The following is a 131,358-nucleotide window of genomic DNA, read 5'->3' as shown; positions in this document are numbered from 1 at the left end:
TGAGAAGTATCAAAAGGGAGTTTACTGTGCAAGAGCCTCAAAGCTCAGCAGCTGTGTGGAGCAGCTCTGTGAGCTATTGACCATCCGATACTCTGAATGACAGCATCAGATTTGTATTTTCTCTAAGAGGCCTTTTTGCTTTCCCAGTGCTCTATATCTCTTTCATGTAGCTTTTACCCATAATGGCCTCAAACACTTGTAGCCACTCAATCTGGCTGTATTCCCCAGTTAAAGTGCTGTGCTAATCTGTGTGGATTTGTTACAGGGATGTAAATGCTGGTTGAAATACTATGAGTGCGTGTTTCCCTTTGGTGTGAAGGCCAAGAAGATTGCTGATCAGTAAGTAAACATACAGGAATGGCCTTTATTTCTTGCTTGATGCTGGGATTTCTGGCTCACTGCACCTCCAGGCGCGCTTACAGAATGCCAACAACCTCTTGTAGTAAGGCAGGGCGTGCTGGTCCTTGACAAAACAGATCCAGAGGGCTTGAGATATCATCAGCACACCCCGTCTGCTCCTGTTAGCTCATGCAGAACCAGTAGTGGTTGTATTGCTCACGGCATGAAGTAAATACCAGTCGCTGAAGAGCATTGATCTTTGTAGCAGAGGAATTGTTGGTGGCATATTGACCTGCCCTGAACTCCTGGTAAATCACAAAGCGTTATTGATCAGTGCAGTACAGATGTAATAAGTATGTTTTGCTCTGTGTAAACATACAGGGCCTGCTTGTGAGATCAGTTATGAGCCCTGTCCCGGTGACTGCCCTAAATTCATTCTCTTTTTTCCTCATGACCTTCCCTATGTTCCTCACTCACACAAGTTGTTCTGTAGCAGCTGGTCACTGGTCCAGATGTTTGCCTGACTGTGGCTGCCTGCCCCTGCTAACCAAACACCTGCGTATACGGATGCATACCTCGTGCCTGAATCCTGAGGAATAGAAATGCCTGCCTAGAAAGCCTGGACAGCCCCTAAAGTGTATCTAATGTCGGCTTCGTAGACCAATCTTGATGTGTGGGCCTCTTTCCTGAGCAATTAACTGCTTGGTGAGGATCTCACAGGCTTGTTGGAAGTGCCTTTTGACCTTGCTTTCATTCATCTGGCCACTAATAGCTTGTTCAGGGATCCAGAGGGTTTAACCCAACCAGCAGACATCGCAGCTGGCCAGGTTGCTGTCCTGTTGCTCACAGCTCAGATTCCTGGCTTCATGCAGTAATTCATAAATAAATCTCCCTTCTTCCCCATGCTACTGGAGCCAGCTCTGGGTGTGTGCTGATTACGCCGTGGTTGACATCAGTATCTTAACTCTCTTAATTGCAGCCTGCGTAAAAAAAGCAAATGTATCTTTTCTTTGTTGTGTCAAGAACAAGATTAACTCCTGTTGCTGTGCGAGAAACATGACAGGCCCCTGCAAGATTGGAGCAGCTGCCTTATTTTCTTTTTGTTGGGCTGTGTTTCTCAAGATACAACAGCAGTGCCAATGATGCAACGTCTCTCTTGGGAGAGGGTTGGATGAAGCATGCTGGTGGAGCTCCAGCAGAAAGCCTCACCCACAGAGGGTGGGGAGCAGCAGCTGATCTAGACCGAAGAATGACTTAACCTTGCCTTAAAATGAAGCAGCTTTTCCTTTTTTTTTTTTTTTTTCCTTTCCTGTTGGAAAATTGTGTTGGTTTTTTTTTTTTTATTATTCCATGAAACCCAACTTTTTTTTCCTGCAGTGCTTTTGTCTACCCAAAAGTTGCCTGTTGGAAAGTTCTCCACCAGCTCTATTGGTGGGCCAGGGAGTTTTTCAGGGCTAGCCTGATGTTTCCATTAGGTGATATGAGGCAATTTTCTTTCTGTTTTCTTTTCGCCTATTTTTAAAGACAGCCAAGCAAAACAATTTGCTGGTGAGAACTTTAGTACCTGATTTGTCTCTATAAAACTTGCTACAATGTGAGAGGGCTTTTCCAGAACTATCTGCAACTTACTTTTGAAAGTGCCTTTTCTCTAATGCTACAAGCAGGAGTTAATAAAATGGCTCAGGAGTCTGGTTCATTTTGGATGCCTAATTGGGTTTCGATTTGTTTCAGCTGAGACTTGTTAAATTTATCCCATGACCCTGTAAATATAATCTGCCTTTTCATCCCTTAAATAGTCACCATCTCCCTTCAAACGTTATTTTGTTATCGCCTTTCTGGCTTTCCAGTTTTAAGTATTGTAAACTCCAAGGAACTTGGCTCTCTGCTTTCCCCTCTCCCGACTGTGCTGAGGGCTGCAAGGACTTCACTTATCTGCACCAGTAGACTTGAGATCAGCTCCAAATTTATTTCTTGCTTTTCACTTGAAAGCTGTTTAGGTGATGAGCAACTTTTTGGCTATTGAAAGAATGGAAAGAGGCCTCGAGGAATCTGCTTTTTCTCTCTGACAAATGCCAGTAATATTACGGTTGGAGATCAGTTGCCTTTATGTTTCTTTCCTGCCTTGTGGAATTCAGTGCCGCAGGAAGGTGCTGGTGTGGACATTCAGAAGAAAAGGTCTTCCAGGAGGGAAGGATGGGGCCATCTTGCCTGGAGGGAAAAAAAAAAAAAAAAAAAAAACAAAGGTGGAGCAGGTTCTATGTTAAATCCTGTGCCTTCCTCTCCCATCTGCCTCTGCCCTCACTGTGTGCATGACTTCATACTGGCGTGGGGATGAAACACCACCCAGAGATACTTTACTTCTGTTTTTAAAGCTCTAGGCTTCAGTATGAATCCATCTGGTAGCATAGGGAAGCTTATAACAGAGCTCATCGCTTTTTCCTTTGACGTTTGCTTGGCTTTCACCGCTCTGCAGGCGTTTCTTATGTGCTTTGGAATGTGATTCTTTGTGAAATAGTGTCGTGGATTGCTTTTTGTGTGGTTTTTTTTTCTTTTCCTCTCTCCTAGTCCTTAGTGACTACTCCTCCTTGCATTTTGTCTGAACCGGAGGAATGATTAACTTAACCTGGTGAGGAGAGATGGAGTTAACATGGATGCAGCTTTACTCTGCAAACTGGTGCATTGAAAGAAGAGCTGAATTTCCTCCACATCAAATTGATAATCAATAATTCTCCACTTCTTCCAGTTATTTTTGTAGGTGCTGTCTGTCATGCCATACTAGAAGGGCTCAGAGTGCTTCACATTGCACGTGATACCTGAGCAGAGAAGGGGCAGGTAGCAGCTAAAAAGATGCAGGTTCCCTAGGCACCCACCTGTGAAGACTCTCCAGGGTGAGGGTGCCTTTCTTCTCTCATACCTGATCTGGAGGACAGATCTTTACCAGGATCTTTACTGTCAAACAGCATTGGATGGCTGAATATTCATGTGCAACTTGTTTTTGGAGCAAGCGTGAGCCTCGGAGCTGTTGAACTGCTAATGGCAATTGAAAGTGTTAATTTTCACACTGCGGTAAAGATCCCAAATTATGGAGATTGCACTTGAGTCAGGGATGAAGTTCCTGACAGCTTTAAAGTGTGCAGATGTGAAATGCTGAGTTTGAATATTAAGTCCCTCTTAAAATGCTTTATTTCATCTGAAAAGATCTCAGACTTGGTGTTGCTTTGTCAAACTCAACCTTTATTCCCTCTTAGAGAGCTTGAAGTCTTGACTTCCTATTGCAGCTTTGTTTAGTTGAGTTTATGCATTCTTAGGTCCAACGTTATACAGCCTGACCAGGAATCGTGCAATCACAGTGGGAGATGGGAAGGAGCCGTGTAATTTATTCTTTAAACAATGGAATCATCTGCATTTGAGTGCAAGTTAGTTAATAAAGAGGGTTTTAATGAATAAGAGGAATTTTGTTTGGGTTTTGCTTAGAAATAGTTGAACTCAGATGGGGAATGTGGCCCTCAAGTTGTACCACAGAGTAGCTTCATCTCCTGTAAGCAGCTACCCTGGTCACTCTTGCATCCTTGATGGATGCATCCTTAGGAAATTCCTGTCATGTCCTCTGTGCTGCAATGAACTGGGCTGCTCTGCTTCTTCCCTGGCAAAGCAAAGGGAAGGTGGCTGTCTTTGCGTGCCTGGGAGAAGAGTGCAGTAGAAAAAAGGAAGAAAAAAAAAAAAAAAGACCAGAGGCCTTTGACCAGATCCGAGAGCAAAATGGAGTGCATAATTACTGCTAGCAAAAAGACTAAACCACACGATAATATTTAATCTGAGATGAGCCAGTGCTAGGACAAGCAATGATTCCAGCCCTGTTTAGAAGCCAAATTAAGTACTGAGTGGTGCCTGGTAGGGAAATGCTAGGTGCAGTGAAGTTAGTGGTCTAACTCCCCTTAGTATCAGCTGGGGCAGGATTTGACCTTGGACCTGCAGAGAGTACTGTGAGAGTTTCTCCTGGCCTGTAAACCAAGTAACTGAGTGTTATTACGTACACGTGCACACAATAGTGCTTAGAGCCTGTCTGCTGAGGTCTTTCCTTGGGGATCCATATAAAATTCTTCTCACAAAAGCTGCCCTGTGTGCAAACAGAGGAAACTCCATCTAGTGACGTAAAAAGAAAAGCCAACAAAACCTTTTCACACGTGTATGTGTATTACCTCTTATCTTACTGCCAGTCTGTTGAAGATATCAGTCCAGCTGAGCAGCACTCACCATATGTGAGACTTAAAGTGCTGCCTGGGAAGCACTTCCAGGCCCTGTTCTGTATTCTGCCAGTGCAAGCAAAAATGTCCCCTTTGTCATGGTAGTGAATGAATAGTCTTGTTCCCCTTTCTCCTTGGATTTATGTCAACCCTGAATTTCAACCAAGTTTGATCTCCTTGCTTTATTGTATTGCAAACAGTAGTCAATAGCTCTTCGGCTTGAGATTGCCTGGATTTATTTTCAGGTCAAGTCAACTCTCCTTGACCCGCATCTGAACCAAAATACATTCCCAGAAGATTCCCCCACAGGATATCGGTTCCAAAGACAGAGTGACATTGTAATGAGTTCAAGGTTTCAGTTCAGTACAACAGAATCCCTGTTGGTGTGGGGAAGGCAAGCAAGCCATCCTTCTTGTCTCAGAGCTGGGACCTCTCACGGGGCTTTTCAGAGCAGGTTTTGTCATCCATTGGTTACTGCTCTTCATAGAACAATATCATTGATTGCATTCTTAGTATTTGCAGTCTCCTGACTGGTCTCAGTTCTGTGCACGTGTGTACTCGTGGCTGTAATGTCTGTGTGTGGAATTTGGTGTGCAAGCTTTAAACAACTGATGGGTTGCTCTGCATACATGATTTTTTTTAATTCATTTCTCTTAAAGAGAACAAAAAATGGCATCTCCTTTGGGGACTGTCTGGCACACAGGCAAAACCAAATGATATTGCATCATAAAGTAAAAACACTGCTTTGAAGAGCTGGGACAAAAATGGAATGAACTCATGAATTTATCCTGGATGATAAATCTTCCTTCAAAAGAAGGCAGCCTTATGTTTAGTACAAAAGACTGTTTATTTCTTCTGTGGAAAAAAAGAAGTGGTGTAATCGGATAGGATTAACTTTCTAAGGGGCCCTGGACAGAAGCTCAAGTATGGGCTGCCTTCTTGTGCTCACATTGGATAATTTGAGCTCTGGAGTAGTCCCTCTGGCTTCCTACAGCATTTGGCTGTGACCAGCTGCCAGCATGACTTGCACCTATAGCCAACATTAAGAACCCCAGCAACAAGAGTTTCTACAGGGGGGAAAAAAAAAAAATCATCCAAATGCTTGGCTGGTATAAACAGCTTCTCTCAGCTGGGAACCTGGCCCAGGTGTGGGCAGAAATACAGCCTTATTAGTGTTCTTCATCTCAAGCAGCAGTTAAACACTTTTTTAGCAAATATCAATAATGTACGGCTGACTCAATGTTGCATTAAGAATCTTTGTGGTTTGTGTGTTCTGACTGTTGTTTTGACCGTTCGTGGTTGATGTTGCATTAGCCCTTTTAATTTTATCTACTCATTTAACTACCTAGGAACACTCTTGTGTGTGCTTTTGTCAGTGGGAGCAATGATGCTTCCAATTTCACACTTCAGTGGAATGAATGGGAAAGTTTTGACTGAGATAGCTGTGTAGGCAAAAGCAAAGAGGAAAGTGAGAGCCTGAGTCTTGAGAGCCTGGTTTGCATGTGTGTGCACTTTTATTTTTGCCAAAAGTCCCAAGCAATCCAAGTGATAAGCAAGCCCCTTCGTTAAACCTTTCTGATGGATCAAGTTGAGTTCCCTGTGCTTGAGCTGGTTAAGGTTCTGACTTGCCTGTATTGAATTATTGTGCAAGAGCTGTTCAACAGTCATTGTTACTGTGTGTTGGTAAGTTTGGCTATGTTTTACTCTTGTTCCTCCAGAACAAGCTTTGATAGAAAAATTTGCACAGCAAGTTTTTGCAGAGAAAGATCATGGTCATGAACAGTTACCATATGTTAACTTGTATACCTGTTGAAGACCTTTCCATAGCTATTGTAAGAGCAGCTGTACAGCAAAATGACTCTGAACCCATTTGGGATGATTGGACTTGTGTTCATGGAGCTGTGTGAAGTTGATCTGAGCCAGTCTTGAAAATAGAGGCATGTGAATTGGAGATATTTGGGAGAGCGGCTTTGCTTCTTGGCTAATGCAGGCCATTACATTACATTTAGGTGCCTGGGGTGAAAGGAATGTCCCCTCCCAGGTATGAGGATCCTATGGTTCCCAAGGGAGATCCTCTAGGTTACAAGAAATTGGTTATAACCAGCGTGGAAAAATTTACCACTGCTAAAGGGCAAAAGTTTACAGCTTTATTGATAATTTTCCACTAAGTTTTTGATTCACTGAAGTGCCTAGCTCCATCTTGATTCAGTCTTGTGCATCTGATGCAATACGAAGTGAAGATGCTTTTAGGATTCTGAGAGGGAGCTGTCATCTGGAGAGGAAACATGCACAGCAGTCGATTCCAGCATTCTCTATGCTTCAAGCCAAACTGGGGAAAATTGGAACCTACATCTCCTATGCAGCTGCCCTAAAGGTAGCAAGAAAGGGAAGATTAGCTCCCATTTGAAAGGAGTGGAAAACCTGTGGGTATTGATCTGCTGCAGACGCTTCTGGCTATGCAATGTTCTAGGACCACAGGCTCCTGGGAAATGGAAACCGAGGCAGCAACTGAAGCAGGGCTACAGTGAGCCCTTATTTTGCAGCTGGCCATCCAGTTCTACCCAAACCCTGAGAGCCTGGCAATTTCTAGTGCTGAGCCCAGCAGCAGTCAGAGCTCCAAAGGAGAATGACAGGTAATTCCCACCCAACAAACATCAAACCTGTGGAGACCTTAGTTGTAACGCATTTGTTGTCTCACCTGCCATCAGTGATTGCTAGCAGGCTAGACAGCATTCATAATGGGCCCAGTAAAAAATTACCCTTTGTGTTCATTTACTTAACATTTCAAGGAACTGTGGCTCAATCAGGGTGACCTTCATTCTCAGCTCCCATGCATGGGCTTAGCTCCAGTAACTCCAGTCAGGCTATGCTGACTTTCGGCAGCTGCAGCTTGGGCCTTGCTTTTTATGTCCCTTATTCAATGCTCATGTAGTCAGTTTTCCTTGCCAAGATTATATTTGCTTTCCTTCCTAAAGGACTGCTCTAAATATCATGCTTTAAAACAATGTGTCTTTTCTCCCCACAGAGAACAATATGATATGCCACTGTTGAATTAATATGTCTATGAAAAGTGAATATAATCTCCCCAGTAGATCCCCTTTCCAAAAGATTTATGATTTAATGAATTTTTTATTTCTTACCGGTGTGTAGCATTCAGTCATTTTACACCTAGCAGGAGTTTTTCCCAAGGAAGCAAGGGGAAGGTGGAGAGGGGGCTTCCACCATCCTGATTCAAATCCTTTTTTTCCCCTCTCTGCTCTGCTGTGCCACTTATAATACTTGTTGCTGCTGCAGAGTCAAACCCAACTTTCTGTACCACGACTTCTGTCAGAATCTACCCTTTAAACGTGCAGGTTGTGATGCTGGGCTGAGACAGTGCAATATAGAGAGAAGTTTGGAGCAGTGCTTATATAAAAATCAATGCCTCTGAAGTCTTTGTTGCTATCTGCTTGACTGCTCTAGGCAGGATTTCTTGCTCATAGTCCTACTCTATCTTCCTCGTGGTCATGGTCCAGTGCGTTTTCAAATAAATTGCTATAATGCCTCTGACAGTAGATTATGAAGCCACAAATAACTTTCATAGGTAACACCTTTATTTAGTGGAAGAGGAGTAAAGCAGAAGTGAGCTGTGAAGAAGAGAGCTGTTATAGATAATTATTAGGTATGTGGGTAATATTCCTAATTAAGCCGCCAATTGATTTCTCCTGAAAGCTCTCTTAGCCTTGAAAATGGTGAATTGATTGCTCTGCTGGCCCTTCCCTTGGCTGCTAGGATGCATGCTGTACCTGTGCGTGGCTTTTGGGAAACTTGCTGGGATCAGCGGCTGCAAATCCTGCTGGGATCAACAGAAAGTGCTGGCAGGGTGACTGGGCAAGGGGCACTGGCATTAACCTCTTTCATGCTGTGTCTTCAGAGGAGAAAGACAAAGAGCAGCTACAATCCTGGGTGGCCCCATTGATTGAGACACATGTGAAACGGTGCGTGCTTTATATTGTCTCCCTGAATCAGCACTGTTCATCATCACTTGTCAAGAGGTAAATGCTACAGGCAGTATCCTCTCTGCCTGGAAAACACCAATCTCCAGCTGCAGGTTCTCACAGGCCTATTGGTGTATGGTACCTCAGATGCTGAAACCCTATGGCATCCCAAGAAGCTCAGTGTGAGCACAACATCCCAGGGCATGCTGCCTGTCCCACCCAGCACCACCAGCACATGTCTGGGTGGGCATTAAATAACTTAATTATTTCTTGTTGAAGGGAAGTGAAACTGGACCGTGCTACAGTCATGGCCTGCTGGACATTCCTTGTTTCCTGCCATTTTACGAAGATGTCTTATAGATGTGAGGAACGTGACTGGCAGAAGACAGAGAACCCTCATGAAGGAGAGAGGAAATGAGTGCTGCGTTTCCATCTAGCAGCCCGCTGGCACTGACTCCCAGGACTGCAGGAAGCTTTTTACCTTTGTGCACTTGATGTGTCACAGCCTGATTTCCTGCAGGCGCCTGTCTGTTCAGCTATCCCTGGCTTTGTCATCTCGATGTGGGTGTTTGCACTCCTGGCCAGCACATTGTTTTCTGCCTGTGCATGATGCTGCTGCCTTCAGACATGCTTGGTGATGCTGCTTCCGTTTTCTGCTGCTGCTGCATGCATATCCTCTCTTATGCAATGGAGAAATGTTTCCCTTTGTCCTTTTTTGATGTTTGACGTGCAATTCTAATGCTCCCCCTCCCAACACACGCATGCAATTTGCTATATTGGCTTTTTCTCTCACTCCTCCCCGCCCCCCCAAATCTTTCTAACACTTAAAGCTGCCAAATTGCATTTTTTTTTTTTTTTTAATCTATTGACATAAGTCGGCAGGGCTTGGTGTTAGCTTCCATCTGCCTCACAGTTGGAAAAGGAAGCTTTAAGAGAAAGTGAGGGGGCTTTCAGCTCTCATTCCAAGTACCAGCAGGGAGAGGCTGCAAGGGACGCTGTGGAATCCTGGATTTTCTATTCCTGCCTGTTGCCCCACTAGTGTAAGCACTAAGAACTTGTGCTTTTGGGGGAAAGAAAGATACTGCTTTAATTGAGGCTCATTGGGCAGGCAGTTAAAGTAATAAACCAGCTTTCAGCACCATGTTGTGCCAAATATGCTGGGTCAAGTCATTTAGCTGTGTTTTCTTTTCCTTGGCTTTTCTCTCGTAGAGAGAACTGTCATACCTATCTCCACTGTTCAGAGCTCACCCCTACGTGTGTTTATCTTTAGTGCTGTGCACAGCAGAGTGTTGACTTCATGCAAAGCCCAATGGTGCCCATGGACATGGATAGCAGAGGCTTGTGCTGGGAGAATCCTGCTGCTGAAGACAGCCTGCTAGCTGTCACCCTTCAAACCAAAAAATGCAGCTGTGGAGCTGGAGGCTGGGGCAGCTTGCTTTGCCAAGCAGTTGCCTGATGTTCAGGATTCAGCCTTTAGAGTTTTTCTGTACTGCCTGTAGCCTGGGATGGCAAACTCCAGGTGTCAAGCCACATTACAGTTGCTGAACAAGTTCTTGCTCAGTTCCCATGGTGTAAATCCACATCCCAGGAGAGAAGGAAATTTGGATGGATAAGAACTCATCTTGCTGCATCTGTGCAGGGAGTTCCTGCTTGATGAGCTGCCTCAGAGCTCGCATCTCCTGGAGGCTGTGCTTGGACTGCCTTTTTAACAGTGGTTATAGAGCAGAACTAATCTCAACAAGCAAGTAGCATTGGCCCTGTGCTGATCTTATCTGAGGTGCCCAGCTTTTCCGCAGCTCTGCTCGCTGTGTTGTAGGGGGATGGTTTTGTGTTGTGCAATTCTTTGAGACTGTGTTATTTTGCTTATTGCTCAAGCATTTCATCCCTGAGCACGGAGCAAAATCTGGCTTTCATAATGGAAAGGGAATGGGCTCGTCCCTCTTGCGTGTGGAACGTGTTCCCTGTAAAAGATAGCTGGAGGGAGGGACCTGGAAGGGGAGTGAGGGCAGAGAGGGCTTTGCTCCTGCTCTCAGCAGATGCAAGAGGGGAGGCTGCCTGGACTGGCAACTCCTGGACAGCGAGCAGCCTTGTGGTTGCAGATGCTGGATGGTATTTTTGGAGAGGCTGTAATCCTTGATGTTATTTTCTGGTGCACCAAGTAAGGAAAAACAGCTTGCTTTTTTGTCCAAGTGACTCTGGACTTCTGAAACAGTACTTACTTTTTTTTTTTTTTTTTTTGCCTAGGATTTTCAGAGCCTGATTTAGCTAAGGGCTTCAGCACACACTTATTTTTAAACTGAAGCCTGTCATTGTCTGAACTCATCATACTTCAATTCCACCAGCATTCATGGGCTTCAGCAAGCATGCAGAATTTAAGTGAGTGCCAAAGTGCTTTGCTCATTGACAGTTGTGAAGTTGGGAGGATCTAACTATCCCAATCTGGGGAAGGGAGCGAGGTATGTTTCATCTCACCTGCTCTATCTGTGGGACATCGAGGGGCTCACCCTTCTGTCCTTCTCCTTCCTGGCACCCAAACCGCAGTGGGATAGGCTGCATGTCAGTGCATCCTTTCAGCTGTGGGAGGTGTCATGTCCACAGCTTAATCGTATCTCCTCCGTGCTAGCAGAGAAACTGAGGCTGATTAACGCCCTTTGCGTGCAGGGTGTAAATCTGATGCATCCATGGACTCTGCTACTTGATGATGTTTGAATGGAAGATTTGATTGCCCATGGAAATAAGTTTAAGTATCATTGGATAAACAAAATGCATACTTTTTGATGGTGTTTTGGTCCCTCGCTGGAACGTGTCCAGAGAAGGGCAACAGAGCTGTGATGGTCTAGAGCACAAGTCTTACTGGGAGCAGCTGAGGGAACTGGGGTTGTTCAGTGTGGAGGAAGCCCAGAGGATACCTCATTGCTCTCTACAGCTCCCTGATGGGAGGCTGTGGTGAGGTGGCAGTAACAGCAATTGTATGAGAGGTGATGGCCTCAAGTTGCACCAGGGAAGGTTCAGGTTGGATACGGGGAAGCATTTCTTCTCAGAGCGGTGATACAGTGGCACAGCTGTCCAGGGAGGTGGTGGGGGAGCCTGGGGCTGTTCTATATCCATGGGGATGTGGCACTGAGGGATGTGGGCATGGTGGGATGGATTGGGGTTTGACTGGGTGATCTTAGAAGTCTTTCTAAGCGGAATGGTTGTGTGATTTCTTCACAGGGCAGGTGCTTAGATAGCTTTCCTTTAATGAGGAGAGATGCAGCAGGACGGATTTCAGCTGTAGCTGGCACGTCTCTTACACCCTATCACTTTTCCTTGGTGTTACTTTTTCTGCTTTGCGAGGGAGCAGAGGTGAGAATTTGATTTCCTCCCTGCTGTTGACTGAGGCTCTCTCCACACGACCCAGCCCGGTGCATGCTGGAGGTATAACAACAGCTGGGCGAGCCCCCCGAGCTGTCCCGGGCCAGGGGCGGGCGGCGGGGCCGGGCAGGGCCGCCCTCCGGAGGCGGTCTCCCGTTGCCGCTATAAGGGCCGGCGGCGGCGGGCGGCGCTCAGTGGCTCGGAGCGGGCGGCACGCAGGCGGTGAGGTAATCATGGCGGGCGGCCGCGGGGGGAGCCGGGCCGGGGCTGCGGTGGCGGAGTGTCCCGCGATGGCAGGGCTGGCTGTGTGGTATGGGGTGACACGGCTGTTCCTGGCACGGCTCGGGAGTGCGCAGTGTCGGAGATGGGGCTTGAAGCGGAGCGGGAGGTCTGGCTGTGTTGCCGTGCGTACCCGCACTCGAGAGCAAAGCGTGCAGAGCGGGATCTGCCCGCTTAACGTCGCTCTGCTGTCCTGGGCTCGGTGCTCGCAGGTGGCAGGGAGAGGTGGGCTGTCTGCCTCTCTACCTTACTAACCGGCGAGGCTTGTCGTCCCAGCTCGAGCCTACGAACGCAGAGCATCTCATTTCCCTTTGCTGGCTGTAGGGGGAAGCGGTGATCGCTCGGCTGCAGCCCCCTGAACTTAGTTGGGGTTGCACAGGTTCAGATTGCAGCCTGTGCTTTGCAGAACCTCGTGAATTTCTGCTGGTGGATTAACCCCTGGCTGAGTCTGATCCCAGCTGCTCTGTGGGTCTTTCAGTTAGGTCAGGACGCTGGAACCTGTGTCTTCTACTGCAGAAATTGATGGGGACGTCTCAGGTCTGTGCACGGGATGGTGTTCCCTGTGACAGCTCTTTGGGAGCATCGCAGATGTCAGCCTTGCCCTTGCGCAGGGCTCTGTGCTGGCAGGGAGAGCTCGGGTTGCTTTGAGTGTGTTGAGGCGAGGTGAGAGGACTTAGCCAAACAAGCAGTTAATTTGGTTTGAATCTCAGCCTTGTCTTTCAGCATGCCGGCGAGATGAAAGAGCGGAAGGCTGGATAGGTTTGCAGCAGTGGGCTAGATGCCCTCACGGGGCCAATTTGGGCCCTGTTTGTGGAGAGATTTGATCTCTCCTGGCTGTGTGCATGGCCCTCCTCATTGTTAGTGCCACCAGCTTCCCCTTCCAGAGGGACAATAGTGCCTTGAATCTTCTCCTGTAATCTTCCCCCCCCCTTATCTCCCTTTTCTTCCTCAGTTTGTCTCTGGCAGAGCCTGGCTGTGGTGAGGCAGGACGGGTGGGAACTTTGGGAAGAGCTGATTATGCAGACAGAGGTGCTTTGTGAACCCTTTTCAGAGGCATGAAGTTTCCCCAGTCTAGGTGCCAGTTCCCTAAGGGACTGCTTAGTGCAGAAGCACGTCCCAACTCTTCTTTGCTCTGTTGTCTCCTTCATATGTTGCAACATCCTAGAACTGATCCTAGAATGTCCTAGAGCTGAGTGTTCCCTGTGAGTTTCCATAATGCAGGCTATCTCATAAGCCCCACCAAAACCTGCATCCCACCCAAGAGATTCTATGGGGAGGTAAGGACATTGAGAGATACAGGTGGTTGAGTAAGTTCTTTCTCTGTGTGCTTTCGTTGGCTTGTTTCAGTCACTTGGTTGCTCAGTGCAAGCTTGCCCTGGGATTGGGAGCAGGAAGCAGAAGGATGCTCTCAGTTACAGGATTTACATCTTAATTGTGGGGAAGAATAAGGCTTTTGGCTATGTTTCAGGATGTTAAAGTGTCTAAAGGATTTTATATCTGAAGGAGGGGAATTGATGAGAGAAACGCAAGCTGAAACTATCAGCTAACAAGGGCAGCGAGCAAGAAATGCTTTTCTTGACAGATCCTTTACTTACTGTATCCCTTTACAGCTTGCTCAGGCTGTCCGCCTTGTAGTGGCCAGACAGCAGAGTAAGAGAAAGCTACTTGTTGCACTTAAACTGGGAAAAAGGATGGGCTGCAAAGCCTGTTGGTGTTACTGCCGTGTGTTGGAAGAGATACAGCTGCCGCACAGCCTGTGCTGCAGATGTGGCTCTAGAGCCTTCAGAGCTCTGCAGGGTGATCCACCTGTGCCATCACTGGACCCCAGCTGTCCTCCCAGGTTGGGTGGCACAAGTGGGACAGCTCCTCCTTTGCAACCTGGCCTGGTGGTCCAGGGGAATGAGAGGAATGCATCCCCTGGTGTGGAAGAAGGAAGAAACTCTGGCTGTCAGGTGTCCGACTAGCCCAGGAGCAGCCTTAGTGGTATTGTTGGCCCAGCGGGGCAGGGGGCCTTTTACGCTGCCCCAAAAGCACAGTGATAATTAGCAGTCCAGCTTGGATTTTGTGTGAGCCGTGTGGGTCTGCTGGGTCCCTTCCTTCTGCTGGCAAGGAACTGAACAAGTAGCCCAGTGCTTTGTCTGCTGTCTGCCAATGGGGGAAGGGGCTGAAGAGGCAAGAAAGTAGGTTTAGAAAAGAGAGAGGGTGGGGAGGAAGCAGTTGTTGTGGAGCCAGCTGTGATGGGGGAGTATTTTGTAAATCAAAGCCCTCTTCTAAAAAGAAAACTTAAGCCCGGCAGATCTACTCAGCGGTCAAGCTCTGATTCTTTTTCCTCAAAGCTACGTGATAATCGTTAAACACAGGGGATGCTTTGTAAAATAGAATTGAAGGGAAGGAGGGAGAGTGGAGCAGGATTTAAATTTAAAATTGGATGAGGGTACAAAGCCCCTTAGTTCCCCATTTCTGCTTAATGCAGCTGGAGCTGGACTTGACAAGATGCTTAGCAGAACTTGTGGTAAATGTTTTACAGTACCATGTATCAGCCAGATCAATTCTACTATGCTTGAGGGAGTGCAGATAAAATGGCTTAAAGATTCCCCTGCTGAAAGCGATAGTATCATCATTTATGCTGGAGAAGACAGATTTAGTTGCCTGACATTTATTTGGCCACGGTGTACTTTGCGGATTTCACACCCGGGGATGATAGCCAACCTGATGATGTCAGACACGAGCTGCAGGAAGAAAATCCCACACAAAGCTAGTGCTGTTCCTCTTTCGTGGACCAGATGAGTTTTGTTGTGTGTCTGTTCTGCTTCCTTTACTCCACAGACCTCTTTTATGAAAACGTATTAGCAGAGCAGGACATCACTAAAGCAGCGTGTCTCGCATGCGCTTCTGGTATGAAGAAGACAGCAGAAATACACCCATTAACTCAGGTCTTTTCTTTCGATCCCACTTGTTCCATAGGTCACTTGAAACCTGAAGTAAGCAAACATGAATGCACTTGATTTGACTTCAATCTTTGATTTTCTGGAAAAGGCCAACTTAACGGAGATCAACTGGATGTGCAACAACAGCGACTGCATCACAGTAGATGCGACAGCATGCCCCGGCACGCTCAACAAAAGTGCCCTGCTCTACACCCTGTCCTTCTTCTGCATCTTTATCTTTGTCATAGGGCTGGTGGCCAACTCCGTTGTGGTGTGGGTCAATCTCCAAGCCAAAATGACTGGCTATGAAACCCACCTCTACATCTTCAATTTGGCCGTCGCCGATCTGTGCGTTGTCATCACGCTTCCTGTTTGGGTTGTCTCCCTCGTCCAGCATAACCAGTGGCACATGGGAGAAATAACGTGCAAAATAACTCACCTTATATTTTCCATCAACTTGTATGGCAGCATCTTCTTCCTGGCATGCATGAGCGTGGACCGCTACCTCTCAGTTGCCCGTTTCACCAATTCTAGTAATCGCAAGAAGAAGATAGTCCGCCGCTGCATCTGCATCCTGGTGTGGCTTCTTGCCTTTTCTGCATCTCTGCCAGACACCTATTTCCTTAAGACAGTCTCTACCAGCAATGAAACCTACTGCCGTCCCTTGTATCCTGAGGAGAGCTTCAAAGAATGGTTGATTGGCATGGAGCTCATCTCTGTCGTTTTGGGCTTCCTTATTCCTTTTCCAGTCATTGCTCTCTTTTACTTCCTCCTTGCGAAGACCATCTCCGCCTCCAGTGACCAAGAGAGGAAGAGCAGTGGGAAGATTATTTTCTCCTATGTTGTGGTGTTTCTTGTCTGCTGGTTACCCTACCATACAACTGTCCTTCTCGACATCTTCTACAGTCTTCATTTCATACCCTTCAGTTGTCAAATGGAGAACTTCTTGTACGCCACGCTTCACATCACTCAGTGTTTCTCTCTAGTCCATTGCTGTGTCAACCCCATCCTCTATAGCTTCATTAATCGCAATTACAGATACGAGCTCATGAAAGCCTTTATTTTCAAGTACTCTGCCAAAACTGGTCTCACTAAGCTTATTGATGCTTCCAGAGTGTCAGAAGCAGAGTATTCTGCTCTGGAGCAAAATACCAAATGACTGCAACTCCAGCAAGAACCCTCCTTGACTCTCTGACTTTTTTCCCCCCTTTCCTTATGCTTGTTATGAACGGGGCATGAATTACAGCCTACAAAGGAGAAATAGCAAACTGTAATTTAAGAGTAGAATCAGGCACAGTATGGAAGTGGTACCAAAACTAAGCGTTTTGTTTGTGTGTTTTGTTTGATCTCCTCCTAGCCCAGTCTGGACTTCTTGACAATGCTATGCAAATGGATCTGACTTCCTAGCAGACAAAGCCATTGTGTACCATAGATAACATTCGTTTTCAGGATAAGCTTTTTCCTTCCATGTGTAGATTCCCTCTTGTCTCATTGTATATGTTATATATATAGTGTGTTGTATTTAAAAGCTCAAGACTTTATTTTCTGGCTATTGGTGTACCTTATACAATTGTATTTGAAAATGAAATATATTTTTATCATGTATTTGAAGTATATTGCTGTTGAGTGTATCCAGAGTGCTGTAGTCTGAGTGTTAGACTGCCATTTGGTTTTAACTATCCTTGCTAAGAGGATGACAATAAAAGGCAGTATGGCAATGATCTCTGATGTGCATCCTCGCTGGTTGTCACGGTTCATTGACCATAGCTTTATGTAGTGGTCATAGCCATGTGTCTGGAGCATGAAATGTATGTGTTGTAATATAGCCACCATCATGTTAAAATTAACAGTATTTTAAGAGTTAAGTCCTATGCCTGAACTACACAAACTTATATCCTTATGCACAGAATGAATGATCTTGCTTCTGAGAGTTGTCTCTATTTGTAAGTTATTTTTGTAAAATAAAGATCTGGAAAATCTACACGTAGAAGTGGTTTGATTTGTTTTTCCTGGTGCTGTCATCCTTCTTAGAAATGAGCCAAAAAGAAGAAATCACAAAGCTGCCTTCTAGCTTCTCTTTGATGCAGGAACAAACAGATCAGTTGTTGGTTGTGTGAAAGGAATGTGAGATGGCACCAGTGAGTAGGAAGAGGGGAAGGAATGGGTCTGTGGAAGGATGTGCTCTTTGGGAAGGTAAGGCTGATGGATTTATAAGATTAAAGCTATTGGGAATAATGAAAAGCTGTGTCTTAGCTTGGATATAAGCATGTAGAAGAAAAATATGGAAGCACACAAGTAGAATGAATATTTGAAGTAATCCAGGTTCAATCCTCTGCAGGTTTTGCTTGCAGTAGGTTAGCAGTCCTGAAAGCATTAACTCCTTTTTTCTCTCTTCTTTTTGTTATGAGCTGCTTTAAATTTGCATTGTTATTCTGTCAAAGTGCAGGGCAAGATTCAGCTGGTGCAGGATATATGAAGCAGACCTTTTTAAAGCCGATGAAGTGCTTGAATCATGTCATCCTCGTCCCAGGACAAGGTAATAAATGTTAAATCAGTGATGCTGACTAGTTGCTGCTGGTTTGTGTGTTTTGCAACTTCAGCACAACTGCTTTGCTGGTGAGGGTTATAGTCAAATTCCTGTTAAGAACAAAGCATGCCCTTGTCCTTCTGAGATCCTAATAGTGAACAGTTTTATAATGACTGTGTTTTGTTTCTTTCCTTATGGTACATTGCTGTCTTTGTGAAGATGATCCTATAGATCCTGGGTAGCGCTGAGAGTCGAGGAGATCCTGCAGCATGAGCTGGAAGGGAAAGTCTCCAGGCATTACACGACCAGGTCTGTAACAGCTCCTCAGAGGGGAAGGCCCTGGGGTTAAGCAGCTAGCTTTTCTCCTTGCCTCTTGTCTGCTGTCTGCCCAGAGGCAGGACTCAGACATTACCTGCGGCATGCAGGATGCCAGAGACAGCATAACTCAGCCCTGACTGCTGTGCTCCTCAGGGGTTGGTCTGCTACAGGTTAGCATAATTGCTTTTAGGGAGTCTGCAGGGGCAGGATCCTTCTGCATGCCCCTGAGGAACAGGGACGTTGCAGAGTTGGATGTAATAGACAAAAAAGTATGTTGGGGAAAAAAAATCTCTTTATATATATCTATGTATCTATATCTGTTCTAGGGTGTTTACCTTATAAGAATATATGGCACAGTTCCCTACCTAACATTCATGTTAAGACCAGAAAGGTGCTTCTGGGCACCATGGAGTCTGATGTGAAGGAGGATTTTTTTTGACAGTAACAGGTGGGTAAAAACATACGTCCTTGGGGAGAATGAGTGTGTCTTGCAGTGACTGATGCAATGCCTGCTGGAATGCTGTGTGGCCAAATGTCCCCATCCTGGAGCTGGAGTGTTATGAGGGGTCCCTGTTTCGTGCTGCTGTTTGGTGCAGGATTGTGGTCTGGGTCCCAGCAGTGCCAACAGATCCTCTCCCGCATCAGATGGCTACAGGTGTGCAGCACACTTGGATCCTTGCTTTTCCAGGAGGCTTTTGATAAAAGCCTCAATAGAAAAGTGAATAAAAATCAAATCTGAGGTGTCATGATCCGTGCTGGAACAAGTCCTCCTGTGAAACTGTTGGTCTGAAAGGATCCCAGCACTGTCAGATACTTCCATGTGCCTTGCAGGCAGGCACTGAGTAAAAGAAAGTACAGCTGCTCCCTGAGAAAGGGTTTGTATTTTTTTTAATAGAAAATGCTTTATTGTTACTCAAACACAGATTTCCTTTTATGAGCCATAAATGACATTCAGGTGTAGCATAGTGACTTTAAATCAGATCCTCTGGCAGCCATCAAGATATTGCATTGCAAGAAACGCCTTACAGGCTAACTGGCCCGTTTGTCCTTTGACTAATTCATGGTTTCAGTGCTCCTGACTTTACATACTAGTCTTTGATGAGTTCACTGAGCATAAAAGCTATTTAAAGTTACTAAGAAGCAAGAAATAACTCATCTGTGAGCAATATTTAAGCACGTGTCTGCGGCAGTGCTGCCAAAGCCAGATCTTACTCTGTTTCAAAGAGCTGCTTGATGAGGCGAGTGTGACTAGTGCAAGGTGCTTGAGCAGTGGGGCTCAACACTGTGTGAAATGCAAACAGGGATGGGTTTGGGGGGAACTGACTTGTATTCAGTCCCACTATGGAAATCCCAGTGTGCTTCTAGGCTCACTGCTCCCATATGGTGTGTGGCTGAAGAACATCTGAGCCAGAGTCTGCTCTGATTTACACTCTGGCTTTACTGTTGGATAATGCTGCTGATTTGAAGGGAGCTCTCTGGGATTTATAGGGCTTTTTATAAGAAGGATCAGAATTTTTAGCAATAATCCTGTGCTAGTGCGTGTGTGTATGTGTGCCTCTGCAACACTAATGCAGCGTAATAGCCATGTACAGCAATAATACAAAGACATAATAATGGCAACAAAACAGATAATAGCAATGTGAAATTGCTTTTGCAAAAGTATATCCATTACAGGACCGTAATATGATTGAAACCAGGCTCATAAAGATCCTGCAATGGATAATCCCATCTGTATCCCCAAAGCAACCTGGCCTTTCAAACACCGTAGTCGTGAGGAAAAATCGATCCCCTTCTGTTTTGGTAGTTCTTTGAAAACAAATCCCTTTGTTTTGTTCTATAGTTGGTTTCAATCTCTTTGTTTTCCAAGCATTATGGGAGTGCAAGGTGTTATCTAAAGGCTTCAGTCCTGGAAATGTTCTGACCTCATAGCACCAAAGAGGTGCCAACATCCTTGTAATGCTATGAACCTAGGGAAGCCTCGTGGTACTGTGGACAAACATCTGAGCTTCTGTCCCTGCCTTGATGCCTTTGTTTTTAAGTTCTGCTGCTTCCCAGGGTCCTTTCCCTGAGGGGCAGTGTGTGACCACAGCCAGGAAGCCCAGGAAGGACCAGAAGTTGGGGGTAAATGCTCATTTTGAGCCTGCCTCCTCCACGGTAAGCTGTTCTCTTTCCAATTGAGATCATGAGCCCAACAGAAGCTGGTCTGCTGTAGGGTTCCATGCACAAGTACGTCTGTCCTTATGACAGCAGCATAGAGAAACAGTTCACTGGAAGCACATCCTGATGCTCTCCCTCTTACAGCTCAGTCAGGATGCAGCCGAATCATGGTACTAGGCTTCAACCCTTGAGGGCAAGCATCCAAATGTTTTTATAAAACAGAGTGCTGGGAAACCACCCGGATCCTGTGCTGATGCCAAGGGGCATAGCACAAATAAGAAGTGTGAAGTCTGTGCTGCTCAGTGGGTCCTCATCAGCAGAGGATCCAGGCTGCTGTGTGTCGACCGGCTCTTGACATCGGCTGGTTTCAAGCCAGCTCTGATGATGGATGCTTTTACCTCTCCCCTCTAGGTTAGAAGGGGAAAAAAAACCCAAACCCTATCATGTTTACTATCCGTACAGTGCCATTTCCAGACTAAAGAAAAAGAGTTAAATTACATTGTAACAGAACAATACTGACAACAGCAAAGGTCAGGAAACTTTTAAGGAAGGTTACCCTATCGACTGCAACAGTGAAAGGATAGACATCAAATGCTTTGTCATGAAAGGCTGAAAAGAAGTAAATTCAGCATGATATATTGAAGCTCAAGTCCCTTTCATATGTTGCAGAGCCTCTGACATAGCAGGTTTACTGTTCAAGCTGTGATATGTTGCCTTGCCAACATATATTCTGAGTTACCCAGGCAGATTTAATGTTTTTGCAGTAGTGGCTTTTCCCTTTTTTAGAAGGGCACTTTCCTTTTTCTTTTCAAAAATTGTTGCAGAAGATTTCAAACCTACCTAGGAAATGCCCTTAATCAATTTAGTTCCACCGACGAGTATGAAAACGCAAATCTTCCTTTTTTCTTTCTCTAAAACATTGTTTTGGTTGCTTTGAGTAGGGTGACCAAGTCACAGCTTGACAGAAAAGTGCTTTTTGTTTGTTTTTATTTTTTACCCATCCAAGTGGCAGCTATGTTTTGTCCAGAGGGATTGATGTGACTGACAGGTGTTTTGAATTTCTAAACTCTGAGGTCTCAAAATGCATGAAAAGCACATGACAACACATACAAAAATGTAAATCTTTGCAAAACAAGCTCTGACTACACACACACACACAAATCCAATTTGGTAAAAGGCTGACAGACGTTGCATTCATTCCCCCTCCCCTCCTCTTTCTTTTTAATAAGTCAGTGTTTTTAGGCCACCTACAGGCACATTTATGTGTTCTGCAATGGGGAATCTGGCTTACACAATGAGCAGGCATCGTGCATCAGCCTGGATCTCTCTGCATCTCAGGGTTGCAGCTCCCATTGCAGCAGCTTGTGGGGATCTGTTCCCATTGCTTCCATATTGATCTGGGACTTTGTCCAATGGGCTCACGATGCTTGGATTTTCTTAGTATTTACCATCTGGGTTGTATGTCGTTGCCTCTCACTGTCTTGGGTAACGATGGGGAGAAAGTGGATTTACTCACTCCAGATTATCCACAAGAAAGAAATAACCTTTTCTGGAGGTTAGCCTATTCATTTTTGCCTCCCTATCAGAAACATCTGCTACCTGAATTTCGGGTGTGACTTCTCTAAGCAGCCCATAAGTCCTCTGTGGCGTGGTCATAGGCCTTGGTTTTCCATTCAGGATGAAAGGTATGGGAATCCTGTGCCATGCAGAGGATGCTGAGCCCTGTAGGATGTGGTCCTGAGTTCTTTTCTTTAACCCAGCCAACTTGTTTCAATGGCTGGCTTCGATTTCAAGGTTACCCCATTGCTTTGGCGAGGGGCGGAGGTGATGCTTTTATAAAGAGAGTGGTGATGGAAAGAAAATCTCTCTTCTCATTTCCCATCCTGTCTGGACTGGTGAATGCAGTGTTCTTGGTTGACGGATTCGAAGGAGCGAGGGAGGCAGTCAGTTGGAAACACTGATTCTGCAGGCACTCGAGGATCTCCGGCCACTGCTTCCTCTTGGTTCAGCTTGGCTGGTTCTTCATGGGCCCAAAGTGGTACTTGTAGTGGGAAGCTGGCTGGCAGAGGAGCATCTTTACCTTCTTTTGCAGTGAATCACTACAAAGCTAGAGTGCCGAGGATTCCTTCTTCCGGGAGAGAATGGCCCTCATTGTAAGTCTGGAGAATAAAAAAGCAAAAAGAGAGAGGGAGGCTTTTCCCCACACATGCCCCAGCTCTCTTGGCCAAGAGGCAGACTTGCTCTGCGTGTCTGAGCCACGTTTCATTTTGGCAATACTTGAGGCTTTCTAACCTTCGCCTGACTGTTTTGTCTTTTGGTGGAGGTGAGTGCCAAGCATTGTTTGTACAGTCGAATTATAAGGTGGTGGAAGCTAGGAGATCCCTGGGTAAGGAAGAGAGGGGAGTGTTTAGTAAGAAAAGCATCAGCAGCCCTAATGGCTTCTTATGATAAGCTGCTCTCCCTCTGCCTTCCAGCACCATGGATCTGCCATCACCCCTTTGCACCAGGTCATCTCTCAGTCTTGCTTTGGAAAAAGGTGCTTTGAGATGAAAACCTGTAATGAAGGCTGTAAGCTTTCCTACCAGCAAACATCCTGGATGCCTGAGAGGTGACTGCTTGGCTCTGCCCCTGAAAATTGAGATGCAAACCTGAAGTGCATTACACCCCTCCAGGGAGGGGTTTCACACTTGGAAAGCTTTGTGAGGTTTCCAGCATCTGCTGCTTCTAGTCAGGCTGGAATCCAGAAGTGCAAAGGCCCATGAAAGTGATTAATATAGAACAAAAACCAGACCCTGAGACAGGTTCAGCTCCGTGACTCCTCTGAAACTGTAAGCGCACTCTCTGCTGACTTACAGAAGTCTTGTGCTTTACTGGGGTATTTTTGAAAACCTGCCCTTCAAACAAGGTCCAACCCTGGATGCTGTTTTTATAAGGATTAAGAGCACCTATAGGTATAACTTGCATGGTGCCCATCGACATGAGTGGGCTATGTACCTTCATGTGGCTGCAGGGCCTGGCCCAGATAATTCAGTGGTGGAATTTACTTGCATGGGCAGCTGCTTCTGTACATGTACTGCTCTTTGGGACTAGTGGCTTTTTGACTGTGTTTTGTGTTGGAGCTTGGAGGGGTTTGGGGCAGGCAAGGCTGTTTCCTGCTCAAGGCAAGAAGCAATTTGGAGCTGTCTGTAATATGCATAAGGAAAGGCTGCTCAGGGAAAGGATCTCCTAGAGTCTATGTAGCCTTAGGTAAAGGTAAAGCTGTTGGATTTATCTAGGCCATGTGATTTACAGGGAAGGATTTGTCTACCCTTTATTGCCTCTGCAGTTGAGGCACCTCTTTGGATACCTGCACTGTATTTCTTGGGGTAGATGAAACCCATCTGGTTTAGTTTGATTGTGCCTTCTGTTGTCTTCTGCCCCATAGAAACTCAGGGCTGATTCTTGCCCTGCTCCACACTGAGTCACAGGGCCTTATCTCTGCTTTGCACTGGTTGGGGAGGACCCAGGTCCTATCAGTAGTGCTGCAGGCACAGCCCCACCTGGACCAGCAGCCTGAAATCCCAAGTGTCCTGCCGTCCCTCTTCAGAGCATGGCAGCTCTCTGGCTTTTTCCATTTGTTGTTCAGTTGGAGTTTCCCAGGCTTGCTCTGCGGTCTGGTTTGTGCTGATGGGTCGCTGCCCTTGAGCTGGATCAGACAGAGGTCTTAGCCCAGCACTGCTGCATCTGACCCTTAACCGAAGGGGAAAGCAGCGTGGAAGAACCTACCCCTGTTCTCAGAAAAAGGAGGCTGGATGAGGACAGACCTTACAACCTGTAGCAGTGGTTGCTTTCCCAGAGGACTAAATTCCTGGTCCCCACTGTTTGTTCAGACTTAGCTTCCTGCCAGGGGTCATTTCTCTGGTCCTTTCACCAACATGCACAAGTGATTATGCTCTGTAAGAGCTGTTTTCAGGCTGTAGTGCTGATGGAACAAGAGCTATGTGTGTTCCCTCCCCATGCACTGATGCTCTTTCTGCCTACAGTGCTCCCAGAAGTGAGGCGAGGTTTGTAGGAAGCAATCTCTCTTGTTAGATTAGCCCTTAGATTTCAGACAAAACAGACAAGCCGTGCTTCAGTCTAAAAGCCTATCTGTCTTTCTTTTTTCCCAGTTTGTATCAGCACTGGTTTTCCCATCTTTATCTGTGCATTGCATAGAACTAGCTGATAAAAGACATGCGCCGTGCTGTCCAACACTGACATGCTACCTGGGTTTGGCAGCAAACTGTGATCTGGTTGAGTTCAACTGTAACCTGCCTCCCTCTGCAGGCTGCTTGTGTTGTAGGTGATCAACGTTCAGGTGGACTCTGCCCATCCATCCTCCATCAGCCAGCTGCCTACAAAGGCACGACTGCCTCTTCTCCTGGTACGGAGCATCCCTGGAGGTGCCTTTCCCAGGCAGCTCATGGGAACTGGGGTCAAATACAGCCCCCTTCCCATCCCCATCCCTGGCTGCAACAGCTGGGATTGTTTCTCTGCAAGTCTAATATGGGTAAGTCATATATCACAGGGGTAAAATTACGGCTTTTTCTCTAGTGCCAGACATTTGGAAGCATCTGGTTCGATAGAGAAGTACCCAACATGGATAAATCATGTTTAAAAAGCTTGTAAATTTTCTACTGGTTTTTTGTTTTGTTTTGTTTTGTTCTCTCTTTTTATATATATATATATATATATTTATATTTATATATATTTTTTTATTTTTATTTGTGTTTCCATCTCCTGGAGCATCTCCCCAGCTGGCTGTGGAGGAGTGATTGTCAGGGAAGCACTGGATGCTCTGCTGGAAAGACAAGAAAGTAACAGAACAGCCCTGAATTCAGTTTTATACCTTATTGACTTGGGACTGCCTTTAAAAGCTGGATTTTCAACTAAAGTGGGTTTCCTTTTACTCTTTTGGCAAAAGAAACATTTTTCATGGGGCTTTTCTCAAAGCATATGTTCTCTTCATTTAAAAACTGGCTTTTTAAGCTCTGCTTTATAACTATGTCATATACTGGTGCTTATATAGTAATTCCCTGCTCCTTTCTTATGGCAGGATACTCTTTCCAATTGCATATATCTTTGTCAGGCTTTGCCTGTTGAGACTGGAGTTTTCCACCTGAGGTGTCTGCCTCGGAATCAGGTTTTCAGGGGAAATATCAGCTTGGAGTGACCCAGGCATTTCTAAGAATAAGACAGTGGAAAATCAGATAAATTTGTCTGCCTTAAATCAAGCCTGGCTCTCTCCTATGGAAAAGGTGTGGGGAAAAAATGCAGTGTACTTTGGAGCAGTTGCTTTGAAATTTGGTGGGGATGGAGGGGGGCGGGGTAGGAGGTGAGGGTCTGTGCATTGGTGCTGTGGTTTCTGTGTGTCTCTCCAAATCTGACTAAAACAATCTGAAGTTTGCAAGTGCTTGGAGAAGACCTGCTAGAACTTGTCAGCTGACTGCACCTGTCCATAGATGATGTTTTACTTTACCAAGATCTCCCTTGTAGCCAGGATTACAGAGCAGAACTGTCCTTTGTCTGTGCAGCTCCAAGGGCTTTGGTCTGAGACAGATAGATCATGGCTTGTCCTTGGAAGAACTGAATATTCTTTTGGTAGCTTCCAGTGGGATGGAAAGCATTGAAGTGCAGCAGAAGATGGTCTGCCGGGCCATCTCCAGCCTGGGTCTGAGGTTTGGAACGAGATGATCTTTAAAGTTCCTTCCAACCCAACCCATTCTGTGATTCTATAATTTGCAGTCTGGGAAGGGTGGACATCCTTTCTCTGCCTTGGTGCCCCTTTGTTAACACCTCACTGCTAAGCCAGACTGTTCTGCATTTGCAAGTGGGGAAGTTTGCTCTGCCAACAACTGTTTTTTGGGTTCATTTTGCTTGGCATCGTGGAGGAGGGTTCACACTGTTGTTTATTAGAGACTCCATCCCAAACTGCAATGTGTGTGTGAAATGACCAGGAATCAGTCAAGTGCAAGGACAAAGGTGGCTGAGGTGGGAGTCAAACTGCATTTCTGGGCACATGATTTGCTATATGTGACCAGAATTGAGTCCAGATGTAAACCATGAGCTTGCCCAGCAGTAAGCAGGGCTGAATTAAAGTTTTACACGCACTCATGAGACTCATTGTGGATGGCCCTGCTTTGCACTTGTCTCCAGGATGCAGGTGGGTGGCCGGGCACAACCCAGCTGCATTCCCTTCTGTGCCCAGAGGAGATGCCAAAGGAGCAACAGCCATGGGATGTGTCCTCCAGATCTTCTGAGGACTCAGCCACACCACCTTGCAAGTGGAAAGCTGGAATCGCCCACCACATTTCACAGCTGGGTGCTTGCTTAAGTGGGACAAATCTCCATTCTCCGTGGCTCTGTTCTTGTCTCCTGCAGAGCTGCTGTCCTCCTCTCCTGTGTTGCCCCAGCTCTTCCATCTTCAGTAGCAGTAGCAGTAAGGGGGAAAGACTGCCTGGAGTGCAGTGGGGCTGGCTCTTCTGCCAAAAGAAAGACAAAGGCATTTTGCCCTCTAGAGAAACCCTGAAAGTGAAGATAGTCAAAGTTAAAAAAAAAAAAAAAAAATCATGTTTACATGATCTAGAGCCCTGGCCCGTTGTCTGTTGGCTGATGGGCAATTAAACTCTCCAAACATGTTGTCTGCCTGCTTATGATAAGATAGGAGGGTGTGAGCAGAGTGTTATTGATAGCTTCTGGATGCGCGGTGTCCTGGGGATTTGTGCTGGGGAATGGAGCAATGGGAGATCTCCCCTGGAACACCCTTTATGTTCAGTTCACAACTGATTTGCTCCAAACAAACGACGAAGTGCATAATCTGCATGAGAAAAGCTTGCAAAGAGACAGAGGCTCAGCTGTGAGATCCCATATGATAACTACATATGGTAGCTGGGTGGGCTTGGAAAGGCCTTTTTGGCTAAAGTCCATCTTCCAGGGAGAGCACGAGAGGCAGCTGACTCTACACGTTTGGTAGCTGAGACATAAAAACTTGCAGGACCTGCAACTCACTGAGCTGATTTCTGCAGGGCTTTGCCTCAGAATTCTTCTGTCTTGGAGTAGAGAATGGCCAAAGCCTGCAAAAAGCATATCTTGCTTCTTGGAAATCTTTCAGTGCAGGGCATTGCTTGGCTGAGTATTTAGCCCAAGTAGATTAGGGAGAGGCAGGAAGAGCTTCTGACTGTGCCATATCTGTAGCATAGGTGTTAAAGATGTATTTGTGAGCCAGTCAGAGAAGAATGCTGAGGAAATCCTGTTTGGGTTAATCTTGTTTAATTTTACAATCAAAAACATATGGCTGGCCATCTGGTGCTTCTTGCAATCAAATATCTCACAATTAACAGTAATTTACTTGCCCTGAGACTTCCAGGATCTTTATGTGTGCTTTTTTTCTCCATCCCTAGTACGTGTGGTCTCCTTCTGGAGCACTGCTGGGTGTAAGCTGAGCCTTGGAGCTGTCTGTAGGAAGCTGTGGTGGAGAGAGGTGCAGGGATCCCAGGGGCATCTGATTTCCTGCTGCACCTTCTGCTCACACCCCCAGGAACTTCTGCCTTTCAGACCCCCCAGGAACCTCATGCAGGGTAAGCCAAGTGGACTGCTGTGCATACCTGCACATGCGTCATTGCAAAGAGAAATGAGGCTGCAATTAAGGGGAATATACTAATTACACATCTACGTTTTCCACCAGGCTAAGGGATTTCTATAGACCTCTAAATGATTATAGCCAAAGCGGGTTTTCTGCGGCAGTTTAAATTACTGAATGTAATTAAACAAGATGCGGATGATCCTCTGCTTTCTGGGGAATTAGAAGTGAAATGGGATGCAGAATAAGACCCAGCAGGCAAATACACCATTTTCCTATGCATTCTTTCATCCAATTTAGAGGCACCCAGGATGCACCACACTGAAGCTGCAAGGTCTGACAGATCAGTAGGATCACAGAATGCCCCAAGTTGGAAAGGACCCATTGAATCCGACTTGTGCCTCCACTAGGAGCTGCACAACCAGACAGCATGTTGCTAGGTCATCTTGGTTTAACCTAAGGATAAATTTGGGCCTCTTTAACTTGTGGTCTAATAGAGATGCTTTCTATTTCTGCTAACAGAATTTGCAGACAGGAGGTGGAAGTATCCTGCCTTTCAGGAATGATAGGAGCCATCTCTGTGAGGTAATGCTGAATTGTTAGGTGATGCTGTTGAAAAATGGTGAAATACCAGTCTGCTGCTTCAGGTTCTTTATTTTCAGAGGTGACATTGGAATTGGCAGTCTCTTCAATAACTTCAGGTCTCTTTTGAATATGTTCTTGCCCGTTCACCGCTGTAGCTTAATAGTATGAATAGAGAACAGGAATAAATGAATTCCAGATGAGAGATCTGCATACCAGCAGGCAAGGGCTCTCCCGGGCATTCCTATGTGATTGCTAGCTCTGTTTACTATCCTAATATTTTTTTGCTAGCAGATGAGGAAAAAATAATTGAGCTCTTTCACTCCTCCTCCACAAAATCACTGGCTTCATATGCGTTCACTGGCATTCATATGCTTTATATCCATATGGTGCTCGTTTAATTGGTGAACGGAGCAAAAAGATGCGTTCAGGTATGAGGGTAGGTTAGACTGCTGTTACACTCCATTCTCCAGATTGTTTATTGAAATAGAGAGGAGCCTTCTGAAGGGCAAGAGCATGTTTTAGCAGGGCTCCCAAAGGGGACTTGCCATCGATTGGATATGCACAGCTAGCAAGTATAGAGTTTCATGGTGCTCCAGCAGCTGAGTTATCAGATCTCAAAGGTACAGCTTGGAGTAGATTTGACATTCACCCAGAGCAGCTCACCATCCAGTCTAGATAGTGACAGTTAGAAAAACAAAGTGATTAGTGGAGTATCATGGACACACAGGTCAATAAAATGGTTATTATTAGAACAGTGGAAAAATGCTGAGTCTTATGATTCAGTACATGTGTTTGTGGACATTTCTAGGCAAGTGCTTTTGAGTTTTGCACAGAATGCATTTTGGAATTTCTTCACTCTGATCCCCCCTTTTCCTTTTTCCTCTTTCCTTGCAGAGCCACAGCAATCTCTTTTGTCTCTCAGTGCAAGCTGATTTTTTGTTTCTTTTTCCCACAGTGCAGCCTGTGTCTTTATTCTTTTTTCCAGAAGAAGAAGAATGGATGACCCAACAATTAGGACCTCATGGATAACTCAACAATTAGGATTTAATGGATGACCCAATGATTAGGATCTAGGCATCTGACTGGTGAGGAGCTCCCTTGGTAGGAGCTCTCCTCTTTCAGGGTGTGTGCAGTATGTCACTAAGGATGTGATTACAAGGGCTGATAGCTTTGGCCAGAACTCTGCTCAAGGTCAGGTTTGCCCACCCTTTGACACTGTTTAGAAGGAACTGTGCCACCGTCCCTGCCAAGTAGAGGAAAGTCAAGAGGCACTGGGAACAAATAAAGGACAAAGTGAACCTTGTTCTTTAGGAGAGGTGGATTTTGCCAGCACAATAGCTAGATTACACAGCCATTTCCTCCAATTACCTTCTCTGTCAAATCTCTGTGTCATCTGGCACTGGAAAGTTTGGTTTCAAATTCGTTGTGAATCGGGGCAGTGACACCAGAGATTTCTAAATTAATATCCTGCCAACAGGAATTGAGCTTGTTTTTTCCAATTGTGTCAGTTCTGATTCTGTTGCTTGTCATAGAAAACTTTGGCTTGCCATCTGGTTTCAGGGGCATGGGTTAAGGAAATCTTACGTTGCTCAACCCAGCACTGTGTGCTTGTCTCATGTCTTCCTCTCTTCGTCTCTGTTCTCACTGTCAATGTGTAGGTGTGGGATGTCTTCCAAGGAACTATTGGTATTGGTATTGGAACTATTGACTTGCAGCCAAGGGGGAGATTTGCCCTGGCAGCTTGCTAAAATCTTCATGAAGCTCATCCTTCCCTCCTCCCCGGCTGAATGACACTTTGGTTCAGGAGATGTTGTGCACTATGGTCCCATGTTAAAGCAGCTCCTTGCCTTGCCTAGCAAAGTAGCTCTGAGTTAACAAAAGGGGTTGTTTTGGCCTGTGAGTAGCAGTGGTGCCTGCCTCCTCTTCCTGTTCTCAGTTGTGTGGCAATGCAAGAAGAATGGTTAAGACCAACAAGGGGGGTTTCAGTGGGTATCGAGGCTGCAGGGGCTGATGTGGTGGTATTGCTTTCATAGTTATCCAGAAGATACGAATGTGATGCTGCATGTCCTGGAGCTGGCCTGGTGGAGCTGAGAGCAGATGGATGGATGGACCCAGTGCTGCTGATCCGTGGCAGTGAGGCTGTGCATTGTACATGGAACCACTCACGTGATTCCTGTCGAGCCAAAATATTCTTTCAGAAAGAGCATTGACCAGATGCCTTATTATTATTGCTCACAATGCTGTCCTCAGAGTACAACAATCCATCACGGAGCTCGGCGCAGCCCTACAGAAAAGTCCCTGACACATTTTTACAGAAGGGCCAGGTTCTCACCACTTGTGTGCATTTGTATCCCTTGACAAATAGCTGTTTGACTTCAGTTTTGTTCCAAGTCAGTGGTGTCAAGCACAGGGCTCCTATTCAAGTGCCCACCAATGGTGATGCACAACTCCCTGCTTCCTCTTCTTTTCTTGCTTTGTTTCCTTGTGACAGTCACTGTTTCTTTTTTTTTTTCCCTTCTCCTCACATATCTCATAGGTTTGCTTTAAAGATAGTTTTAAAGGATATTTTTGCAGCAAAAAAGTGCCTTTAATAAGAACTGTAAAAATGGCTCAGGACTAGATGTGATGGGGAATTGCCATTTGCATAGGTTGCTGATATGACACTTGATTACTTTCTGGTAATTTTTTCCAAGTTGATTAGCACACTGGCTAGCAAAGCCTTGGGTGTGTTGAGAAATGCTGTGGTTTGACTTGTGCTCAATGTATGGCTCCTCTTAAAACCAAGAGGTGTGTTCCTAAGTGCTCTGAGCACCTCAGATGTGTGGTAGAATTATTATTACCAGGTTATGAGTGGTGCTGTTTGTCCTTTCGTATCAGCCTTTTAGGCAAGACGTTGACTTTAAATTGCTTCCTGAGTTAAATGTATCCCCGAGGTTGTCTGGAAGGAACAGACTCCAGCTGTGTCATGTGCTGTGTGAACTTACAGAACAACAATGTCCCTCTGTTTGAGGTGTATTGAGAGTATGGTGACTGAGGGATGTACAGAAAGCCAACTGGGAGTGGAAGCATAGCAACATGCATGTGCATAGATAAGGGATGTCTGAACATCGCCTCCTTCAGAGGAATCTATTTCATTATTTGAGTGTACCACTCCTGAAGTTGTCTTGGTGGAGCTCCCAGAGTAGGGATGAAGCCCACACATAGCAGTATTGAGTCCTGGCTGCGTAATGCCAACGTGACTTCTGCTGGTTGTTAAATGTTTTGCTTTATAAATGAGGAGTCTTTCATATTCTCCAGACTGTGACTTTCCGTCATACTTTTCCCTCTGACTTCAGCCAGTAATTTGTGTGCTCACAGAGCATTTTCCATCACATGAGGCTGAAATGGAAGAGGATTTATGGAATGGAGAGCATGAGGCACCAATTCAGCAAATACCAGAGTGTGTATGTAAGTGTTTGCAGGTCTAAATATGCAAGTGGTCTTGATCTTCTTAAGCTGCTCCATACTGCTGACTCCAAAGGCTGATGTGAGAACCTGCACACAGTTTGCACATCAAGATTTTTACAAGTTTTGTATAATGAGAGCTTTCTCACTGTGTTGATTGAGCATCATCTTCCACTCACTACTTCTCAGCCTGTTTAATAGATTTACTGCTACTGAGCACCCTCAGTGGATGCTGAATGTCACATTGTTGGTGCAGTGGCCTCATTACTTTCTTAGGATCTTAAGCTTCCATTCTTTTAAGTTTTGGCAAGTACATGATGGTGTATCTGACCTATTATTGTTCCTTTCTTCTTCTGACCTGTTGATGCCTCCCAGCCATGGTTCATCATTACGGAGGCTGTTGCTGGTCCTGCCTATGCTCTGATGCTTCCTCTGGAGTTCAGCTTCGAAGTAATCTCGCATCACATTGCAAACTTTTTTTCAAGCCAGGTAAAGCCTGAGGGGTCTTGTGGCTGATAATGTGTGTCTTAACTGGTAATTGTAAAGTTGGGCTCTGTAATTAATTTTTCTATAAAACTCTCAACCTCAAGGTGAACTTTCCTCCATCTATTAATAATTAGCATGGGGGAAGAATACCCTTGTCTGGAGGCAGAAGACAAAAATGAGTGGGGAAGAAAGGCAATTAACTCCTTTGTGTGAATGATAGATGTTGTTCGCTTCATGTCTCGGGACATGAAAAGCCACACGAAACAAAACTTTGGCTGAAAGCAGCGTGGTTCTAGCCTTTAAAAGAATTGGAGTAAATAGCCCTGGGACAGGCACCACAGCCCCCACCCAGCAGATTCCTCTCATTCCAACATAAGCTCAGAGATACCTGTGTGATTCTTCATAGAAGTCTGTTTAACCCGTTTCTGCTTTGGGGATCATTGAGACCTCCTTTCCCAAACATGAGGCTTAGCAGCACGCACTAACTGCTTGGATGCTCACGTTAGACTCTCTGAGCTGCAGCTTTGGAAAAAGCACCAAATATCACAAAAACAGTTAGCACTTTATTGTTTGCATAAATTAAAAGCAAAACTCCTGCAATGGGGGGCTCTGTCAAAGAACAGACCTTCCCCAGACCTTCACATGGAATTGATTATACACTCTGGTGAGCTGAAGTTCCCTGCTGAAGGACAATGTGATGCATCCCTGTGTAAACCTGTGGGCAGCAGGGCTTGTTCTGCCAGATTCAAAGGGATGAGATTAACATCTGACAAAAGCAGACAGCGTCTGATAAACCTTAATACCGAAGATTTAAAGTCTGCTGAGCTGCTGCGCACGGTAATATAGCAGTTAGTAAAGATAGCTGCCTGAAGATAGCTTTGCAAGAGGAGAAATGTGGGTTAAAGAAAAGTTGAAGAACATGGTTGAAGCGTTTGTTGATTGGTTGGACTCACTAAAAAAAAAATAATCAAAAAGCAATTTCAGCTGACCCTACTGAAGGCTTTTGGGGAACTCTTGGGAGGAAAGATGAAAATGCTTTTGATCCATTAACTTTCATTTGCCCTGAACTTTTTTTGACACTATCCCACTTATTATTTTTTTTCCCCAATAAAAACTGAAGCAAACTCAGAAGCTGCTTCAATCTGAAATAAAAAATACCTTTCGAAACGTTGGAATGAGTTTACCTTTATCAGACCTTTCTCTCCTTTATTCCCTTTGTCTTCCCTCTGCTTGCCTCTGAGCAAGCATCGTGCTTATGAAAGGAAAAAGGCGATGCCTGTTGCTTCCACTCAGTTGCTAACGTGCTCCACTTCACCCCTTGTATGATCTTTGCTTTTCTGCTGTTTTGACTTGATGAACTCTTCTCTTTGTGAAGTGTCTCTGTGCTGTGATTGAGGTGCAATGGCTGTATTTTTCCTCTCTCACAGATTTTGTCCTCAGAAACTAGTTGTGACTGTAATCTATCACTGAGCTCAGTATGGAGTGGCAGCCTAGAAAGCAGTAGGTAGAAACGCCATTCTGCAATGAACACAAGTCTGATTCTCACCTTCCAGTCTGGGCTGATTGTTAACTTTTGAATCTGGTTGCAGCACATAGGGACGCACCCTGATTACATTTCCAAGCCTCTGATACTTGCATATCCCACAGTTAATGGGTGTGAGGTATGTTGTAATGCCATCAACCACTTTGCTGGAGACATTTAAGTATAAGTGCATTAAGACATGATTTATTCTCACCACTGAGCCCTGAATTTTCTTCCAGGGGATCCCAGTGTGCTTGTATGTCTTGGCTCTGCAGGTTATAGGGATGCTGAGAGATAACGGAGCTGTCATGTGCAGTTCTGATTTGTGGGGTTGCTTTGAGGCAGGCAGCTTCACGATGGGCGTGAGTTTTGTGTTTGCTTTGTTTTGTTCATTGCAGAATTCTTTGGCGTAACGCCTTTCACCTTGTTTCCAAACGAATGTTTTTCCTCTGCATCCCACTCAGTGACTCAGGTCAAAGGCATCTTATTTAGTGCAGTATGTTCCTTGCTTTTTGCTTTTGCCAGATGTGTGTGAGCTCTAGGAGGAAAATGGGAATGGAGGCAAGTGTTACGTGTGGCTTTGTTACTTGTAGCAGTAGGCATTTTCTTGCTGACTCCCATACAGTGAATTTAAAGCCTCTGAAAAGAGTGTTTTGTTTCTTCTTTTTTTCCCGCATTTCAGAGACCTGTCTGTAATTCGTAGCTCACCAGGGTCTGCAGGCCAGAGGCTGAAAAGTGCTGCATCAAAGGAGCTGAGTGCTGGAGATGTGGCTGAGATGGAAATGAAGGTCTAAAGTCCCAAACTGGAAACCACCCAGGCCTCCTTGCTCAACTCCCTCCTGATGCTGTGAGTACCTCTTTTCAACCTGCTTGATCCCAGAGTCTTTAGGGTGGCTTACGGTTCTGTCTCTGGAGTTTGTTCAAAGACTGAGGCTGATCAGGATGGAGAAATCAAGCGGGTTCATGTGTCTGTTCAACTCATCAGCTTTCCAAGTATAAATGCACGGGTTGAGACCTTTTTGTAAAGGCCAGCTGTGGCTCTATCCTTTGGCCATGGAGCTGCAGGATACCATACCCTTACTTTCCCCCTGTAAGATCTTGTGTTGAAACCCATGGTATGACTGTTAGTTGCAGTACTCCCTGCTCATCATCCTAGTACCTGGGGATCTTCCTAGGACCTGGGTTTTAGAAAGGTGCTGCTTCTTGGCTTGGACATTCCCTTGGGAGAGTCTAATCCATCCCATTCTCCCTACAAGGACCATCCAAGTTCAAGGCACAGATTTCCTGCTTGGGCTCTCAACAACCAAAGCAAACTAAACTATTAAATACTTTTGAATTATTTTTTTTTAAACTTTCAGATATTCTGATGATGAGCCCAGAAATGCTTGGATTTTTAGCTGCTAATAATCATGGAAATATGCCAGCTTTGGGAACAGCCTGCACTACAATCACAACATGGGAAAAATGGCTGGCTGAACAGTCAAGTGCCTTCATGTAGATGTTGCTGAATACTCTGTTCTGATCTGCTCAAAATGGTGATGTTTATCATGTAACTCTTAATTATTGTTGATCCAGCACTTGAAATCCTGGCCAATGTACAAGTCAAGCTGGCTTTATCCAATTTACTCTTTTCTGCGTGCCAGGGAGAAGGAATGTGCCTCTGGTGTGTTGAGAACATGGATTTCTGATGATACCTTGCTAAAATGCTGTTGACTGGGGCTCTGACCTCTTGCTTCCTGGGAAACTTACTTCACTTTGCACTGACTTGCACTGAAAAATATGTGATGGCAGTTGGAAGAATTTGTACCGTGCTTTCCGTCCTGCTAACAAGCCAGATGCTTTTCCCCTGGGCAGATTTTTTTTTTTTTTCCCCCAAACTCTTCAAGCTCAGACTTCTAAATGAATTCCTACTTGTAGAATTTCTTCCATTTTGTGCTGTGCAAAGAACTGGCCATGGAGTGAGGATTTGCAATCCACAGATGGCCTGATGTACTGGCATCCAAAGTGCTGTGAGTTAAGCTGGAATTGACAGGGAATGTCTGTGTATTTCGAGAATAGGATCTGCCCTAGCAGTGTATGTTGTTGAAGCACATCTGCTTTTGTCTAAACTGAAGTCTGTTCGCCACACCCCTTCCTAATGGAATCATGATATTAATTGGAGCTGACAGGGAATTTCCCAACTTGGATATGCAGTGATTGATACAGGCTGAAATTTCCTGCTGAAAATATGCTCTAATACTGGAGGGCTGATGCAAAATCATGTCAGAAAAGAAAAAAAAATAATACAAAACTACAAGTCTAACCTTCTTTGGCCACGTGGAAACTTGGCATCTCTTCTTACAGAGACACCCAATGCTCCCTTACTGCAAGGTGAGAAAAGAGGGCTGCTGGTGGATGACAGTTAGAGCTGACTGCTGTCTGTGGACATCTGGATTTAACTTATGGTTAGAGCAAAGTGGGTGAGTGCTCTGCTAAGCAATGTGCCTGAAATCACATCAGTGCATCCACCATCAGAAACATGGAAGTAGAGGAGGATGGAGCTGAAATCAAATAGCAAGATCATTGCAAGAAAATGGACTGAAACCACATCCATTTCTGTCTCCTGTCTGTGACTTCTCAGCTGTCTGTGAGTAGCTGGATAGCTGCTGGGAATGGCAGGCATGTCTGCTGTTCCCTGTCTAGGTGAGGCAGCTCTGACAGAAGTTAGAAATGGATGTTAAATGACCTGTGTGAGCAGCAAGGCTTTATTTGTGTGCTGAAACACCTCTGTAGCACCAGGCATGTTCATTTGCTAACATGGTATCATGTTGGTACCAATAGGTGCCATAAATTGTGTATTACATGATCACTCTAGCTCTTGCCTGCTGCTCACCTATAAGAAGAGCTTTAGGAATTGCATGTATTTTGGTTATAAGTGCTACAGATATTCATAACCTGCAAGACTGACCTTTTTGCTGCTCTTTGGCCTTGACACATGAATAGTGATGAAATCTTGGCAGCTTCTTGCTTTTCTTAGCTTTTGGAAGCTGTAAAATTACAGAGCATCGCAGGCATCTCAGAGAAGTGCATACCTTAATTTATTCCAGCCCTGAGAATATTCTTAGACTATTCTGATACTCAGCCCTTCAATGGATATGAATCCTGGGCACTCCCCACGAGCTCTATACCTTGGCTTGGCAAAGGATGCTTGTACAATACGCAACCATGTCAAACCTTGAGTCCAATCAATATTCCTTATCTTCCTGCAGATGGTGATAATGACTTTGCAGGCCTTGTGATTCTAAAGTTTCTCACATGAAAATAAGTCACTGAAGTCTGGAAACAGTCTCCTTAGAGGTTCTGCTTAGAAGCCCAAAGTGAATAATGGGTCCTGAGGAGATTGTTGCCTTAATGGTGCTTTTCCTGTGTGTTTTTCCCATGTTCTTCTAGAAGTCCTTCTCTCCACCTTTGTGTTTCTGGTTGATCTTCAGCTTTTCTTTTTTGGGACAGTCACAGTGTGGCTGTGTGCAACTCCATTATTATCAAGTTGCATTTATTACTGCAGAGCAATCTTTCTCCTGTATCATTTCCCATCTTCTTCCTACCAAGGCTCACTCTCCCTGCCAACATAAGATGGGTTTCTGCTCAAAATCCAATGGGGGGCAAGATGTAAAACCTCTATGAATGATGTAAAGCATCTATGAATGTGGCAGACTGGTTGGGTGCTGTTAGCTTTAACTCCCAGTCCAGTTCAGCTGAGGTCAGTACCAGAAGTAACTGAGGAATTCTGAAGAAATAATGAAGGATATGGAAGTAATGCCATGAGACATACCAGAGACAGGAGATCTTGGGAATCGTAGGAGGGGCCTCTCTGTCTCCTAGCGTGGCTGTGTCTGAATGGTGAAAAGGTCTGGCTATAGCTTCCCTTGTGGCCACCTACAAAAGCAGTGCCCTGCATTACATTCCACTTACTAAAATTAGGTGATATGTAACCTTTTCCATTAAAAAAAAAAAAAAAAAAGAAACAAACAAACTCTGCCCTTCTTAAGACCTACTCAGCAAATTAGTTATTTCTTCTTCTTAAATTCAATTAATTTTTTACAATATTCGCTAGTTATTTATGTGTGTACCAGATTTGTGTGGTTTTGACGCTGACTGGCTGCATGTGTGTTTACAATAGCCCTTGTGTTATCCCAGACAGCAGCCTAAAAACACTTCCAAATTATTCCACATCAGAAGCAAAGAGGGTTTGGATAGACTCCTAGGGGAAAGTCTTGAAGTGCTGCCCAAACCTCAGTCCCAGTGCTGTAAGTCAGGCACGTGGCTGATACTTTATCCACCCAACTTGGACTTTTGCAAGCTGTGGAGGGAATGGGAACTTGGGAGCAATTTTAATCAGTGATTTCTCGGAGATGGTCTTCTTCCTTTCCTTTGTCATTTTTCCTTCTCGACACGCCTGTGTGCACTCTGCCCGTGTTTTCTTGGAATTTATGGAAAATATAGCAAGGCTGTGCTAAAACAAAACCCCACCGTGGATGAAGACCAACCTGTTTCCAATTTATGCCTTTTTATGCTGATTTTTATGTTTCACTTGAATGCCTGTAGGTGGATGTGCACTAGGGACTTCAAACTCAATGTTGTCATTAGGGCTTGGGGTTTGTTACTGAATGTGGGCTGGGTAAGTCCAAACTGAAATGGTGCTGTCATCAACAGCTGGTAATGCTCCAGCAAATGCTCCAGGCTTCGTCCTTATAAGTGTCACGGTGGTGGTGATCAAAACTGCAACTTCTGTGAATGGGAAATGAATTTCTGCCTAACTGCTGGGTCCTCATCTCTTGCACAGCTGTGTCTCCTGCTGCCCTGGGACTAAGCATGGCTGGGTGTTCCACTTCTGAACTTCCATGCTGATGCCCTGGGATGTGGAGGAACAGCTGCCATTTGGGTGAGCCAGCCCCTGAAAGCAGCTAGCCCGAGAGCTTTGCATCCTTCCAGTAGGGCAGGCTGTAAGGTAGGGCTGCCTTGTTATTTTGGGCCTGAAACCATAATTCCCGAAGTGCAGTGCATGGACTGGCAGCAGTTGGGCGAGACTTTGTATGCACCTCTGTGCTTTTCTGCCACATAGGTATTTCACTGCAAACAAGTTCTTCATTACATAGCACTCACCCTGAAGTCACGAACAAGTCAAAATCTGCAGTGATTGTTCACAGGAGCATAAGTCAGCAGTTCTGTAGCTGTCTCCCAGGCCGCTGTAGGTCAGCAATGGCCAAGAGTGTTGGAAAAGGATTTTTGTGTCTTGTTGGCCAACACTGAGATTTCAGTTCTAGAAGTATCCGAGCTCTGTGTTTTAGCTGGACTAAAGATGACGTTGTTTTCCAGAGACGTTGGCATCATTGTGGCTTAGGGCTCAGTGCCTGAGCTAGCTCTGATCTCGCATGTTGAGTTACTCAAGTAATGGCACACTGTGCTGTTGGAGTGAAGATCATTCTAAAAAATGTTATTTAGAACCAGTACACGCATTGATTTAGGAATGCAAAATGATTATATTACTATCTCATCTCAAAACCTTTCCCTTGACCGTCTGTTATTCTGAATTGCAAAATGTATTACAGAACCACATCTGTCATACTTTATAATGTGAGATAAGACGTGCTATGGTTGCATGCTTGCTCGCTCTCTCTCCCTCTCCCCTGCTCCAAAGTAATGCAGGAATAATATACACAGTGTCAAACCTCAAATCAGGTGCATCACGTTTTGCCCATCTGAGCAATGGGTTGGAAGAAGGACGTGTTTTGGATTGGATGGATGGAGAGGAGTCACTCACCAGCGATTCTTTAGCTGAACCTTGAACAGGGGCCACGCTCCCAGACTGGGGGAAGAGACAGGTTAAATATTTCATATCTCCTTAGCACTTGATTTTGTAGGTCTTCCTTTTGGCCACGTGGATGTTCATAGACATTCATAGGCATAGCCTTAAAATGCCCTTTAAAGAAACTCACTCCCCCAGAGGCAGCTTGCGGTCAGGATTCTGCAAAGCAGACTCTCACAGCAACACCAGTCAAATGATTTTGATTGCCTGCTATGTTGCTGAGGCTCCGAGCCATTTGACCACTCAATATGTATACGTATAGGATCACCTCAAGGAACGCTCTCTTGGATCCACTATTTCCCATATTTTTTTGGTAACAAACCTTGCAGGGTGTTCCCATCCCACCAGAGGGAAATGTATTTGATACTTGCGGTCAGTTTGACTCAAGGAGATGGAGTTCTGGGATGCTTGTTGTTCTCTTCTCCAATTTTATAACAGGAATTCAGCAATTTTGCATCACTGAATGACCTTAAAGAGAAAAGCAGCAATAATTGTTCTGGAGCTTGAGCCAATTCTTGTATTCATTTGGGTAACTAAGCTTTTATCACTCATGGAGTAATGATGCGTTTTTAGTGTATTTCACACCTACTTTAAGTCTCAGTAAAGACCATGAAAGTTGTTTGGTCGTGGCCACGTGGTATCTATTGTTGAGCAGCCTGTTAAAATGAATCAATCTAAATTAAGTGGCCAAAATTACCACTTGCTTTTACTTCCCTGAATCCTTTCCCTCAGAGGCAGCCCCATGAAGATGCCGAATAGTGATTAAACACTTCTTTGCCAAGTGGAGTCCGAAAAATTCTGGCAAGAATTGTGTGCTACAAGAGATGTAAGGGGCTTGATGCACTGCATTGGTCTGCTTGAATCTCAGCTGACCCCTGCTGCAAAATCCTTCGCTAGAAATCCTTCCATCTGCTCGATCAGAGCTTCTGTATTCTGGCCCTGAATTTCCTTGTTCTCTCCCCAGTGGTATTATCTTCTGTGTTCATTATTATTGCTGGCTGTAATTCACACTCCAATATGCAGTGCTTGGAGGATGCAGGCATGCAGAGCAGGGGTACGGTACGGAAGCTTAGCCTATGTGCTTTCAGATACACGTGCTGCTGGAGGAGGGCAGGGGGAGAAAGGAACAGCTGCTTTGTGACCTTTCCCTGCTTAAACAGCAGCAAGGGCTTCATCTTTACAAGGCCCTTTTGACCTGGGCAGGCTGGATCCATCAGCAGAAGAGTGCTTCTTTGTGCCAGCTGGCTCTGCAGACTTATTTCTCCCTGCTTTGTATCAGTTCTTACCACTGTCACTCTACATTTTTGCTGGTGATGGAAGCTCATCAAGGCTGCCTTCTTCACATCCTTGCCATGAGCACTGACATCACCCAGGCTTCTGGAGGTACTGCCACATGTAACGATAGCTTGAGGATCTTACAACTTGCTCATGCCACTCTAGTTTAAAAGCTGCAACACAGGAAGGCAAAGAAAGAAGAGGATTAGACCAAACCAGTTGTAGAGGACACACGGCCCATACTTATCTCTTGTTGAAACAGAGAGCTGCAAAAATGCTACCTGTGCTTTAAAGAGAATGCAGGCTTGTGTTCTGAAGTCCTGCCTCTATTTGCCAGTCATATAAGATGTATTCTACATTACGTTACAGAGTCCAGCAAGCAAGATTTTAGTTTATCACTTTGGAAAATAGAACAGTACTGTTGAAGGGATGCAACTTGTATGGGACTTGTGCTAACCCATAAGTGTGATCACTGGCTTCTCCTCCTGAGGTTGTTTAGGGAAAAGCACTCAGCCTTGTAAATGCTTCCACATCAACAAGCCCACATCTCCAAGCAACAGCCCCGAGCCACTTGACATCCCAAATTTCATCTCAGCCAAGCAATGCGGAGGCTAAGTCAGGCTTGGTGAGAAACAAATGTGTGCCTTTCAAACGCAGTGTTTCAAATTCAGCATGCCACACATCCTGTATAAAGCTGCCTGTGCAAGCTGAGGCTGGCTGTATGATGGTAGGATTGCATTATTTAGGATTCTCCCCCACTGCAGCACCAGATGTGGGATGGCAGAGGTAGATAGTAGTTCCAATGCGGCAAGACCAGTTGCTAGCATGGCATCCCTCTGTGGTAGGCTCAACCATCCCCAGTTGGTTTCCCTTTGGTGCTGAAGTTCTGGCTCATAGGGTCAAGCAGCACTTAACCCATAGCTCTTTTCAACCCTTCCCTATGGCACAGAACATTTTGCTTTTCACCAGCAGCAGACTCACTGCAAGAGGGTACTGGGCAGAAGGTGGCTTGCTTCAGGTCTGACACAGGCTATGCAAACAGCTCCTTGGGACCAAGTCACCAAGTTGGTGGCATGAGTCCCACTGTCAGTTCGGGCACTGCTGGGCTTGCTCCTTCCTGGTTGTTGGAGAACTGAAGTTTCTGTGCTAGAAATTCCTGGTGTTTGTGGACTTTTGACTCAGTTATTTTTGGGAAACATTAGCTATAGCTTGGCACCCTGCCTAATGACTTGTAGAGTATGGGTAATTCACTCTGTCTGGGGAATTCAAGGTTTCCCTATCTTTTGTACAGTTTTATTTACAGAATCTCGTGCCAATCCAAGAGCTAATGGTGGTGCCAGTTTTCCATTAGAAAGCTAACCCTAATCCCCCCTTCTCACGTTATCCAAACAAACCTGGTGTGCCACATTCCTCCTGTCTCTGTTGCAGTAGAGAAAGAGTCCCTGGAAAGCTTAAGTGTGATGTGAAAAGAAGCAAGATAGAAGAGAGGGGAAATCTGGAGGTGCTCAGTGTTGGGAAAAGCTGGCATGGGGCAAGTATCCCAGTGCTGGTGTTGTCAACAAATGCTCTAGTGAGGCTCGTAAAATCACTATGGGTTTTCGGGTTAGAGGGCAGAGGGGTCTGAGAATAGCTCTGTTTGTTGCCAGTGTCACATTTGGTCTTGATGGAAACCTTTCAAAATTACTTAATGTTAGCCAATGCTTAAGAAGCCCCTAGAAATTTCTTCCTTTGGTTGAATGTTCTCTGAGTCTGGCAATAACTTCAGGCTTTACAGACATCCCTGAGTTTATTCTTTCCTCCAGAAGAAAATATGGATATTTACGGTTATTTCTAATCAGTTCCTAATACAACTGATTTTTTTTAATTTTCATTGGAGTTTGCAGTGAGCTAAAGCCAAGCCGCAAAGCCCTGGCAGCTGCTTCCCCTTGGGGACTCTCCCAGTCTCCCCACCCTTTGGTCAGGAGCAGTCTTTAAGATCCTGGAGTATGTGTGGGTCTTTTCCTTTGAGTTCACAGCTTTTGAAGAGGTGCCTTAGAAAGACTTTTTTCCTCCTCGCACATAAAAAGACGGGCTTCTCACCCACAAGTCAAGAACAGAAGACTGTAAGATACTCCAGATATCTAAGCACAAGTATCAAAGCTGAGTTCTGAATGAAAGGGCTCCGTGCTCCTTGCTTGGCTTTCCCCATCCTCTATAGACGAGGCTCTCTGTGCTCCATCCTCCTACAGCCTCCAGCGCTCTGCTCAGATTCTGCTGGCACACAAATCCCTGAGATCGATGGGAGGGCACTGGAATTATGGTGATAAAGCACTGGGAAACTGTTAAAACCAAAAACCTCAGCTGGAGCAAAGCAGTGAGGCATCCTCCAGCCCAAGGACCCAACCCGCAGGCACCCGTCGGTTTCACCCACTGTGGATGGCTTTCCCCTTGACAGACACCCATCCCATATCCCTCACAATGAATGGAGGATTGCAGAGTGTCTCTCAGGGCAGAATTTGCCCCGTAGTGTCAGTGACTGCACTGACGGCCTATTTACACTTTCATCTCCTTGCCGCTCCCGCTGATTTATGCCATTTGCGGAGCTGAGCGATGTGGCAGCTGCAGGGAGGAAGAGATGAGAACCAGAAACCCCGCAGGCTTCCTAGGAGAGACGTGCTCTCTTATCATAAATCTCAGTTGGAGGAGAGCCTCTGCCTGCTCTGCAGCAGGGAAGGCTTCAGCACCCAATGTCGCTCCCCAAGACGCACCGTGCCTCTTTGTTTCTTTCTCTGCATTTTCCAGGAGCCAACAACTGTGCTAGCTTGCCCGGTCGCAGTGTACTCAGCTGTCAGCAGCTCCCACCAAACAGCATTCCCCCTCCGTCACGCATCAGAGAGCTCCCCAGGCATGGGCTGGAGCGCGTTGCCATTACAAAGGAGCGAGGATTACAGGGAAATGTAATATCTGTCAGGCTTGAGACCGCGTGGCTCTGATCAGTGCTCAGTGCCGTGCACGGGGCTGTACAAATTGCTGCCCGTGGTGATGTCCTTTGCCCTCTGGATCTCGTGGTGCTGCGCTGTTCATCTCGGTGGGGGGTTTGTTTCTGCCACCGCTGTTGGATGCAGGAGCTGTTAGTCAAATTGTTCCTTGCGTTCATAGAATCACAGAATGGCTTGGGTTGGTAGGGACCTTAAAGATCATCTAGTTTCAGTCCCTGCCATGGGCTAGTTGCCTGCATCAGGTCAGGTTGCCCATTGCCCCATGCAGCCTGGCTTTGAACACCTCCAGGGATGGGACTCCCACCCTCTGGGCAATCTGTATCAGTGGGAGCGATGGGCACGATGGGTTTGGGTTTGGTTGCCTGGTGCCCCCCAGTACCTAACAGGGGTGGGCTGCTATCCCTCTTCTGCTTGGATTGGCAAGGTGGTGGGATGGAGACCGCCTCACATCAGATCAGAAGGGAACGAGAGGCCTCACCATGTGGGCTTGGGCAGCTGTTTGTTCAGTGTTTAAATGAAGGGAAAGGGCAGCAATTGGATGTCAGGGGAAAATTCTTTACAGAGAGAGTGGTAAGGTGCTGGAACAGCTGCCCCAGAGAGGCTGTGGATGCCCTGTCCATCCCTGGAGGTGTTCAAGGCCAGGTTGGATGGGGCCCTGGGCAGCCTGGTCTGGTATTAAGTGGGGAGGTTGGTGGTCCTGCCTGTGGCAGGGGAGTTGGAGATCCATGATTCTTGAGGTCCCTTCCAACCCTGGCCATTCTGTGATTCTGTAATAATGTCCTTGAAGGGAAAAAGACAGAGCTAATACCAGTTCCCTATTCCTGTGACCATTCCCTTTCTCACTGTCCTGAAAAACTTATCAAACTAAGAAACAGTGTTTTTCTCTGAATTAGAAGTCCTTTTCCCCTATTGTGTTTTCTCTGTCAGATTACCAGTTTGCTATTCCAAAGGGTTTACAAGCAGAACCTCTATGGGCTGCCCAGGGAGATGGTGGAGTCACCGTCCCTAAAGGTGTTCAAGAAACGTTTAGATGTTGTACTGAGGGGCATGGCTTAATGGGAAATATTGGTGGTAGGTACACAGTTGGACTGGGTGATCTTAGAAGTCTTCTCTAACCTTGGTGACTCCATGACTCAATCTTCATGTAAGGGAGCAGACACACAAATGAAACATGCAAATTATTTAAATCTTCATTGGGATAAAATTGGATGTGGTAGAAAAAAAAAAAAAAAAGAGTAGGTTTGTATGTGGGTACGTTTTTTTTCCAAACAGTCGTCTTATCGAATGCATGATCTGTTTTTTGGCATCTCAACTGGCCTGGAGAAGTGGGGTGCCCCATCTGGAGGCTATCAAGACCAGGTTGGATGGGCCCTGGGCAGCCTGATCTGGGGGGAGGCACCCAGCCCATGGCAGAGGTCTGGAACTGGGTGGGCTTTAAGGTCTCTTCCAACCCAAACCATTGTATGATTCCATGATCTCCTTCAGTCTGGTTGATAGTCATGAGAAGTTGTGCTGGAACTGGGATTTCACACATTTCTTGCTTGGAATTGCTCAGCTCATGCACTTCAGATGTTTCTGCTTGCAGAGAAAAAAGAAAGATTTAAACGAAGAAAAGTGGTGCAGTGTAGCCCAAGACCTGCACCTGGGGAGCCACGTCCCGTCTCTTCATGTGATGCCACGAGGCAGATAGAGCTCATCCATCACTCTGAGGCATGCGTCCAAGCCTTCTAATTAGCGAGTATAACCGGAGGTTTGGAGCTTAAACTGGTTCTGACCTGTATTTTTTAATTAAGGCATTTTTTTTTAATATAACCCCTGCTTCGGGTCATCTGATAATACTAATCTGGACATAATGCCTAACCTTCTTAACCCAAGATTGTTACTTCTGCACTTTAATGCCAGTCTTAAAGAAACATTACCCCATAAATTAGACGCTGGGTACCAAAGGGAACCGAGCCAGCTTCACATTAGAGTGCTTTTAAGGAATAATTGGATCGGCCTGATGATCAACTCCCAGACATTCTTGGGCCTCCATAAAAGCACAAAATGCTTGTGTTTCTCTTATTAATGCTACCTCGTCCATGCTCTGGCTGCTTGCTCTAGGGTCAAAAGGGATCCTCTGACACCCAGCAAAGAGAGCATCTCCAGATACTGTTCCAGAGAGAACTGAACGGCCCATCTGCCCTTACAGTCACCTGTCCTGCTTCTGTCTTGGAAAGCCATGGCGATGTGGCTGGTTTTGGTTGCACAAGGCCTCCGAGGCATCAGATGCAGGGAGACAGAGCTCTGATATGTGTGCATGCTCAGACATCCTTGATAAGAGCTGCCTGCATAAAAGCATCTTGGAGGAGACTTTGTTCCTATCAGCAGACAGAACAATCGATGAAGTCAAGGGATCAACAAAACAAAACCAAGTGCTGGACGGTTTTATGAGAGACTTTTTATGGGGTTTTACTTATCCTGTGATACTCTGTGCATAGCAGAATCACACTGAGAATCGTAGGGAGAAATGCTAATTCAGGGTTTTATATATGGGAAACAGCATGCTAAGTGCATTCCTTAAGTCAGTCCAGAAACCACCTCCTGCAAAAATTCATGAAAAGCACATGAAATGCCTTGTCAGGCTTGGCTCTTTTATCTGAGAGACTTAAAATATTTTCTCTAGAGGAAGAAAGGTTGCTGGTGGGTTTGTTTGTTTGCTTGGTTATGGATAAAGATCTTTTAAAGGTGGGAAAACACCCCTGTCCATCTTACAGAAGGGGCAGCCCGTCGGCACTGCAGGGCTGTGATTTCCTAGAGCCAGCGGGGGTCCTTGATTTCAAAACCTAACTCAGAGTGTGTGCCTAACAAATGGTGTGGCCCAAAGGCTTATTCCAGTGGTGCCAAGGAGTCAGAAATGGCCTCTGGTGCTGCATTTCAGTCCTTTTTTTACTTGTGAGCAGGCTGCCAGTGCAGCAATGTAGAGTGGTGATGGCAAAATGTCACTGCAGATTGCTTCTTGCCAGCTAGTTCTGCTTGCTTTCCTAGGAGTGAGCAGCATAGAATCATAGAATCACCAAGGTTGGAAAAGCCCACCAAGATCACCCAGTCCAACTGTCCACCTACCACCAATATTTCCCACTAACCCAGTCCCTCTGTACAACATCTAAAGGTTTCTTGAGCACCTCCAGGGGTAGAGACTCCACTGCCTCTCTCATGCAAAGGAGAGAAAAAATTTCCACATCGTCTTAAATTAAAAAAAAAAAAAAAAAGGAACAGAAAAGACAATTTGAATGAAAGATCTCAAAGCTCCAAATTGTTCCCACTGGTTCTTCAAAGTACAGTGTTTCAAACATGCATGACTCAATTTACCACCTATTTGACGGCGGGAGTGTTTACGACACATTCCCTGCATTCCCTTGCCAGAAACGCTGTAAAGTCAGACTTTTCCCCCTGTATTTGATGCTGAGAATGGCTCACATCTGGAAAATTTACCTTACAGCTCAGCACTAAGTTCTTCTTACAGCAGCTTACCTAAAGGAGATGGCAGCCATGGCTGTATCCATGTGCATCGCTCTGTGGGTGTGGGTTTGCAGATGAACTGCTGTATGCTTGGGGTGAGTTCAAGTTGGGGTAACAGCAGAAATGGGGAGAGATGGGCTTCTGTGCAAGCTCTGGAGGCTCTAGTAGGGGAGAACTGGTTGAATCAACATTCAGTCGTGCTGAAGGGCATATTTCTTGTAGTCAGGGTTGTCTATTCCCAACGTGTCTAGTGATGTCTTCAACCTAGTGGAAAAAGAGCCAACCAGTGACAAGGTCTGAAGGCAGAAAATGGGTATTAGGTTAATGTTTTTTAAAGATCAGAGAGTTTAGACCATTAACGTAGATGTCCAAAGGATCTTGTGCCTTTTTTCTGTTTTTGCAAAGTTTCTGTTTGTCATACAGCGGTGGTTTCCTCTTGAGCCTTTTGTCGTAGGAATTTCTGGGTGAAAAGCACAACCTGCTCTAACACAAGAGGCTAGGCTGGGCATTTCTAATGATTTCTTCCTCCTTTCCAAGCTTCAGATCAAATTTGCATTGTTTCCCACAAGTTTGGGAACTGAGCCCAGAGGGTGAAATTCCATACGATTCGCCAGTTAACTTCACCCTCAGTCCTGCATGCTGCTCAGTTGTGAGGTCTTAATTGGTGCTGATGCCTTGTGCCAGCCTTGCTATGCAGGAGGAATCTCTCTTACCACACACACACCTTCTCCCATCAAGACAGTAGACATATAGACATATATATGTAAAAAACTACTCTTCCCAACTTGAGTGTAGTTGCTACCGTGTCTTTTGATGATATACGAGGGTGTCACAACTTGTTATGTCACTTCAGACAAAGAGAGGGAATAATAAGAGCTGATGCGACACGAAATTGAAGAAGAAGGTTCTCTGTGCACCAAAGAGCACATCTGTTTTGTGGCATAATTCAAATTAACTGGGGGGAGGGGGGAGAGGAATTCACTGCATCTCGAGTGTCTTCCATGGTGACATGCAGCATAGAAATGCGGTCTTGGAAAGACTTTATGAAAGCTCAGCAACCAGAGTGGTTTTAAATTGCTATTTCTGATATCAGATATTCTGATAGCAATTTCCTACACTTGACTGATTCTGCCTAATTTGCACTTGCGCTGATTGCAGTTTTATAAACAGGAATTCCCAGCTCTGTGTATCTCCCTAGCAAGGGAGGAGATGTTTAGCTTTTCACCTTTCTCCTGCATGAAGCTGGATTTTGGGAGCTGAAATAGCTATGTCACATCCTCTATTCAAAGGCTAAGAAAAAGCTCTCTAAGTACTACTTTTTCCTCCTCTTAATCATATCTCTGGTAGCTTACAAGTGTAAAATAAGCTTTGAGCCTCTTTGAGCTTTGCAGAGATTGCAAAATCCAGCAAATCCTCCCTGCAGGAACTTATGGCAAAGAGAAATTCTCATGGCTCAATCTCCTGCAGCCCTTTTGGAGCTCCCCCATGGGCTGCCACTGTAGAAAACTGTAGGAGATGGACCAATAGCTGGGCCTGTGGGTCTCAGATTAGGCTGAATTGCTCTGGAGAGATGGATTCTCTGCCACCGGCCAGCAGGATGAGCAGCAGCAAGTTGTAGTTGCCTCCCATGCCTCAGTTTCCCCAGCTATTGAAATGACAGCAATGATGTTCTTTCTTACGTGGCACTTCAAGTCTCTTCAAGTTATGGTCTCACTTGGAAATACCTCATTTGATCCTGATCACCTTAATAAGCACAGAGTAGTGTAGTACCCCATCCCTGGAGGTGTTCAAGGCCGGGTTGGATGGGACCCTGGGCAGCCTGTCCTGATGCTTGGTCTAGAGGTTGGCAGTCCTGCCCACAGCAGGCCTTGGAACTGGATGATCTTTGAGGTCCCTTCCAACCCAAGCTATTCCTTGAATCTATGATTTACTGGCTGGTGATTTCGGTAGCAGCTAGCTGTTTCTTGCCACTCTGCACTGGGATGGTCAACTGCACATCTGTTCTCGAATCTCCCAACACTTCCAAGGCAAAACACTGAGAATTTTGTCTGTTTTCACTTTTGCCAGTGGTTCGGACAATTCATGTCATCCTTGCTGGATGGTCTGCATGGAAATGTACCCTATGACGCACAGAAGTATTGTAGATAACATCCAATTTTCATCTCAACTCGTGTGGCTTCCCTCTCCACTGCTCCCAGTGCTTAGGGCTGGGAGGCAGCTGGAGGCAATCTAACACTCTCTGCTTTAATGAAGTGGAGGTTTCTCCTTTTTATCAGCCTTGCTCTCGTCCTGCACTCCCTCTGTTTATCTAATGCTGGCTTCAGTGCTTCTTGGACTCTGATTTAACTCACTAACCTGGCAAAGAGGCATCCAACAAAAACACCAAATGCTTTTCTGCTGGGTGCTTGAGTTAAAACAGCTCCCATCTCTGGAGCCTGTTGCTACTCGCATCGTTGGCAGAATTCCTGCCTGCTTCCAATGGGATCAGACCCAGAGTAGACCCACAGAGTGTGTCCCTCAGCCTAGAGAGAGAGCCACCCCAAATGGCCTTCTGTGATGCCATAGCCATGCAGGAGCCTGCTTGGGTCAAGCCCTTCTAAGCCCACATCTGTCCCTGGTCATTTCTCTCACTCAGCCTCGTTCCCGCTGTGATTTTTGCTCTTCTATTCCTATTTTTTGGGATTAGGCGATGTGAGGCCTGTCTGCCTTGGGCTTGCAGCCATAAGCACCTGGACCAGCATGTTGAGCTCTGGGATATTCTTCACAACGTGTGGCTTAAAGGCAGATTTATGTCAATAGCAGCCAAGTAGTGCTCGATTTCACAAAAACACAGGTTCTTCCCCCAGTGCTGAGAGACAAGGAAGGCTGAGCTGCTCACCCACACCTCTCCAGGCCATCCCAAATCCCTTCCAGTTAAACCCACACCCCTCCACCTTGTGTGGCTGGATTTAATGAAAAGCCTTTTGAGGTTATAAGCTGAGCTTTGATCAGAATAGGAATGCATCCAGCTCTACCTTCAGCCCATCTAGAAACAGACTCATTTTTTAACTACCGTGTACATAGATGGTGACGTTGCTTTCATCCCATGGAATAACACCCCAAAATCTTGCATATGATGCTCAAAACATGGGGAATGTCTCTGGTGGCTGTGTGTATAGCTCTCTGCTGAACCTCCCAAGAGTTTTCCTAAGCATGGAAGGAACTAAACATCACACTGTTCTGGATTGCTTTTCCTCTCTGCTGGTTGTCAGAGGGTTTGAATGGGAGTGTCACTCCAATCAAACTGGGAAAGATTGTCTTGCTGAGTGTGCAGTCTCTGTTGGATGGCTGGATGCAGAGGAGGAGCTCTTCACATGACACAGAATGAGGGTTGAATGGATTTAATGTGTTGGCAGCAAAAGGGCTTTGCATGTGGGTGTGCAAACTGGTGTCAAGTGGAACTGGTTAGAGAAAGGACTGCTTCCCTTTTGGATGAGAGTGTATATAGAGGGGCCCCTCCTCTCAAAGAAGAAAGGAGAGGAAGATCAGCAGTGAACACGTAGATTTTCTTTTCCCAAGGGGCTTTCCTAGGTGGAGTATTTCAGTTTCACCTTTTCCTGATGGCTGCAGGAAGTGAGTTTAACAGACTCCCATGGCTTGGCTATTCAAGTTTTCCAACAAAAATACTTAACTTTTTCAAAATGACCTTCCCCCTTAAACAAAGTGGAAATCATCTGGGGAAAGGTTTTGATTTTATGCTTTTTAAGCTGGAGAAATTCTCCTTCAGAATCTTTCAGCTTTCACAACAAGTATGCTCTCACCACCTCTCTGGGGTGTTTTGCAGTGCCCCTGGGCATGGCTCACCCCAGATACTTCACTGAAGGCTGGCTAGTTTATGAGAGCAAATAAACAGCAAACAAACAAACAAAAAACCCTCCAGATTGCAGCATCCACCCTGTTTCTGGTGTATATACTTTATGCCAAAGTCTTAGGACACATCCCAGTGTAATTTCTCTCTCTCCTTTGGGCTCTTGTGTGGAAATCTATGAAAGTGGTAGAGAAAAAGCAGTCTTACAGGCAAAATGGTTGTGACAGAAGCTACCATGTTGTTTAAATCATCTTCTGGTCTGTACCTCTTAACAGGCCAGCCAATATGAGTTCATTGTCATGGTGCTCTTGGGTTGAAAGGAAGGTGGGTCTCAGGCTAGGATCAGTAGAGTCAGCTACAGAGGGTGCCATAAATACAGATGTTGTGTTTATCTCTACAGCTCTGCCTCCAGGCAGTCTGGAACAGAAACAGAAAGCTCCAAGTACCGTACTTTGTCAAACTCCCTTCTTTGGGGTAATAGAAAGAAGAAGGAGGCCTTGTGGGAACTGATTCCTATGAAAATGGCACATGTTTCTCATTCTATAGAAGCCCAGTGTAAGTACAACTGCTAGACTTTTTACAATAGGAATTTGTTAAGTACGTATGATTCACAGTTCAGATTGCTGCTTAGCTCCAGCAGGGGTTTCTGAGCAGCCGTTGCAGTGCTGAGGGCTGTCACACATGGCTTGATGTGGAGGAAGGGTGTGCTTCCATGTGGCTTGGCATTGCCTTCCCAAAGGAATATGTCAGAGCAGGGAAAGATGTTTGATATCAATCTTTTCCTGCAGTCATGAGGATCTAATCTCCCAAGGGAGTGGTTGGGCTGGAAGTCAAACTCCGATAGCTCTGTGCTTTGCGGGGTGTAACGCGTACCCACCTCCATTAATCTAATCTCTCTTCCTCTGGCTGCTGGCCATCCCCTTTCCCTGCCATGCAGCACCAGATGCTGCACATTGGGATGCTGGGTGACTCCAGTTGCTGAGACATGCCCCTGGTTGAATCATCCCATCTTGGTCACTTGGTCACATCCATTTTCCTCTCTTGGCAGTGAGCCTGTCCCTAGCTTGGTGTTTCCAGATAGATTGGTGACATTCTTCAACCATCTGAAATCAAGGGATCATCCCATCAAAGCATGTCCTCTCTGTGTGGCTTCTGTTTGGCACTCACCTCCCCTTTGGCTTGGCTGGAGGAGCAGATGTTAGAGATCTCGCCTGGCAGGGTGGAAGGGGGAAACTGCTTTCTAAACAAAATCCTCCCTCGTGTCTTGTAGCTTCCTGAAACTGCTCATCTGTGTACTACAGATATTTATGTCCCCTCCTGATGTGTATGTGGACATCTATAAATATATGTGTGCATAAGCAGATGTATACATACAGTGCTTTGCTCTTGTATGAGTGTATTCATGTTGGTTCAACTATAACAGCAGTGCTGGGGTGAGAAAATGCATCTCTATCAGAGCTTAGCCTTGCAAGTATCACAAATTTTTGATGTTAAAATATGAAAGGGCAGTGAGGCCCTGGCCCTGCTGCCCAGGGAGCTGTGAGTGCCCCATCCCTGGAGGTGTTCAAGGCCCTGAGCAATCTGATCTAGTGCTTGATCTAGTGGTTGGAAACCCTATCCATGGCAGGGATGTTGGAACAAAATGATCTTTGAGGTCTCTTCCAACCTAAGCCATCCTATGATTTTGCAGGGATTGAAGGCTGGGACAGCATTTGAGTGGGAGAAAATAGGCTCTACACACCAATCTGACTTTATTGTCTCTTATGGCTGGCCTGTGTTTCTACAGGGCAGCAAAAGGGATGGAGCAGCACTAGGCCAGGTGTCAAGGCAGGAGAAGTGGAAGAGAAAGAACTCTGACCCACAGAAGAGCAAGAAGCTGGTGAGAAGCTGGCACCACCTTGGTGGATCTATGGCTGTATGGTCTGTAAAAGTCTGGCTCTGCTCTTTTGGGAAAGAAAATGTGAGGTCTGGTCCAGGGATGTCAAAGCAGATGCCAAAATGAGATGTCGCCACAGGCATTTTTCATGTCTGAGCAATCTCCCTTCCCACTGGGAAAGACGAGGCAACTTTTCCCTATCTTGCTATCGGAGTCTCAGGTTTGCTGTTTTATGTGTTTTGAGGCGAGTTTGTTTATTGCAGCTGATCTAATATTGTGCTGCATGTGTATTCAGATCTGTATGTAAAAGCAGCGACTGCTTGCTGATCTATTTTTTCTCCTGCAAACAATTTGCTCACTTACTTCAGTATAAATCAGGAACGCGTTCTCCAACATTGACAAATTCTGGGTTCATATAACCCCAGTGGAGGAAGAACTGGGCTCTGTGTGTTTATAAACAGTGAGAGAAAACATATATCTCTGCACACAGAGTTTACATTCCATGTGGGCTCTCTTGCCATGGTGTCCAATAAAAGGGGAGGTGCATTTCTTTCAGAAAGCACTGGAAACATCTGGCTGGGTGGCACCATCACCAAATCCCATATGCAGGATCCAAATGATGTCAAGCTCAAAGCAGCAGCCCTATTTATTAGGGGGTGTTTGCTAGGGACTAACAGGCTCCATGGTTAAATAATTCAATCAAAACCAGGCGAATGGTGCTTGAGGCCTCTTAGAAAAAGGCCTTGAAGGGCTGGATCATGTTAATTAATTTTGAAGGTTTTTAGCACCCTTTTTTCATCATGGCTGTCTATGTGCAGTTGTTATCCTATTCTTAACTCACTTGGAAGAATATTCACTAGGTTCCAAGCAGAGTGAGATTCAGATAAATGATTTTGATCTTTAAATATTACTGTTATGTGCTCTTCCAGTTCCCATTCCCTCTCTAGGTGTTCAAGCTGCCAGTGCTGCCTATTAAACGCACCATCTGGTCAGTCTGTATCCTGGTTGGTAGGTTATAGACAGGCTTCATCTTAGCAGTGGTTACAAGCTGGCTGGAGATGGGGAAAGGGAGAAAACAAACAAAAAGCCATAAATAGTTTGTGCATGCATGGAGACTAAATGGTGACTTCCTCACCCAACAGTTCTGCAAGACCCTCCTCTCTTTCTGAAGAATTAGTGTATCATCAGAACTCCAAAGAGTCAATGAGCTTTCAGTCAACAGCTGGATGCACGTAGGACGAGCTTCTCTATGTCCACCCCGAGTACTTCCACTGGGCAGTGTGCCACAGAACTTCACTTGCAAGCTAGCTAGGGCCCGGTTCATGCTTAAATTTCATTTTTCCTATGTTGGACCGTGATGAATGTTCATGCTTGTGATTCGCCTGGCATTCCTGGATAGACAGCTACTGCTTGTGAATGGGGCTATGCTGACTAGAAGCTTTTGGGGCTTTACTGATTTACTGTTTTAGTAACCAAGCTGATTCATACATTGTTAATTCTTGCTGGTTACACAAATACACATCTTTCACTTCTGTACTAAAAGGATCACTCAAATTGCAAACATTAGCACAATTATTTCAAATAGATCTTCTCAAAAGAGGCTGGGCTCAGCAGTCCTCATCTTTGGGATACCCAAAGAAGAAAAACATTTTAAAAAGATTTCTAAAATTTCCAAGTAAGCAGAGGTCTCTAATTCACCTTTTTAGGCAATGGACAGGACCATGGTAGCTTTTCTGCATGGTAGAGCAAGATCTATCAGCACAGTGATGGACTGAATCTCTTGTATCTAGTAAACATCTCAGACCTGCTTGTTCCTTCCTTGCTTTTTTGCAGATCTAGAAAAACTTGAGGTTGGTCAGTGTTTTCCTTTTGCCTCAGAGGAACATTTTTCTCTTCAGTTCCTAGATAGGCTCCTGCCCTTTCTGTGACTCTTCATTACGCAGTGTGGTATTCATTGACATATTGAGATGTCCATCTGTCCTTTCCTTGGGAATGTCCAGTGCAAGTCTATTTGACAAATAAATTAGGTGATTCCTCCTTCTTCTCTAACATCCTCAACGTTTTCTGCTTTGTTTTGTTTCATTTGTTTTTTAACGAGTAGAAGAGAAAGCTGTTTCTGCAGTTTGTACATCCCTCCTGTACCACCACCCATAATGTCCCTGATAAATGAAACTCAGTGCTGGTAGCCTACCATCCTGCCAGGGTCAGTGATCTGATGAATCTTTTATGAATGAGGACAAAGGCAAGATTTAGTGGAAGTCACCAGAATTAGGCTTCTTCCCAGATTTTACCAATAGCTGTTAAATGTACGTGAGGCATGCTGCCGGTCATGAACCCTAAAGGCTGGGCCTTGGCTGCAAAGCTCCCAAAAGGAGGAATTTTCCCACTGCTAATCTTTTTGGCATGGAACTTGGCCTCTCTCAATGCAATTGTTATTTTTATCCATCACTGAATGCTTTACAGCGCAAACTGGGTGGTCTTTAAGATGTTGTATACAATTAACGTGGGCTGACTTGGGGAGTGGAGAGGTATTATGAGGAGGAACGTGCGAGTGTGGGACCAGCCAAATTCCTCTAAAGCTGCTGTGGCAGCGGTGCTTGCTCCTTGCACAGTTCAATGGGGAAGAGCTGGAAGGGGCCCACACCTATCTATCAGAGGCCCACATCTATCTGCTTGCTGTCTTTCCTTTTGAGAAAGAGCTGTCAGTCTTGGCAGGATTTGCCTCAGGTCAGCAGTTTTATTGGACTGGTCTTGTCAGAAGTGGGTCTGATGGTTTTTTCCCCGCAGGCCCCATTGGAGGAGCCGTAGTGATGAGCGTGCTGACCCAAGGGGTTAGGGCTGAATGTGGAGGTGTTTGCTCTTCACTGGGAAACACCTCTAATGGGCATCACTTTCTCCAGCCTGTTTTACAGAGGCAAACTCTCCCAGCTGAAATTTGGAGGACTTCAGAAAACAGGAGTACTGACTAAACCCAGTTGCACTTTGCAGAGCTGACCAGAGAGGACTTTTGCAGCCAGCATCATGGCTTGCTGAAAGCCCATCACAGACCATGCTTCCTCAGTAATCTGTCATCAGCAGAGCACATTGTAAGGACTTCCACTTCCCTAGGCATTTCTTTGAAAGAGAATCGAGGGGGAGATGGGGTGGAAATTATCTTCAGCAAGGGATTGCTGCTTTTTCCAGCTTTTTTTCCCCTTGCTACTGAATGCATTTTACAAACAGCTGATTAAGTTTTGTGGCATCCCGTGACAGCTGTAAATGGTAATAGATCATTGCTTTATTTCCTTCTTCATTTCTCGAGTCTGAAAGCCTCAGCTAGTCAGCAGCAAATCAGGAGGTGCAGGCGGTTAATGAAACATGTAATTGAAAAAGAAGGGAAAAATAAAATCTCCATATGCGTGAAAAGTTACCGAAATCCCCATGCACTGAGAAATACATTTGTGACAGTTTGGAAAATGGCTCCAGCCATTCAGTGGCTGCTCATGGTTGGATGTAGTGGATGTAGCAGCCATCTACAGCTTGGGCCAAGCACTGTTGGCAGCATCAGCCTGGGGGTTGGTGCCTTGCCTGATGTGCCGAACCTTGACTCGTGTGCCACATCTCGTCCAGGGATGAAGTCCAATTAGACGTGACATCAACTTGGTCCTTAATTTTTAACACATCCTCTCTCCTGAGAAGCTCTGTTGACCTTTTAAAAAAAAAAGCACAACACGAACACTGGTATTTTGTCAAAAGGATGGCTGGTAGGAATCCAGGGCACCATTTTCATCATGCTGTGGGCTGCTGTGCACCACTGAAACAGGACTGGTCTTCTCTGTTCTTCCTTGGGGATGAGCGAGGGCTTGTGTACATGCCTTGTGTCTGGATGCTCTCCCCATCCCTCAGACACTGCTAGGATGTCTTATGACCACCATCGTTTGGGGATGGAGCATCTCAATGTTGGATGTTTGCCCACTGTGGGATGGAGACCACTAGCTCATTTGCTCTGGAGTCATGAACTGCGAAAGGCTTACAGCCCTGCAAGTTTCCACAAGGCAGTATTTAGCTCTGGAGGGATCCAAGTTACTCTCCTCTGTCCACAACTTTAGTCTGTTTGGTTTATACTATTGTGCTGCAGGAAAGCCTGAAGGCTCCAGTGTGAGCAGGAGTGCGGATTTCTACTTCACTGCAGAGTGGGAGGCTTAGAGGGATGAGGCAACCCCAAGAGAGGCATGGCAGTTCAGCTCTCTTTTATTAACTTGGTGTTTTTCAGTTTTCAGGGGGGAAAAAATGTCAGTCTAAATAGCACTTATTCCTTCTGAAGGGTTGCCAAGCCCATCCTGTTTGTGAAACTGAAGTCCCCTCCGTGTCCCCTCCCTGAATGTCCTGCCATGGGGCTGCGATGGGCATCATTAAGTGTCCTGAGGGTCCCAGCAGTGGGAAAACAGGGATCTTTGGTCAGCCTTTTCTCTGCACCCCAATATGACCTTTAGATGTTGTACTGAGGGACATAGTTTAGTGGGAACTATTGATGAAAGGTGAATGGTTGGACTGGATGATCTTAGAGATCTTTTCCAACCTTGGTGATTCTATGACAATGCCAGAGGCCCTGTCATCCTTTTCACTGCTTCCTCCCATGGCATGAATGTCCAGCTTACAGCTTTTAAGTAGATATATGCCCTATGCAAAATGAGCAGGCGAGTTAATGCAATGTCCTCCAAGCTGAAGCTCCAGCCCAATCTGCAGCATCAGCTCTGGCAATGGTGATTACTAGGCATGATACCCAGGAGAAGAGCAGCTTGGAGCTCCTCTCCATGGAGGCAGAGGGGCTTATCAGGTTGGGTTGCCCCATTTGGGATGCACGAGCTGGCGTGTGCTGCCTTACTCTGCTAATGATGCTGCTTTGATCCCTGCCTATTCCCCTGTTGACCTTGAGGACTCTGCCACGCTCTCGGCTTTGTTTTGATCTTCTGCAATAAGAAAACAAACTGATGCCTGGGGATGTCAGCAGCATCCCCAGTCTGAAGCTACTCAGATTAGGGATGAGAGATGGGTTTTCTACGGCTTGTTCCAAATGCCTGCATGCTGAAGCTTTATTGGTTGTTTCTTTAAGATCTCTATCACGGCAGCTGACTAATGAGCACTCCCCATGGAGAGATACTTAATGTGAGTCCACAGGAGCTCCTTAAGAGGTGTTGTTGGAGCAGTGGAATGGGGCAGCAGGTTTGGAAACAGTGGGTTGAGGAAGGGAGGTGGGATAGAGATGTGATGTTATGCCGTGCTGAGCTACACAACATCATGCCAATGGAACAATTTATAGACTACTGAGAGCTTGTGTCCACGAAGCCTGGTTAGCTTCAGGATCACAGGAGACAGCAGCCCCATCACACCCATCACAACCATCTTGTGGCCTTACCAAGCCCATGACAATCTTACAGCCCTTTCTTGGAAGCAGTAAGAAAATGAAGCGGATGGGGGAAATCTCGCCCCATAAAAAACGATAGTGAGGATTTAAGAGCTTCTTTGTAGCCCCAGTGTGAAATCTGTCCCTCTTTCTCCTTCTTCTCCTGGTATTGCAGGCACTTGCTGGCCTGGTAAAAAAGACTCTTCCTGTAGTCTCTGTGCTGTTGTCCTTCCCCACATACAAACTACGCTGAAATGTCCTACTGGAGCCCTGAGCCAGCCCGCTCAATGCAGCTGCATCCCCGTGTCAACCCTGACTATCCTTCATATGGGTCTTAATATCACAATGATCACACAACTGTTATTGTTTCTTCTACAGAAAAATGCCAAGGAACCATTACCAAAGTCACAACGGGTGGGGTTACTCATTCATGGGCTTTAGATAAGCACATCAATGCTGTGGGATAGGGCACTGCTCTTCCATGGGACCGAGGGGTTCGTCGAAGCTTTGGGCTCTGTATTTTTCAAGTAGAGTACAGCTGCAAGAGATGAAGCTAGGAAAGTTGATCAGAAAGTTGAGGGAGGAGGATTTGGGTGGCATCTATGGGCAGATTTCGATGGCTGCAGAGTATTATGGGTGGTGATGGAAGGCTGATCTGCAGAAGCAAGCAGTTGACTTGATTTTACTCCACTTTGGTGCGAAAAGCCCTCATGTATGTATATGCACGTATATATAGGTGTACTTATAGGCTGTATTGTCTATTTCCATACTGATACCAATATCATCGGCATCTGTAAATATACATAAACTGCAGGAAATAGACAATGCAAAGACCATTCAGGTGGAGTTAAACTAAGCGTGGTATAGCCTGTCATATAATATCCTCTTACAAAAGCTAAACATAAATCATTTTGATGAACATACTTTAACCACCTGGGCCCATCATTCCAATCCTGAGGTTGATCTAATATTAGAAGCAGATAACTCAGCTACGTTCCATCTCCAATCTTTGGAAAGCTCTCTTTCCCCCAGTCATAAATACATGGGGCCAAGTTGTATCTTCTCACTTGTGGCTGGGATCTACTCAAGGCAAACGTTGGCCTTTGGTGCTTCCACCATCGCCAGCCATCCTTCTTCAATACTAAAAGAATTGTGTTGGAAGAAAATGGATGCATGCTCTTATAATGACCCTTGTTTGGTCTAGAAACAAAGAGAATTTGGAAAGTGGTCCTTATAGTGGCAAAGCTCTAAAAAAAAAAAAAAAAAGTATCTGAAACCCCCCAAAAGTTGTGAGATTATTTTTGGCAGGAAATGAAAAAATTTCCTTTTCCTTACTGTTTTCTCTTTCTTTTATTTTCTCTTTTATTTTTCTCAACACCATGTAATTTCCTGACTATCTCTAATCTGAGAAGAATAATCAAAAGGAGGAGAAGGCAAGAAGGGATAGCTCCTTCCTGCAAGGAAATGATTTCCAATCTTTATTTGAATGCACTGTATCTTTGAATGCCTTCCTGACATCCTAGATAGAAGTAGTATTTGGCAAAGGTCCTTGTTACAGAGATAGAGGATGAGAATGGAGGGAAAATAAAGGCACTGTATGCAGACAGTCACATAAAACCCAAAGCTGGAGACTAGCTAGGGAGAAAAAGCTCTGGGGTAATTTTTCCTTTGTTTTCCTGCACGTTGATATAATCCAAATAGTGTTTTAGGTTTATTTTTTCAGATCATACCCTGGCCTTTGTGTTTGGGAGTATGATGCTCAGAGCAATTGCTCTCATGATCTGATTAATGTGGCTGGCTCGTCCCTTGAAGGCAGAATTATGGGAGTAATTAAGGCTTGCTCAGTTCGCTAAAGAGAAAGGGTTTGCAGCTTGTATAGAAAGGAGCAGGGGAAATCTTTACATCTCAGCTCCTATACATAATCCTATTGCTTCTGCCTTCCACTGAGTCAAATTCAGGTGAGAGTGGCAAACGTTGCACATGTTCTTTGGGAAAGCAAAGCAACCTGTGTGTGAACAAAGCCCGCTTCTCAGTGACTGGCAAAGAAGCCTGCTGTACCCAGAGTGTGTGCAAACACCATCCTCCAAGAAAAGCGTCGGGGCCATTTGCTCAGACCCTGGTTCTCATTATCATTTTTAGCCACAGAAATTTCCCCTTGCTGCAAGAGTTGTGGCGTGATCTAAAGAGAAGAAAATGCAATACTTTCATTGAACATCTGTTTTTGGACAGATTTGGGATTTTTCTCCTTTTTCTACAGTACTTGGGAACTTCTGATGCCAATATTCAAAACTTGTCCATACTTACGATCATCGTACTGGGAGATGATATTCAGTGGCAAACACTCATTGTATTCTGTTCACGTAGCAGTAGGGAAACATGAACCCATGATGATGTTTTTGCCATCCTCTTGTGCTGTACTGGGGGTTCCCTTCTTGGGGAGAGTGGAAGCATCCCCAAGCCACAGCACACTGAGAACAGAGGGATGAGATGAAATGCCTTTGATAGCATGGGCGTAAATAGCACTTGAATCAGCTGCCCTGGGGGCTGGAGACTGCTTCATCACTTGGGATCACTTGGCTCCATGCTTGATGTGCAATTCCAAATGTAATTGCTAGCTCGGGGCCTGTTTATGGATTTCTATGTCTGCCTTTGCATGGTAGGGAAGATGAATTCTTCATGCGGCAGGGGTCACCGGGTGAGTCCACAAAGAAGGTCTCATGAGTACAGGGGGCTCGGAGGGGTGCAGGGGCATCAGGCCCCTACCTCCATCGTGAAAGCCAGGAGGGAAATGAAGGCTTTATCCTGCTTCCCCGGTGCTGCTGCAGAAATCCCGATTTTCAGAAACATGTGGCTTCCTTTTGGCCTTGCAACATGCAAATCTAAGAGCTCACCATGTGAAAGTACTCCTTCAAGTGCTCATTTCGTGCTGTGGTTTATCCTGTCCAAGCATACTTCAGTCCCAGCAGGATCCAAAACTCACTCTTTCCTTGATACCGCATCAAGCACAGGTCCTTGGGAGATGAATGTTTGGAGTGAGAAGGCAAGTTGGTTCTGTTCCTGCTTATTTTGCTTACTGTCCAAACCAGTAATAGGTTAAAGATGTCCTGCTGATTAGCCATAACATCCCAGCAGCCTAATTTGCTCGGTCACAGTTGAGACTGGGGTCCTGGGGTGCTAAGGAAAGAAGATACCAACCCTGATACAGAGGAGGAGAAAGAGAGTCTTCCAGTTTTAGGAAGAGGGTGTCAACATTCAAGTGGCCTTAAAAAACAGACTCAGAACTGGTGGCCCCATCTACTGAGGGAGAGATGGCTGAAAAAAAAACCACAGGTGGAAAAGACACATGTCAGAGCAGACCTGTTCAATATCTATCTCTGGATACATATACATTGATGTAAAAAATGATGTGTGTGTATAAATATTACACATTTGCACGAGGAAGCTTGTCTAGAACCATAGCATGCAACTTTTCTCTGTCAGCAGGTTTTCCACCAAGCTGGGCTTACACATGGGGACCAGATGTGGCCATCCCAAAATATCCATTCACTTCTATACTCACTCTTTCATTTCTGTTGCTTTAGTACAGCGTGAGACGAATGGGCCAACAATCCATCTGAGGCCAAGTAGAAACCAGGAGCGACTGCTTACAATGCCATAAATAGCTAAATCACCACTTTCAATAGCAAATAGGGATAGTTGAGTTAGGAGTGAACTCTCCAAGCAGCTTGTAGACATTCCAGTTTCTTGTTTTAACGTCTTCGTGTGCCTTTTTTCTCCTGCTCCTCGCTTCTCTTGGTGGGAGGTGGCACATTAGCAATGCTTCCCATGAGCAGGAGGCCCACGCTGGTTATCAGCGTTATCACTCTTCAAAAGCAGAACTGGAGACCTCAGGCGTCGTGGGAGCTGTCTATTCAATTCTTTGAGGGGACCCCCAAAAATCCCATCCACAAGATATTGGCAGTCAATGCAAATATAGGCGGGTGTGTTGCCAGCTTAGGGCTTTTGTAATGATTTTCAAAGCTTTCTTGAGCTCTCCCAGCCAGCCACCCTTCTTGACAGCAGTGAAAGCCATCCAGAAAGTCAAATTCCCATCACATAGAATTAGACTTTCTAACTTTTTTTTTTTTTGTGTGTGTGTGTGTGTGTTTGTTTTTCTTCCAGATCAGGAAGAAAAGTCAAACTTTTTTTTCACTGAGTTCTGGTGAAGAGTCAGAGATGTGGAAGTGACCTTTTTGAAATGGACTTTTTGAAGTGTTTCAGGCTAAATGCCTGCAGTGGAATTGCCAGGTCATGGCCTGAATCAATGATTGAGCATCAAGTGAGGAGGCATGGCTAACCCAGGGAGCTCAGGTGCAAGCAATGCACCTGAGTGTCCAGAATCATCCCTCACCCTCATTTAAGGGTTAGCAGTGGAGGGAGCAGTGTTTCTCTGGATGGGATTGCACTTCTCTTGAGCTGTTATTGGTCATCAGAAAGGGTGAGTTAATTTTCCTTCTTTATTACCCGCTTTTGCTTCATAGTGCCTGTACCCCATTTGAAAGTACTGTCCTTGCTTTCTTTTTGCCATGCAAAGTAAATGTAAATGCCATGTAAAGTAATGTAGAGTGTGAGTGTCAGTATGAAAGGCTAAACTAACCAACATGAGAAAGCTGCAGTAAAGTTCTTGGTTTCAAAGTTCTGAAGTCCAACTCTCTCAAAATCAAAATTCTCCTGCAAGTCAAATGATTTTATGTGAATCGCTGCTGCAAAACTGTTCTGGGATTTTTAGCATTTTGCCCCAAAGACAGCTCCCTGTCCCATCTGTTTGCCTCTTCCTAGGCCATGTGCAGAATTTAGGATCTGGCACTGGGAACGTCCCCTTCTTGGAGCAGGAGGTGGGGATGGAGAATTCTCAGTTGAAGTTGTCATTATTCCTCATGCTTGTAAACATGCTGCTGCTGCTCTTCCTTCAACCGCTTCTGTTAAAGGAAGCAGACCCTATAGCTGCCCCTGAATGAAGGGGAAAGTGGCACAGGTGTGACAGGGTGATAAGTTCAGCCACAGCACCTGAATGCTTGGTATATTTTGGCATTTGCAGAGAGGTAGCAAAGTGGTGTGAGCTTAGCAGTGCAAGTCCTGCTGCAGAGAGCCATCTCCAAGCCCTGCAGCCACTCCATAAATAGGTTGGACATTTGGTGTCATAATTCCAGCAGTGCTCAGCATTGGCTCAGCTCTGCTTTATTCAAAGTCAGCAGGAACTGCTGACTGCAAGCCAGCACGGCTCTTACAGCCCTTTTCTCTCACTAATTACTTCTGGCTGCCGTGGAAGCCCTAAGGACTTCAAAGGGACAACACTGGATTTGCACAAACTATCTCTCTGGATCTTCCATCCCTGTTTCTCAGCCCTTGGTGGTCCATAAGGCTTCAGAAGGGGACCCACTAAACAACTGCAGAAAACATTAAAACTTATTGCACATTCCCACAAATACACATTCCCACACACATAAAGGCAAGGAAAATGGAGGGAAATCAAAGGGCAAGAGGAACAATAGAAACACAGTGTTTTTGTTTTTTTTTTTAACTCTTTTTTTTTTCTTTGGGGCTGTAAATGAAGAGGCATGTGCAGTAGATGGATTTTTTTGCTCTCCAGAAGGTGAAACAGTTCTTGAATAAAATGAGTAGAGGAGCACAGCCTGCCCTGGACCAGCAACACCAGAGGTTGCTCCAGAGGTTGTCTAAATCCTTGGGCACCATTGGATGTCTTTAGTAATGTACAGGACTGGAAATTGCTCCAAGCAGACTTTGTGTTGCTTAAAACTATTAACTCATCTTCAAAGAACTTTGTACGTGTCACACCTGAGTGATTGCATTGCTGGCACTTAGCCACTCTGTTCCTGGGGCCCCACTCTGAAGCAAAGCAGAGATGGGCTGCCTTGGCTTTGTTGGGGACGTGCTCTGTGTCCTGTTGGGAAACACAGCACCAAAGCCACAGCAAGAATAATGGAATCACAGAATCATTCTGGTTGGAAAAGACCTCGCAGATCCCCAAGTCCAACCGCCGCCCACCCCACCATGCCCACTGCACACATCCCTCAGTGCCACATCTCCACTGTTCTGGAACACCTTCAGGGATGATGACTCCATCACCCCTCTGGGCAGCTGTGACAATGCTTGACTAAACCTTTTGGGTCCTATATGAGCTTCAGCCCTGTACTCAGATTGAGCAGGGTGGTGACAGCATTGTGATTAGGCAGAGGGGATGTTCTGCGTGCTGTATGGGCTGTGCAGAGTGGCCCTGTGATCCTCAATGTAGATAATGGAGACTTTTTTTCATCTGTAGGGCATTGCTCACCTTCTCTGTGCCTCTTTGAGAGTAAAATGGGTATAATTAACCCTTTCTGATGTGGAGATGCATTATGTGCATCTTTTTATAAAGCAGAGAAGTTTTATAGGCAGTCAGTGAGCTGATGGGACAAGAAAACAAATTTCAGCATCAGATTTCAGATAAATTCAAGAGCTTTCAGCCAGACTTTTCTCCAGCTTCCACCCACTGGATACTGGGTTTGCTCTATTTGCTCCACTCTGAATTTTCTCCCCTTTCGTTGAATGGAAAAAACTGAATTTTCCACTAAGCCATTAAGAAAGCAGAGGTTTCACAACAGTCAGGCTGATTTGACCACGCTCATTTGAACGGGCTTTTAGTAACCTTCAGAGACTGGCAATTCGGGTGGTAAACCCTCTTTATGACCTGTTATTACCCGTGCTCTGCTCAGAGGCAGCAGAACTCATTACGGGCGTAAATGGCCGGAGTGCTCCTGCATACCAGCACAGGCTGTCTTTAATGATCTCCCTTTTCCTGCTTCTCCCTGATAAAAATACCTTACTGGTAAAAAACAGAGACCACAGAGCTAGCTGCCAGTTCTCCTCGTGGCTTCTGTTCCTGAGGTTTTATTTCACTACACTTAGTTTTTAGGAAGTCGGCCAGTGTGGCACACTTTTGTGTTTTTTATTTAACTGCACGTTAAGTGCTCCCCTTTGCCCCAAGTTTTATTAGGGAGAAGTTGAAGAGAGCCATGCAGAGGAAGGAAAACAACAGGATCAGCCCTGTTACTGCAGCCCATTTCTCCAGGCTTGATATAACTGTCCATCTCAGTTTGCATAGGGCATAGGAGCAGTAGACCTTCCTCCAATAGGAAATGAGAGAGAAACTAAGATAGAAAGGGATCTCATTTTGTTATTCCAGCCCCCCAAACTCACAGCTGGTGGAGCTGATCACCTCTGGTGATGGAGATCCTCAACAGCCACACACAACCTCTCACTATTAGAAATTTACACTCTAATAGGAGATGTTTGATATCTCTACCAAGCAGCACTACCAAGACCCACAGAGCTCTCAGCCATGCGGTGTAACTCCAGAGAAGCTCAAGAAGCTTGTCCCAAGGAGGACAGTGTTATGCTGTATAGTTTGGCTGGTGCTTCAGGAAAACCCCAAAATCTGTTTCCCTTCAGGGCATGTCTCCACACCTTCCTGTGCTGGAGTTTCTCAGCAGAAGCAAAAGTTGCAGAAGTTGCATGTAGTCAATACCGAGAGCACCATCTGGTGGGCTGCAGGGCTGGATAACACACAGCTGGGGACAGGTTTTGGGATAAAGAACAGCCAAGATGAGCATCAGTTGGGGGCATCAAGGAGCTGAGGTTCCCTGGTCTGGCTTCCCCCAGGCACCAAGTGGCAGCCTCAGGGAGAAGGTTGGGAAAGAAGCCCATGGCAGGGTTTAGCAAAGCAAGTTTCTGTCTTCAGACAGATGGAGCTTGATGTGCTCCAAGAACCACGTGCCAGATTTCCCCCAGAAATGCCTGGAGGAATCCATACATTTGCTCTACTGAACAAAGATTTAGAATGCAACTTTGAAAAAGTAGACAAACCCAATGCATGCCATGGGCCATTTTTAAACATCAATCTTTTTGTGGCCCCTTTGGCATAACCTTGGAATGCTCGAGTGCTTTAGAGTAGGAAATGTCCTCTAAAGTATCATATCGCTTTGCTTGGCAGCCTGGGTTTTCCCCAGGATGATGATCCTCCTTCAACCTGTATGAAAGCCCATTCAGACACATTAAATATGTTCTTTGCAGCTCTATTGCTTTCCCTGTTCGGGGACAATGAGAAAGGTAGTCCTCCAGACCTCTTTTGTGCTGCCACACTATAAATAACAGCAGACTTTGCTCCAGCAGTGTTCCCTCCATGTGAGCTGTCAGGAAACGTCTTCCGAGGTGCTTGTGCAACCCAATGCAATCGAGGGCCTCAGCTTGTGGGTGCTACCACATGAGGGATGCAGTAGTAATAATCACCTCCTGTGTTTAATAACCTGGATTTGTTTAGGCACTGCTTGTCTGCTCATGGTTGGGTCACAGTGTAGTGAAGTTGGACTTTGAAAGTCCCTTCCAACTCAATTCTACAATTCTCTGTAGGTGGATTATTCAGTAATGGCAATAACTAGTGGTACCTTATCCTCAGCATCACTGTTTTCCTTGTAAAACCCTAGAGTGAGCGCTAAGGGAAAAATTAACAACAAGGGAGCTTGCAGCCATGCATCTCTGGATGCTTTTCTGTGGGTTCCCAGGGTGCTGGCTCCATTCTCTGCTGTGTTCTCTGCCTGTTCTCCTCTGGCTGAGGCAGTGTGGGACCCATTTCCATGTTTTCTCAAAAGAAAAATCTCATAAGAAAACACACTAAGTTTTCTCATAGTTTTCATAGCATAACAGGTGGAAACATGCAAGCAATGTGGAGGAAAAAAAAAAAAGTCAGTGGGTTGGGCCCAGCTCTGTTGTCAAAGCATCAAAAATGAGTTAATAAAAACTCTGAGTGTTGTTCTTCTGGAGTAAACACTCCCAAGGGCTCAGCTGCCAGCTGCAAGCTCGTCTGCAGACATGACCAGAAGTACTTGTCAGTGGGAGCCTGGGGCAGTTTCTCCCAAAACACCAGTTTGGGGTTAGCTAGAGACACAAGCATGATGCTGGCACTGCTGCCCAGAGAGCTGGTGGTGCCCAAGGCCAGGTTGGATGGGGCCATGGGCAGCCTGAGCTGGTGAGTGGCAGCCCTGCCCACAGCAGGGGGTTGGAACCAGATGGTCTTCGAAGTCCCTTCCAACCCAAGTCATTCTGCAGTTCTATGATTCCATGAGACTAGGCTTGGTTAACACTGATGGCTGCTGACCTGTTGCACGCCCGTGCAATGCTTCCTCTTGCTGCTGTGACAAAGGAAACAAGGAGCATGACAACTTTGGGCTATGGCTTAATGAGCCAGAATGGCAAAAATCCATCATGCAGATGAGTCTTCCCCAGTGATGTTTCCCTTCCCCCTGTGCTGAGAGCTCTGAGTCGCAGCACCTGCTTGCTTCAGTTGAAGTGATTAACACTGGGGAAGACAATGCTCAGCCAGGCTTGCTTTCTTCTCCCCAAACAATACTGAAAATCTCCCAAAAGTGGCGTGCTCTGTACCATTTGAATCAAAATCTCCGCATTAATAGGCGCGCCTTTGGACTTGAAGAAGTGTCTTTTGTGTGGGGCTCTCCCTGAATTTTAACAAGCACAGCTTTTTACAGGAAAGGGGAAAAAAAAAAAGTATCTAGGAAGAGAAGCAGGCACACACACAAAGACAAATTTCATTAGGCTCTAATCTCTGACGGGCAGCTCCTTTCTGACAAACACTCCCTTTCAGCCCACCGTGCTTTGCTGTTGTTTTGTTCCCACCCAAATGCATCCTATCCCAGGATGGCATGAAGCACAAGTTCGGACACCCTCAGTAAATGCCACGTCCTGGCGTGAAGCAAAGAGATGCTGAAAAGGGTAAAAACCTATTTCTTCCCTCCAAAAGGTGCAAGGTTGTTAATGAGGTGTCCCATGCGGCACAAGCCCAGCAAATCTTTTGATTAAAACTGGCCTGAGTGACAGAGGCTGAGTTATTTGTACTCAAGCCCTTTGAGAGACGGCAGCAGTGGTGGCTGGGAGAGGAGAAAAGGATGAGATATCATGTGCATGAAGCTTAATTTGGCAGCGTGGTTTAAGGTGATGTCAAAAAATGGGAGGGGGTTGTTAAATGATATTAGTGCTTGATTTCTTAGAAAGAGCAATGCTGGCAGGAGTAAGGTCTTTGAAATGCTGCATTTTGGGGGGGAGGTTGTCAAAAAGTCCCAGGTTTGAACTCAGCTCTTCAGAGCTGGGGTTTGGCTTTCTGCTGCAGTTCCTCCCTGTTGTTTTCTGCTCCAGTTAGGCCCCTAAATCCTGTGTTTTCCCAAGGATCTGCTTTAAGGCTTTGGCTGTGAGCTCCCATACCTGCAGTCACAGCAAGGAAAACAGAGAGGCAGGCTCTCCTTGGCTCTGGGCTTTGTATTTACTCACTGCACTGTAAGAGCTTCTGCTCTGTTGTATTCTCACTTTGATGGCTGGAAATACGAGTCCACCACAGGAATGGCAAAAAAAAAAAAAAAAAGCATAAGCGTGCTTGGATGCAGAACCAAGGCAAAAGCAGCTAGAATAAATAAATTACAACAGGAGGAGGAAAACGCTCAATTCAAGCTCTCCAGCACACTGCAGGAGGAGTTCACATTTTTTTTGGCCAGCAGCCCTCTGGAGCATTCCTGGCATAGCTGCTCCAGCCCTGGGGGCATTGGGTTGTTTTTGGGTCAGGTGGTTCCAGCGATGCCTGCAGACTTTGGAGGGGTAATTCCAGGTCGCAGATGCCACAATTTGGGGTCTGCTGGTCAATGATGAACAAGCCTTGGCTCTGAGACCCAGGTGGGACCAGCTGCCCAATGGGAACAGGCAGGAAAGAAGAGAAGTCCCCATTTTTCTTGCCTTTGGACGTGGAGTTTGGGGTCCCCCATTGTGTTGAGCTGGCTGGGAAATAGTTTTCATGGCCCACAAGAACGTTGTGGTTGTAGACAGCCTGCCCAGCTCAGGTGGAATCCATAGGATGAAACGTAGTCCCAGCTCCAACCCAAAGTGAGAACGCAGTGTGCGTTGAGCCTGTGCTGGGGATGCTCTGGGTGCACTGGTTTGGCAGGAGTGGAATGCAGCTGTGAGAGCTTCCCAGAGGAAACATTTTTGGAGAGGTAGGAAAAAAAAAAAAAAAAGGAACTGGGGGAAATCTGACAACTTCAAGTGTTTCTGAGTGGGAGCCTCTCTTGGAGTTTCATTGGCGCTGTAAATATTTGGTCACCTAAGAGATTTCCTGTACGTCATCTGTCTTCTGATTGAATGTTCTGGATCTGTGCTATAGCTGTTGGTGTGCACAGCCAGGTTCCCTATGAGATCAAACAGCAGTGAAGCAGCCAGACACCCTCATACTTTATGCCTGCCTGGAGATGGACTCTGCACAAATGAAATAAATCAGTGAATGGGGAAGTCTTCAAGTTTGCCACATTTGCTGTAGAGTCTCCTTTGAGTGAATGTACGTGCCAACCAAGTGTTGGCACAAGTCTTGCCTTATCCCTTCTGAAGTTGCTGAATGGCTGCGAGCAGCATGAAGCTTGAAGGAGAAAGGAAAACAGCAGATACTCCAGTGATCTTTGGGTAGAGGATGGGCAGAAGGACTCTGGCACTTGAGAGCTCATCTGGTTATTTTACATGGTGACATCATGTGTGCTAATGAAAGATGTACCTCACTCTATAAATACTCAGTGCTCAGCTATTCCGGCTGCAATAACATTACGTTAAATTCAAAAGATAACAAGGACTTGAGATAATCGTATCACGTTTGAAAAATTGACCACTGCTTAGAAAAACAAAGACTGAGTTATATGCAGACAGAGATGAAAGCTGGCTATGTCCCTTTATGCATCACCCAGTATGGCAGCATGCTTTGTGCATTGCAACCATGAGTCTGTTAAATGTGCATTAGACAACAGAGATATTTCAGGAGAAGAATCCCAGCACTGCACATCTGTTCCTCAGTCTTCCATGGCCAAGAAGAACAGGGCCAGCTTAGCTGCAGTCAAAGTGCTTTTGACATCCTGCTCCTCCGGCAGCTCTGTGCAAGCTCAACTGGAGCCATGGGACACCCTGTGCTCCTCACATTAAACACACAGTTCTGCCAGTATTGATGCGTGGGGCTTGAGCTAAAGCAAATGACAGGCTCTGGATCAGATCTCCCTTGAAAAAGCTAATAAGTTTCCATCCCAATGGCTGCTTTGGATTTAAGATGAAGACGATGCGCAGAAATGGCACTTGACAGAGTGCAGTTGGTACCTGTTGTTCTGCACACAGAACAAGGCATTGGGAGACAATAACTACCCATCCCTGCCTGCTACCAGGCTGTGCTTAATGGATCCTCCATGGGGAGGTCAGGACTCCCTGTAGGGAAGATAATTACCGAATAAATCAGAGCAATTCTGAGCGAGCAGCTTTTTTCCATTACTGCAGGAGAACCTGGGGCATGGCAGGGGGATCAGATATCACCAGCTCCATCCTGCCTCGCGTGCAAGGGCAAGGGGAGAATGCGGCAAAACATGTGTTCTCTCTGGAAAGCTGCGGTGGAGAGACGGCGTTCCAAGAAATCAGGTTTTCAGCCACACTGAAGCGAATGATTTACTGGGAAACGAGCACTGAATGTAAACTTCTCTCCCCTCTGCCCCGCTGCAAATGGTCTATAAAGCAATCATTCACACGCTCATCTTCAGGGAAGTTTTATGAGAATATATTGCAGCTTGGGCTCTGCTTGTGCGCAGCTCCCTGCAGGTCTGACCCACGTTCATCCTTCCCCAAGGAGATCTAGGGGGAAAGAGAAAGGAATATGCCTCACTCCTCTGCAAAATTTGGGAGAAAAAAGGCAGGTTCGAGGATGCTAGGCAGTGTGCACTGATTGCTTGCTTAAGTGGATGGAAGCTTTTATTTTTGAGTGAATCACTCAGGTTGTGATTCAGGATAGGTGATCTGCTCTGCTACCTGGCGACTCAGCCTCAGTGGTGTTTCTGCCATGAGAACTTTGTACGAGATGGTCTAACTTTCTACACGGTCTACTAGTAATGGAACAAGGGGAAATGATTTTAAGCTAAAAGAGAGGAGATTTAGGTGAGACGTTAGGAAGAAATTCTTTACTCAGAGAGTGGTGAGGTGCTGGCATTGCTGTCCAGAGCTGTGGTTGCCCCATCTCCGGAGGTGTTCAAGGCCAAGTTGGATGGGGCCCTGGGCAGCCTGGGCTGGTGGAGGCAACCAGCCCATGGCAGGGGGTTGGAACTGTATGATCTTTAAGGTCCCTTCCAGCCCAAACCATTTTATGACTCCAAGATTCAGTGACTTGTTTCACATGGCCAAGCTGCCCAGCTACAGATTTTACTGGGAAATGATGGACTGTGATGCTGGGGCTGGGAAGTCGGTCAAAGTGACCTAAACTGGGAAAGAAACAAGCTGAAAGAGCAATAAAAGCAAGGGAATGGAGCACAGGGTAAACAGAATGAGAATTGCGTGTCACGTTTCCCTGAATCATCTGGGCCTGAAAGACTTCTAAATATAACAAATATTGAAAACTTCAATCCCATCCAGTATAAACAACAACAAAGTAATTTTTTTCCTGCCTGGCAGAGAAATAGGAAAAAATTCCATTTGGATCCCACAGGCAAATTAAGGACAGGATGAAGCCCTGCCCCACGCGGTGGCATGGCCTTTCCTAACCCCTCGGGCTGCTCGAGGCCATGGCTCCAATCCCAGTCTGTGCTGCTCTGGCTGGGATGCGGCTGGGAGCATCTAAGCATCTGCACATTGGCTCTCACCAGTATGGGCTTGGAGGAGCGCATGGCAAAACTCACCCTATGTCTTCAGTAGCACCTTTTAAGGCTGCATCTCAAGCTGGAGATTTCGCCTTACTGAAAGAGCACGGGGCTGAGGAAATTTGTATTGATAACATCTGGCCGCTCTGAGCAGCTGCAATATTTTTAACTGCGTGTGGTTGTCCATGAGAACTGGAAAGACCCAGCCCCAAACAGCGTCAGCCTGGAGTTATTATAAGGTTTTTTCTTGTGTGAATGGGAAACGCAGCTCAAGTAAAGTGCAGTGTGTGGCCTTGGATGGGGTAAAGCCCTCCTGAAGTCATGGAAGGGATGGAGAGCTTCCAGCGTACACTGGGGTTGGAGGTCACGGCTAAAATGTGCAAAATTGTCAAGGCAGAAGGTAAAGTGATTGGGAACTGTATCCATTTCTCCAAAAATCCAAGGCCAGAAGTCTTGCTGATGGTGAGCAGTGAGAGATTTCAGAGGGCAAATGAGCAGTAGATGGATGGCAAAGTGGGCGTTTTCCAACTATCTGGCCAAGATGCTATCTAAACTACGAAGGATAAACAGAGTTAACAAAGCAGTGAATAAACAAAGGATGTCAATATGACCTGATTTCTATCAGTATTTGCCAGTATTTAGTCCGTTCTCTGCCATGTGGCTGTGGTTTCCTGTTTATACAGGGCCTGAAGGAGAGATAGTCACAACAAAACCTATAGCAATGGGCGTCTGTAATTTATCTTATTGCTGGAGCTGACGCCAGCCCCACAACTGCAGACAGATCGCACGGGCTGAGCTCCTGCTGCCTGCTGGGCAACCACCCATGATCAGGTGCTGGTGGTTGGTTCTGGTCTTGTTAGGATCTGAAATCATTCAGTTAACCCAAACAAGGGAGAAAATGTCATTCAGCTTCTTGTTTGACATCTGATGACAAGCATCTCTGGAGTCAATCTGAGGAACATATGTACCAAGCCTTTTAAGGGAAACCTCTGCCTTATCATCTGCAATAATTTATATTCCCAAGGCTGCTTATCTGGTGCTGACTGGTGGGAGCCCCGTGTGCAAGCTGAGCTTCTACAATTAACCTTCTTCCAGCAGACAGACACTCTCAGTACCTCCTCTGGGGCTCTCAACATGAGGTGTCTCAATCTGTCAGTCATCATCTCCCCTCTCCCACCATGGTGGAGAGAATCTGCAGAGGGCTTCCCATGGTCCCTATGGAAAGCAAGCAAGAATATTGTGTAGTCTTGGTTCAGCAGACATAAGAGAAGGATGGAAGGCCCTATGGAATTATTGGGATGGGAGACCTCCCAGAAACACCCAGCCCAGTCAATGCTGCTCCTGCCAATGTTGGTAGGACTTGTGGGGATGACCACCAAGGGATGTCGTTGCTTTTAAAGCATTATCCCACAAAAACAACTGTTCTGGGTCAACCTAGCTGAGGGTCCTGCCTGTAAGAGCATCCATTGAAAGTGGATGTCTGTGGGTGTAAATGGCTATAAAACCAGGAGAAGTATATCTGGTGTTTCTTCCTAATAATCTTCCCAGGCTGGGTGTAGTTGCTCTGCATTTAGCAACCCTCAATGGAGTCCTCATGGCCTGAATGAGCCTCACAGCATGATCACCGTGGGTCGAAAGTGTTAAGTGGTGAGAGACTTAATGAGACATGGGGAGTGGATACTCCCAGGCCTTCCCAGCTCTGCATCCGGTCCTTCTCCATCTGCTCAGACCTTCTCATTCACATGTCCCAGTGCAGGAAATGCCAGGAGAGAGTTACGTGGTTACAGCTTCTCTTGTTGGTTTTTGCTGTCTGGAAACTGGATGACAAAGGTAAAGGGAAGCGCAGCAAAACTTGCTTTAAAAAAGGAGAAAAAAAGAAGAGAAAAAAAAAAGCCAACCTTGATATACGGGTCCCTTTCTTGTAGATGGGGCACATCCAACTCCTGATGCCCCCACTGCAGAGTCTTGAAATATTAACATCTTCAGATTCAAAGTGAGAGCCAAGCATGAAATCGAGCTTCAGATGGGAACTGTCAGTTTAGCAATACTTTCATTGGAGCGATGTAGAACAAATGAAGGAAAGGTTTTTGTTTTATTTTTTTACTTTAAATTTGAGCTATGCGGTGAGATCTGCAGTTGTTGCTGTACATATTCCATGCTTTGTTTACCTTCGTGTCACTCTAGTGAGGATTTTAAATCTATTTTAGTGGCATATAAAGAATTTCCTGTTTGTTCCTGTTGGAAGGGACTTGATGAGTATTTCCATATAAAGAAAGGGGGGTCTGAAGGAGAGTGCTTATCTTGCTGTTTCCAAGGAGGAGAAAGGTTTCCCATTTCTCAGATATGCTGGGATGATGCTGTGAACTTAACCACAGAGATGACCACTTGTGGAAATATTGATGGCATGGCAGTTGATGCTCTTTCTACTGAACTACTTGCTGAACACCTAAAGTCTTACTTTCTGCTTTCCAAGCGTCTTTACTACAGTGTCATCAATCCGTACCACAGACAATTAGTGTTGTTGCATTGCAAGATGTAGGTTCAACAGGATAGTTTATGAAAATCGAATACGGAGGCAAAATGGGGGAAGAACTGTCAAGCCACCCAATTTCCTGCTTCTTCCCCTGTAAGAGCCATGGTTGGACTTGAACGATGGGTTAACTAATGTAGTATAGACTCTGAAAGCCCTGAATGATGAGCAAGAGGCTTCCCTTCCGCCTTAAGGACATCAGATCTGGTGCTGCTGGGCAAGGCAAAAGGAAAGCCTCAAAAACTCAAAGTGAGCTTGTAGGAAGGCTCAAGGGAAGAACGTGAAGAGGTGGGGAGGTGCTCACACATGAACATCCATCAGTCTGTGCAGTCAGTGGGTCAGAGAAAGTTCAGCAGCTAATGCCTGAACTCTCCCCAAAGAAAATCCTGGTTCTTGCATATGCTTTGGCTTATGATAATCGTTTTAGTCAGCATTTATACAGTGTAATTAGTTTGCTCGGCAGAAACACACATGAAAAAATTGCAGGTGAAGGTATTGCAGGAGCGTGGCTTTCTGAACCATCTAGATAATCCCCGGATCCCTTTGGATATGCCTGGTTGAGGAGGCTCACTCTGCTTTTGGCCTGGTAGGATGCCACTCCATCACCACCTCACCAAGTCCTCACATAAGCACAGGGCGAGGCTAAAGGCAGATCTGTAGCTCAAGCTGGGCTCCCTGCAAGCACAAGTTGAAAGGTCGCTATTTGTTCGGCGTGTGCTGTGTTAATTTGTCATGTTTTATCTCTTTCTACTACCCAAGCAGCTGCGGTGTGTAAAATACTCCAGGTCTGCCAGCCTTCAGCTGAAAAGCAACAAAAGCAGGGGTATGCAGCCTTTTTCATGTAAATGTTAGCTAGCAGCGTGATTGTCTCACAAACCCCACTGAAGGCACTCAAATTCCTTTAAGGTTTGTGGTTATGTGCTCCTGACAGTCACCGTGACAGCTCTGGTCACACAGAGCCGTCCTGACATCCATGCACTCCTCACAGGAGCTTTCCTGTCCTATGGGGCTTTTTTAATCACCTAACATCAGTTAATGGACGCTTAAGATGAAGTAATTTCCTTTTTCTTCTCCTGCCTCTGCTGGTCAATGGTGGATGAGATCACCTGCTTTTTATTTGGGGGTCCAAGAAGAAATTGGCAGCCTCTACCTCGGTTTTTTTCCCCTTCTCCTTTGAGCAGGGTGGAATTTCTGCCGAACAATTCACATTCATTTGCTAAGTGGTTCTGCAAGCCTGTTTACAAGAAATGCAAATGTCGCAGGACTACGGTGGTTTTGTATTCTATGGTTCACCTAAAGCAGGCCTTGATGCTGAGGTTTTGAGGACGTTTAGCTCTCGGAATGCCATGAGGCCGAACATATCTGTAAGCCTCTCCAAAGCGGAGGTGCTGAGGCTCAGGGCATCTTCAACATTTTGAAAATGCTGTTGTATCACAGCTTAAAAATAGAGGTGTTTTGGACCTCTCAAGATGTTGTGGAAGAGACCGAGAGGGATAGCTTGAAAGCGCAGGCGTTGCAGTGGATAAAGTGGATCTGTGAGGTTGGTCTCCCACGAAGATAACCCAAGGAAGCTGACGCCTCCAGGACTGCATTGTTTCACATCAAACTGTCTGCTTGCAGAGCAAACGCGATAGCAGGGTGTTGATTTATGAAGTGGTGGCTGAGTTCCCAACCAGAAGCAGCAGAAACGTTTTGCATTTGGGATGTGACAGCCCAGGCTCCATTCATCTGCAAAACCTGGTGGTGTTTTGAGAACTGACCTTCCCACATGGATGTGGGATCAGGGATGTGCTGGTGATCTGGGGGCACTGAACAGGTTCCTCTCACCTCTCCCCAAATGCTTGTCTTCCATTCAAGTTGTAGGCAGAGAGCCGTGTGACATCTCTACTTCTGTTGGCTTTGGCCAATGCATTCTGGAATGGCTGGAGGAGGACAGGCAAACATACAGAAGTTTTCCCAGGAAATGCAGCTAAAAATGGATTTACTCCTTCACAACCAATTAATGGACTTCAAAGAGCAAAAACGAGGGATGGCTTGGGCTGTGGAATGGTTTGGCACAGGATGGTGAGAAGGGGTAAATTTAGCACGATGGGACAAGCCAACCTGAAGACTTCATCACAAAATAACCCCTTGAGGGCATTCACTTGGGAAGTCTCTGCTTAATTGCAGCCTAATTGCTGCTGTGGGTGCAGTTCTCATGCCTTTTGAAGATGCCTTGAGACTGGCTGGTGGAAAACTGCTCTAAAACTTGTTTTTTTAAGATATCAGTCCAAGCCAAAGGAAATATGCCAGGGAGTCCTGGATATGATTGGAGCCTATCAAGATGCAGAGATGAGGAAAGGCATATCTTGTTTCCTCAAGCAGGGAGAATTAACTGCATGTGAACAGGGACATTGCTGTCCTGGAAATAGTCATAGGGCAGCAACGGCAGCAAGAGTTTAGAGTTAGAGTTTAACCCTTGCTTTTTTGTCTTTCGTACCTTAGAACAAAGAAACTGCTTTTGTGGGTCATCAAATCAGAGGTTAAGTGGCTTAGGAACCACCTTGTGTGTTACTAAACGTAGTTGTTTGCATTAAATTTCTGCAGCATCTCCTAACATTTAATTTTCAGCCAATGGAAATGCAAAATTTATCTAAAGGACCTTGGAGAAACTATAGCTAGCAATTAAACAAGAACAGGAATGGATGAGTGCTTTAGTAGCTTGCTGGAGGATGGCATCACCATTGCCCAAAGCCCGAGTGAGGATTCTGCAGCCATCATGTGCATGGCAGCAATGTGGGCCCCGGCAGAGATGCATTAATAAACTCACCCTTGCTCAAGGTTACAGTGTGAGCTGATTGCTTCTGATTAGGGATTTGTATTCAGTTGTGAGATCCCGCGATTTTTATTACCTTTACGGTAATAATTGCAAATAATAAAATGACAAATTATTGTAATTAAATTTTAATTAATTACAAAACCGTTACTTTTTAAGTTTATTCATGGCAGTGACAATGATACTGAAAACAATTCATTAAAGCACTTGCTATGTAAATTATGAAGCAAGGCTTTAATATCAGGCAGCTCGTGTATTCGCTTTCTGCATGGCAGTAGGGAATTTGTCTAAGGGACAGCAGCTCTCCTGGATGATTTTAACAGCTTACTTTAACGAGCAGAGAAATATTAGCTACTCTTGAGCTGATATTGTTCCCAAAGTCAGGCTCTGCAGCACCCTACAAGTTGCATGCAACCCGCGTGTAATGTTTTCCAAGTTTCACCATAGAAGCCCTTCTGTCCAGGGGGAAGGCACAGATCAAGGGGAGACGTGATCAGACAGGAAGGCACCTCCAGCTCGGACAAGGGGAGCCTAAAGCAGCGAGGCACGCCCAAGGTTAATGACACGTTGCTCCACCAGCTTCTATCTAATCTTGGAAAACGTCCTTTGCCACAAAGAAAAAATGGGAAAGTGATTATGTGACTTGAAATAAGGTCTTGCTCTACTGTCTAGACAGCTTTAAAAAAAAACATCAAGCTGGGGTGTTCCTATTTATGAAAAACGCAGCTGTACTTCTGCCTTCCTCAAGCGAGAGAAGAAAGAGGGGCACTTGAGGTCACTTGGCTGCAACGCGCTCACTGAGCCCATCCATGGGAATTTATCCCTCTCTTTTTCTTCTTCCTTTCTTTGTTTTGCTGCTGGTGCTGCACAGCTCGTTCTCCCAACCTGCCATCCCCAGCAGCTGGGTGTTGAACCAGGGGGTTGTGAACAGAAGGGCTGTGGACCTCTGCTTTTTCAGTACAGTATCACAGTCAGAATCACTTCCCCGAGCAAAGCTGCAAGCAGCCTTCAGACCCTTAATAGAGTCTCTTCTAGACTCCATTAAATTGGAAGCGTTCAATCTGCCCTGAATGCAACCTCAGCAATTCCCTACCCATTATTTTAAGCCATGATAAATTATTCATAGGCTATGGATTCTGTTTTTTTGCTGATGGTGTCTATGCAGGTGGAATCAGATGCCCAAATGGGATGGGCAGGACCTCCAGCGTGCCCTACATCAGCGGGAGCCCTGTAAGGCCACACAGCATCCTCTGGAAACCACAGCATCGTTTGCTGCTGATGCTCAACCTGGATGGCCAGAAAACCTATTGATCAAGAGGCTGTGTCCTACAAAAGGGAGAAATAGGTCAGCAGATATGTTAATCCCAGCTTGATCTAAAGTCTTCGGGACAGGTGGCAACCTTCATTTAATGGAACAATGAGATCATTAGGAATTCATAATGAACTGTACCGCGGCCATGGAAGTAGGTCACACTTACCCCAGGAAGACACAAAATTGAATCTGTTCCCATTCATGTGCAGGAGTGGAGATGGCTGGGGGCAGACTGATAGCTCTGCCTTGGGATTTGCTCACCAGACAATTTTAGGAAGGAAAGGGGGCAAATGCAATGGACATAAAATGATTTACATTGTCCCAGGTGATAAGAGGACTTAAAACATGGGCAGATTGAGTTGGAGGTGTTGTGTCTCATTGGCCATGGGCTGTAGCTCTGCTGCCATGGGTGGGATGGCAGGAGGATGGTCAAGTTGGGAAGAAGCATTTCTCAAATGGGTTCCAAATCAGGGTCAGCAACCACTCAGGAGGAAAGAGAAGGGCCCTTCAGTCCTACCAAGGTCCCTAGGATTGAAAGCCAGATATGCCTCATGTCAGTAAGCTGTTTTGCTCTGTGGACTTTTTCCTGCTCCTGATGATTTTTGCAGGTGAGAATCTAGTGCTTGTGATAGGTCTGTGAATTTGAAAAGTTCCTTTTCTTCCCTCCATTCCCTACTGCCCCCAAACCCTGGCATTCTTACAGTCCTATGTAACTCTGTTAGCCACCAAGAAGGCAGGCTGCTGCCCTGCAAGAGGAGAGCAGGCAGGCTGGGCTATGGGGAGGAGAGAGCTTAGCTCAGCTAGCAAAAAAAACCAGGAAAAGCTAAGAAAATATTGTGCCAAAGATGCAATAAGTGGTAGTGGGGCTTTGAGGGTTATTTCATTTTATTTTAAAAGTGTATTTGAAGGAAGCCTTTTATAAATATTTAAACAAAATAAACTGTTAAAGTGGGGGCTGGTTTGAACTCCTCCAAAAAGTCACCATGCAAAACTCATGCTGCTACCAAGGGTCCCTATGTTGCAATGTATTTCCACGGACAGGGTTCACCCATTCTCCATATTAGCTTTGGCTTTTGTCATAACAGCACACAGTCATTAAGTGTAAGGTGACAGGAGAGGGATGGAGATATTTTTCTGGAAGAATGGGGAGGAAGCTAGAAAATTCTTCAGGTCTGGGGGACTGCTGAAGATGGGCTGATTTCGTTGGATTATTCAGGAAAAGACAGCTTAAATGGGACCCCAATCCAGCCGTGGTTGCTGTGTTACTGACGGTATGGCATTTGAAAGAAATGGGGAGAGAAGATCCTAAATGCACGTGCCTCTGGCCATTAACGAGGAAGGAAGGCTGCCCCGTGGTGATGCCAGCATCCTGACTCCAGCCCTGACTCTCTGCTGTCAGTTTTGAGGACTTAAACAAAAGTTAGTGTCCATCTGGCTGAGTAATGCAAACATCTCACCGTGCCAGGCAGCCGATAAGGAATCACCTCTCACTGTTAATGAGGGAAATTGACACAGCCTTAAAAAGTGTTCAGAAAAAAGGGGAAACATTTCAAAGAGTGCCTTGAAATGGAACGTTCCTACTACTTGAAAAAATCGCAAGGTAAGTGAGGTTCATGTCAGTAAACATTTTCAGCTTCCTCTTAAAAAGCTCTGTAAAAATTAAATCAAAATGTGAAAACTTTGTACCATGACTCAAAGACTAGACTGGTCTTGAGGAAAGTTTCTAGCAGAAAGGCAACCCAAAATGGCCTGCAACAGGCTTTGCAAAATAGGTTTGAGGGTTTTTTCCCCCTCTTCTGAGTGATCAAAGCAGCAAGCTGCCAACTGTTTTACCTGATCCATAGTGATATAGCAGTGATTCATCAAGGTTCCAGCCAAAAATGCAGGTCCTGATGCTTGATGGACTTGCTAGATGTTGTTTGTGCATTAAGACAACTGTAGCATTATTGGATGTTTCTCCAATTTTTCCCAGCAGACTGTGGGACCAGCTGGGACACCACTTATTTACAGATCTCCTCTTGAAGTTCTGATGTTGAAATGGAGATTTATTTATTTATTTATTTATTTATTTAGAAGAGTGAATTGAAATGCCATTTCCATGTACAGTGTGTCAGGGATCTGTGGGAGCTCTCTGAGGTCTGCCTGGAGCAACCCATTCCAATCTTGAGCAAGGCTTGGCCAAGATGGCCTGAGACTGTAGTGTTTCTTGTGCACACAAAGAGATGAAAGTTCAAAGCAGGTGCTGGTGGGCTATTCTTAACTTTAACAATCTTTATTTTAAAAAGAAAGTAAAACTTGGGTATTTTTCAGATACGTTAAGCATTGATTCCTGGTGCCTTTCTGTTAGTCTTTGCTAGCAGCTGTTTGGTTGGGTTTTTTTTGGTCCTATCCTGGTAAAGGAGCCTCACAGAAATCAATCTTACACCTCACTGGAAGCAAAAACATCATGGCAGCCAGGCTGATGGGTCAGAAAATCTGGATTCAAATCACATCTTGCTAGCATCCTCCTTAATGGTTCCTTGGAGAAACTTCTATCTTTCCTCTTGCTTTTTCCACCTGAACAGACCAATTTCTCTTTCTTTATTTTCAGTGAGCACTCTTGAGACAGATATATTAGTTAAACTGCTGTTCCATTGTTAGCTATTCACAATGGTTGGAAACATTAAAATAATAACAGTCATTAAAAGCTTGAGTTAAATGACAAGAGTCTTACAGTATGCAGTGTTGATGTGTTTCGTGCTAAAGCTGCTTCCAAAACACACATGCAAGAGGATAGCTTTAGCTGCTTATCTCACGTGGAATTGGCAAGCTCTTTATATTGTTGCTGAATGGTGTTTCCTCCTTGTGTGTGCATGCAGATTATGAGTGATGCTATCTTACCTTCTTTTTCATGCTGGCAATCTTCCTGCTAACTCAGCCCCTTTCTAAAGATAAAAATTGGCAAGAGACTGACAGTTTGTATGCTGGTGTGGTTGGCGTCCAAGGCTGTGGTTTCCTGTCATTGCTTACTGTGCAGGCAAAGCTAGATGCCTCTGTCAAGGTATTCATCCTCAAGCTCCTGGACATTCAAGTAGATGTGTAGTATCTTCTATGTGGAGGAATAAACAAGCTGACTCCAACAGGCTTGTAAATAGACAGCATTCCCAGCCTGGTGTCTTTCTTTTTGGTAGCTAGTTAAGAGGAAAAAAATGTCTTTTGAAGACCTCAGTGTGTTTCTATTTCCCCCAAAATGTGTTTCTCTCTATACCAACTAGTTGACAGTTTCAACTCAAATGCATAGATTTCATTTCCCAAGTGGAACATCTCAACAAAGTTACCATTTACTGAAAGTAGCTTGCCTTTTGCCTTACATTTTCAGAAGACAACTTTTCCAATAGCCTCTAGATTTCATCAGTTCTTGATCAACGTATTGTACGTTCTGGCAGTAAAACCTGGTTACGTTGCTGCACAAACAGCACTGAGATTCAATATAACTTCATAATTTATAGGATAGACAGAGAAGACATTTTGCAGTTCTGTTCAACACTTTGATGTCAGTGAGAATTCTTCCTTCTTGGCCATTTTAGATGAAAATCTTAAAGGCTTAAAAAAAATGTATATTTAAATGTTTACATCTGGGGATATGCATAAAATCTAGCTTAGATGTGTGTTTTATTAAGCAGATGGTAATGTCTTATTTACATTTCTCATATAAAACCATCTGTGTCTAAACTGGGGAGACGCTGCCTCCTGCTACAGTTGGGAGTTTGGCTGCAGGGGGTGTAGCATTGCTTTTGTTAGCATTCAATTTTCCTCACTCTTCAGAGCTGAATATGTAACACTAGTTTTATTTAACCTTGTTCTAATTAAAGGATTACGAAACTGCGGTTGGCTCTTTCTGCAGCATTTTGCTGGCACCCTTTTTTTGTTGCCTTTAAACAAAATTGAAATCTATTGCCCTGTTTTCCCTTGATACCAAACTCATATTTCGCCTCCTCAATTTGTATCCCTTGCATGTAGCCTTCCCTACCACCAAATAATTCCTCTTTCTCCTTGGTGTGAAATCCTGGCTACACTGAAGTCAATGGAAGTCTCAACATCAGCTTTGACAAGGTCAGGATTTCTCCCAGGGAGTTTGTTTTCTTTAAGCGCTTACAGCCTGTTACTCCAGCCAATCTTTCCTTGAGCCAAGTTCAACACCTCCATCTCCACCATCGCTGTTGTTCTTCTATGAACTGCCTCCAAATTACAGAGTTGGGTGCCCAAAGAGGAACATGCTTTTTCAGGTGTCATCTAAGTAGTAACCTCGTAGAAATACTATTTTTCTGCTATTGGCTGCATTAGCAATTTTTTTCCAATTTTTTTCCCTTTCCTTGTTTTACTACTGTATCCTGTTGCATTTTCATGTCATTAATAAAGACATGGCAAAAAAAAAAAAAAAAAAATAGACCTAACTCTGACCTCCCTATGGAATCCACAGCTCTGCCAACAACATACTCTGTTGGTTGCCTTTTTGCTTTTTCTTCCATCTAGCTCGTAGCATTCATGGACTGTTCCTATCTGAGCCAATTTGAATTAATCATCTTGCATGATGTGAAGATACGCCATACTGAAGGCATCATCATGTTAAAAATAAGAAACACGTGGGAATCAGATTTTGTCTTTTATACAAATTTTCTTATTTTGAAAAGAAACTTGAAGGAAAAATTGTTTTCCTTTTGTGCCTGAATGGAGTATCAAAATCAAATTTGCCTGCACGGTGATTTTTAAAGCGAAAAGAAAATCAGTCACCAATCAAAATAGGTGGATTTATGTTATATTATGTTAATATGAGTTATGTAAGTTTACATAAAACTTCAACGTAGAAGATAAAATACTCTGATAAAATCAAAGGTACTAACGCAATGCTCTCAGAAAGCAGGATAGCTTCACAGAACATCACTTTACAGGGGAAAACTGCCCAATGAGATCTGTATTAACTAGCAGTGATAACCTACGATATGTTGTTTCTTTCCTAAAAACCACAAATACTTCTCATTTCACTGAGGAAAAAAAAAAACAACAATAATTGCAGAATTGTGTAGGCTTTCTCATCTTAAGGGTATTGTTCTTGCCATCTCTGCTTTGCAAAGTAAAATTGTATTCAGGGAAGAATGGTTGTAAACCAGGCTACAGTTATTCAATGACAGAATCATGTTTATGATCCATTATTTTGCTTTTTAGCTAATTCACAAGTTATAGGAACTGAGTCATTGCAAAGAATTAGTGTGGATTTACTGCATGCTTTTTCCTGTGTTCTTTTTCCTCAACAGATTTTTTAATTAGAAAATCACCAGCTGTGATATTAAATTCTTTTTCTTAGCATTTTAGCATTTGCTCTTCATAATTCCATTCCTTTGCTGCCCAGTTGTGAGCTAGCAGTTTTGTGTTTATGAAGAGCACTGCACTGTATGCCTCAAACAGACGGGCATTAATTCCCACTGATATGGTTACGTAGCTCTTGTGAAACCAGCCCAAGGTTTGGCAAGGAGAAGTAGAGACATCTCTGAGCTACGTGGAGGAGGTGGTTGTGGGAGCTACCTTTGGAAAATTGAGATGTTTGCCTCCAATCTTGGTTCTTGAAGAGCAACCAAAGACCCACTGAAGTTTTTGTTCAGAGAATTGTAGAATCACTGTGGTTGCAAAAGACATATAAGACCATCCGGTCCAACCATTCGCCTATCACCAATAGTTCTTACTAAAGAACCTCCCAGTAGTCTGCAAATCTACTGATTTCCCAATAACCAACATCTGAAGGCCTCCAAAATGTTCCATTTTAACTGCAGACTCTGCATGAATCAACATGTCTCTTGCCTCCTGTCCAGAGGTCTTCGGTGGCAAGAAGGCAAATATTAATGAGTGCTCAAAATATTTGCTGGATTTATTTCTGACCAGTCATGCCAATATCGTTGGAGAATGTGACTGATTGAGCAAACCAAGAGCTGGAGTTAATGGAGTTAAGCATTACTTCTTGCTAAAATCAAAGCAATCATTGGCCTCGTTTCAACACAACCAGGCACGGGCAAGGTGGTTTAGTATCCACCAGGACAGGCTATGGACATCTCAAAGAACTGTCACCTGAGCCTAGCTGTCCTCAGCCTGACACCTCATTTTGTTGACTTTTCTCCTTTTCCCAAACATCTCTTAAGCACAATAATTATTACACTGACGGAAGAAAATTACTGGCTACAAAATGGTAGGAGCATTTCTATTATGTGTCCAGAGTGAGTTACTAATCTGACAAACTATCCAAACACTCAGACCAAATTTATCACATTGTTATAATTTTTTTTTTCTCTCTTTTTCTCTCTTTCAGCCTGCAAACAAGGTCAAAATAACCATTCTGGGTTATAAGAGAGCTCCATCACATCAACTTGCTGCATAATTCCTTCCTGTCAGACTGGCTCGGATTTTGTTGCCTGCCTCTCTACCAGATTAAAAGACTCCTGTAAGTGAAATCTACAAGCACTGAAGAAAAAGTCCCATGCTCTCAAGGAAAAAATGAGAAATTTAGGTTCTAAAAAATGGAAAATCTCCAGCAATACCTGTGTTTACCTCTTGTCTCTCTAGAGATGCCTTTACTGTCTCATTATATGCTCCAGGATTGTGTTTACTTGAGAGAATTGAGGGAAATAGGCAGAACTAAGTGGTGATGGGACCGTGATCTTATGCAGCCATGTATTTCTACGTGGAAGGCATTGGGAGGAGGTGGGTCCATGGCGTTTGCTCTCAGACCTTGGGAAAGAAGCCTGGGAGCTTCATATCCCTCCCTGTGAGGAGGAGGTGGGAAACGCTCAGCACAGACCACTCCATCTTAAGGCCTTCCCATCACACTGATTTTATTTGTGTTTTGAGATAACTCAAGAATCGCCGTGGCGTGCTTACAGAACCGTGGTTGTGCTGGGAATCTCAGGCAGGGTCAGGGCAGGCAGTTTGCTTTGGCAGGCACGGTGTGAGCGCATGGGGTGAGGGCTGACCGCCTCCTTCACTCCACACTGACGGGTTGGCCATTTTCCTTGGGTGGTGGCCAGCTATTCCTGCTAGATTCACATTACAGGGCTGCATTTGCACTCTTCTACATCATCCCAGGCATCCAGATGTGTGACAGACGTGCACGCATGCACTGCACTGCGGATGCTGTATTTTGGCTGCAGCTGAGGTAAATATTATTTCTGTATCATGAGGAGGATGAAATAATACCTCTGGAGGATTTGGAAGAAAGATGGAGGAGACTCAGTTTATCATGGTCTGCCCATAGCTTTTTCCACTTAAGCACGTTGTCATGCAACAAGAAATAAAGCAGGGGAAGAAAATGCAGCCTACTGATTAAAGGGATTTTGGCCTCCAAACGAATCCTGGTCAGCCCCTTCCAAAAAAACACGTTGTTTGCAGTGGCATCCTCCACCCCTTGCTTTTCTGTAACTATCAGGACGCTTCTTCTCCCTCTCCTAAAATGTGAGTTGTTCACATCTGCTCAGCTGCAGCTCACACAGAGGCTGACTCTGGGGTCCTCAGCCTGGAGGGGATAGGAGAACAACACAAGCTCATCCAACTGGTAAAATCCTGTCCATAAATTAGAAGTGCAGGCTCACAGCTCTTGTTTTTAAACACTAAACGCATCTGGTCGCTCTGCTAAAGACTCTCATCCTAGCAGAAAACTATAGTAATCACAAAATCCTGTTTAATGGGGAAAAAAAGGATACATGGCAGAAGCAAAAGGTTGGCTTGAATCGTATCTCTTGCCCCATGCCTGGCACCGTGTGACATCCAAAGCACATCACAGCCATAGGATGGCATCGTGATGCTGCTGTGAGATTGTCCCATGTGCACAGACTGGAGCACCCCAACCTCATCCCTGTCTCCATAGGCAGTGGTAGTGTAGGGAGGGAGGGATACCAAACACATAGCAATGTGTTGGCAGGCTGCTTTCCATCCCTTTTCTCTATAACCTCCACGTAAACATAATTACCTACAACATCCCACACTAAGCTTTTAAGTAGGATTTTCTGAGCAAGAAACAGAGTGATGCTATGCTGGAAAAGGTAGCTGGGCTGATGGGTGGGTGTTTCGTGGTTCTCCCCACTAGATATGCTCTTCTCTATCCAGTGTGTCCCTTCTGTGAAAAGTGAGTAGTGTTTTCTCCCCATTCATACCTTTCTTAATAAAATAAAGTATCTTTCCAGGCTGCCCATGATTTCAATAAAGCAGGAGCAGGTTAAATCCCTCAAATCCCTTTCTTCAACTTCATGCCCCTATTACAACTGTGCTCCTGGAGCTGGGGCATTCAGTCCCTCCCAGTCCAGGCTGTAAAGCATTTCTCCTTCCATCTCCTTTTTCATGAATATCTAAAGGACTGGGTGGCTTTTCCCCACCCTCTCATGGCCCTCTCACTCCCAGCTCTGTGAAACCTGAGTCCAGAGCTCAGGTTTTCTCACGCTTCCCATCTCTTTGCTGAGCAGAGCAGCTGCAGGCAGTCTATATGGGGACACACTGAGGGATATTTTCTGGATTACCCAAGAAACAGTCATCAGCTTGGAAGACACCCATGGGCAGCACTTTGCAGGAGATGCTCTGTGGCAATGCCAAAAGGTGCCCAGAGGTAAGGGGCAGGGATTTGGAACAGGATGATCTTTGAGGTCCTTTCCAACCCAAGCTATTCTATGAATGGAATCTGGAGGGTCGGAAGGAGAAGTTAAAAGCCTGAGGGCACCCTGTCCAGCTTGGAAATTGCTCACAGGGAAGGCGATTTTCACCACATCCGTCAGATAACTGAAAACCAAATGCAGTAAAAATGCTCCTTTAGGGACAAGACAGCAGCTGGATGAAATCAGGGTCCCAAAGCCCAGCATAAGGCTCTGTGTCTGGGGTGAGATGTCCCCTGGAGGCTGATGTGACAACCTGCCCCGCCGCCCTAGTGGGGTCCCATCCACTCTGAGATCATCTCTCTTGCTGGTGTCCAAAGCTGACTCAGTGCTCACACGTGCTGCTTTTTGGCCTTATTTATTACCATTTCCCAACATCCAAAATAAACAATGCCTGAGGTTCTTTAGCCCCTTCAAGCGGGAGCTGTGCCTGTGCTGGGGTCCTGCATCCCCCAGGCTCAAAAGATGACAAATCCCTGGCACAGGCAATGCCTTTCAGCTAAGTCCAAACCTGTTTAGTCTCAGGGCAAAGGGAGCTGAAAGGAGAGCCTGGTTGGCAGGTCTGGTTTAAACAGTGCAACTGGGGCATCCCCCCATACTCCTCTGCAGATAAATCACAGTTCAAAGGAGCCCATGCAATGGCAGCTGGGATATCCGAGCCAGCAACAGAAGGCAATATGTGCTTCCAACCCATTCCTCACCCCTATAAAAACACACAAACAGGAGCAGAAAGGCCACCACCTGTGGGACTCTGCCTTGAAGGTAGGATTCAAAGGACAGCTGTGGGCACAGGGAGATGAGAATAGGAGGAATGGGCAAAGCCATGGGAGCAGGACTGCAGCTTGCTGGCTCTAATGATGCTGGCCTGTACCAAGGGGCAGCTTGATGGGTTCAATTTATCGCTATTCCCTCCCTACATAATCTCTGAGAAGTGCCACTTTCAGTTTGTATATCTTTCCTTGACATGTATATTTAGCACTCATTAACCACTTACCTTGGGGTAATAATTCAGCTTTTTGTTCCAAACTCTAAATTTCCTCATTTCCGTGAGTTCTTGGAGCCAAAGAGAACTTTTCTGACAGATTAATTTCGACTTTGTTTGAAGGCTTACTGCAGCCTTTTGGTTTATTTGAACAAAATTTTCCGTGTTTTCCAAAGATTAGTCATTATGAAACCATTTCATTGCTTTAAAGCCCTAAATGGTTCTTACCCCTTTCAGCAAAAAGCAAGATCAGAATGTCAGAAATTGGTTGTTTTTAAGAAGAAGAAAAAAAACCCACCCTCATTACATCTGGGTGTGTTAGCCAAGCTTGCAGCAATTAACATCGCTGTTTCTGTCCAAATCTTTTACTGCTCTAATTTATAGGTGCTATCATTGCTTTATTCTAGATTCAATGGCCCAGTGGTTTCTTTTCCATCTATTTAACCTCTGTCAGCACATAAATCCTCAGGAATGATGGGACCTGGATTGAGTAGCTCTTGCACAACACCTTTGTGCAAACATTAAGTACACTGCAATGCTTAAGCACACGCTTAAATGTGACTTGAGTGCAATCTTAGCAACTGTGTCAACCAGATTAAACTGTGTCAAGCAGAGAGGATTAGGGCTGTTTGCTGGAAAAGAGACTGATGCCGAGGGGCTGAGCACCTTCATGCTTGATTTCCTGCCTATGCAAAAAGCAACATCAGTGCAACAAGTCAAAGCAAGCACAGGCTGCACCGCAGGGTTTTCCCCATCAGCAGAAGTTGAACTTGGCTCACAGCTGAACCTGAACCTGAACCAGAACCACCAAACGTGGGGGATAACAAATGTTTAAATTCTTGATTGCAGAGAAACTGGGGAGGTGCCACCAGGAGCCTCTCTGCGTTTCCTCATCCCACCTTGAGGAAATGCTATGGTCAGCAAAAGTCTCCAAGAAGTGTTTTGTGGTTGGGTTTGGGTTCTGTTTTCAGGTTATTATTTTATTTCCACTGCTCAGCTGTAGAAGGAGACACTTTGCACATGAACAAGGAGTCCCCACAGGCTGCAGGAAAACAATCAGCAGCCCAGGCTGAGTAGGAAGTGGTTGGAAATCTATCCCAGAAAGCTGAGAAGAGAAGCACTCAGCTTTGAGGAGGATTTCTCCCTCTGGTGTAGGTTATTGCCATTGGAAAAACCAGGATGGAGGACAAGAAAAGCTGAAAGCGAAAATTGGGGAGGCCTGTAATTGGGCAAGAGGGAAGGAGAGGTGTGAAACCAGCCCCCAACCTGTTGCTCTGTTGCAGGACTCACCTTTAGCCTGCATGAAAATCCCCACACCGGAATCCCATCTGCAAAGCCTGTTTTCAAGTCACACTGCACTAATTTGTGGTTTTGAGGAGAGACTATTGGAAAATAACAGCACAAATCCAAGCCAAAGTTGCTAATTTTGGCTGGTCTTTGCCTTTCTTGGTTCCAATTAAAGCTACATTTTGTTTGAAAACATGGAACTCAGACATAAAGAAAAAGGAACTAGATTATGAAGATTTCCATTCATTAGTATGGCCTAATACAACCGAGTTTTGCACAGTGCAAGGACAGGATATTCCCCACCACCACATTTTGGGTTTTTTTTTTTGTTTGTTTGTTTTTTGTTTTTGTTTTGTTTTGTTTGTTTTTTTTCTGTTTTGTATGTTTCTTATTCATATTGGGTTGAAGATGTGCCTGAATGGCAGGCACCTCAACATTTGCATGTAGGCAAATTAAGAGCTAGTTTCAAAACCAGCCTCTATGCAAGGCTGGCTGCTTCTTTGTAGGAGAAATCTCAGCATGTTTACACTTGCATTGGCAGAGCAGAGAAATATGCTTTCTGATTTTTGGAGCTGATAGAGTCCCCGTTGAATGGAATGATTGAGACCCTTGTAAGCTGCAAGGTACTTATGACATCTGGGGAACTCATGCTCATCCCATCGTTATTTTTGGTGGTAAGCTGCTGACTTCTATACAGACTCTTGTGCCTGGTGGCTGGATGCCCCAGATGGTGAGGAGCTCAGCTCAGGGGTGGTGGGAAGGTGTCCATGGCGTGACACCTGTTGGCACTGAGCTGGCAGAGGGACACGAGCTCCACCACAAAACACAGCACCTGTACACGTTTGTTGGACTCGAGGTTAAGGCTGCATCTGCTCATTGGAAACAGATTTAAGAAGCAGACGAGATGGCAGGAATAAATCTGCCCAGGGAAGGGTCATTTTCCATAACACCTGCTTGTTATTGTCTTCTGAGCAGCGTGGAGTCCTTTTACAACCTTGCATTTGGGGAGCTTGGCTGGGCTGCCAAAAAAAACAGAGGGAATCGCTCTTTTATGAGCCATCCCTTCTTCCCTTTTATGTTGTTAGGAATTTCCCCCTGCGTATCTCTCTCACAAATTCCTTTTAAAAACGTTGTATTCAAGTGAAAGTGATCCATCCCAGTTTGGCTTCTCTCACATCAGCAAGTGGAGCTCTTGGTCTCCTTTTCCCTCTCTATTTTTTAGGGTTTCCAATACATCGGACCAACAGCTTGCAGAAGAAAAAATATCTCAGGTGAGAACTAATTATCACCATCACCCATTCTGGCTGGAGGGGAAGGTTTACTGTGGATTCTACTTGGCCATGGACTTTTGATTAGGAAGTAATAACGCGTGAAGACTTGGGTAAAGTGTTACTGCACTCAGCCAACACCAACCCTGGGTTAAAATCTGTCTTCACAGCCACAAGGTCTATAGGTGGGGTAAGGGGTCAACTTGGCACTGATTTAAAAGCATAGCCTTGGTGTTCCCGCTATGTCTGAGAGTGCAGTAAACAGCAAGCAGAGGAAAACAAGAGCAGCTTGAACGCTTTCCAAGGGAGTGATTTATTTTTTCCCCTTTGGTAAACTCCCCTTTGTCAAAATGAAATCTTTCCAGGAGAGAAATTAGCTTATAAAGATTTTGGTCAAGCCTTGTGTTTGTTTGTTTCCAAATGTCTTTTTAATGAAGTTGTAGAACCATATCAGATTTTGTAAAAGTCAGAATGAAAACAAGATGTATCCATTTTGCCTTTAAAAACAGGGCTGGAAGCGAAGGAAGAGTTTATACAGTTCAGTTCTCTGCCCCTGTGTGGGATCAAATATTTTCGGCATACGGATAAAAAGCCAAGAAATGTTAGCATTCCTTCTGCTTCGTTTTTATTGTCTTCCTCACTCCCCAGTCTCCCTTTTCACAGTGCTTTGCTACTGCCCATTAAATGCCCTCTGCTGCCTCTGGATTTCAGCTGCCCTGAATTAGAATGGCGCAATTAATTACAAACCTGCACTGGAGCATCCCAATCCCTGGCCCTATTGCAAGGTGCTTTCCTGCAGCTTTCCCTGCTCCCCAGCCTAGGACAGGCCACATCCTGCCATGACCTTCTTCTGTCTTGTCCTTCACTCCCTTCCTAACCAAACCTAGGAAGTAATATGTGGCAATGCTGGAGAAAATTTTTTCTGTCTGATTGGCTGCTTAAACCAAACCCACACTGTTGCTGCTATTGGAGCTGGCCAACAATGGCAATTTAATGAAATCCAAACATTTTGGGAAGATGTATTGATTTCACCTACAGTTTCAACAGGAAATTATGGAAACATTTCCATCCCATATAGTCAAAATGTTTCCTTCTGACCATTGCATCGGCTGCTTTCCTACCACAAATATTGCATGCAGAGCAGTTGATGTTCAGATCTGTATCTGATGTGTTTCAATATAAAAGTCAAACAAAAAAAAAACCCACCCCATTTTGGCTCCACTGGTAATTTGCTCGTTTGTACTTGGAAAAAGAAAGACTCATTTTTCCAATGGCTGCTTCCCTCAAGACAAATGCTTTAGAAAAAGCTTTTTTCTAACTTTAATGTTCAAAAGTGTCAAGGAAATCTGAGTCATTTGCCTGCTTTGAATTGTACAGAATAAATGGGCTTCTCAATCCCCTGGGCTGTTTCAACATCTCAGCCAGAGGCCTCTATTAAAAACCCAGCTAACTCTAGGATGACACTTTCTTGTCCCCATCTCACAGATGGGAAAACGACCTCGTGGTGTCCCGCCAAGGTCACAAGCAATGGACATGGGGCCAGAGCCCAGTCCTTCTCCCGCTACCCATCCAGCCTCAAGCTAAATTGGATATTGGGAAGAATTTATTCACAGAACAGCTGTTCAGGTTCTGCAACAGGCTGCCCAGGGATGTGGTGGAGTCCCCATCCCTGGAAGTGCTTTGGAGATGTATGGCTGTGGCACTGAGAGGTGTGGTTTGGTGATGAGGCTCAGTAGACAATTAGACTTGATGGTCTTGCTCCTGGTGGCTAGAGAGCAGAGTTAACCAAGTGCCAAGTGAGAGCTAGTAAGATTTTCAGGTTACACCTTATTATTGTGTTTTTGCAAAAGCCATGGCATGTCCTATAAAGTCTCATGTTTGGAGAACTACAACATACAATGAAGTCATACCTTAAGGTCCCTTGCCTGCAAGGGCTTGTGCTTTAGCACACTTGTCATGTTATATCCATGCTGGACACTAAGGAACGGTCAGTGGGCTATGAGTCAGCCCAGCATAGCATAGTTCCAAAAGCTCTTTTCTTTCTTATGCTGGCAGATAACCCAGTTGGATTGTGTGGGTAGATTCCCCCAGAAGAATGGTTATTCCAGGGCAGGAGTAGAGTCTCATTTTAAATCCCTCCAAATGAGATTATCTGCACAGAAGAAGGTACTTGTGTATCAGGATAAAAACATCCATATGGGAATTTACACCAAGATATCTAGAAGACAGAGAACTCATATCCTAAATCCATTTAACTGATCCATATGGACATGTACACAGTGGAGGAATGATATCCTGTGCTCCTGTACACCAAATGAAACCATCTGTATTCAAAAAACATTGTCTTCTGATTCCTATTCCTGTTGCTGGTTGCTTATATCTTTCAAAATAACAGTAATTTCCTACTTGGCATCTATATTGGACCAATATGTGATTCCTGTGTTGTAACCTTCAACTGATTTAGATGTAGATCTTGGTCTTCTCAAGGCTATGGATAGGCTTCTCAAGGATATCTGTCCCAACCATTAGTCCATAGCCTATGGCACCCAGGTAAGTGGGAATATGGAAAGTATGATGGGAAACTTAGTCTGAATGTAGCCAGGATAACAGCTTATGGATAGCAGCAAGGCCACATTTTTAGGGATTCTGGTTAATGCTGTACTCATTGTACACTGGCGAAAACTCAACATCTTGGTTAAGCTGCAGGGCTTTCATCCCAAGGAAACCCAACTGAAATTTAATGTTGTTAGGATTGTGGGCTCTTTTGCTGTTTGCTCCCAAGGGAAAATGGAACTCTCCAAAACAGTTTCCTGCAGAAAAATTCCAAGTCTGCAGAAATTGCTTTTGTCTATCGCAAAGAGCTATTTCGGTGGGGAACTCCTGGGCAGCTCTGAAGCTCAGTTATTTAGGGGCGAGTTTATGTAGAGATGTCAGCTGTGTAGCCAACTATTAGCTAAGTTAGCTGTAGAACTTGATCTCTCACATATTTATCTTGAATAGAAACAGAGCCATCAGTGGCCTGTAGTGGTTATTTGTGTTTCAGATTACTCCCTGCCCTCAGTTTGGGGAAACCATCATTGTTTCCTTATGCCCAAGGAATGACTTCTTTAGAGCAATAGCGTCTCCATCTAATAGCTTAATGCACGGCAGTCTCCAGCTAGAAGAAAAGCCAGAGCAAAGCTTCCATCCAAGGCGATGCTAGCCAGATGCAGGGTACCCTGCTATGGCACAGTGTTGGGTTTATCCTTGACCCAAGGAAGGAGGTCCCAGTTCAACTGCATAGAAGCTTCTTATGGCTAAAAAGTAACCCTGTGCCAAAACCTGAGAACATCTTCTGTGCTTTCCATAGAAGCCAGCTCTCCTAGCAAGTCTGGGTCTGGTGCCAAGAAGGCTCTGCTAAAGGAAACCCAACAGCTCATGTATGATTTGTTTAAACAACAAATGCCCACCCTGGCATACAGAGCTGTTAGCTTTCCAGTCCTTTCCAAGGTTGCTGCTGCATAAATATCCCGAGCACACAGCTCTGCATCATGTTTCCAAGCTCTCTTGCTCGCTCTCTGGCGTCCTGGGGTCTGAACATCCATCCAGGCATCTCTGTCTCTCTTACAGATTCCTGGCTTCTGCTCTGCTGGCCAACCCACTTCTGTGGATTTTTACCTTCCTGCTAGAATTATGCTTCTCTAGGAGCTCTCCATCTCCTAGAGCAAAAAACCCAGTCTAGGAAACCCCTTCCTTTAAGGTTTCTCTTAAAGTTTTGAGGGACCCATGGCTTTCTCAAGGCATTCGGCATTCCCTTGGCTGTGGTGTGCTCCATGTTGCTCTTCTTGTAGTCCTCAATGTTCCCAAAGAGACAGACCAGGTTAAAATTACCCCTGGTGTAATGTCTTGGGGCTTTTGATGCTGCATATGGAAGGCAGCTGTCAATTAGCAGCTGAAAAAATAGCCTGCAGTGCTAATGAGAGCAAATCTAATAGAGACCTCTTCCAAATTGTTTCCATCCATTTTTCAGGGGTTTTAATTGCTGTCATATTAGAAGGATGCCAGAAGGAAAGCACAAGGGAAAAGCCCCATTCAGAGGAAGGTTCCTCTCTGCCAGGACTGGCTCGGAGGCAGCCTTCTTCCCTGAGTTTCATTTACAGGAGCTTCTCAACTCTTTTCCAAAGCTGCATTTAGCCCTGGGTCTTGGCCAGCTCCTGCAATCTCATTTCCCTGGCAGTGAGGATGGGAAGAGGGCCCTTGGTTTTGTACCAAGCACTGCAGCCATACCGAAGGCTGGGGATAGATGCTACCTCTCAGGCACCTGCTGTGCTGCATTGTGACTCTTTTATTTTAGAAGGAATGTAGTTAGACAGGGGATATTAGCTACTGGAAAAGCAACAGCAAAATATGCAATGTTTCTAAATTCTTACCAAATAAAGGCTAATTGTTCTGTTGGTAAGATGAGGTGTCTTGGCCCTGTGGCATTAGATGCTGCAGTCAGAAAGCAAAAGAAAAACAACGCAATGAATGAAACACAGAGAGGGCAACACAAACAAGAAAGCAATGTGATCTGTGAAACTATTATATATAATCTCTCCATGTACACATACATACAAGTTCCCCACTTCAGGCCATAGATATACCCCAGAGCTGTTTAGAATTATGTTATTAAAGGCTCCAAAAGCACCTCCTCTTGGCTTTGCAGTGATGGTTGGCCCACCAGCATGGTCCCAAATAGGAGATAATGCACCAAGCGTGCCTTTAATAACCTCGGGACAAGTAGCAGCTTTGCAAAACAAACTTCCTCCAGCTGCACCCACCTGGACAGCAGCCCACTCAGCTGCATCCCATGCTGGCCTCTCCTTCTGGACCCAGCCTCACAAATCTGGGCCAGATCAGGACAACCCGTCCATGACCCTGATGTTGGGACCTAGGGATTGGGGCAGAGAGGATGATAATGCTCGGCACAGCCAAGGGTCATATCCTGCAGCCTTGGACATCTGGTCTGGGCGTCTCTCCCTGGCTGCCAAGCTCAAGAGCAAAGGGAGAGGGGAGGAGAAAAGCAAATGAACCCCCCTCCATGACCTCAATGCTCCCCAGAACCACCTTTACCCCCTCCTCTGCCCTCTCTGGAACTTTTTCCAGTGTCCACACACTGCCGACTCTCAGCTCAGGTGTGAAACATCCCCTCTGAAACTCCTGCAGTTATTTCATCACAAATCCTCCCAAGATGAAGCCCTTTATCCCCCCAGATTCCTGGAATACCAAACACTCGGAATGACCTGGAGCATTCCCCTCGTCCATCCATCTATCTGTCCCGCACAGAGCTCGCCCCGACCATCTGCAAGGTCGTGATCCCCAGCACTGCTGAAAGCACATGTATGTGTGTGTGCATGGGAGATGATGGGTCCAGGCAGCCTGAGCGCCAAGCCAGCCATCTGCTTCACAGAATGCCACATGTGCTCACTGTTTTTAAAAGGGAATGGAGCAAAACAACCCCTCGTGAGATAACGGTTTGCAAAGTCCTCCAAAGTCGGCCCTGAAGAGCTGCAGCTCTCTGGTTGCTGGGGCAGGAAGGTAAATGAGGCAGAAAGCTGCACAGCTGGACACACAAAATGGGTCTGTTTGCAGCTTTCCAGTGGTGCAGGGCAGACATAGCCCAGGATGAGAAGGAAAGACTTTATTTATACCAAGGAGAAGCAGTAGATATAACTTCAGGGATGTGGACAGGGCCTGGGGACACCAAGTTGTCACAGTGTGCCCAGCTGCTCTTCATCCAGACCCAGTCTTCCCTAACACCTTCACTCTCAATGTTTTTATGAGGTGGCATAACCCAGAGCATGTCTCAGCTGCGACCAGCTCCCTGTAGCAGCCCTTTCATGACAGTTCTTCCATGCTGGAAGGCTGCTATCATGCCCCTCTGGGCCATCGCAAGCCCAGACATTCCTGAGACGTCTGGGGCCTTATACAAGGTAGGGCAATGGGACAGTGATTGGGAGGGGCAGAAGCAATGATGCTTTTTCATTTCTACACAAGCACACACCCATTTTCTCACTTTCCCTCGTTTCCAGCCCACATCTGAATCAGCCCCGGGCTTGGACTAACCCTAACACTCAGCTGCAGATTGAGCTCATAAGGACTTCATAATTTGCTGGCAAACCTTGAAGAACAGGCAACTGTGTTGGAAACAAGCGAGGCACCACCAGTCCCCTGCAGAAAGAGGGGGAGGCAGATGGGTTGTGAGGCATGGTGAGGGTGGGCTGGGTGAGCTACCTCTTGGCCATGCATTGGGGCATCACCAGATCACAAGTGCTGGCCACAATTGTCACCACCTGTGCACAACCTTCTCCAGAAGACTTCTGCCCCACTCTTGTTTCTTTCCGTTTTGACAGTCTCCCTTCCTCTGCCTTTTAAAACTATTATCTGAGCTCTGATATCTGCTCAAGATCAGCATCAGGTATTTTCAGAGGTGATGGAGAAGACTGTGAAAAGAACTGCCAGTGGCTTAAGCCCTTGGCAAAAAATATGGTGTGTTGGAGAAATGCCTGCAAGGGGAGTGGAGCTCGTGGTGAGATGGCTGTGCTGTGATCTCAGGCACATGGTGTCCATCCCTCCACCCATCCTCCAGGCTGACACCTCCACAGGTGTTAAAGACATCAGCTGGCCACCCTCCTGCTGGTGTTTTTCCATCTGCCTGTTCTTGACAGCTCGTATTTTTAAGCCATAGGATGGGTGTGCAAAGCAATAGGGCAGTGCCTGAGGATGGAGGCTGGAGGGCAAAGAGAGCTCAGTAACCCACAGCTCAGGGAGCATGTAAATAATTGTTTACAAAGTGGATAGGACAAGGGGGAATGGTTTTAAACTGAGACAGGGGAGGTTTAGGTTGATATTAGGAGGAAGTTTTTCACACAGAAGGTGGTGAGGCACTGGAACAGGTTGCCCAAGGAGGTTGTGGATGCCCCATCCCTGCAGGCATTCAAGGCCAGGCTGGATGTGGCTCTGGGCAGCCTGGTCTGGTGGTTGGTGACCCTGCATATAGCAGGGGGTTGGAACTGGATGAGCATTGTGGTCCTTCTCAACCCAGGCCATTCTAGGATTCTATGGTTGTATTCTAAGATTCAATTCACACAGTACTGAGATTTTGGGGTGCTTGCCTCTCAGTGGGATGCATTAGGACCACTGCAAGGCCCCTGCTGCACCCATGGGTCTGCACAATGCTCAGCCAGGAGCCAGACGTAAGCTAAGAGGTGACAGCTGCAGTTGGGAGAAGAAACACAGTGAGCCCTCCAAGTTTATGTCAGTGAATCAGAACAACAAAGTGCAAAGTAATTGCTTCCAAGAAACCTCCCTTCAACCTGCAATTGGAAATGCTTTCCGTACCTTTGTTGCTCAACAGCATACCAGCATTCTCCAAGGGGAATGGTTTTGTTTCTGTGATTGGTGTGTAACAACAGCTTTGCTGCTGCTGCTGCTGCTGGTCCTGGGGGTTTTGGTCCAAAAGCAATGAAAGCTCCAAATATGCCCAAGATGAAGGTCTGGTCTCACTTGCTCCATGGATGTGAACTGACACAACAAGCTGCTGGCTTGTTGGATCTTTTATGGGCAGCTCTATTAACGAAGGAGCGGAGAAAATGATAAATGACACCTGGAGTTAGCCAGGGTAGATTACTCACAGGCACTGCGTGTAGCTGATCTCAAAAATAAATTCCAGCTAAATTCTTTAAAAACTTTAAGGAGGGGGAGAGTGGAGGTGAAACGAGTCAGTCAGCCCTTCAAATATGCACTCCCAGACTTTCCAGCCTTCATCCAGCAGAAGTGAAGTCGGTCCTGTGCATCCTCTGGCACAGTGCAGGATGCAGCAGGTGAGATGCCAGAAGCCAAACTCCATCCCCTGCATGGACATCCAAAGGCCAGTAGAGCTCACAAGTTCAGTCCACATTCGACTTGCAGCCGGTTCCACTTGGACAGAGGGTAAGACTTCAAAAATCCAGCTCTGGATATGTGTTTAATCAGGACAAAGCTTAATTAGAGCCGTCTGGAAGGCTTTTTTTTTTTTTCCCCTACAGTTCTCTTCTCACGCAAAACAGAGCTTCAGTCAGTGTGGAGGATTATGAGGAATTTTAGAAACAGGGTGGATGCTGTTGTCGAAAATGCCTTCTTCAAACAAATGCTCCTTTGGGGACTTTGAAGTGGTTGAGCTATTTATTCATTTGACTGTCAATGAAGCACTTTCACAGAAAGCTGCTCTAGAAATGGAGTCTTTCCAGGCGTGGTGGGGTGATGGATTGCTGTTCTGTATGGAAATCAGTTAAAATTTTTCAGCCTTCTATTCAAACGGGAGACTTCTATCACTGGCACAGCAGTTGATCAATTCACCATCGTGCTTTAAACTCAACAACCTCCAGTAACCTAATAAAGATATATTTTAAATATATATGACCGGTTATATGTAATTTAACAAATATATTCCTCCTGTGCCTTCGCCTTACGTTACACAGAGGGCACTTTAACAGTTTGAGTGATGTTGCTTTTATGATGCACAAGTCATTTTACTGAACAGCATGACAGAAGTTTGCTCAGGCAGGAATTTCATTAACTTCGGGGTCCTTGTTGCACTTAGTGACATTGCTCTTGGCATGCAAGAGTAATGGGTTCCAGGGCCTGAAATCTCCATTATTTTCCATCCAGTTTATTTAAAAACCATTGGGTGGATTACAAAAGGCTGCTAAACAATGATTATTTGTTGCTGTGCCCAGAAGTTTGGCATTGCAGGGTTCCCTGAGAATGCTTTGGGGTGCTGCAGAAGGAAATGCTGTAGAACAGTTCCTAGTCATCATGCTCTTTATTTTTTGCTCTCATAGGTTGAAACGTGGCTGCGCCTCTCCCCCTTCTATACTTTCAGTAGATGGAAACTGAACTCCAAACTGCCTTGGGCACTTGGAGTTGTGTCTTCATGGACAAAGCAAAGAGGCTGGCTGCAGTGACGTGCAGCTTGTAAAAGCTCCCTGCTGTAGCAGTGTCACTTTCAGGCACATGCAGCAGCCCAAGGCAGCCAACACACACCTATTTGTTCAGCAAGCATTAAAAAACAGACCCACCTTGGCCAGATCTGCTCCCAGACCATGGCCATCTCAGCGTGTTTATGGGTGAGTGATGAATAGTGCCTTGTCGTTGCCATGTAGCCAGAGCCCACAGCCTGGCTCTGCTTTGCTTGCCAGCCTTTTTATGGGTCCCTGATCCACAGTTAGTGTAAATTAGACAAGACTCCAAAATAAATAGCCTCCTTCTGTGCTCGTGAGCAGGTCGTGCACGTGGGGAATGCCACATACTGTAAATAAATGGCTAATAAAAGCGCAGTGTTCTGACAGAATAAATAGCTTTGTGGCTTAAATTAAATAGCTACGCCAACAGCCAGTGAACTGTGGAGCTGCTGGGTCCATACCAAAATACCTTCCTGAGGAGGGCTCCAGCAGGGTCCCATCCTGACCAGCACTGCTGCTGTGTGCCATCCAGCTCACATCCCAGCCCTCTGAGTGGGACAGATCATAGAATCATAGAATAGCCTGGGTTGAAAAGGACCACAATGATCATCTAGTTTGGCAAATGGGCCAAGGTTTGACAGGCATGATAATGCCAGTCTAGTATGTACCAGTGTGGCAAAACTAACTAACTAGGCTAATATGGAGAAAACCATTCACAGTGATACTGGCATTCAAAGAAGGTGGAAATGATTTGGTAATAATTTGCTAATATTATGCTTTCTTTTCATTCAGCTTCCACTTGTGGGCTGTTTGGGATCATTAAATAAATGTCACAGGAACTCTGGAGGTGGTAAGTAATCAGAGCAGCCGGGAGAGCTGAAACAACTGCAAGGGCAAGAAAAATATTTTGCAAAGGAAACTTCACTGAACTCTTCCACAGAAGACAAAGGAGGTGAAAAGGAGCAACTTTCTGTTTCATTTTGAATGGATATTTTTCCACTCTCATTGCTTTCCGGAAGACAAAAAAAAAAAAAAAAAAAAAAAAAAAAGTCAGCAGAGATGCTTTCATCAGAAGGTAATTCTGCTTGAGATGTCTGGTAGATGAAGCAAGGCTTTCGTTGCTCTGCTCTCCCCTCTGGGTCTGGGATGGGTCACCTTTTCCAACATGAGTGCTGGGATGCAGCTGGCTGGTTTTCCAAGGACGTTGGCATTGGGATGCCCTTGAGGCCCAGCCCTTTCTGCTAGGGTTGTGCAATGCTTTGTTTTGGTTCACAGGCAGAACTAAAAGCAGAACTTAGGGATCTCATTTATTGTCAGTCTGGAACCCATTTGAGGAAAACTGATCAAACGACAATGTTATGAGTTGCACTCTTGCTGCTGTTGTTGTCATAAACTCACAGAGTTCCTCATTTATGGAGTGTGCATGTCTCTTTTTTTTAGCCTGGGAATTGTTTTAATGCTGAATGCTATTGTTCCAGTCTTTTAACCAACTTTCTTTTATTGATTACTACGCTCCTTTTAGATTTGAAGTCCCTGCCCATGCTAGAAGCCCATCTCCCCACACCGCTGCCCCATTAATGATATCAAACCAGTAACTTCCAGCAGAGCACAGACCCCACGTCAGCACTCCCCAAATCCTGCAGACCCATCCTCCCATCAGGCCAATCAAGACATGATTAAGAAATCACAAAACCCACAGTGAGAGGAGTAAACCAGTGTGGACAATGGCGATGCTAATTGCCTGGCAAGTCTGTACTCAGCATTTCAAGGATCCTTTCCAGCTGGCTATGCCCAGCCTTATCCTTCCCAACACGGAGGCAAATTTGCAACATGATTATGGTGGCTGCATCTCTCTACCCCATGCCAACTCGCTGCAAGCTGCTCCTGTTGGATGTCCCACAGTACCAGTGCATTCATGTGTGTCTAGCAGTGGGAAACCCACCCTTACATAGACCTATATGTAACCTCTTTCTAATCCCTTTTTGCCTCATGCCCTCTTCTGACAATGCTTAGTCCCTATATGAATGCTGTGGGAGCATCCCTGTCGTACCTCTGGCTCCTGATGCCCAAATTCCATTGCAGAGCATTACCATCCAACCTCTGCACACCTGTCTGCTCTTTGGTACTGCCTTCTCCATTTGCTCTCCTCTGTCTTTTCTTTTCTTAGAAAGCTTCATTTTATGTGAAATCACCAAGTCACAAATATATCTATAGGAATGTATGAAGCTTGTCATAAAACCCAAACCTCTCTAACGAAAAACTTCTGCTAGGAGAAGCAAACTCTGTTTCATGTTGAGAGGCCCCAGGCACACTATTTGGCAAAAAGACTGCAGGAAGAGGCTCTGCAGGACTCTTGCTTTTACCTGCTGTTTCCTGAGGAGCCAGGAAGATGTCCTGCGTGGGATGGAAGGGGAGTGCTGGGGACATCCTCTCATGCTGGCAGAGGAAGTGATGGATGGAGAGGTAGGACAAGACCTCTCCCTCACAGGGACTTGGATGAAAAGCCTGCTCTGTGAAATATTTATTGTGTGGCATGTCTGGTGGAGGTAGATTTCTGTCACCAAGCTTTTTTCCTCTTGCTTTGTATCCATCTCACTTCCTTTTCAGACCCGCCTTGTTCCAGCATTTATGGAAAGTATGTGGCAAAAGACCAGAAGAGCTAATTTTTCCTGTTCTTGTTTCAAGAAGTGCTTCCCCCACAGTCCTGCCTACAAAGACTCGGGGAAATTCAGGATGGAAAGGACCTGTTGGTTTGCTTTCTGTGCTCCTGCCAGAAAGCTTCCTATGCAGTGCAGTCCTCAGTGCGTCAGCTCTTCCAGGTTTAAATGATGAAGGTCTTTTGCTGAGATGAAACCTTCCTGTGCTGTGACAGCATAGATAACGCAGGGTTGAGAGGTCTTTGTATTACGTGTAGACCTCAAAGTGGCCCAGTTGGAAGGCAAGGTCAGCACCAGTCCTGTTTGGACTTCTGGTCTGGTGTTGTTCAGGTTTGAGCTTTCCCCTTACCTGCTCCTGTGCTTGCACCTCTGGTTGTAATGACCTGAGAGTATCCCTTTGCTACATGCATACACCAAACCCAGAAAGGAGGGCTGGCCTGTTTAAAACCACAGAGGTTAACCACTTCTAAACACGAGATTAAAGCCTCTGTGTTTGCTTACCAGACGGTCTGCTTCCAGACTGAGCACAAGGCAGCTGCATTGTCAAGATGGAGATGCACCCACCTGCATGCAGCAAATGCAACACAAGGCATTTGCTGACTTTGGTTGGAATCTTGCTTCGTTGGCTCCTCATCTGCTGAGCTTTTCAAGTGAATATGGTGCAAATGCTCAGAAGTGTGAAATGCTGACAATGAAAACAGACAGCAAGCTGCAGCAGGATATCAGCATTGCACACTCTGCTACTTCAACACCCACAAGTCCCCAGGGCTTGATACAATGATGTCCACAGCTTTTGGGAGTCATGGTGCCACTTCTGGCTAGTGGATCCTGCCAACAAGATGCAGCTCTGAGCTGATCCTCAGAATCCAAAGAGCAAATAAGCACCACATTTCTAGTCGTAGGCCCAAATAGGTAGGTCTGAAGGGATGCTCTGGAGGGTCCCCACACCATGAGCAAATCCTCAGCCACATATGTGGGGCCACATCTGGATGTGAACCAGCTGTTGGCAGCCTAAGCCACAACACACAAAGAGGCCATTGCAGCACAGGCTTTGGGTCACAGAGAGGAAAGCCCGGGAGCTGGTCGCAAGCACTGGGGCCATGAAATCTGATTCTGTTGGATGTTATGGGCAAGAAACCTTGAACATCATGGACAGGTGGCTGGGGCTTGGGAAGGGGCTGTAACAAGGCATCGTGGACACAAGATCCTCTTTGTTAGGATGCTGCTAAAGGAGAAGTGACCGTGTGAGAGGTTTCGGCACAGCTGCCTGAACTCCTTACCTCCCGCAGATCAAAGCCTGCCTTTCTAATTGTGTCTTTTATCACGCTCTCCAAAATGCTCTCCTGCCATCCCACTGGGTTCATAGGGGGAACAGGTGTTTTTAACAGGAGATTAATAGTTTTAAAAGCGTGCCCTGAGAGGCATGGCAGTGCATCACGCTCCTGTTGGGATGTGGGATGCTGAACCTGGCAGGGAGGTTCATACCAGAGCATCTCCCTTGCTGGTACAGGATGCTGGTCCCACCTCACATGGACGATGATGTGGGGTTGCTTTAGGCAGAGCCTGAGCTGTTTAGAGGCTGGCCAAGCACAAGCCAGGTTGTCAACGGAGGCACTGAGGAGCTCCCCAAGCTCCAAGTGCCAGCAGCACCCCTGGGGTGCCCCATGCATCCCATCCTGCTGATAAGGGTAGGAGAGGCACTGCTGGGGAGCTCCTGCACAGGGATGGTTTGCAGGAGTCGAGTGCCCCACTCCATCACTCAAATGCCTCATGCTGGGCAAGGGATCCCCCTACACCCCCCAGATTTCTTCTTTTGCACTGAAGATCCTCCTGTCTATCCCCTCAAACCCCCTCTGCTGGACCAGGGATTTCCTCTTTTCCTTTCCTCAAAACCTGGGGGATTTCTAAGCAAATGAGTTGAGTGGTGGATGGTGGAGAGAAGAGATGTTATGTTGTTCAAAGATACTGAATGTCTTCACCGTAGAGGACTGAAGTATGTGGAGAGCAAGAACTGCTGGCTCAGGAGCCAGGGTTATTTGGAAGGGGACAGAAACTTGGCTGAGGATCCCATGGAACAAAGCAAAAACAGGAAAATGCATAGACATGCCTCGAGAGTCATAAAAACAAAGTTTAGGTTAAGTACACACAGGGTCTCCTTTTCCCTTTGCAGGTTAAGAAAGGGCAGTCTGTGCCTGCAGAGCTGCTGGCAGAAGCAATTGCTCCACTTTTTCCTTGCCCATACTTGAGAACAGTGGGAAGAATAGGGTGGGGTCTCCTTTTTGTCCCCCCCCTGCTCCCCAGCATCTCTGGTTTAGGCACATTCCTTTGATTATAATGCCATGCCTGCACGTTGCTGTAAACACCTGTCTACAAAGCGCCATGTGATGCAAAGCAGCACCTTAAATTCACAATGTCCTGTGAAAATGAAACAACATTGGGTTTTCTGGGGGTGGGAGGGGGGTGGAATAAATGATTGGGAAAAAGAATTTCTTAGCAGTGTTCTCAGTCTTGGGGATATCCTTGGATGCTCTGCCCCAATGCCAGAGCAGCGGACTCTGCATCTTTGTGTCAGGGCATTCCCAAAGCAGACCTGAGCTGTTTGGGTTGGCTGCAACATTACAAGAGAGTAAAGTGGTTGCAGGCTGTAAGCACTCGGAAGAGGGCTGGGTGTAGGAAATGGCCTCCTCTGGGCACATCAGCCACTCGCTGCTTCCTCTCCGCCCCGCACAGCCCATAAAAACAAGGTGTTTGTCCTCTTTGATGGCAGCGGGTAGCATCAAGCAGGCTTTGATGTCATGGAAGGAAATAATGTATTTAGGCACAGCCCTTGCTCAGGTCAGACACAGTTAACATAAATCAGGGTACTGAGGAGATGGGGAAGGGTGTGGAGAAGTTCAACTTGACCCTTTACCACCATTTTCTTTAACTTTCACATTAAATTAACTTCCCTATTGTTCCGTATCGCTGTGTTACATCTTATTTTTCCCATCACCATTCTTTTGTTCTCTTGAAAAGCTTTTGAACAAGATGAGAAAGGGAAACCTTTAGTCATCAGCACTGCAGTGCGTGCCTTCAGATCCCAGACAGCACACGAAAGCGGCAGGGGAAAAACAGAGCTGCCACAACACCCCCAGCAATCGCTCTTGGAAATGGCCTGAGCCTCCTTTGAAAACAACCTATAGCTCCTTTGGATGCTCAGTACTGCAGAACTCAAACCCATTTCCACCACTGCATTAAGATTCATAGTGGGCGTAAATGAGTTTCTGAGATTTTTGTGCCATCGTTGCCATAAGGAGTTGAATAAAAATCACATTAAATATACTTTATACTTCTGCAACAGCTGGCAGCCAAGTCTTAAAGTGCTTTCCAATCCCACGGGCCAAGAGCAGAACCACGATCCTTTCAAGCCAAAGAAATTTCCCATTAATTTAACCTGTCCAGATTTGCCAGGGGCCAGATTTTTAGTGCTTAAATCAAAGAGAAGCTCCCCAAAAAAGCAGATCAGCCTGTGACTGACCACTGGGCTGACCCATCTCAGTCACTGTCTGGAGATACGAGATGGTGCCCACCAGGCCATCAATTGACACGGGAGGGGACAGCCTGTGGGAGCTGGGATTTATAGATGGATCCTGCTGGAGCTGAGATAGAGATGAGACTGGGTTGTATGTGCTCTCCAGAGGGCAGGGCGTGTGAAGAGTGGCTGAGGGTTTGTTCAGCCTAGAGAAGAGGAGGTGATGTGAGAAGTGTAAAAGATGCAAAAAAATCACATTCCCCTCTTGCACGTTTCCTTCCCAGAAATGCTATCACATCCTTAAGCAGCTATTGAAAAGCTGGAGCAGAGAGAGAAGCAGCATTGCAGGTGTGCAACAGGGCAGGTTTGGGCTGGATTTGTATTCTTCCATGAAATATTTCACTTCCAGAGGCTGTTCTTCACTGGGTGGAAGCTCTCGCAGCATGGCTGTGGGGTATGGGAGAAGTGATAAAGAGGAGGGCGAAAAGCAAGCAGAGAGAAAGAGAGAAGGAAAAAAAAAAAAAAGAAAGTGAGAGGGAAGGGGCATTTCTAGCTATATTGCTTGCATGGAATCTGTGGTTCTGGTGGTTTTGGGAAGCTCAGCTAACAGCACTGGAAAGCAACACCTTCTCCCTTGTCCCAGAAGCTTAATGAAAGACTGTAAAAAATAATATATGTGTATATATATATATATAAAGGTGCCTGGCTGCCCCAAAACAGAACGAGATTCTGACATGCTGGGGACAGTGGGACACTTGGAGGCGGTCAGGAGATGAACTGGAGCAGAACAACAAAACTACCCTCCTATCTCGCCAGGTTTTATGCATTTCCTTTGCAGCTGGTGCCCTCTCGCGGAAAGCTCTCACCACTCAATTCTGTCTGTTTTTCCTAATGCAAGAGCATCGTCCAGCAGCATACAGGAGCCGTAGCATTGCCCAAGCCCAGCACAGCCAGTGGGACCCAGGGTGACCTTTTGGGGGCACACAGCTAAATCTGCATTGGCATCTATCTGAATAAACTGCTCTGGCAGATTGTTATGGTATTACCTCTCTTGCAGGTATGCAGCTATATATCAGTAATAGATATACATCTAGGATACACTTAGAGGATGTATACATAGAGAGAGAGAGACACCGCATTTTTGCCATTCTTAAATGGATATACCCTGGATCCTGTATCTTGTTTATACATATATACATGTATCTCCTATAAATATATGTGTGCAGATATGGAAAAAGTATATAGAGAGATGCATATGAAGATATGTATGGAGATGAAGGAGGTAAATAGAGAGGCACACCTGAACATAGGTATGGAGATACGCATGTGAATATTATATCCTACACACAGATATATGGGCTGTAGCATGCTATACACTCCATGTGTAACATCGCTAATACATGACCCCATAGGCAATGCATAAGAGTGGAACCCAGCCACCCGTTTGCACCCAGACCCACGGAAATAAGAGGAAAAGGCCAACTCTCTCCCAGCCCCGAATCAGCACTGCGCTGCCCACGCCCCGCCCCCGACGTTTTGGCCATGCCCCCAATTCTCTGTCCCCGCCCCACAAGTCCTCCAGAGCATAAGAGAACTAGAGAGAGAGAGGCGGCATGCGCTCTCGAGGGCGGAAGTGCGTCATGTCTGTGACGGAAGTGACGCCGAGGCGCGGCCGCCGCCTGAGGGGAGGCAGTTGTGGCCGCGGGAGGATGCCGGTGGCGGTGATGGCGGAGGGCGGTTTCGGCTTCAGGAAGCTGCTGGAGCAGTGCGAGACTCAGGAGCTGGAGGTGCGGGGGGCCGCTGCGGGGTTGGGGTTCGAGCTGGGCGCTTGTGCTGGCGGGAAGCGCCTCGGATCTGGCGGGGCTGCAGGGGAAAAGCGATGGAAGTCCGGTTGTGTGCGGCTGCCGTGTGATTGAGGAAAGGGAGGTGTTGGAAGGAGGTGGGCAGTGAGCTGGGCTGGGAGAATTGCGTCTGGGTTTGTGAGGCTTTGGTTAGAGGGTCTGTGTTGGGAACTTCCTGTGTGCTGTTCTAAGTTTGGGTGTGTGAAGAGTTCCTGAATCTGATTGTGTGCAGTGCTGGCCTATCATTAAGGCCGACATATATCAGCATTCATTGCTCAGTGTTCATGAGCTTAGATCAACAAAAGGAGTTCCTCGCATACAAATATCATAACCCCAATAAGCGTGAACAGTTTCCATATTCTTGGAATAGCTGTGTTGCAGCAACCCAAATACCTCATAATACTGTGTTAATAAACATAATACCAAAATCCTGTGGTATTATGTTTATGCTGCCATGATGATCCTAATAGCCATTCTCTGGTGATATCCACAGACCTCTCAGGAGGGGTCTTGTGGAGTTTATGGCACTTTTCTAAATGTGAAGCTTGTGCATCCTACCGTAGTGATTTGAAAGAAAGGAGAAATCTTTTTTTTTTTTTCCCCCTTTTGCACACTCTTTAGTGGTTCTGAGATTAGATTCTGTTATCTTCTCAACTGAAAAGAGAGAGTTGATGTAGTCAGTGTTTGCTCGTGGGACTTAACGTTTTTCAGCTTGCTGTTGATGAGCAGCAGAGTTTTACAGGGGAAAGAAAAATTCTTAAATGGAAAGAGGCACTGCTAATAGTTCTGCAGCACTGAGCCTCACTTGGAAACAAACAAAAATATCTTCAGTTTCAATTTCTTGTTTCTCTGCTGAGCCCAGGTGCACCCTCATGCTTCTGCCATGGTGCTGCAGCTTCTTAGTATGCCCTAATTCAGTGGAAGGGCACTATGAATTTGTGGAGGAGCTGCTGTGCTGGAAATATGGGCAATCCTCAGGTGATGGGTGTACATGTATAGTGAAGAAGTGTACCATTGTACTATGTGGAAGAGTTGTGTGTTTTAGTTGGAAGCTGTATAGCTGAGCAGATCCTCGAAGGAGCACCTGGACAGCACGTACAGTGCAGATGTTAATTAGGGAAGTGTGAGGAGAGGGATAGTTAGTGTAATGAAGCGGTGCTGCTCCTCAAACAATGTGTTAAGTTGCTGTACTAAATGGATTCCTGCTGGGAAATGTCAATTCATTTGCAGCTTATTTCTAAATTTGAATAAGAAGATAATGGCATATATAATAGCCTTCAGAGCAGTTGTTGTCTGGCCTGGGCAGCTGGTTTGAGCCTGCCTTGTCCTGGCTTTGGCCTGTGGGCTGCCTTCTGGGTGTCAGGAGTGGAGCCCAGGGGGTTTGGGGCTTTGCTTCTGCATATGAAGGCAACCCTTCCTTGCTTCCCTGCTGCGACACCTGCAGAGACTGTTGTATCTGTAGGTGGGTAACGATGCCTGGAAATGGTGTCAGAATAGCTGGAGATGATGCCTTTTTAGTGACTCAGCTGATCATCTCCTTTTGGCTTTGGTGAACCTGTGAGTTGCAAGTGTAAATAAAGTGGCTGTGTAATTGGCTTTCTCCGAGTCCTTTCTACACTGCCCTTTTCCAATAAGCTTTTTAGCTATTTATCGATCTTTTCTTATCAATCTTTTTAATGATGGTAGACTTTCAAGATTTTATGAATTTATTACAATTTTTTTTCTCACTTGTATCATTTATGAGGTCTGCTGAAGTGTGGTTAGTGTCAAAGCTTGGCTGGGATTTTTAAGAAGCTCGAGTGCGCAAAGCAACTTTCTGGTGTGGTGTACCCTGAATGGAGCTGAAGCTGAGGTCAAGATAGATGACTAGGAGATGACGTTATTGACTAGAAGAGGTGGTTCTGAGAAAGTATGAAGTTGGTTGCTGCTTCCGTGAGCTAGAGCTAGGATGTTGGTGTATTGAAGTACGTGATTTTTTTTTAATGGCAAAAAAAAGTAAGCTTTGTAAGTAAAACTTAAGGCATATACAAGTTATTTGTCATAAAGACACAGCTGTGTTAATAAAGTATTGTGATAACTTTAGTTGTAAATGAAGCATATAAGCCTCCAATGACTTGTCCACAGCCATTGCCTGATACAAAAAAAACTCCCTTAAAATGCTCTATTTTACTCAGCTGCTTTTAAAATATGTAATCAAGTGATTTGCATTTGTTCTTTAGGCTCCTGGAGGAATCGCAACACCCCTTGTTTATGGCCAACTTCTAGCTTTATACCTGTTGTATAATGACATGTAAGTGGCTCTTAATCTTTAACCTCAGATATCGGATTTGTTACTATTAGCCTGGCCCAGATTGATATGTAGTTACTAGATTACTAAGTCGTGTGACTAACAACGTGTGTGTAAGTAAATGCTGTCATCTTAAAATAAACAATTAAGATTAAAAAAAAAACCGAACAACCAAATTAAGTCTTTCCACCTTTACTCTGTTAGGAAGAGTTCTCCTATATTGGCACTTCCCTGCTCTCCCTGATTATAGGGAAACAAGTTGAGTTTTAAAAGTTGCTTCTGGAATTGGCTCCTTTGGAAAGTGTTGAGTGTTTCAATGTTTCGACTTGCAGCTTTTTAAGGCTGCATTTCTTTTAAGTAAGATTGGAAGATGCTGCTTGTGTCTAAAGTTATCCTATGGTAACTTAAAGCTTTCTGTATTAAATTATGAGGAATGTTAGTAGTTTGAACAAGCTAAATCTGTATCTCGATCCCTCGACTAAAACCCTAGTCCTTTAAATGTAGCTTGATGGATTATTAAAAGTAAGAATTTGATTCTTTTCACTTAAAATTTTATTGAAGTGATGTTTATTTATTCAGGCAGAGTAAATGACTTTGCAGTGTGAAATGCCTGTCGGCTCGTTGGTCTAGGGGTATGATTCTCGCTTAGGGTGCGAGAGGTCCCGGGTTCAAATCCCGGACGAGCCCTTCTTTTCCAGGTTGGAACTAGATGATCTTGAAAGGTCTCTTGCAATCTAAGCCATTCTATGATTCTCCCAGGGCAAATTCCATCCTGTCCTGAGTTGCGTAGTAGATTGATTCAAATTAATTTTGATCAACTGATATTGTGGAACTGTGCCATTAACAGAACTTGTACCATTAACAAATAATAGTGTTTCATTTTTAGCTCATGCTCTTAAGTTTCTGTTTTTGTTTTATAATATATCAGTATGTTATTATCTGTATATATTTATAAATACACATAGGCTGGTGGGGGGAGGTGTTCAGGAAAGTCACTGAGAAGTCTTTTAAATTTTCTTTAGGAACAACGCACGGTACCTTTGGAAAAGAATCCCTCCTGCTATCAAATCTGTAAGTACTTCATAAAATTCCAGTTGATACTAAACCAATTTCATGTAAGCTTGAAAACAATGACTTTTTTTTTCTCTGTGAGGTTTCTGTTTAAGTAGCCTTGGGCTTGGTTCTGTGCCATGAACACACGACCAGTAGATGGCATGCTGGTCTTCCAAAGATCTTCAAGTTGCAAATCTGACTATTGCTTCTTTTCCTTCTCAAGTAATCTCATGACATAGAGTTCTCTAAATCTAGAGTTTTTATTAGAAAGCCTCACGATAAAGAGTAGTCTGCTGGAGGAAAGCAGAGACTCTTGTTTAAATATGTGATTTTTGGGCTGCAGTTGCACTGCATGTGAAGATGCACAATAACTTATGCAGTGAATTATAACTTGATGTTAGTTGTACCATCAAATTTAACTCTCTGAAGACACTTCATTTTGCACTGCCTTTGGATCCAAGATGCATTTTGAGGCTTTAGCGACTTAAATCAAAGATATTACTCTATTACCCACACTGGTGTTTGCTTATTCTTCTGGTAGAATGGTGTTCATTCTGAACCTGTTGACCAGTGTGCAACACAGTAGAAGTTAAAGAAGCCCTTAAAACCATTAGTGGGAAAGCAGTTGTAGGGAGCATGGTACCATTTTAAATGTGATTCATGTTTAAAACTTTCAAGCTAAATTGTTTTCACTATGCAAACAACATCTGCACTCTGTGAAGCCTACATTGAAGGAGGAAACATCTCTTTGAGGAGAAAATAAGTTATGCTTATCCTTTGGCAACTCCAGTCGGCAGTCTGAGTACAAACTATCCTTTGTGGTTTTACCTGCTTTGCCAGCCTGAATTGATACAGCTGCTGTGAGCAGACTTCACTCGTGTGGGTGGTAATCTTTGGCAGAAGGATGGATCAGGAATTAGCAGTAATGATAGTTATTAAAACAAGAATTCCCAGTGCTCCTGTCTTCATCATTACGTGTATTGATATCTGCTTGCAATGGGGAAGGGAAGATAGTAGGAATGAGTTTGTACAGAATGGTCATTGTAGAGGATAGACAACTCTGGATTAACTCTTCTGTTACAACAGGCAAATGCTGAGCTTGGTGCAGTTTGGTCAGTAGGACAAAGAATCTGGCAAAGAGACTTCCCAGGAATCTATACAACAATCGGTGCACATCAGTGGTCTGAGACTGTTCAACCGATCATGGAAGCACTCAGAGGTACAAACTGAGCTCCTGCAGGTAGCACATAACCTGAAGTTCTCTGTGGATGTTTTTGGCAAATGGCTACTTGGGATTGCTATGATCCAGTCTGGTCAAGAAATGTGCCAAGATTCTGTTTTAACTAGAGGATTTTAGGTGTTGGGTGTAAAAGAGAAGCATGTTGTTGTATGCGCTTCTTGGAATTTCAAATACAGTTTCTTTTATTCAGTGATAGCACGATGGTCTATTAGATACACAACTTGGTCAAACTCATTTAACCAAGAATGTTGGCAGTTTGGTTTAGCATTTTAGAACCTTGTGATGCTTATAAAAGTTTCTTTTAAAGGTGGCTTTAAACAAATGGTGTAGCACATGTAGTCTGTGTAATATTAACATGCAAATAACCGGACTTGCTACTAGAGGGCACTACAGACTGCTAAGAAACTTCTGAAGTATTTTGCAATAATAAGTTTTCTGTGGTTTTAGGAACAACTGCTTTGCAGATGCTTTGCTATCAAAGCAGACCTGCTGGGGGAAGAAAGGCATGAATAGTTGTAACTAATTGCTATTTTTTAATGACTTTTTTTAATGATTTTCTGGTTTTGAACAATTTTGAGGCAAGCTTATTTCTAGTGGTAAATACCATCCAAAGCTGAGTTTCCCAAACTGTAGTTTGTCTGCTAATGGTCATGCCCAAACTGCATTTGGAGATGAAATGCTATCCCTGAGGGGTTTTCTCATGGCATAAGCAAGCTGTTGTCTCTATCTGTGACACTTGAGACTTGAATAAATTGTTGGGAAGGAGAACTTTGAGGTTTTAGTGGTTATCCAAACGGATTTTGTGCTGTTTGAATTGAAAACATTATCTCAGATTTCCTAGCTATGGAGTTTACAGCATTTTTATCTTTCTAGATGCAACTAGGAGGCGAGCTTTTGGACTGGTTTCTCAGGCATATACCTCAATAGTTGCGGATGATTTCGCAGCCTTTGTTGGGCTTCCTGTAGAAGAAGCTGTGAAAGGTACTTTGTTTCAGTTCCTTGATTTCTGGTCAGAGGTACAGGTAGTGGTAAATAGCAACATGTATACAAACTCAGAAATTTTCATGAAGAAAATTGGTGAGGCAGTAAATAGTGGTAAATTGCTTAGCAAATAAGAGTTTGGGGTAAATGCTTTACCACTGTTGTTTTCCTCTTCTGTGTGTGGGTGTGCCTAAGCAATTCACCAGTGAACAAAAAGTGAAAGGTGAGAAGGCTCACCTGCTGTTAAGAGCTTGTTTGCTGAACTAAATGTCTGAATGCCTGTAAGAAATGTCCTGGGTTTGTAGCAGGGTGCTGAGGTGCTTTTATATTGGTCTTAGTGTGCATCTGTTTTGTTTCTGGCAGTTGTATAAGGTTTGTTCTTACAAATATAAAAACATGCCTTTTCAGGTGTATTAGAACAGGGCTGGCAAGCAGACTTCTCCACCCGTATGGTAATGCCTAAAAAGCCAGGTAGGTGGAGCTGTTATTTCACTAGACATTGAATTGAACATTTTCTAATAACTAGATGCTAGTTTTAATTAAAATTTTGCATAATATTCTTTCACATATTTTATGTGGACGTATGCAGCTGTGAAATATGGAACGTTTATAAAATGTAGGAAGTACAAATTAGTGAGTTTAGTTTAAGGTTACAAGCAGTCTGGGTTAAACTAAATCCTCCAATTAACATTTTTAAACAAAAGCAGACAGGATATGCTACAGTTTCTCCTTCTCCTCCTCTGCTGTTGGCTCTGACTTGGTGGAACATAAGTTGGATGACCTCAAATGACACATTTTAATTTAATAAAGATGAGCAAAAAATATACCATTTTTGAACCTGGGAACTCTTGTTAGGAGAAGCTGAAGTTCAAGCAGAGATTAAGAGATCTCTGTTCTGAGGACCTGAAGTTGTTGGTATAAATTCCTTTGCTTTTCGACTCTCGTGCTGTTAATAACAGGATTGACACTTCTGCAAAAATACTTTTTCCCTAAGGTTGTATCTAAGGCTGTTTTCTGTCTGAAACAATGATGAACATTAAGCTGTGAAGGCAGAGATGTCTTCTCTTAAGCTGTATGGTACAGCTCTGGAAATAAGAGTCAAACTGGCACGTAGCTAACATCTGTAAAGCTAAGGGCAGGAGGAGGGAAGAATCTTCTGTATGGGCAGAATTCTTAGATGTTCAGAGCCCGGAACATCTTAGTAAACTTGTGTCAGGCAAGGTGCTGGAACTGTTTTCTCTGGGGAAGCATAACCAGCCAAAGTCCTGAGCTTTTACTTTTGACCAGTTTCTTTTTCCTTGAAGTGCTTGCAAAATAAGCTGTTTTAAGAGCTGCTGGTACTTCTTCTAAAAATTGGTTGCAGAAACTACTATTGAGGCAAAAAAAGGCAGTTGTCTATTTTGTAGCTGCAGGTGTTGTTCACAGGATGTTGAGCATTGTGCATTTTAACTCTGAAGTAAGACCTTGGCCTGAATAGGCCTAATTTTAATTACCTTTTTTAATGCAGTTTTGGCTTGGTGTATATATTGTTTAAAATCAGTGCAGTGGGTTAACTTCTGCTGTATTTTTCTATAGGTGTACTGGAAGCTTCCTTTAACAGATTTATTCCTTCATCAGGTATTTCCTGTTTATGTACAGTTTACTTGCACATGTTGAAGACTTGCTTGATTAATATAAAGAGTTTCATCAGCACTACAAAATGTGACTTGAATCCTAGAGAATTACGTCCATCCCTTACAAATAAATATAATTGGCTACTTACACATTTGCTTTTTTGTCCTATTATGTATCAATCTACATTTTAAGCAGTGCCCAAAATGTTTGCCAGAAGTGTCTAAAATGTAGAAATTTAATTTCAAGCCAATTTGAAGGGCAGTCCTGCTTCTCAAAACTGTTCTTTCGCTTGCCAGTCTTGTTTTAACATGCATTTGTAGACCTAAGCAGTATGTTCCTTTTAACTCCATTCCTGTTAACTTTTAAGAAGGAAAATTACATTGCATTAATTCTCTTACTGTTTTCCAGTCATTTTTAATTCCTGACTTACCTTAGTGGGTATTAACCATGTGTCTTCCAGTCTATCCTTACTCTACTGAGCTAGCATTTATACAAGTACCTGTACATGCACTGCCTTTCTCCACAACCTGTGCAGTGTTTTTGTTAGTCATATAGCCCAGTAGATTTATTATGTTCAGTATGACAACTTGTAAGGAAAGGAGCTGCTGAAGAGCTCCAGGAGTCTTTTCTCAAGTGGAGATACTGTCAATATCCATTATTCACACATTCCAGTATATGCAACACGTTTTCTGGAAGCATGCTGAAAACTGCAACTTGTCACCTTTGCTGTTAGTAACTCTTGGACAACTTGACGTTGCAGATGACAGAAAAGTAATCTGTCAGCTAAAGCTGTGTAGTTAAGAGAGCAAACTTAGGTTTGTGCGCTATCGGTGTCTCATGTTTAAGCTTTCCTTGCTACTGTGATGGATGGTTGATTTCCTTTCTTAATTTAATTAATGCAGTATTTGTTTTATTTTTCTAGAACCTGCTCCAGTTCCACCAATTCCAAATGAACAGCAGTTGGCCAGATTGACTGACTATGTGGCTTTCCTTGAAAATTGATGAACCTGCTTCTTTGTCTAGCACAACTTGGGAATCCTGTGTACTGACAGTTCTAGGAATCTGAGACCTATTTTGTATTTGTTAAATATTGCAGCATCCCCTTTCAAATGTGTAAAGTATACAGTGTATGTTATCCTAGTTTGTTTTGCCAAAGCCAGGCTAGCAATTGAAACAATCCTTTAACTTCTTTAATACTTGTTTAGTAGGTACACAGCAGTATTACACAGTAAGTTTTTTGTTGTTGTTGAGATGCAGAACTTTTTTTTTTCAGGTGTATCAAAAGTGGAGAAGAAAAATTTTGAATAATGAGACAGGTTAATGGTATTAGGGGGTTAATGTTACTTGGTTACATGCTTCTGTGGTGAGCACTGCAGTGCTTAGTGCAGGTCAGTTGATGTTTATCTAAAGTACAAAGTGACAGACTGCTCTATCTGCATCTGTAGAGAATGTTTTGATGAAAGTAACAAAGCAAACTTACAGTAACTCTTCTGGATGTTCTGACAATTTTGTTATAGTTGATCTTTTTTTCATTGTTGGTCTCTGTAGTTTAAATCTTCTTTCTTGTTTTGATTGAGATTTCACATTGGGCATATTTTTATGGCAGAATGATTGGAGTCTTTTAAGGAAAGGCAAAGATTTGCTTTGAGGAATAAATGTTTTGTTTTTCAGTACACATAGGACACTAGGTATTTTGCTTGGAAACCGTATCCTTCTCAAAGCCTGTCATGGTGTGGTTCTTTCCAGTACAGTGAACGTGGATCTGCTACGAACAGCTCTCACCTGCCTTTAAGCTTACTTTTCTGAATTACTTCTGCAGTTATGGAAATGGCTTTAAAAATCAGCAACCTAAATCAGATCAGTTCCCCTGAGTAGAGAAGCCAGTCAGGAGAAGGAGAATTTTGTGCTGCAATGTCAGTTTGAGGAATAAATGTCCTATACCAGAGCACTGCTTAAACTGAGAGCGGATTTTAGAAACAAAAAGATGAGTTGCATTCCCAGGCTTTTTACCACTCTTATGATGGTAAAGACTGTGGAAAATAGTGGTGCTTGAAAGGGCAGTGCATGCCATCACTCATTTCTAATCCCCCTTTTTCAACATCATGTTTAGTGGTTTGTTGATGTCAGGTGTGCTCTGTTATGATTGTTTTTTCAGTGTGCACTACCTACTGTACATTCTCTTGTTGGGGGGATGTGTTAGCAGGGAGGAATTTAAACTGTGCACTGCTGCTTTGAGAGCTCCCTTTATATGTAAACATTTAGTCAAAATGATTATTTATTTGAAACTAACCTAAGACCTGGATTGCTGAGTATGATGCAAACTTATCTTCAGTGATATTAAAGAACATGTTTACACTGACTTTGTGTACCTTTTTTTTAATTTTCTTCTGTGTGCAGTTCTTGTTTGGCTTGTTTTTTTTTCCATTGGATTCTGATTGGCCTAATTTGAACAGGGCTAGTTAAAGATTAGTGTAGTGCTTTGTCTAGACAGGTGTACAGAATGACTTCATGTTTATGTGAAAATTAAAATACTGGCCTTTAGGTGCCACGTAAAATGCACAAAGGTGTAAAGCACTCAAACTAAGTGAAAATTTTCCCTTCTGTGTGCATACATTGGGCAATATTCTTGGAGTTTTTTTGTGGATGCTGGTAATCTGTGTCTTAAGTGTAGTAGTTGGATTTTTGTGCTCTGTCCAGTTTTATCAAACTCATCACTTTGAGATAGTGTCTGGTCTGCTGCAGAACTAAAGGTGATTTTGTTTTTGGTGTGCAGTTAACCCATTTCATGCCTGGAAGTCTATGCTTCTAGCCATGCTGTTCTGTTTCATCATCTTTGCCATCTAAGCTACTCCAGAGCTTTCATCTTCGTTGCCCTTATTTGTGCTTACTGCCACAATAGCAGGCTGTTTCGTTTGTTTCCAATCCTTTTTAAGATTGCCTTTGTTCTAACATTTCTTGAGCACTGCTCTATTCTCAAAACAATAGCGACAGTTATTTCAGTATCTTCAGTGTCAACAGTGAAAACTAGTTTGTGCATCAATGCAGGTTAAGGGTTTTTTCTCCTTTCCTTAGTGCAATACATGTATGGGTAACATGCACAGTGAACAAGTAGATAAAATTCAATATTTTGAGGTATTATCTTTGCAAGCAGAATTCTTGATTAATTTTTATAATGTTTACATTCTTGCCTTGCTAGTGTAAATAACCTCAAGTATAACAGGCCTTGTGGTGAATAATAGTGCTTTCCATCATGAAAACTAACTCTGCTACTAAATCTGTTGCTTACATACACTATGTTATACTGTGTAGTTTTGGAAAAAATGCGTGTGAATTAGATTGCTTAACCCACATCTATTGGTTCTTCCTGGGGGGGAAAGAAAAGGTACATACAAAGCTGCCTGCAAAACACAATTCCATATTTCCTCAATACTTTTTTCCTTTTTTCCTTTTGTTTTTCCTTTAGTGCAAATGCCATTTGATTCTTTTGTATGGATACTTACTAGCTCTGTGTTGGTATTCAGGTTTAAGTGAGCACGTGAGGAGTAGACTGAAATCTAGTATCTCTAGTTCTGTGATGGGATCTTAAATGTTGGTGAGGTAGGGATATTAGATCCAAATGAAATGCTGTACTTAGTCTGAGCAAGGCAAATGGTACAAATTAGTGAATTGGTGAGGCACTTGAACAGGTTGCATAGACAGGTGGTGGATGCCCAGTCCTGGGGGACTTTCAAGGCAAGGCTGGATCAGGCTCTGGGCAACCTGATTTAGCTCTGCATGTCCTTCATTGCAGGGGAGTTGGACTAGGTGACTTCTAATGTCCCTTCCAACTCTTAGGGATTCTATGATTCTAATTGATGTGTTTTTTGTTGTTTTTTTTTTTTTAGAGTAAAACTGGAATAGGTCTTAACTTACTCTAGTGGCACAACTATAAACAAATGCCTTTGGAGAATATTGTTGATAAAAGTCACGAGACCTTTAAGGAACTTGCTTGGCACATATTTAGTTAATGAAGTCAAACATAAGTGCTCTTAAAAGTAGTGATCAACTGATTCACAATACCTTAATTAGGGAATATATAGCCAGTGCCAAGTGTATCTTAGTCTTCTATGGAGATTAGTGCTGTCATGCATGGTTTGTTTTCTGGGTTTAACTATGCCATAGACCCTCAGAGTGGGGAAGAGGACAAGCTCAGAGTACTAAGAAATGATGGAATTTAGTTTTAAGTATTGGATCGGGAAATTTGGATTTACAGCAGTTAAGTAATGAAACTGACATTGGGTTTAGAGGCTGAAGACAAGTGGGTTGCAGAAATGGAGGAGGAGAGGGTCCCTAGGTAAAAAGATGAATACTGTTAATATTATAGCTTAATTAACTTTCACTGGGCCGGGCTGCCCAGGATGGTTGTGGATTCTCCTTCTCTGGAGATACTTAAGACCCGCCTGGATGCCTACCTGTGTGCAGCCTGCTTTGCAGAGAGGTTGGACTTGATCTCTAGAGATCTCTTCCAACTCCTGCAATTCTGTGATTCTGTAATCTTAATTTTATTAGGCAGTTTCTGAATGCTGTGAGGAAGCTGTCCTTAAAGCTATTGTTAACCTAGCAAGCTTAAGCTAGGAGCTTGGAGCTCTTTTCTTGTAAAGGCAGCAAGTAGCCTTGGTACAGGAACTACTTTAGGCTTGCTGTAATCCATGTGCTTTAGTTTGTGAGTGTATCTACATTTTTTTTGAAAGATTTTGTAGAAACTTTTTGAAGGTGTAATTTAAAAAAAAAAATAATTACGTACCATTGAAAAAGTTGAAATCTGTTTAAAAAAAAGAGTTCCTTTCTGTTCTTGGCTTGGGCCCATCTTGTTCTAAAGTACTGCAGCCTCAAAGGGATCAATAATAAATCTTGCTGAATGGAATTAGTCCATTAGACCATTAGATGTGATCTACGCTAAAAGACTTCAGTTCACGCTTTCACTGCTTTGGCAAACATAGCTTTGTGTTTTGTGTTTCTTTGTCCAGAGCTCTGTCCTGGTAAACAGCTTGTGTAAATAATTTCCTACAGATCTGTCACTTGACTATTTACCTGGGCTACTTTAACCCTGTGCTTGCAACTTAACAGTGAAGAGGCAGTGTTTTCGTGGTCTCATTTACTTCTAAAATGAAAGCAAGTAATGCAGGTTTTGGAGTTCTTCCAAACAGTTCTTGTCTGCAGAGCTGGAAGTCTGGAGTGGGAGGACTTTTGGATTAAACCACTGGGAATTCGGTTGGGAGCGGAGATTTTTGAAGGATTTGGGGGAAAAAAAAAATTCCATTTCAACTTTGTTTTCCATTTTCATCTGCATCCCACATGTAACTGCACTTTTTTTTGTTGTTGTTGCATTAGCCTCTTATGTAGGTCAGTGATCCCTTTCCATTTTCTGTGTTGAATGGAACTGTTATATCTTTAACTCAAAGATTAGCACTGTTTGGAAAGAAATTCTTTGGTTGCAGAGTGTGTCTCCCTGCTGAAGATCCTCGTGGAAGTCTTCCTGATCTTGAAGAACAAAGCTTAGTAGATATTTCAGGATGTGATCAGAGCTGTTCGTAACTCAATTTAGTGCATTCACCTTTCATTTTCCTGTAGAAAAATGGCTTACTTGATGTTGCATGGGAACAGCACTGATGTTGCTTTATTATCTGCAGCAGAATCAAAGCGCGCTATGCTTAGCTGATGTTCTTCCATGTTTTTATGATCTGAATAGATTTTAAACTGCAGGTTTTTCTTTGTTGCTTCTCTGTGCTGTGTGGGCAGTGATATGCTACAGGCTAGTCCAGTTTCTGAGCACTGGGGAAGTTCCTTTTATGGACAGAAAGGGCATCAGCTCAGCATGGTGCAAACTATCCTCAGGTGGTATGAGAAGAGATTGTGGTTTAAGCTTGTTCTGGTGGTTGGTCTTTGTAATAGCAGGCCCACTGTGCTTTGGAGGTCTCTAGCTTCTTTTCTTCCACCTTAAATACCTTCCAGAACTTCTCAAATAAATACTGGAGATTATTCAAGGTAGTTGTAAGCCTTCTGCCTAAGCAGAGCAGAGTGCTAATAGTGCTGTCACTAGGTCTATCCCAGCAACCTGGTCAATGTGCAATAAAACCTAATTGGAGAAAGTAGGAGAAAACTGGAAAAAGATTGTGGGCGGTTGGTTTATTCTGCCTATGTCCTTCCCTGCTGGAGCTGGCTGGGCTGTCATCCAAGTGGCATGCTGGTGTTTCCTTCCATAACCAGGAGGAACTATCTGGGCTGGCTGGCTTGGCCCTTCCATTTTCATAGCCGCAAATAATTCAAAGCATCTGCTGTAGGGCCTGTATTTCTGGGTTGACAGAAGCAGTTCCGAAGCCTTTATATGGTGTTGGTATTATCAAGCATAATGTAGTTGTTCTTTAAAAGTACTTATATAATAGTAAAAAGAAAGGGCTCAGGATTTTACTCTGGGCTTAGCCTTGTGAAGACTAGAGCTTGAAAGATATTGTGCAGCCCCACAATGAAGCTTTCTTTTTCAGATCTGTTCCCACTTACTCATTCTTGGAACTTTTTTGTAATTTAGTAAATGAGTGACTAGCTTCTTTGGTCTATTTATGAAAGTTAAAATAGAAGCCTAAGTTTATTACAACTCAAATGCTTGTGTCAGAAGCAGTGGAAACCAAAAGGAAATAGTTATTCTACTAAGAAGTCTCAGAGTGCATAAATGTTGAGGTAATGGTCTACTGTACTTTGACAACGGGTATCTTAAATCTGAGAAACAGTGTACTGGGTGCTGATTATGAACCTTGTGGTTTTTATATATTTTTGGAGCTGATATACTGGAAAACAATGCAAGTTATTATCCACTGGCTGCTTTAACAATCCAATGCACTGGAGTTTTGTAGCGCCAGCTTGGGTTGTTATAGACACAATAAAATTTGCCTTTTTCAAGTGTCAAGCAGATGTTAGAAAAAGAAAAGAGATGGCTTTGCTGTCAGCAGCCAATAGATAATAACAAGTGAAAGGCAAATGACTTTCAGGTCTGTACTGGGAAACAAGCTTAAAAATATTTTCGTTTCTAGCTTGGATAACTTTCTACTTTATTACTATACTTGTGTTGAGCAATAGAAAGTAATGTGCTTTCCTGGCTTCCTATTTTTTAAAGTTGGTTATTAATGCATTCATAGCAAAGAACCCCAGGTGGGTTGCTAGGGCTGTGTGCCACATCTCAGTGTAAATAACATGAGAGAACTTGTGCATTAGAAATGGGATGTATACAATTGATTTTGAAATTTTGCAGTACGTGTGGATATCTTTCTCTTGTACTCTTACTCAGCTTGAGAATGTGTTCAAAACTGCCAAGAAAGGGCTTCTACAAGTAGAAGCCCAGTTTTTGTTCCATATGAGTCTTCTGTTTTGTTGAGATAGAACAAACAGTGCTGAATCACAACTAGTATATTACTTTTTGTGTTACAACAGCTCATCCAAACTGAGATTGATGTATAGGTATGTGATGAGAATCCTGAGTTAAGAGGACTTGTAGACTGCACACAGAACAGGGCTTGACCTCTGATTCACAAGGTAGGGCGCATTACCTTGTAGATATTCTTAATCTGACAGATGTTTGAGGTATATGAAGCCTGTTTTATTGCTTTGTCTTTGTTTTTGGACCTGAACCTGCTTGAGGAAAAGCACGCATGCTCTGACAGTCTCTTACGTCTGAGCTTCATGAACTCAGGAAAGGATGATGGCACACACTGTGCTTTCCTGTATTGATTGGGATCTCTTTCTAGACCTTGAGTGTATGAATAAACCTATGGACTTCTAACTAACTGTACCTAGTAGAAGTCGCATTGTGTAACACATTCAGACCAAACACAGGGAACTGTGCAAGTATTTTTCTGTTGTTCCAACTCGTGCAGATTGCACTGCACTGACAGGCTGAAAATACAGCTGAAGCAAGGTCAATGGAGTATTCAGCTTCAATTGCCCTTGAAAGAGCTAATGCTGGTACCCCTGGAAATAGCCAATACCTGATTTAATTCTGAAACAAGGGACATGTAGGAATGCTTTACTTATACTCTTTGAGTGAGATTGCTGATGAAAATGCAGAAAAGCTGTTTAAAGAAAAAAAAAAAAAAGGCATGGAGCAGCTGCCTTCTAATAGCAAACGAAAATGCTCTCCAGTTTGGAGAGAATGTATAGGAGTTATATTTGAGGCTTATAAAACCATAAAGGTCATGGATAAGTTGAATACAAAGCTTCCGAAAGTTTGCTGAACCTCTAATTCTAGAGGTAGGGAAGACTTGGACACTTTTTTAAAGTAGATGAAGCACACTTAAGTACAGCTTTGGGAATTTGTTACTGCAGGTGGATCAAGAGGCGGCAGGTAGTGTATATCTGTGTACACAAAAGATTACAGGTATTCAAGTTGGTAAGTAGGAAACTCAAAGATCCACTGAGATCAGCCAGGCATAAACAGCATCTCTGATACCATGCAAGGCAGGCTAATAGGTTAGACTGACCTTTCTTCTGACTCAGTGTGGTATTTCATGTGTTCCTGTCCTTTTGAGCCCTTTTATCATAAGTAGTACATTCATCTTGCCATCTTTTAGTCTTTTCCAAGCATTGTTTGACATTTTACTTGGCTGGTATCAGTAAGGGCATGTGAGTTTTTGAGACTGTTGTGAAACGTGCTATAGAAATGAGTTGTGAAGTTCTATTGTCCTTGGGGGATACTGGTTATAATGAAGTGTGTGCTTACATTCTGACAAGTCCAAGAACCTTTCTTGTTTTCTAACAGGTTATTTATTAGATTACTTACTAGATTTTACATTTAAAAAAAAAAAGCATCTAGTCATAAGTTCAGGCACTCAGTGGATGAAAAGCTTCCTTTAGAACAAAGGATGTGAATCGTTGATTTGTGTGGTATTGTGTGGTTTGTATTGTAATGTTTTGTTTGCCTCCCACAGCCCTTCCATGTCCTTCCATGTTCGTGGCCCTTTGGCGTCTGGTTAAGGTCAAGATTAGTAAGTGCTCCCATGAGATCCTGAACTTCAAGTTCTACTTTCATGTTAAAAATGCTGGCTGGTTTCAAGACAAATCTCTAATTATAAGGGACTATTAAACTTTGATTAACTATTACAGGCCCATGCTGAGGTACTTAGTGTAGATTTCTAAGCCAGACTCATTAATGCAGGCTGTGATGTGTAACTTCAAGTAAAATCAGAAGATGAGAACTTCTCATATGTTACTTTGGATATTTAGAGAGGAAAACTTAAGTCAGTGGGAATTCCTCGGATACTGTCCGAAGGTTTGGAGTGTCTCTAAGCGTTAATGTTGGGGAAAATGCTCTGTGACCACAGCAAAGTCCCTTCACCTTTTGACACGCTAGTTCTTGAGCAGTTTTCAGGGGCAGTCAGAGAGAGTGGGAAGAACTTGGATATTCCAAAAAGTTCTCATCACTCCCCCCCACCTTTGCTCCTCAAAGTAACTCAACCAAACCATGTGTTGTGTGTCCAATTGTTTGTTAGCTTTGCAATAGCTGATTCCCATGGTACAGCCTTTTGAAATGCTAATCACCTGGGGGTTTTATCTAGACTCATTCTTTCCTGCTTTTGGCTGCCTGCCCAGGTCTCAGCTGTTCTAAGGGTTTAAGGGAACACAGCTGAGTTGTTAACTGATCTTGAGGAGACCTATTTGGATGTTGGAGGTGAACACACCTTTGGAAATAGGGAAGAGAAGAAAAACTTTTTTTTAAATGCATGAAAGTTAGCTTGAAGACTGCAGCAAGAATGACCTGAGGGCTGGATAAATGTGGCCTCAGCTGACACAAGTTTCCAAGCTAGCTGATGGTCTTGAGTAGGATGGAGTGGGAAAGTGGCTTTTGAGTGCTTTGAGAACATCAAGGAAAACTTCTTTTTCATGTAAGAATGGAATCTGCCTCTAGGCATGTTTTGGAAAAGCTACTAAAGACCACCAACAGTACTAGAACTTGAATGGAAGTTTTAGGACTGTGAGACTTGCAGAATAAATCCTGGATGACTGTTAACATTGGAAAAACCTGTAAGCAAGTTTATGTATTTTTCAGTGTTTGGATACAACCTTGCTATGAAAGATGCATTAAAATTCCATGCTTACTTCATGGTTAGTTATACCCAAGGTTAATCACAGTGACTTTTAACTGCCTTAAGACACATACATCTTTACTGTAGTATCTCCAATCTTGACCCAAGCTTGTAGTTGAAAAGATGGTATGAAGTCAGCAAAGTAGCAGAGAAAAAGAGGCTGACACTGATGACAGCTTGCTGCTGTGAGCATCCAAGTGTTTTGGATGAAGTCTCTGGTCTTGTTTGTTTTCTTGATGCCTGGAAGTGAGAGGCCTGGGCTGAAAGTTAGTTCTATTGAAGGCAACAGTCATGGCTTTGCACAGCTTTGGTTGTGTGGTGCAAAAAAAATCTAGGGCTTTCACCTTTAGCAGTGTCAGTTTTCAGCTGGGGAAGAACAGAGGGAGAGCTGGCCTTTATTGGCCATTATTGTGAAATGCCTACTTAATTTTGGGATGCTTTTGTAACACTTAAGTGAACTTTCATCCTTTGAGATTATTTTTCTTAGTAGAATTTGTTTGGAAAAAACACCACCTGTAAGCCAAATACTACCAAGTTTTACCTGAAATAATGCAAAACCAGTAGCTTTTTCCATCTCCAAGACTTGTCCAAGTACCATAATTCAACTGAGACTTTGAAAACTCAGCAGGCTTCACATTGTGAATCTGAAAGATGGATGCTCTTCAGTATTTGTTGCAAAAGACTACAGCTCAAGCTCTTAGTTGAGAAATAAAAACTGGTAAGGTCGCACTTAATGGCATCCTTTCAAATTGGCCTGTTTAAGAGTCAGAGGCAAAGCATGAGGAAAGGGGAAAAAATGAGCATGCTTCTGGTAGCCTGTGAGGCTGTATGGTTTATAAAGAATCTGCAGGCAAGTAACAGGTGATTTTACTGACAGCTTCTGAGGACACTCTTGAGGCTTCATCGTGGCTTTTTTTTTTTTGTTAGATGGTGACAGCATGCTATTTCTTCCTCGCATAAGGGGGGTAGCTATGGAGCACTTAATTACTTGCTGTGATGGATCACTCCCATATGATCTTGGGAAGTCTGTCCATGTGCATGAAGCAAATGGATGTTGAATTATGTGTGTTAACTGCTCTGATGTATCTTTTTGCAGTGTGCTACCCTGTGCATAGGAGACTTTTACTCCTTTGGTTTGTGGGTGATTGCAGACAGATGCCAGCTAAGTGCTGTAAATAATGTCAGTGAGTCTGCTGCTCTTTCAAGGGAGCTTTTTAGGCTTTTTATGGATTAACGTCATCTATAGGCAGCATTTTCTTGAATTTGTAGGGTGCTTACGTAGAAATCTGAGCAAGGATGGATTATTTCAAGTTCTGATGATCATGGTATGGCAGAGTAAGGGAAACCAGGGCTTGCAGAGCTTATTTGCTACTACCAACTTCCTTTTTCTAAGAAATGAGAGCTGAAGCATGGGGAAAGCAGAGGTTTTAGTCTGCTGTGGATGTCCAGTATGGGACAGAAGGTCCTGCACTAAGCATTACAAAGATGCTGTTGTATGTTCTCACTGGAAAGTGGCAGTGAAGGAAGAACAATTAGGGCAACAGCTTTATTTCTGTTAGAGGTCATCTGGTGACCTGGAGATACGAGATCTGCAGCTTCACTAAGTTTACTCCAGTTAGTTGATTCAAGAGTAAACTGGTTTCTAAAACAGTCCAAAAACCAAACTGTGGATTTTTGAGTATTTGCTGAGGGATGAGATCAGTGAATGTTTGATTTGCTTAGCTTAGTAGCCAAGGGAACAACCAGGTCTAATAGTTGTAGGCAGTCTATAGCGATCACATCTGATGAGTTTTTTCCTTTAGACGGTGAATGAGGACTCTTGTGGTCTACCAAGACTTTTTGGAGCACGTTGTTCAGTTGATGTGCTGTGACACAACAGTATAGTTAGACTTGGTGTAGGAAATGGTCTGTGCCAGAAGCAGGGTCCTGACTGTGTAAGTTCAGTTACATCTAGAGCTTATTCCTCCTTGATGTTAAAGCAGGTCGTCATAGTTGTTCTGTCACACAAGCAGTGATTTGTGTGTGGCTGGTAAGATTACTATCAGCAGCTGGTGTTTCTGCTGCTGTGTATCTGGAAAGAGAAGCTGTCAGGGAGTTCTTTTTTCCCTTCCTGGACAACTTTTCTGACAGATCATGGCATATTACTGTAATCCAGAGGAGGGCCACGAAGATGATCAGGGGGCTGGAGCACCTCTCCTACAGATACAGGCTGAGAGAGCTGGGCTTGTTCAGCTTGGAGAAAAGAAGGCTCCAGGGAGACCTCACTGCTGCCTTCCAGTACTTAAAAGAAGCTTACAAGCAGGAGGGAGACCGACTTTATACACAGCCTGATAATGACTGGACAAAGAAGAATGGCTTTAAACTAAGAGAGGGAAAAATTAATTGATGTTAGAGGGAAACTTCTTACTGAGGGCATGGTAAGGCCATTGCGCAAGCTGCCCAGAAAAGTTGTGGGTGCCTCATCCCTAAAGCTGTTCACAGCCAGCTGGGTGAGGTGCTGGACTGCCAATCTGATCTAGTACCTGATTTAGTGATTGGCAACCCTGCCCATGGCGGGAGGTTGGAACTAGATAATCTTTAAGGTCCCTTCCAACTTGAGTATAAGTATAAGCACCACAGCAGACTCTTTTCTAGTCTTGTTTGTTCCTGAATGTGCGGACATGGATGTAGAAGATGTGCAGAAAAAGTGCAGGTGGGAGTTGTAAGCAGACAAGACTTTCTGGAGTAGCTCCAGTGCGAAAGAGCCAAGATTAGCAAGATGAGAATCAAAAGGAATTTCATGGGGAGTTCCTTTTTTTTTTCTTTTCCCCCATTTGGATGCTGCTAAAGGAGAAAAAGTCGTGGTCCAATTGATGAACCTGAAAGAAAAACATGCTTCTATGTGCCAATGGGTAGGGAAGGAGTGAACCTGTTGTTCCAAGTTCTGCCTGCTCATTCAACCTGCTAGCTTTTTCTTGAGTAGTTCTGTTCAGCTCAGTGAAGAACAGGCACCCAGATGTTATTCTGCCCAGGCAAGAAATCAGTTCTGAACTCAGTTGGATGATGCAGTATTTACTGACTTGCTCTTTTTCCTATGAGAAACTTTAGGGGCAGTCAGATCTCTTGTGCTGCAGAACAAGCAAGGACTAAGAGATCTGATGTAAAAGAAAACCAAGCTCAGCTGAAGGAAATAAAGGGAGGTTTGCTCTTGAATATGTTCCTGAGTAAAAACAAATGAATGTTAGCTTTAGTAGGTAACAGCACAGTTCTGGGTCTTGTTGGTAACTTACAAGGTGTGGATTGTGTACAATCAGAGAACTTAGTTCTGTGTAGAGGTTTCTCTTCTCCTGTGTCAGTGTAGTGAGATGTCATTTGACATTTAGCCCAGGCGTGTGTCCAGAGAAGGGCCACAAAAGTGATTTGAGAGATGGAACACCTTTCCTACAAGGACAGGCTGAGAGAGCTGTGGCTGTTCAGCATGGAGAAGAGAAGGTTTTGGGGAGACCTGAGAGTAGCCTGTCAGCATCTAGAGGGGGGGTTAAATTAGAGATTTCATTTCCAGACGTGCTATGAAATGCAAGTTTTCTTTTCTCCTCTGCTAGCAGAAGCTGGAAACACTCTGCAGTGGCAGCAAGAAGCCAGTAGGATATTTCAACTGAGCTAATGTCTGAGGGAGGAAGGGAAGTATCTTCTTCTGCTGACTTAGATACATGTTTGTTTTAAATCTTCTGGCCTCAGCAAAAGGCAGAAAAAGAACAGTGTGTTTCTGTAGTTTCCTAGGACTGTCTAGCCTCGGGGGCAAGAGGTCTCTCTTCAAAAATCATTTCCTCTTCAGTTTATCTCCTAGGAGTTTCATCCAGTTCTCACTGTAGTCAATTACAGGTCTTCTGCTGACTTAGTCCAAGTTGACTTGGATCAGCAATTGTAATTTTAACAATGTGGAGGAGGTTAATGGAATGGACTAATTCATGCTTCAAAACGAGCCATGTGTGCTCTGATGTGGCAAATAAAGTGAATTGTTCTTCCAGCTGCTCTGAGTGTGAATCGTAATATTGACTTTGAAGCTGTAAATGTCACTGTTTCTTTTTCATTAGAAGTAATAGATAATCAATCTTGATGCTTGTTGTAGGCTACTGGAAAAGTAATGATTGCTCTTTTTTTTTTTTTTCCACAGAAGCATTTAGATCTTTACTGACTACCATACTTTTTTTTTTTTAATTTAAAGCAACTTAACTGCTTTATTTTAGCAACTTCTCTATAGGAATAACCCCTGTCAGGATGGGTTGGACAATCCCATATGAGACATTGCTCCACGGCTGATAAGCTAGGAAGGATATAGGAGTCTTATCAAGCTGACAATGTTTTCACCCTTTAGCAAAGTCTAACCCTAACTTATACCTGTCCAACATTCAGGACATAGTATTTAATGAGTTTTTTGTGAAGCCATAATTGCTTAGGGCATTTTGTTTGTGGCTTTTTTTGAGAGCAAGACTATAAGAACACTAACACATAATACCATCTTAACAAAAAGTAATATAGAATTCAATTCCCACCTTATTTGAAATTTACTTCTGTAGTTAGTATTCAAAATACCTGGCTATAGGAAGACTGCTGCAGCAAGCACAGTCATATTGGGAGTGCATTGCATTTAGCAATTAAAAAACAGTAGTTCAATAAGGAAGGTGTGCTTTTAAGCTCAGTGCTGGAAAGCACTGAGGTACTTGGTTGCAATGCTTGTACCATAGGGTGGGTATTCTTTCCTCCCCAAGTGACTTAAGGCTCTTCTGACTTTTAGAGTACTGCTGGGAAAGAAATGGCAATAGCAGCAGTCTCAGCCTGTCTAAAAGAGAAACATAATTACATGTGTAGTGAGATCTTTAGGAGGCGAGGCAGAGCATATGAGAATCCATGAAAGTTGGGGAAAGTGCATTAAAGTGACTAGTCTTGTTACCCAGCTTCTTCCAGCATCTTTGCAAATAGTGACTGTGAGTCATTCTAAAGCCTTGTCATTTTTCCTGTGGTTAAGAGTTCCCAGACTTTTTTGTAAGATGTGTCCCATTAGAAGCATGGATCTTCTCCAGCTTCTGTTACAGTGATCTAGGCTATTATAAACAAAAGTCAAGAAACCTTTTTACAAAATATACATATAAATTAGCACTGACAGAGACAAGGTAGATGTCAAGGATGATTCATGCATAGATCTAAAACAAGCACTTGCTTATGCTATCTGAAATAGATGTACTCCACTCTCTTCCTTTGGTTAGTTAGGATGTCAAGGTTCATTATTCCCCAGATTATTTCCCTGTTCTTTAGGGAGCAGGCATAAAAAATTTTCACCCTGCTAAGATTTATTATAAACCTTATCCAAAAAGTAGCTTTTTCTTAACAATGACTTAAAACAAAAAAAGTAAATTATGAAACGGGACCATATTATGATTTCTACTTGGAAGGTCTAATGTGGTGTTCTTGGGAATGGAACAGGAATTGGCCATACAATCTACATCCTGAGCTCCAATCAGACAGGAAGTACAGTATGTCTTCCAGAGCGTGCAAGACAAAAGGTGGAGTTGTGTTCCCACTGAAGCTGTGGAAAACCTCTCTACTGGCTTCAGAGAGAATAAGGAGCCACCTTGAGTCTAGCACAACTTCTAGGCAGCACATCTGGCCACATGGCAAGAGAACTGTGGTAAGGAACTGTGCAGGCTCTGTTTGGAATATGCTTCAGGCAGTCACTTGCATATGAAGCAGCAGAGGAAAAGGGGAAGGGAAAAGGACACAGTTAACCTTTGATTTCTTTTTCTTAGTTTTGTTAGAGAAGGAGTTGCTGTTCTTCCTTTTTGCCTCTGAACTTAAATCTTGCTTTTTCCCAGGCATGGTACCAAAAATACTCTTTAACAGGGAATTAAACTTCAGAAACATGGGCATATCCAGCATCAGATCAATTTAATGACGTGCCACGACGACAACTTTCTTCCCTGTTGTATCATCACAGTGGCAAATAAGTTTTCTTCCAGTAAGGCTCCATGGGCAGCAGTCATGCAGTTGAAGGAGTGAATTAAAAGAAAAAGCTCT

At 44.6% G+C, this 131,358-nt stretch overlaps 2 protein-coding genes, 1 long non-coding RNA gene and 1 other non-coding gene across 10 annotated transcripts; all 4 read left to right on the top strand.

Moving 5' to 3' along the window:
• The first annotated feature begins 11,995 nt into the window (after nt 1-11,995).
• On the top strand, nt 11,996-17,103 carry ACKR3 (atypical chemokine receptor 3). Its single transcript, XM_085227597.1, has 2 exons — nt 11,996-12,141; nt 15,158-17,103. The coding sequence occupies exon 2, from the start codon at nt 15,185-15,187 to the stop codon at nt 16,277-16,279; it is 1,095 nt and encodes a 364-aa protein (XP_085083723.1). The 5' UTR covers nt 11,996-12,141; nt 15,158-15,184; the 3' UTR covers nt 16,280-17,103.
• Nucleotides 17,104-17,559: 456 nt separating this feature from the next.
• Nucleotides 17,560-101,635, top strand: LOC116216789 (uncharacterized). 7 transcript variants are annotated; one of them, XR_014884391.1, is made up of 10 exons: nt 17,560-17,656; nt 17,867-17,956; nt 18,292-18,413; nt 27,541-27,717; nt 28,242-29,389; nt 30,338-32,237; nt 34,439-34,603; nt 62,623-62,938; nt 85,192-100,179; nt 100,807-101,635. It is a non-coding gene; the product is annotated as an uncharacterized LOC116216789 (long non-coding RNA). The 7 variants fall into 7 exon arrangements; XR_014884392.1 differs by having other exon boundaries at nt 28,242-31,751; nt 32,124-32,237; XR_014884390.1 differs by having other exon boundaries at nt 28,242-32,237; nt 85,192-85,323; nt 99,895-100,179.
• Nucleotides 101,636-107,811: 6,176 nt separating this feature from the next.
• On the top strand, nt 107,812-117,557 carry COPS8 (COP9 signalosome subunit 8). Its single transcript, XM_003207367.5, has 8 exons — nt 107,812-107,969; nt 110,243-110,313; nt 111,333-111,381; nt 112,450-112,582; nt 113,477-113,584; nt 113,993-114,055; nt 115,160-115,201; nt 116,121-117,557. Exons 1-8 carry the CDS (start codon nt 107,823-107,825, stop codon nt 116,198-116,200), a joined length of 693 nt encoding a protein of 230 aa, XP_003207415.2. The 5' UTR covers nt 107,812-107,822; the 3' UTR covers nt 116,201-117,557.
• Nucleotides 110,926-110,997, top strand: TRNAP-AGG (transfer RNA proline (anticodon AGG)). The gene has a single exon. It is a non-coding gene; the product is annotated as a tRNA-Pro (tRNA).
• Nucleotides 117,558-131,358: the final 13,801 nt, after the last annotated feature.

The sequence above is a fragment of the Meleagris gallopavo genome, chromosome 7, assembly GCF_905368555.1.
Source record: "Meleagris gallopavo chromosome 7, MGAL_WU_HG_1.1, whole genome shotgun sequence".
In the NCBI taxonomy this organism is placed as follows: domain Eukaryota; kingdom Metazoa; phylum Chordata; class Aves; order Galliformes; family Phasianidae; genus Meleagris; species Meleagris gallopavo.
This window is presented reverse-complemented; position numbering and strand designations above follow the sequence as displayed.

What these genes read in the sequence shown, in the direction of transcription:
- ACKR3 (XM_085227597.1), top strand. Translation starts at nt 15,185, where the DNA reads ATGAATGCACTTGATTTGACTTCAATCTTTGATTTTCTGGAAAAGGCC.
- COPS8 (XM_003207367.5), top strand. Translation starts at nt 107,823, where the DNA reads ATGTCTGTGACGGAAGTGACGCCGAGGCGCGGCCGCCGCCTGAGGGGA. An exon ending in TACCTGTTGTATAATGACAT is followed by an intron (nt 110,314 to 111,332) that starts GTAAGTGGCTCT and finishes AATTTTCTTTAG; the next exon opens with GAACAACGCACGGTACCTTT. An exon ending in GATCATGGAAGCACTCAGAG is followed by an intron (nt 112,583 to 113,476) that starts GTACAAACTGAG and finishes TTATCTTTCTAG; the next exon opens with ATGCAACTAGGAGGCGAGCT.